This window comes from Ostrinia nubilalis, chromosome 5, assembly GCF_963855985.1.
Source record: "Ostrinia nubilalis chromosome 5, ilOstNubi1.1, whole genome shotgun sequence".
Classification (NCBI taxonomy): Eukaryota; Metazoa; Arthropoda; class Insecta; order Lepidoptera; family Crambidae; genus Ostrinia; species Ostrinia nubilalis.
Genome location: NC_087092.1, coordinates 10784458 through 10928636, shown reverse-complemented (window position 1 = coordinate 10928636; position 144179 = coordinate 10784458). Strand labels below are relative to the sequence as shown.

General features: G+C 39.4%; 3 protein-coding genes and 1 non-coding gene across 4 annotated transcripts; 2 read left to right on the top strand and 2 right to left on the bottom strand.

Moving 5' to 3' along the window:
• The first annotated feature begins 35905 nt into the window (after positions 1-35905).
• On the top strand, positions 35906-35998 carry Trnay-gua (transfer RNA tyrosine (anticodon GUA)). The gene is made up of 2 exons: positions 35906-35942; positions 35963-35998. It is a non-coding gene; the product is annotated as a tRNA-Tyr (tRNA).
• Positions 35999-39436: 3438 nt separating this feature from the next.
• Positions 39437-66247, bottom strand: LOC135072138 (serine/threonine-protein kinase tousled-like 2). The gene is made up of 16 exons (XM_063966090.1): positions 65910-66247; positions 62391-62476; positions 60744-60797; positions 53109-53199; positions 51681-51833; positions 51211-51362; positions 50712-50807; positions 50244-50384; positions 49413-49618; positions 47787-48030; positions 46138-46289; positions 45118-45261; positions 42632-42779; positions 42034-42284; positions 40326-40545; positions 39437-39616 (listed from the first exon to the last, which is right to left on the bottom strand). Exons 1-16 carry the CDS (start codon positions 65980-65982, stop codon positions 39437-39439), a joined length of 2391 nt encoding a protein of 796 aa, XP_063822160.1. The 5' UTR covers positions 65983-66247.
• An 18009-nt stretch (positions 66248-84256) lies between these two features.
• LOC135071914 (late secretory pathway protein AVL9 homolog) lies at positions 84257-91193 on the top strand. The gene is made up of 7 exons (XM_063965782.1): positions 84257-84577; positions 84859-85056; positions 85259-85475; positions 88903-89092; positions 89183-89898; positions 90166-90349; positions 90744-91193. Exons 1-7 carry the CDS (start codon positions 84509-84511, stop codon positions 91075-91077), a joined length of 1908 nt encoding a protein of 635 aa, XP_063821852.1. The 5' UTR covers positions 84257-84508; the 3' UTR covers positions 91078-91193.
• A 3834-nt stretch (positions 91194-95027) lies between these two features.
• Positions 95028-134997, bottom strand: LOC135072137 (kinase D-interacting substrate of 220 kDa B). Its single transcript, XM_063966089.1, has 31 exons — positions 134447-134997; positions 129880-130017; positions 128044-128241; positions 123230-123339; positions 121961-122181; positions 120813-120970; positions 120254-120457; positions 119371-119514; positions 118739-119036; positions 118055-118262; positions 117876-118013; positions 116765-116902; positions 116212-116385; positions 115583-115699; positions 114838-115033; positions 113768-113947; positions 111991-112185; positions 109544-109823; positions 107465-107630; positions 106649-106827; positions 105815-105924; positions 105143-105310; positions 104548-104694; positions 104268-104306; positions 104103-104156; positions 103907-104053; positions 102108-102272; positions 101319-101421; positions 99361-99458; positions 98336-98426; positions 95028-95866 (listed from the first exon to the last, which is right to left on the bottom strand). Exons 1-31 carry the CDS (start codon positions 134930-134932, stop codon positions 95028-95030), a joined length of 5889 nt encoding a protein of 1962 aa, XP_063822159.1. The 5' UTR covers positions 134933-134997.
• Between the last annotated feature and the right edge of the window lie 9182 nt (positions 134998-144179).

Below are 144179 nucleotides of genomic sequence, written 5' to 3'. Positions count from 1 at the left end.
ACGTCAGCTAATCTGTTTAAGTGTGGACTGGTCAGTGACGCAGGTACAGTTTATTGTTTAATTGGATAGCTGAGTGATGCTGTCGAACGAACGGCTGTTCAGGCGCCTGTTTGAATTTTTTAAACTCGTTAGCTACATTTTTAAAGTAATTTTCTATTTTTATCATTTTAGAGTTGAATATACAGGGTGTTTCAAAATACCCCCTAAAGCCTGAAAGGGCACAGAAACTGAAACAATCTGAAATAGAAGCCGTTGTTCCTATTGTCATATCTTGAACGGTTTTGGAAATAACGTACATCGAAAGTTTCCAAAAATATCGATATGAATTCCCTCACTTTCGATCAGCTGCAGCGGGGTTCATCGAACGCAAATCATAGACTTTGTATTTTTCAGAATGTCAATTAGCCGCATTTTTTGCCTACTTCCTTTATCGATGTGTTCAAAGCATGTTTGTTCGTTAAATAAACATTTTAAATAGGTACTCATTAACACTTTACATGTGTACGTACATTTGAAAAATTTTGTGAAAACTTCATCTATCGAAACCAGGCCACTCGATGGAAAAAAAATCGTAAGTAAATAACTTTTTCCGATAGCAACATCACTACTAATGATAGTTTTCAAACATTCTTAGACAACAGAAAAAAAATAAAAAAATCCGTGAAATTCCAGGTAGGTTACGTTACCGTACCTTTAGTCGAATTCTGTTATTATTTATTCTTTGAAATTGCATTTCCGCCCATCTTTCCGCCCATCTTTAGCTTACTCCTAGTACCTTTCCTGGTACCACCAGGAGTAAGATTGAATTGTGTTCCGTATAAAAATAAGCATTTAGTAACCCGTTTGTAAGTTCACCATAAGCACCAATAAGGCCTCATAATTACGGAGCCGCAGCGCATGATAAACACAAAAAATATTGATGCGAGTCGGGTGAAGTGGTGTGCCAACCTCTCTTCCCGCGGTGAATCCTTCAGCGAGTATTGCCACGCATGCCGCAACAATAAACGCCGTGTGAGACGCATCGAAGCCATCCGCAGGATTCGGCTGCAAATAACGTTCCATTTCAAGAATACGCGTCTTAAATCGCTTTTCCGTAAAAGCACTCATGCACACACAATGCCAATGTTTGAACTCAGTTGGTCGCACAGCGTAAGATGCCCGGCGTCTCCGTAAATGAGGCCTTAGTTTTATTTCATTTTTTTATTTAACAATTTGTTGAGTAGTCATTGGATACAGAGGCGTTCACATCATATTTTACAAAATCCTTGCAAAATGGGTCTTATTTAAGCAGCAAAAGGTTGATGTGAACGCATCTGTACCATTATTATTATTTTGTAATAATTTGCCAATAATAATAACATTAATAGCGGCATTTAAAAAAATGCTGAGAATTTAAAACAATTCTAAAATAATAATAATAACAACAACAAAAAACGTAGGTACATTTTGACAAACATTTTATTTAGTAAGGCAAGTGCTCAAAGAAAGGCCAACGTGGAAGCAAAAGTACTAGGGAAACATCAGTGCTTGAGCTTAAGCATTTTGGGTTTTCAGTTTCTTTTACGAAACCCTAATAGACAGTGATTGTAAACATTTTTACTTAGAATTTTTTTTGGTGGCATGTTTTGAGTTTGCACATTTGCATAGTAACGGTTGGCACCTTTTAAACCCGCGCGTTCGCGGGGGCGAGTGGGGCGCCTTATTACATTTTTCAAATATCCCAAAAATGAAATTTTAAGTTGGTATGAAGAACATGACGTCATACTGCAGCATCGTATCGTACAACTCCGTGTAAGTTTTTCCCTCCATTCGATAAAATTTGTCGTAGCAGAAAATCAAAAAACATTAACTACTCACATCCATAATCATTATTTCAAAACACATAAATGCCTAGTCTACTAGTCAGGCATGATTCATGCATGATACAATATCGTAATACTAACTTACCATCAGGTGAGATCGCGGCCAATTGTTAAACTATTCATTTAAAAAATATGCTTTTATTTACTCATAAACCTTTCTTTAATAAATTTCAAAATCGTCTCGTACTTTTAAACTTAAAATCTTAAAAATCAATGAAAAATTAAAATAATACCCAAAGAAAATGTTGGCAACCTCATTAGTGAGTGGGCTAGGGAGCACCACCCCCCGCCCTGGAGCCCACCACCCCCCTCCCTGGCGCCCACTCTAACGGCTAACTCGTGCGCAGCGCTGCGCGCCTGGTACACAATGGGCCGAAATATGCATTGCGTACTAATTCCGGACCAACAATATTTTTTTATACACAAATAATTTTAAACATTATGCCTTTTGTATGTTAAACTTTTGGTGGTACAAATACTCTTAAGATTGTGTATGTAATTCTAATTCAGCAAACTCTTACTGTAAACGTAAACTTATTACAAAGGTAATGCTAGAACATAATCACGGGATGCCATTACTTTAATATGCTTAAACTAAACAAGGCGGCTGAATAAAGGTATGGGAGAAACACTAAGTAGGTGCGCGTTATTGACACTGCACTGATATCAGAACGTGTAAACATTGAGGCTCAGTCAAAGAGAAGGTGACCTTTGTTCCTTAACTCGCCGAGCCTATTATTTACTTTGCGTGTTTGAACACATTCACTCAATGTTTTGTTAAATTTAAGTTTAGCCACTACCTACTTAATGGCATGTATTTAATCGTTTTGTAATTATCTCTTTGTCAAACAAAATAAATCAAAAATAGCAAAAAAAAACTGACCTTTACACGAAAAACGCAATCTATGTAATTCAAACTTGGCATCAGCTTTCGTCTAAGCACAACTATTTGAATTGCATACTCATCTGTTTTCGGAATGCATATTTGGCTAGCTGATTCTGGTTTTACATTAATTGTAGAACAGTCATGTTTCTGATGTTGCAGTAAGTTTAAGAGGAAAGTTTATTATTAACAGAGATGCAATTAATGTTCCCGTGTAAACACGTTTAGGATTATTATCTAGTACAATACTGTCTAACAAGTCTGCAATGCAATGTCTTTTCATGATTGTAATTTGTAGTGTTTTTCTTAAATGAATAAATTAAGGTACTATTTGGAACCGAGCTGCCGACTGTAACTGCTGACAGCACGTGCAGCGTCCCGTTGTTGTCTACGTCACTCACCATCAAGTGACAATGGGACGCTGCATGTTTTATCATATTATTATTAAGGGGGTTAAAGATTAGTTCGGTCCATTGGGGCTTCGGTAGCTCAAAGGTTAGCCACCGGGATTGCGGAAAACGCGGGTTCGATTCCCACACGAGATCATCAAGGTTCGGAATTTGAATAGTGTTCTATCTTTAGATATTAGTAGGTACAGAGGCGTTCACATCAAGTTTTACAAATGATTAAGGCTGATTTACACGTAATAAGTACGTAACTAAATTTGAATTTGCATGTCGTTTAAATGCAATTTAATCACTTAAAATTAAGTCTTAAAGGATGATTGATGATGATAAGTAGATAACTAAATTTTACCTTCATTTTTCGGGTAAGTTGGTGGATGGGGCTTATCACTTGACACCTTTTGATAAGCAGTTTCATACTAATTATGAGACATTTGGACATAGACTTAAAATTAAGTTAAAATTTAGTTACCTACTTAACTACTTAATACGTGTAAATCAGTCTTAGGCTGCTTTTGTAAAAGTGAAAATTATTAAGGGACGCTTTAGAATGTTGATATGAAAATAAATCTGAGAATTCATTAACATTTCTTCTATTTTAAAATGAGACGTAACTTGGTAGACAAAGTAGGTACATAAACGACATTGCGACATTCCTTTACCTGCGAAATAAAAATTAGCGTACTAAAATCATTGTTAAAATGTTGTTGAAATGTTGCATTGTCATAATAAGAAGTTGCAAAAATTTGGCATGTGGCACGATCCCGTTCGCACCACTTTGCAGTGTGCAGAAGCGCCGAAAGATCGCGACACCGGCCGTCGGCTCTTCTTTGATTTAGTCGTTCATATGCTTCGTACGTGATCGGTGTGTTTTCCTATCGTTTAACTACTTTCGAAAGCTTTGTGTTTTGTGTTGTTTTGCTACAATGGCAATGTTTTCTAATTCCGAATATTATGAGATGATGCTGTGTGTGGCTCGAGCTGATGGAAATTTAACTCAAGCCCGTGAACTTTATCGGGAACAGTTTATCGAAGGTAGACCGGCGGCTGACCAGCGACGGCTTCCGTCGTATCAGTGTTTCCATGATATGGTGACACGTCTCCATTCTACGGGCTCTTTTCATCGATCGGGTTCTAGTGGACGCCCAAATACAAACGAAATGCGTGCAGAAGAGGTTCTGCAACTCTTTGAAGACGAACCGACGACCAGTACAAGGCGCGCCGGGGCGCGACTTGGAATGAACCATGTTTCAGTTTGGCGAACACTGAAAGAAGATGGTCAACATCCGTACCACTACCGCCGCACACAGGAATTGATTCCTACTGACTTTGCGCCGCGAATAACAAGACGGGCAAGAATATGCGTGCAGCAAGGAGGACGTCATTTTGAGCCACTTTTGTAGGTATGTACCTAACCATAATTTTGAATGCTTGTTGTTTTGTTAACGACGTGCGTGTATTTTTTTCTCCGTAGGTATTAAATAATAATAATACCTAGTAAATACTAGGCGCACAGAATGTTTTAATGAGGCGTGGCCGGGGGCGTGAACATAGAAAGTTGCTCCTGGTCACTCCTGGTAGGACAATGAACCCAAATTAGTGATGGGAATTTTTATAATCGATATTTTTATTTTACATAAATTTACCCGAAATTTGAATATGTCGCTATGACTGTAAGAAATTAACAAGGGACTCTTTATAGACGTCTATTAAATACCCTTCAGTTATTAGGGGTTTTTTTGAAACACCCTGTATATCAAACTTTTTCCCACCCGAAGCACAGAATACATAATAGTAGCAACAGAAATTGCACTCCTTTGTGTAGGATCAGATGCCGACATTTTAACGGTAATAATAATAATGCAAAATGTCCAACGAACCTGGTGCATTCGAAATCGCACCCTACTACTACGCTCACAAGAGCGCAATTTTTTTGTGATCAGAATTGATCTACGTCACAGCTCAAGCGTCAGGGTTGTTTAAACAAAGTAAAATAAATAAAAACTTAATTTTAAGAAGCATTTATTGTTTTTACGATTGGTAAACGTTAATCTAGTCGTGTTTGTATTTCGTACCATCTCCAAAGTACCTATTAATAAACTTGAGTGTTGCGATTATTCGAAATTGGACAAACAGTTTTAAAAGGTGTAGTGTCGGAAAATAGACACGGTGAAGTAAAGTTAATGTTTTATTAGCTAAAATAATGTTTTTGCTACAGCTTTTTGTCTTAAGTATTTCAAATTGCAGTTATTTTTCATTATTTGAATTACTATTTTTAAATTACAGTTAATTATTATTTTTAAATATTACGATTTTCCATCATAAAGACGAATTAAAGTGCTGTTGGAACAATAAACCTTGATTGCGACGATGATCAACCGAGCGCGTGAACACAGGCGCGTGGCGGCCCTGACTGATTTGCAACTTGGAGTTGTCGCGCGCTGTAGGTAATTATCTCGGCCGGCATAGGCGAGTGACGGAGGCCTGCCCGAAGCAAATTATTTTTTTTTCTTAAGTGGAGCATAAGGTAGAGTGCGGTATTATTTACTTAAGACCCAATAATAATATCCATGACCTATCTTTCCCATTTGTCATAAACGCCAACATTTTTTTATTGTACCTATATTATAGCTGAAATTATTAGTAGCCAAAATTATGTAGAATGAAAGAAAATCCCAAGGCCTCGTCCCTTTACCTTTGATGGCCATTAAAACCTCTAACTGACTAACTCGTAACAAATACAGTAGTTTCTAACTTTGAGACAGCGACAGACGGTGTGTGTGTGGTCGAACATAAATAAAACACATTTGAAAGTTAACTTATGTATTATGAAATGACTTTATCTAAGATCAGCCGTCTGTCATTAATATCGTATAAAAAAAGTTTTTAAACAAAATTTGTAGAGAATTTAGTATTCTACAATATTGATAATAAATACAAATAGCAAAAAACCCACAGGAAATGAGATATTTCTAAAAAAAAGCGCAAAAAACCGATTTTTGTGACCGTTGACCTTGAAATTTAATAGTTGCTTACACCCTACCATATGTAGGTTTTGAGACAACTTTTAGGGTGTCAATATACACGTATTTACAGACTTACAGCTGGGTATCTCGAATTCCGAGGTGAACTTACTATAATGACTGGACTACAACAAGATTTCAAAACAAGCGTGGAATGGCCAAAAACAGTGAAAGTAATATTGTTGACGTCCTTTGGGTGACGCAACGGAGAGGTCCTGTCTCAAGATACATGCATTATACATAATTTCTTGTTCGTATTCAGCACGACGTAATGCGTCCATATTTGTGGCTCAATGTATAAATTACTACTTTATTTATATTGGACATGCAATTATAATAAAATTGCAATAGCATGTCGTCGCAGTCATAGTTTCTGTTTTGAACTTGAACGTTTGCGACAGATTATAAAGTATTGATTAGTCTATGATGATGCTGATTGGACAATTAAGATATTGACCTGATTTAATATAAACATAGTAAGTAAACAAATGCTTACCTGTTCACAAAAAAAAATTAGCGGTTTTCTGAACATTATTATTAATTACAATACCATGATTGAAATGGACACGGTAATAGACTGAATAATCTCGACCGACACCACGTAATAAGACACAAAGCCCAACACAAACACATAACAGCTCATAAAATTGATATGGACTCTATAAAAAAATAACCAATGCTCTGCAAAAAGTGGCTTTTACGACAAACACAGGCGACACAAAAAACGGACTTCGGTGCGACACGGCTCAAATGCCTCTTTGTTTGTGGAAGAAAGCAAAACAAAAAAAGTATAAATGTCGGCATGAATATAAAAGTCTTTCTTTTCGTACGAATATTCTACAGAAGCAAATTTATTTTTTGGAATGGAAGAGAAAATAGGTACTACACTTAATTTGAAGAGAAAAATAAAACTCTATTTACTTTGCCAGCAACACGCGGGGGCACGATATTGAGTTGAGAACCGCACCGCGCTACCTCCTCGTTACCTCCGAATGATTCACGCCCCAATGAAGTCATGCAATTATGTTGCTTTACGTATTTTTATATCAAAATCACTTTTAAATTCCAACAAAAAAGTTGAATTTTTAATTATTGCCTACGAGAGTGAAATGTACCAAATATTGTTGCAATATTGCGAATCGAAATAACTGTTTGCTTGTCTATTTAGAGCTAATCTAACCGCAATAGGAATTCCAGAATCGTGAACAATCTCTGGGGAATGCACAGCTTCATGATTTCGTTATGCTCGCCGTAAATTGGTTCTGCGGTAGGCTCAAAGAAATAATGAAATCTCTTAAGAGACTGATACAGTTATGTAAAATGTGTAATCTATCCACTGTTATCCTAATATTGGTGAAGATATGATGCGGACTTTGTTGGATTAATAGAGAATTAGAGACAGGGTAATCTCTTGCGTCATGAATGAACCACTGCATGCATCTTTTAGAAAAATTCTTCCTCTATTTGTTATTGTTGGTACATTTCCAGATGGACATTATGTAAATGCACGTGGCCGAACTCAGTAGCCCGTTATGAATACACATTGGGTTGGGGTAATTGCTATTTATGACATAGAGAAAGGAAACACAAATGTACAAAAAGCTATAAAACGTAATGGTGTACTTGACACGGGGATCTGTCATCGCGTTCCGCGGTGGCATGCGAAAATAGACGCGGCTCGGAATATGAATAAATACCCGCTATTTACAACGCTGTAATAACATTGCCGCTGTCCACAAAAATAATTTATCATGCAAAAATACTCCGCCGACGTAATTTGAATTGATTAAAATTAGCAGCTGAGCTGGAACGTAGCTAGTGCATGTCGGAATAACATACAAGCCTTATTTACCGGTGGTGTGTTTTATTTTAAATAATCTTATTAATATGTATTAGTCATTTGTTTTAACACGGACGTTCTCTGAGGGACGACACAGGAACAAAAAACTTAACGACCATCAAAGCGGACATTATAGCCTTTACAGCATAATGATAGTAAATATTATTTCAAAGATCTTCAAAACCAAGCTACTCTATCGAGTAGCTTGGTTTTGATCTATGGGTTGTAAATTGTAATAAATGAGGTCATAACTCTCTTAACACTAGACCAGAGATTTACGGGTGGAGAAGGAAGGAAATATGTACTGAAATTTAAAAATTCAGTCCGTTCACACGATTTGACCCTAAATCACAGTCTGTGGAAGCCCTTATTATTTCTTAGGCATAAAAATATTATGAAAGGCACCACTCGCCAGCCGCCACTCGTGGTGAACCTATACCTATTTAGAACGGTCGCTTAGGTCGCAGGTCGGACTGTAAGATACCTTTTACACTTGTGCATTCTTCTCGTCATAATGTAGGTGAACCTATTTTGGTAATTTTGAAAGTAATGTACATCTTTGTTAAAATCGCGGCCGTGATACTGTCATGTTAATTGCATTAAGTCCATCGAAGCTTTTTAAGTTACAATGCAAAATGTATTGTCGCCTTGACCTCCTCACAGTCCTCACTGAACATAGACCTGCCACCACTGAACATATTGAGTGATGAACCATTAATCAATTTTATTCTACGTAATGAATGTCGTATTTCTGTATAATTTGTGCGAATGTGCGAAATGGAATTACAATGCTTCAAAAACATGTATGTTACGCGCCTATTTCGGAATGAAATTTTGTATTTTCCGTGACAAATATCATGCTCATATCTCACGTGTGTTGTGCGAGGTCTCTTACAGCGACCCCGAGTAGTGCTGCGACAGTTGGCGGCTTGGCCATACGTCAAAATCCGCGGAAGCGACCGCGGCCAAGGGCGGCTATTCCCGACCAAGCGTTTGCTTCACGAATCATTAAGATTAGACGCTAAGTGACAGAAACTTTGAGTATGACATCATAAAAGTTTATTACCACATCCGAAGCTTGCCAGGTGATGATTTAGGAGTAACAAACACAAATGTCTTTATTGAATACAAATACCCTGACTGGATACTACTTACAACTCGGATAGCCGAACGGTGAAGGTCTGGCCGACTCGAGATCCGAGGAACGCTGGTTTGAACCCCGCGCTGCTAAACTATTGTGGTGAACCCACTCTATAACTCAAGCATAATGTAGTACGAGGGGTTAACGGGACTATTAGTGGTTTGTGCACTATAAATACCTAGATTTACTTTGGATAGCGCAATAAAAAATCATCACATATCGGTAAAGCGTTGACAACATGTTTACACGGCAATTATTTATATTAATAACGAAGCTATAATGAGCTTAGAATTAAAGCATACAAACATCAATCATATTTTTGATGGTACAACATTCAGAGCAACCAAAACCTGATTAACTAGAACAGTATTCGCACTCACTTAAGTTAATAGACTCATTGCCGGTCGTGACACTAATTGCAATGACAGACGGCTGATCTTAGATAAAGTCATTTCATAATACATAAGTTAACTTTCAAATGTGTTTTATTTATGTTCGACCACACACACACCGTCTGTCGCTGTCTCAAAGTTAGAAACTACTGTATTTGTTACGAGTTAGTCAGTTAGAGGTTTTAGTGGCCATCAAAGGTAAAGGGACGAGGCCTTGGGATTTTCTTTCATTCTACATAATTTTGGCTACTAATAATTTCAGCTATAATATAGGTACAATAAAAAACTGTTGGCGTTTATGACAAATGGGAAAGATAGGTCATGGATATTATTATTGGGTCTTAAGTAAATAATACCGCACTCTACCTTATGCTCCACTTAAGAAAAAAAAACAATTTGCTTCGGGTGGGAAAAAGTTTGATATATATTCAACTCTAAAATGATAAAAATAGAAAATTACTTTAAAAATGTAGCTAACGAGTTTAAAAAATTCAAACAGGCGCCTGAACAGCCGTTCGTTCGACAGCATCACTCAGCTATCCAATTAAACAATAAACTGTACCTGCGTCACTGACCAGTCCACACTTAAACAGATTAGCTGACGTAACTGCCAACATAACATAACCGATGCGCTAACATTTAGAGCTTGTCCAGATGACGCGTTTTTACCTCTAGCCATAGATTAATAAAGCCTAGATAGACGTAAGCGCACGAAAAGTAAGGCAACTACGAGTATTAGTGGATGATTCTAGTCCACTTAAAACTTTATTGTTTTAATTAAATGTCTAATTAAATAATTATTAATTAATAAATAATGACATTTTATTACAATAAATGTGGATAAAAATCTCAACTTTCGAAAAAATCGCCTTAGTTTAACCATTTTTAACAACGTTTTGACAGTAAAGACTACTAATGACATAAGATTTTTGCCTAAATTTTGACGAAGCGTTTATAATGAAGACTATCCACCTAGGCTTTATTAATCTAAGCCTCTAGTCTCATGATCGCGCGATTCAAAACGCGTCTTCTGGACACGGCCTTACAAGCTACTTAGTTATGCGAGAATTAAGATCGCCTATAAACATACGATCCGCGATAACAGCGTAAACGATAGCTTAACCTATATTCCAGCACATATTTAACAGATTACAGTTATCGTATTCAAATAGGGCCGAATGTTATGCGTAGGTAAACCTGGTTCTGTAGCATGTGGAGAGTTCAACAAGAGAAAGAAGTGTTTCAACGATCCTATACGTACGGCCGTTTGGTGTAGTGGTTCGAAACGGACTACTATTCCGGAGGTTGCGGGTTCGATTCCCGCACAGTACAAACATTTGTGTGCATGAACATATTTGTTTGTATTGGACTGGGTGTTTTCTATCTATATATATAAAAATGAAACCCGTTTCGCGTTGTCACGGCATCACGTGTGAACGGCTGAACCGATTTCGATAATTCTTTTTTTTAAATGTTTGTGGAAGTCCAAGGATGGTTCTTACGGAAAAAAATATTAAGAAAATCTCTACGCTAAGGCGGTACGAAGTTCGCCGGGTCAGCTAGTGTATAATATGTATGTATTTACAAAAAAAAAAAAAAAGTATTTAAGTATGTTTATATCCGTTGTCTAGTACCCATAGTACAAGCTTTGCTTAGTTTGGGACTAGAAGCGCAGTGTAAAATGTCCAAGGATATTATGTTATATCCTATGTCGTTTAACACATATTTACATATTCACCGAAAACTGTGTTATCAATACCTATTTTAAGTAAATACCTGCATGGGAAAATGCACACGGAATCGCTGAAATACTCGTAATCTTACATAGTAAGTAAGTTAAGTAAGTATGCATTATTGTTGCAACAAGCTTTCACAATTTGTTGTTATAACATGGTATAATATGTATTGTAAGTAATTTTGTCGCATTGTTATGTTTTTTAAACAGTTTTCAGAATGACTTACGCTATTAGCTTTGCTTACTAACTGTTATTTTCTAGGAATTCTTAATCTCGTTATCACTAACACTAACAAGCGTACCTTTTGTATGAATCAGAGTAATAATGCCAAGCACCTAACTAATCAAGATAAGAATGTATCTTAAATTTTCATTTACCCGTAGTTCAAAGTAACTTTATCGCACGTATAGCTCCCATAGTTCAGTGGTTGAGTTCGATTTTCTTAAGTAGAGAGGTTCTGGATTCGATTCCCAGGTGAGACACAATTATAGGGCACATGAAGCAGCCGATCTTATTGAGCCACGTCAGACGCCTATTTTTAATGTCTAACACCAATGAAGAAACTGAACAGAAAACATGCAGTTTCGAAATCAATCTCCATTTTATTTCCAAAAAGTTTGCAACCGGATTATTTTAGAATTTCCCTACAGTTAGGAACCTTAGAAGGTATTAATTTATTTAGTTTGTGTGGTGTAAAATCAGATAAATTATAAAGCTTGGTATACAATTTTAATCAAGCTGACCGAATTAAATAGTCGCCCACGGATCCGATTTGGAAGATCGTATTGCGCAAGTTGTAAACAACTCGTACCATAAAATGTAAATAAATTTCCTAGAGTGTAATTTACTATCAACCTGTGAAACATTTATGTAATTATCTTAAGAAAAATATTTTCTTCGGTCGACAGAAGTATCATTTCTATTTCTCTATTTTCATGTCTGACAGTTTTTATGTTGTGTGCAAGAAGAGTACCTACTTATCTATCAATCTGTACATATAAAACTTTGAATTTATTTGAATACACCAGTAAGTATTTGATACTCATACGAGTACATACATAATGCAATATGGAAGTTTATGTGACTTATGACATTCCCTTGAGGAGTCACAATGAAAAACCTAAAAGAATATGATTTGTTTTTGTATTATTTATGACCTCAGTAGTCGGTCGCCTTGAGACTCCAAGTGAATAACAATTTGTATGTGATACAGTCTGTCTAACTTTTGTTAGTTTCCTTGTTCCTATGGCATGACATTGTACGTTAAAAGAAATAATAAAGATGATGGATGACGGGCATTTAAAACATGTTTGACCATTCCTTTATCTTAATCGTAGTAATTTTGTGATTTTTACCCCTTTTGACATTTCGATGCCATTACACTATCCAAATCCTAATGTCGCATTGGTTATTCCTCCATTCCTAATGTTGCCCTGAGGCAATTGAAAAGAAACTTTCAATTGATAACAGTCACAACATGGTAAAGTTAAATTTTTAGCAAATAATGTATTTTTCGCTCTCCTGTAAGATTACTTATTTACACTTGCGAAGTGTTACAACTTGACCGACACAGCAGTCTACCCTTCTCACTCAATACGTCCCTCCTTTTTTTTCTTTCGAGGCGTAAAATAATAAAAACGGTTAAAAAACCTGCCAGTCACACCTTGTTTTTGCATCTATTTCGAGCTTTCCTCAAAGTCAAACGTCTAACTAAAGTCAGACTCGGCTCCGAATAGGTACCTTTTTATATGGCGGCGTGTAATGTCGCCAAGTGTGCCCTCAGGCCGACCTCCCTGGCGAACTTAGCCGTCAAACGGATGTCTAGAATTAGAAATGCACTTTCGTTATTCACCGACTCGGCTGCCACGAGTCAATCTTCGTGTCTGGTAGGCGTATTTTATGTACGAATCACTTAAAGATAGACGCCTAAATAAGTGGCCTACCTTTAAAAGCTATTTTATTGAATCGGTCTATCTATCTACTAACGTATACGTCACACGAATAAAGTAGTTTGTATGATAAACCCATTATGAGTGTTGTAAAAATTGATTTATTTACATAAAATATATGCTTTTGGTAAGTTGTACCAACTTACGAGTATGTCAATGCCTGGTCAAGCAAGATAGGCGGTCGCCTATCTCAACAAATCTCCCAGCACAATAATAAAGACATTATTTATTTAAATAATTTCAAATGACACGAACAAATGCTTATCTCCTATCAATCAAGCGTCAGTACAGTTCGGAGTCAAGTTACAATAAGACAAGTTGAATACAACTTGCGCAGTCGGTTTTTGGCTATTCACGCAATTACTCAAATGTCAAGTAAATCAATGCAACTAATTAGTCCTTGGGCTAAAATTCTTCAATGGAAAGAGCTGTCGGTCAAAGGAATTCACAAATGGCTCGATTTATCCACTACCTAAAGAAAATAGCTGGTAGGCACTTAGTGGGCAGATGAAAACAAGGCTTTCCTACGAGTATGTGCAACAGTTAATTGAAATTGAGTAAATAATAATGATGACAGCTGTTCTTACAGCTGGGCATACTGAAAAGAATAAGTGCCACAATCAGTTCCACGCAAACCCTTACTGCAAATCGATTCTGGGTCAACATTGTTATGGTTTTATACGTGGTTAGTTATGTTTTTGCACAAAACAGAACTAACCTACTATCGGCATTTTTATATTTCGGACTCTTTCGGAATAAATCTCTACATTACATACGGAATCGGATACGAAAAATAATCTTCAAACCAGGCTAAGCCGAAATAAACAATAGATAAATCCACCGTTCGTTAAAAGAATAACAAGATGTTTGGTAATTGAACATTTGAAGACATTTTCGCATACTAAGCAAACGAGTAACATTGTATTACAAAGGTTTATTCGAACAGTCGGGTTGTATAAATACTTATTGCTCTTAAGAAACCCAAAGTCAATCTCGGAGAAGTTAGGAAGAGCCTGCCATAACAATTTAGGAACTCGCTGACGGGTAGGTAAATAATTTGGCGCGGCGTAACAGTCATTATGCTACGTTCTTTACCAGTCGATACTTATGTATTCGGAAAGAGGAAACATAATTATTAAGAAATTATGCGATTTATAACAAACATTCTAAATGTTAAGAAATAAGTTGTAATAATTTAATTTATATGTTACGGTCAAAGTGATAAATGTGAAAATTATGAATAATCGCCGGTTATTATGAATAATTACCGCATGATTTGGTAAATGTGATTAATATGAGGTCATTTATGTGTGTATAAAACTAAATAGGCGGCTTAGGGGTGGCCCAAGGGCCACCCCCGCCGCACCTTATCCTATTTTTCACTTTAAATCAAAACATTATGTTATAGGCATCATGGAAAAGTAATATTATGCAAGAAACATTCCAAACTCATTTTGCCCAATTATATTAATATATGATATCAAAACGTTCAAAAGTTTGGCTGTACACGAGCACGTACACAAGATGTTGTTCTCTTTTATGAAATTTGTTAGTACTAAGGTTGAATTATTAAAATAATCACTGTTAAATGTGATTAATTTATCACTTTTACCGCGACTGTCGGTAATTATTCATAATAACCGGTTATTATTAATAATTTTCAATTTATCACATTAACCGTAACATATATACTTCTATCGCGTATGTTGAAGTATCCGAGGTCACAACTTCATAAGATCTGTTTGCCCAGGACAGGAAAGGGTAACATAACGATCAAAATATGATTGGTTCTATGTTATGCTTGGCTTGCACCATCTTACTTTAACAAACGTCAAAAATCTGTCAAACCCCACACAAGAAAAAACACCGGCTATCGTTAGAGTTACGGTTAAAGTTAGGTGGTGCAACTCAGCCTAAGTCTTAGGCATGTTCAATAAAAGTTCTGATTCCTACAATTCCTTTGGCTTTGTTCGTTTGACGCTGACAAAGTGACGTCGAATTACAAAAATGGCTGAGTTGTGTTACAAAGAATTTTCTGGAAAGGAGGGTTTCATTCCCCGAGAACTGCGGTAATTTCAAACGGGAAGCTTGTAACATGATTAGACTCTTTTATTACCGACTCAAATGGATTCCGGATGCCGTACTAATTGCTAACGAAACCTCTCACCTGCTTTGAATGTTTGCCTTAATGACGCATTACGATAAACCGTACTTAACTGCGCGATACAAATAAGAACACGAAAAGAGTTTGGGTTATCGAATTGGTATGGTACGTAATATGTTCTGTGATAGCTAATTCATTAATAAATTATAACGAAACAGTAATTTGATATTTTTTTCAAAACAAAATATCCTTCATCGGAGTAGGAAAGAACTTTATTTCAGTCAAATAAAATGCATAGAAATGTCGGCAAGTATCAAGCTTTGTCATCATGTTGTACAGACAACGGCAAGACAAGATAGTTGTTATTTGAGTAGTTGGTTGCGATTTTGCAACAAACATGTAGACTGTACCTGTACTTAGATCGAAGATAAAACATGTCACATCACGTCTGATTTAGGCAAGGCCTCAGATCATAGAAAGAGAATAGATATGAAGTCGCGCGTAACTACACTACAACGAGAACTGTGTAAAAACAAAGCGACTGAGAGTCTACGACAACACGTGCAACCGGCTTAAAAGTGCTGTGATTGGCCAGAAGGCGTGCCTTATGGCCAATCAATGGCCGCGTGACGTGACGCACACTTTGAAAAAAGCAATTAGAGAGAAGAAAGATAAAATGGAGTCGATAAGATATCGATACTTTAAATCCTGGGGGCAAGGCTCGAAATTGGTTTAAAAAATGCTTGTATGAAAACCTTTTTATTATTATACGTTATTATTATGTTCTTTAACGATTTTTGCATAAAGGAGTCAGTTCCATTTTGTATGGACGAAAAACTCAGAATCAATTATTGGGACTAAATGAAGTTACCTTAAATTAATTTACCCCAACCAAAGCTCAATGTCGTTATCGATGGAGTATAGAAGTTATAGACTGACAAAGTTTGTATGAAAAGTCATGGGTTAAGTAGGTACTTGCGATTTTTACCAGTATTTACAATATTGGTAATATATTATTATTTACTTTAATAATAATAACAGGATCACTGTAATTATTATTAACTACTATCGCGCATTAACTTTTTAATATGGCGAAATTCGTACCGCCTATGTTTATCAAAAATAATGCCTATATTAGGCTTTCAACTAGCTCTTATAGTAATTACATAGTTGACAGTTACTAATCCCTTCTACTATTGTTAGTTTTTGTAAAAACTTAAAAATCGCAAGCAACTCATGATTTTTTCATTCAAAATTAGAAAATAGAAAATAATAATTTACTTCTATTTATCGATAATAGGAAACCGTATTAGAACACGAGCCCTGCTCTATGTTACGACCGGCACATGCGGCCGTACTGTGTATTTTCACGCGTCAGTGGATATCGGAAGAAATAAAATACATTGCGCAGTAGTTACGCATGACATAAAGTGGTTGCTAACTAAATCGTCAATGTACAACGTGTTTGAATTTTTTCACCACTAATTGCGATATCGCAGTAAATGTCACGGCACTGAATTCGTTCGTAAAAATGTTTAGTTTTTTTTATTTATAAGCAAAATACCAATGGATTTGCAATACTTACATGTGGTAAATGACTTCATTGTTCCTGTAGTTCTTCGTTTCACTTATGTTATTGCACGTTACGACGCATTATCCAACAATATCGGAGAACATTTCCTCAGTACGACTGAATCGCGACTAACCTGGCGTCGCGGGCGATGTTCGTTTCTGGGCATATCGCGGAGACACGCGCCACGCCCCCGTTTCACATCTATTCCCTTCTATGATCTGAGGGCAAGGCCTACCTGGGACTTGATGTTTTATTGATGCAAACCTGTGTTTAAAAATACAAGAGACTTAAAACTATCTTCACTTGAAGTGTGCTCCGTCCGTAATCACTTAGTGTGGCTAGTACATATTTAATTCAAAGACGCAGCCGCTAAAGTCAAACCCACATTAAAAACTTAAAGTTAAAAGCTTTGAACCACATTGTAGTTGCAAGTTGAGAAATAAAATGTCCAGGCTCTACTATTAAGTGCAGCAATTAACTTTATAATTAAGTATGTGTCCAGTAAAGAACGAGCCCATTAACACCGCGGCGGTGTCTTAAAAGGCTCCCAATACAAGCAGACTTTAAATAAAAGATGTGAAACCGTCCCATCACCCACTTCTAAGTCAATTAAAATACTCTGTTTTAAAACTGGACTAACAAATCTATCACAATTTGTTTATTGATTAGTCTGTATTAAATATTCCACCAGTCAAAAAAAAATAAACAACTACACGATGTAACAAACTTCAAAAGAAACTTTGTTGTTGTAATTATTTTTTGTAATAAAACATGGCTTCATGAATAAGAAAAACTATTTTCCCGACAACTTTACGGACCTTTGCTTCCAATTTGGGAAAGAAAATACGGCCCACGTCTAACTGTCAAACATTTGATTATGTTTGACCAAGAGTTACCGAACGGCTGAATTAAAGCCCGTATGTGATAAATTAATACCGAATGTATGGACAACTGCCGTCAAAGTAAACACTGGTGTCTCGTGCAGTACCTAACAAGTGCGATTTTGCAATAAAAATACGTACTAGCATGATGACAACTTTACCTACAACAAATTGAAATGAATAGGATTGTGATGAATGTGATGATAAAACAAATGAATGTTCATGTTTGACCACGAGTCTTGAAAAGCCAAGCGGTTGAAATTGAATTAACGACCCGCATGTGATAATTATTATAATCATACAGTTTGATTTGATAGCCTATTTGATTCGATTTCGATTAGAGAGAGGTATCGCTTCGGTGCTTCCGAAATAACAAACCAAGAGATGCGTATTTTTCGAATAAATTATCCATAGTTCCATGCTATCCATCCATACTAATGCGTAAGTAACTCAGTCTGTTTATCCGTCACCTTTTCACGCTTAAGCCACCGAACCGAATTAAATGAAAATGTATGAGGGAGGTAAGATTATCAGACCTAGGAATCCCCAGGTTTTAAAAGCGGATCAAGCACGCAATATTTTTTGTCAGATCGAAAACCACTGAAATTAAAAGTTTGTAATTTGTTTGGATTCTTCTTCTTAATAAACTAATAACTATATTATTGAAGGGAAAATCGGCGCCTTCACACCCCATATTGCAACATTTTTATACCTACTCAATAATTACTGGTTAATGTTTGTAATCGTTTACTAGATAATGTTTAACTACAACTGATAATGTACCTAATTATATTAAGGCAGTGTACTGTATACTTTTTTACTGAAATAAAATATTCTTTATTCTTTATTTATTCTTTATTCTTCTTAGTCGGGCACTCTTGTCAGAGTGGTCGTGGTTGCGCTGACGAGGTACATGGTGGGGTGCTGGGGTGATGTCATCTCCGAGGGTAGCTCTCCTGGCGATGTGCTTCCATTTCTGACGGTTAGAGGCGTCGCGAGTACACTGAACCATGGTGGACTCAGTGGCCTTCGTGATGGCGTCTATCCATTTGGATTAACCAACGATATTTTAATATCGTTTGGATTAACCAACATTGAAAAATTCAATACCATCCGACAACCGTTCAATTGTTAAAGCAGGTAGGTAAATTCTAAACTTTGGCCCAATACAATGCGATGCTGATTAATATTTCCAATTATCCATTTACATTTGAGCAAACAACCTGAGCCTGACATTGGTTTAGTGAAATAGAACTTGTTTGATGTTACGCGATTCGGAGACTAATTTTGAACATCAATCGGAAGAAAATAGTCTACTAGATTTATGCCTTAATACATTTTTTACTCTTGTCTTGAGTGGCGACCACGAGCTGGAAGACGTAGCGTGGGCAGGCCTCCCACCAGGTGGACCGACGATCTGGTGAAGGTCGCGGGAAGTACCTGGATGCAAGCGGCGCAGGACCGGTCTTTGTGGAAATCCTTGGGGGAGGCCTTTGTCCAGCAGTGGACGTCTTTCGGCTGAAACGAACGAACGAACGAACATTTTTTAACGTTTATTTATTTCTTGCGTACTTAGTAACTGTCGATATAAATATATACCTATATCTTCATGTAGGTATGTATAGGTCGTTGTTAGTAGCTCAATGAATACTTCAAACCTTTGCTTTGGCAAAATCTATGGTAAATTCGAAAACAAATTAAATTAACTCGCTTTGAAAACTATGAAGGTACCTATTTAGCTATTTAAACCTCAGCAATTTTGAACAAACTGCGCCGAAACGGAATGATTCATTTAGGTTTAAAACTGCAGCAGGCTGCAGTTAGTGTTTACTAAATCATGTGCTTTTCGAAACTATGGAATAACACATTTGGAAACTGGGTTAGCTCGGAATAAGTGCCATAACAGTAACAGTGGATGCTATACTAGAAGCTTTATGAATTTTTATGATTTGCAACATTTTCAAGTAGGTACCTACCTAGGAGTGGATTAAAATTAAATGAGCTAACCAAATTAATTGTTTAGGTATCCAATAGGTTATTTAGTTATTTATTTACAAGATGATATTCATCATCGTGTAATAGAAAGAATTCCCTGTGATGTAGAAAGATAGCTTTAAATCCTATCTAGTTTTTTACGACCTTACAGAAAATAATTGCTATACCAGAATAACATCGGCCTGACACTGGCAACCTCATCACGTAGGTACCTACATAATGTATTCCTTTATTTTACGTCAATGATGGTCTAGACAAAAAGTAATAAATCGCGTCGAAATTGCCTGCCGAAATAGGCAGTTCAATGGATACCGGCTACTATTACGAGCTGTTATAATTGAATTAGGCAAGTACTGGGTATTTTCCTGTCTATGTTTTCGAAACAAGATACCTGTCCCTCACTTACAATCAATCATAATGATTCGCAAACGACACCAAAGAATACTAATTAGACATTCTTGTGAAGTTCCAAAACGAGTGTTCATTCTTCATTCGCAAACTGTACTGGGTAGGTCTTATTCTGGGCCGCTAAAATCCTAGCACCATCTAGCACTTCAACTGAAAAAGCCTGCCTCTAAAGTGGTCTAGCGAGTGGTATTTGTGGAGTGAACATTGCGTTGTGAACACTTCAGCAAGAAGCGAGAACAAGCATGACCCGGCAAAGTAGGTTACGCCATGTTTCGCTGGCCCGGCCGGGCGATCCGGAGACCCGGGACGGCCATATGCTTCACATAGTCGCTTCATAACAACTACATAGGTATTAACTGCACGCTTAATGGCTATTATCTAATACTACTGTCACATGTGCGACGGATGTCCCTTTTTTAGAAAAAACGAAAACGTCGTTTATTTTTTCATGTTTATGTCCATTGTTAAAGCAATTTTTTAAAATACATTGCGTAATACAATCTTTTAATATTTTTTTTTACAATTGAATTCATTCACCTGCAAATAATAGTGTATCACGAGATCGGGACTCATGGTGCAGTATTGAGAAGGAACAGGCAGGACTTTTGCTGTGTGATGCCTGTGGTGAGGCTGATCTTCAAGATAAATGAAGTAGGTAGGTACCAACACGAGTGCCTGTATCAACTTACGGTTCATGGTAGGAGAATAATATTCCCGATTTCATAATTTGATTGACCATTGATAAGAAGTAAAATAGAATAACAAACGAAAGAAATTGGTCCGATCGCGATGTGGCCGTAATAATCAAGCAAGGCTTCTGCTAATTTACTGGGAAGCCTGTGAAGAATGTGTATTTTTAGCTCCGTCGAAATAAATTTCCTTATTATCCAGCAACAGAGAAGGTTTTAATTACCTTCATAAATCAAACAGTTCTTAATAACATAAGGTAGCAAAACAGACAGGTGCTTGCCCAAAAACGTGATCGGGCCTTATTACGGGTGCCTTAAGACATAATGCTTAAAATTAGTAAGTCCTCGCAAACTTAAGTCTTGGGTTCTATCAACTGATCAAGCACACGCGATGAAAGTGATTTGCCATGTTCGTGGACAAATTATTGCAATGTCAGCTTCAAATTCTTTAGTCAGCTATACAAGAGAAGAAACTTCCGTGCTTCGGAGACGACTTTATTGAACCATCGGTAACCAACGACGTTAGGTAACTAACTACCTCGGCTCGTGCTTTGGTCATATAAATGATGAAAAAGATGCTAATAGTTATCTGCACTTCCTCTTTAAAAAGAGGGTAGGTAGCTAATTTCAGAAACTTTTTTTAATATGGAAACAAACACAAATTCTTAATAATGATGCTATTGAACGAAAATGTATAAATGTTACGCGCATAAACAACTAACTTGCAATATCACGAGTAAAAATGTAAGCAACAACAACAATACAAAGTGTACAACTTAAACAACCGGATTTCTCAACTGCAGGTTCGTCTCGGACGCTCGATCGTATTGGAACCGGCTTTTGACCGTAAATCATTTACCACCGCTGCAGCGCCGCATCATCGCATGACAAAGCTAAACAAAAAGCTAAAATAATCAAAATTAGCGCCTCACCTCTATTAAGAATCCTCGGGGGCGACGTCCCTCCACCACGCCGGACGAGACGGGCGCCGCGCTTCGAACATAAACACTGCACCAATGCTTAAAACAAACCGGAACGGAAAAATAATACGGAAATAAACTCGTCACTGCACTGTCACTGTGATCGGTCACTGAAATCCAATTGCTCCCTGTGTTTTAGTCACAATTTAGGATAAAGTACGCGCATGTCAGTTCAACAACGTTAGTGAAATTTAACAGCGTCGAAGTAGCATCTTCCGCGACCGCCGCTCGATGACTGGCGAAGTGGCGAGCCGCGCGCGAGGAGCGAGCGAAGCAAGCGGCACGCGCCATTGGTCGGGTAAACTCGAAGCCAGCCTGCGAGGGCGAGCGAAGGGGAGGGACGCTGTGCGGGGAGGGAAGGTGGCGTCTTCCCTCAATGGCCGTATAATATCTACCGGTTCAGGGAATGAATGAATGAACAATGAGGGAGGGTTTACCTACCCTCATTCGGAAACTAGTTATTTCCTTTCTAACTACGAGTATATTATGCAAGCCAAGAATCAGATATCACTTGATCGTCACTTACTATCAGGTGAGATACAGGCCAAGAGCTTCCTCGTTGTGGATAAAAAAAAACTTTATAGTAAAGACATTAAGACACTGATATATACCATTTTTCCAAAACATCCCGCCATTGATCGGCATAAAATATGCAACTACCCCCACATTTCTAATACTGATAAGGATAATTAAAACAACTGAACCTCTTCTGTCAGCAATTTCGGGAGTCATGGCATGGTTTCCACAGCTTATGGTCAAGTCACACAATGCCTCGAGCGTATGAGGTGACAGGCGAGCGCACCTGGGGCTAGGAATCCGATCTGTCATACCCTCAGATTTCTATGATCTGAGGTCATACCTATCCTACTCCTCAACTGGCTGAAGTGGTAGAAGTTCATAATACTGGATTATAACATTGAGAATAAGTATCACGTTTTAAACTTAAATAAATTGTTTGGCTGCATGAATTTCATCACTTAAACACAAATAAACATTCCGTTTATGGCACATAACACGCGACACTGCCAGTTAATTCAGTCGTTTCGCAATTGCCTTCAATTTACATTGTACTGAAAGCAGGTCAGCGAATGCTGCATTTGTATGTTTACAGAAACAGTTGGAGTGGCAAAGCTTGTGTGTGATCCATCAATACAAGAGCAGTTCGCAGATCCTCTACTTGACAGATACCAAGCGGACGCAAATAGCTGGTGACGTCACGCGCGGGCGATGCCCTCGCACACCGAACAATAAAATTAAACAAAACACGAAAAATAAATATTTAAAAGAAACAAAAATCGAAGAACAAAGAAAAACAAAAAACACGCAAGAAGATAAAAACGTGTTTTCACAGTCTGATTTTGTAATATTATTATTCTAGGAATGTTTTCATTTGAAGTAGGTACTAATACTTTTACAAATAATAAAACATTGTATACCTATTGTCAAATCAGACTTTACTAGGATTTTAGTATTTAATTGACACCAGATTCCTGAGAAAATAACTAGGAGGAAATTATCAGATAAGCTGGAGGAATACCGTCACGGTAACTCCAGAAATCTTGGATGCTGTCCAGACCTTCATCAGCGCTGGAGCTAAAAGCAGACAGAATTATTATTTTCAATATTAAGACGACGACTAAAGAAAATTATTAAGACGCTTCAGATGAACGGCTTCCTATTCAATTCATAGCTAGCTCAAAGTTTCCATATAATAATAAAATATTTCTAGAGGTAATATTATTATTATGATAAGTGATAAGTTTATATTCTTGTAGTTGATTTAAAGGAGCACGATCCTAACCTAGCCAGCCAAAGTGGTGGATTTATTAGTATTTTATGTTTCCATTGCACTTGCACAACAAGTTTGTCATATTCTTGAAGTACCTAAACATTTATATTTTTCAAGTTTATTTATTTCAACAAATTGTTACATCTGGTATCATCACAAGGTACAAGGTGTTAGGGACATAATGATGAGATACGGTTGAACGTTAACGCCTGGTTGAATAATTTTAGAGGTAGGTATTCCTTGAAGCGCACCCATTTTGAGGCGCACCAAATGAAGCTTACCAAAATTATTTCTCGAAGCGCATCTATGTTTACCAATACTAAATAAAGATTTTAAACATTGTCTACTAAAAGATGAATAAAAAGTACCAGGGCAACATAGCTAGTACATACATAGGTGCACTTCGAGGAAAAGTTGTGATGCGCTTCATTTGGTGCGCTACGAGGAATACCTCATATTTTAAGCACATACTTATTTATCTTCTGTTATATTACTATAGGTTTAAAGAACTCTGACCCGGCGCGCGTAGCGACGAGTAAGCAAAAATTGAATTTATTAGATGTCGCCCCGTCAATAATTTTCACAATGATGCCTCACGTGCTGAAAATTGAACATTTTCGTCTGGTATTTTTAACTTTGTTTGCACTGACTGGAGTTCTAAATTGGGATAATTTCACATCCCTGCTCCTGAACTCCCGAACTCACGATATTATCGGCCTAAAAGTGCACAGGTAATTTAGCAATTCGATATTTTTTACCCTCTGATTGAGACTTGGAGTGCACGAGCAAGCTTATTCAAAACAAAACAAGGGTTTATTATAGGTTTTTCAATCTTGTTACGATTTACGATGAACTTGTGTCTTGTCTCGTACAATTCTAATACAAACATCGACGATGGCAGACCAACAAATCCTAAAATGTCGGTGCGGTTCGGTAGCGTTATCGCGCGGTCGCTATATCCGCTGCCAGCAACGCGGGCTCTGAATGCTGATTGCCATCATTAGAATGAAAACAATCGACTGACCCACACTAACGAACTGCCTCACCATAACTATAGCATCGTTCCAACAAAAGGCGGTCACCTAAGGTCACACGAGCTTGAAAAAAGCTTTCGTTTTTACCTTCATGAGCGACGCTAATTTGAAGATTAGAAGGTCAACGGTCGACCTCTCAGCCGCCTTGAAGAAGCCTGAATGTGAATAGCATCTCACGTGATGGCTCGTCTCCCGGCTTCGCTCGTGACGCCAGCAGCATCGAGATTATCGCCGACATTGACGCCTCGCCTACCCGAATGCTAATGACACGATTCTAAAGCATTTTCCTCGGCCGACCTCGGTGGAGGTTTTCGAAGACATATTGTCGGCTGACAGTTCGCACACTGCTCCGTTACTCACTCTTTATCCGTATGAGCGACGCTTGTTTTGTGATTCAATACCATTATGTTCTGCAGCGTGACGTGCGTTCCATTACTGCACGAATGTGGTTTTATATTCGCTGTAAAGTTGTAAAGATAATGACAATCTCAAGACTCAACCCCAGCACACTTATTCAAGTTAAAATTCTAGAACTCCCTCCATAAGTCTGTAAGTTTTTTATCTTCCTTGTAAAGGTTGCTGTAATACGTTGTTACAATTTTCCTGCTAGACTTAATGAGCAGCAATAGCGTTAGAAATGACAAAACTTATTCATTTCCACCAGATACCAAATAATACACGTTCCAAACTTACAAAATTACGACACATCAGCTCGCAGCAGGTTATGAGCACAGTAGAAACTAGAAACTAGGACATAAGCGTCGCGAGAGTCCGGGCAGCAGGACACGGCGCGCAGGATAACTGCAGGTGCGGCAACTTCCTGGAGATATCGGCACTTCCCGCACTGACGTTGCTGCGGGGATGAAATTCATACCTACCCCACACAGGGTTGCCTCTGCTGGTTTGTAGAGGTTAAAATACCTTTCAGGAGAAATTTAGAAAACTTTCCGATGTTAGACGGTTTCGTTAACTATGTTAACAATAAGCTGCTTACCTGGTACTCAGTTTACTACTTTGAGTACCTACACTTAATAAATGAGCTTACAATAAATAAGTATACTTATCAGAGACTGGCAATGTCTGTGACATTGTTTTGGAAAAAATACACCATAATACATAATATTATATCCTACACAGGTACCTACCGGTAATTGAAACAAATAAATATAATAATGTACTTGTAGTATCTAGATTTAGATAACAACTGGTTATTTAACCATTAGACTCTTGTTTCCTATCCTAAAGCTAAGATTAAATTAAAATCTATCGAACTACCACAATCCACCTTTATACAAATACCTGTCTGCCGCAGACCAATCTAGCCTCGCCGCGAAGTTTGAACAAGAAGTTAAAACGCGCCGCCTAGACAGTAGCAATTTGTCCCGGCTTTCCCGGCATCCGACCGCGAGGAACGGCCTACCTTTGTATACCTGATTGTTTTAAAGTGTGCGAGAGTAACAAATTACAATTTAATGAAAAATGATAAAATCAAAAATCAAAATCAAAAATATTTATTCAGTTTAGACCACAAGTGGCACTTATGAACGTCAATAGAAAATAATAAAAAAAGAAAAAGGTAGCCCTTATGGGGCACTTTACATGTCTCCTTATCTTTTGGGCCCTACCAGCGCTTCGAGACAAACATATGGCAAGTGCTGAGAAGAAACGCCGGAACAAACTCAGTCACCACTTATTGCCAGGAATTATCTAACGGTAAGAATAGTCAAATTTAAGTACATCAAATATGTGCAGACTGAACTGACCACGCATCCTTGTCATCAATATAGTCTCGAACCTTGTAGTACCCTTTGGACATAAGGGTATTTTTTATATGTATCTTAAATTTGTTTATTGGCAATTCGACAAGGTTGTGTGGTATTTTGTTAAATATGGTAATACATTTCCCCAAGAATGAATTACCTATCTTATGCAACCTAAATGATGGAACAGCAAGTTTATTCTTATGTCTCGTGTTAAATGAGTGGACGTCACTTTTCTTAGTAAATAAATGTATATGTTTACGGACATACATAATGTTATCAAATATGTATTGCGAAGCCACAGTCAATATATTGATTTCTTTAAAAACTTCTCTAAGCGAGTCACGTGGTTTAAGACCGTATATTGCCCGAACAGCTCTTTTCTGTAAAATGAAAATTGATTCTATGTCTGCTGCTGAGCCCCACAGTAAAAGACCATAAGACATAATACTATGAAAATAACTAAAATATACAAGCCTTGCTGTTTCAACATCAGTCAAGTTTCTGATCTTTCTCACCGCAAAGGCAGCTGAACTAAGTCTTCCCGCCAAGGCAGCAATATGGGGGCCCCATTGTAATTTACAGTCTAGGGTAATACCTAGAAAGACAGTAGAGTTTATCAGTTCAATGCGTTCATTATTTACTGTAATATTAGTATTAACTTGTTTGACATTAGGCATAGTGAATTTTAAACATTTGGTTTTTTTTGCGTTTAATAGCAAATTATTAGTTGTAAACCAGTCTAATACTTTGGTAAGAGCATTATTTTTTTTATTTTTTTTTTTTTTTTATGTGATAGGAGGCAAACGAGCAAACGGATCACCTGATGGTAAGTGATTACCGTCGCCCATAGACACCCGCAGACCCAGGGGCGTTACAGGTGCGTTGCCGGCCTTTAAGGTAAAGATACGCTCTCCTCTTGAAAGCTTGCAGGTCGTATCCGTCCGGAAACACCGCAGACGACAGTCCATTCCACAGTTTGGTTGTACGGGGCAGAAAGTTTCTAGAGAAACGTACTGTTGTGGACTGCCAACCATCTAAGTGCTGGGGGTGGAAGTGCTGTCGGGTAGATCGGTGGCGAAAATTATTCAAGTCGTCAAATATTTCCTGACGCCTGTCAGTTTTAAAAATTAAAGAAGTGTCATCAGCAAATAATACTATCTCACAAAGGTCCTTTGAATAAAAAGGTAGATCATTTATATAAATCAGAAAGAGCAATGGTCCCAGTATTGAGCCTTGGGGCACTCCCATTTTTAGGGGGGCGCCCGAAGAGTTAGTTCCGTGAATATTTACTTTTTGTAATCTGTCTGAGAGGTAAGAGTGTAATAGGCTTAAGGCCTTGCCTGATACGCCATAATGTTCTAGCTTAAATAACAGAGTTTGATGATCAACACAGTCAAACGCCTTCGATAAGTCACAAAATACACCAATAGCATCTTTTTTCTCCTGCCAAGCATCGAAAATGTGTTTGATAAGAGCAACCCCTGCATCGGTCGTACTTTTCCCTTTTGTGAACCCATATTGTTTTTCATGAAACAGTTTATTTAAGTGATTTGAATTTTAAGGCCTTTATTTTTTTAAAAATATATTATTATTTCGCCATCTATACTAATGTTATAAACCTAAAGAATTTGTTTGTGTTGGATATAGTCCATTAATCGAGGAAGGCCTTAGGCTATAACATCACCCTATTGCAGCAAACAAGAGCGGAGCAGTATAGATTTTTTTTACAAAAACGGGAAATATTATTCAAACTATTTTCACGATGCGTACAATGTCGCGGGCATAGCTAGTCTAATCATATTTTGTTATGTCTACTCATCAACATGATATGTATAAGTATTTCATTCTGACACTTTTTTCCCCGAAAAATCCTTGCTGTGTGTATGTAGTTCTTTATTATACCGTGACCATGGCCAAGCAATGACCCGTCTGCGTTAGATAAATATTTCCAGAAGACCTAAATACATCACCACATCAAAACAACGCAATAAAAAAAACATTTTTGTCACTTCTTGTCACTGGCTGCCTACAATCACGGTTTGTTTATTGTGTAGACTGTTATTTGTTACCTAATGTTTGCAACTACTGTTTGTCACTAACTGGGAATAAACACACCACATTTTCCACAGATTCCTTGACCCGACCAAATAAGACTTGGAAAAGTGGTTCGCTGTAATGTTTATTTGAACTTGGCTCGTCGGGCGTAATTGCCAATCTGCCACCTCGACCCTGGGCTGATGAAGGCTTTATTGAACCCCTGTGATAGCTATCTGAACATTCCCGACATCTATTCGATTGAGATCTGTTCTTTCCAATATCTAATTCTATACTAATACAATAAACGTGGAAGTTTGTGACAGTTTTATACTTTCAAGTAAATACTGGACCGATTTTGATCACATGTTATTGTTATAAAATAGAAGTTTTTAACGCCTTAATGACTTTTAAATTTTTACGTTTGCGTCAAAAACATGATATAATTTTTTAGGTTATTTACATTTTCTAAATTTCTAATTATGCAACTCATTCATTAATTTATTTATCAATCAAACATTCTCATTCATGCGTATTTAGATAAGCAAGGAATATTAATTAATTAATCTCGTAGTAGCGTGCTTTCAGTGGACCGTAAACTTCGTAGTACGACACACATTATTTTCCCAACTAATTAGCTAATTAGCTTTAATCAGTGATCTAATCTAAAAATAAATTAGCTTAGTTAAAAAGGTAAAATTCTAGGTAGAAAAGTTAAATTGGCGCTCGGGTTTATTCGCCGTTTCGCGTCGACGAATTCAAAAGAGTTATCGAAGCGATAGCTCTGTTGAGTTTAGTTCACTGAGCTATCGGGCAGGCGCATAGGTATTTCCTCCTCAACGATTTTTCCTCCAGATGAAAAATTATTGGGTCAAATCGCTGGATTTCGCCGATCTGTGACGAAATGAAACTTCGTAGTCGCGTAGTGTTACCAAAACGCTACGCCGTAGCCGTAGCGTATATATCACAAAGTTTTCAGGCTGTGCTCGCTGGCGTTCTCAGTTTAATTAAACCAAGTTACGAACATAATTTTCAACTCGTCTTGTTGGTAAATCTATATTTTCTTTACTTAGCTGTACTAAAATCTTTGTACAAGTTCTTGGGCCGTCTCTTTTCAACTTCCTAATTTATTGTTTTCTTGTTTGAGTCCTTTCAAAAAATTTTGTGAATTTACCTATACAGGGTGGAATTTTGTAATGCCACCTGGAGGGAAAGTACTCTTAATATTGTAGATAGAAAAAAATTCTCAAAGAAAACATTCCTTTATTTTGGAAAAGAAATTGAACTGCATTCAAAGATTTCCAAAAATTTGCTACCCACACCCGGGAATCGAACCAACTAAAATCTGTTAAAAATGACACCCTGTGTTTTTATTACATCGATCGTTAGGGTTAAGTAGCTATAAGGATGAAATCTCTCTAACAAACTTGATAAATCAAATGAAAGGAAAACCATGAAATCTTAAATTATTTTAATTATGTACAGAAAATTGTATGGTATTGTAGTGAATTTCCGAAAAAAATTCGAAAATCTTTGAATGCAGTTCTCTTTCTTTTCAAAAATAAAGGAATGTTTACTTTCAGTAAAATGTTCTATTTACAGTATTAAGAGTACTTTCCCTCCAGGTGGCATTACAAAATTCCACCCTGTATAGGTAGTATGTATTCTATTTTTTTAATGCTTTTAAAATAAAAGGTGTCGCGTGTTTCCGTTAGGTAGCTAGAAATCTGAACTGTGAGCAACGATCATTCAAACCGTGAGTCTGCTATGTTGATTCAGTCAGGATTGTCGGAGTCCCATACAGCGGAAGGTAGGCGTGGACTAAGCTGCACAGGTGAAGCTGCCCGGTGGTGCCACCGATCAATGCGGCTTGCGCTCACAGCTCAATCTCCGAGGTCACTCCCGAATGCAGCCCTCAATTTCATTTTCATCTGAATGACTGATAAATCGAGTACATAAGTGATTTTCAATTAGGAGTTCTTAATTTTCCAACATTCTGCTTCGGGTAGTTACAATTATTTTTTTCAACCAACAATGGCGCTTGATATTTTGTGGTCAGTAAAACTTACATAATATGGTAATTTTTAGCATTCTTCATTTAGTTCGTGGCAGCATTAATATCATCGATCTAATGTAAATATTCCACGAAAACCCAAGTTGCGACGGCCAGGGTTTCTTACTCTGCTGACTTGCAAATGTCCGTGAAAGTGGAGGCATCTGATAACATTGACATTGTGCCTGAGGCCAGGGGGCAGGGCTGACACACGCGAACCCTCGATTTTGGAGGCCGCACGAATGGATCATACCACCACCAGCCACCATACACCACCGCACCGTATAATCGACGGAATAGATCGTAAAATCGAGATATGGTATGAACTTGATTCGAAAGGTGTTTTTCTCGCTAATGACGCCGCATTTAGAATCGGGTATCAACAACCTTGCTGAAGTTCTAGGCACCATACCACCATGGCTAGATCAAATTTCCAGATATGGGGTTTCCATTTTCCACTTCAACCTACACCTACATGGTGTTATTTGCTAATAAGCAATAAGTGTTTACTAGTTTTATTTTATTTTATATGCATGTTAATCTTTCATTTTCAATAAACATTCTTTACACCAAAATGTTTTCCCAGTAACGCAAAAAAACTAACAAAATAAAGGTCAAGTCCGTGTCGCCTGCTGCGTTCACGGCCCGCTGCTCAAGGCCGCTGAACATCAAAGCTGGGGCACATTTCACCCTTCGTCAGGCAGAATGCGGCGCCTCCTCTGATATAATATAGGTCGTCTAAACATAGCGGAGATACTGTCGCCTCTGGTAGGGCAGGTCGTCCTTGCTACGGTTTAACCCTTAATGGGCAGCTGTTTTATTGCCTAGCCAGAGAATCACCCAATGGTTATGAAAAGGATTCATTTAAGTTCTTAAGAAGAGTTTAATTAAGTTTGTATCCAATATGTCTGCTTATTTTAAAACTTAACAACTTCAGTACCTATACAGGTTGATTAAAGCGTGAAAGCAAACAACACGCAAAATTCAACGTGCTCACCTACGAGTTGTAATAATTCTGAGAGTTCTTATTGCGAAGTTATCGTTGGACATATTTAATCTGGAATTACGTTTAGGTACTATTAGGTATTGTTTTATAAATACTGCAAGATATAGATGTTCGTCTTGCTACAGCGGATCCACGCGTAAAGTTTTGTCATCCTGAGCACTTGTCCCCATTGTTCAACACGCAACCAACACAATGCATGCAAATTGCAAGCACGGATTCACTCTCGGAAGTTGAATTTTTATCATCTTCCTTTTATAATGCAAGCCTAGTACTTAGATACTTCGTATATCTTTGTAACTATATTGTCTACTGCTAGTCTGTTACTCTACCTACAGTATTTAGTGTCATTTTATAAGGCATCCCTAAGAACGTGTTCGACTGAAAGGAAATCTTTTGAAATGGGTGTCGATTTCAAGTCAACCATTATCACATTCATCACATTAACATTTAACAAGCAGCATAATCGCACCTACGGTGCAATAACGTCACTTATGCATTTTTTTCAAAACTTAACTGAATCAAAGTAAACCAAGTAAAGAGGTAGATTGGAGTATTTTCTCATAATCAGTTAAGTTTTTAAAAAAATTGCATAAGTGACGTTATTGCACCGTAGGTGCGATATACTTCACCGGTATTATCTAAAAACTTTGATTGAACCCAAAATGATATGCAATCAAATTGCAATGCCATGCCTTTAAAAAATTGCGACTACATATTTTGTTTTTAAAGTAAATCGATCAGAAAAGGACACTGAAATGATCGATGATGACCCAATTATTTCAAAGCAGTTGACCTGTATTTGAAAGCAACATAACACAAATTCCAACTGTAGGCTGACTCGGTGTTCACTAATTAATTGAATGAGCATTCTCATTAGAGGCACGTTAATCATCGCTCCGGAATCGCCACTACACTAAAATGGGAACAGTAAGTATCCCTAGTAATTAAGTTAAAACTAACCGAGTTTAATATAAAGACAATTAAGTTACTCTGGTCTGGGAAATTGTATCCGCCTCCAAAATTGACAAATGATTAACTTATCTAGGTAAATAAATATTGTGGTAAAACTTTTACCGTAAAAGGGTTGGATTTGTTTTTAACGGAAATAACACAAAAGCTTAGCAAAACCACAGGCATACAAATTATTTTGATGAAATTGATCCCAGCTTAGATTAAGTAAATGATTGTTGAAAATAATTTAGCTGCGACTCGATTTATCATTTTAACAATGACGTAACGAACGTTGCTATCGCTGTGCGTGTATTGTGCTGCACGCACAACTTAATTCTTAAATAAGAATAGAAAAATTATATTTAGGTATAGTACGTCTATGTAAAGTTCTAAACATTTTTTTAATTTATTGCGCAACATGAGCTTTTGACTTTGTTTCTCAATAATTTCTTTCCCTATAAAGCGTAAAGACCGCCTCTGTGGTCTAGTGGTTAGACCACCTGCTTCAGAAGCAGAGGTCCCGGGTTCGATTCCCAGTGGGGGCAGAATTTTCTGTTCAGTTTGATTGGTGGTAGGGCTTGTTCCAAGTCCGCCTAGCTAGCTACCACCATCTTACCTAAGTCTGTCGCCATAACAAGTATAACAATCATGTTAACAGCATTGTTGTGTTCCGGCAGTTAGAGGTAAGATAGCCAGTTCCTCTGTGGTTGAGGATTCCGGGTGAAGCTCGCTTCCACCTTCGGCCTGATCATCACTTACCATCAGGTGATGAGACATGAGATACAGGCCAAGAGCTTCCTCGTTGGGGATAAAAAAAAAGTGTTTTGTGTTTTTTATTATGATAGCCACAAATAGCGAAATCAACATTTCATGGAAAGTAACCTACTAAGGTCGCGGGAAGTACCTGGATGCAAGCGGCGCAGGACCGGTCTTTGTGGAAATCCTTGGGGGAGGCCTTTGTCCAGCAGTGGACGTCTTTCGGCTGAAACGACGACGACGAACCTACTAAAAGCTAAAGTTACAAAGCACAGTTTAATTTGATGATTATTTTACCTACTTTATACCATTTTTATAATTTTTACATAAGTTTTTGTCACTTAGCGAAATGACGGACTTCACAGTTTTACCAACCAACGGATTTACTGAGGCAATGATATAATGTGGCATGGGACGGTTACATGAGACGGAACTTTCATTACGAATATGAGCAATAACTCGTCAACGGACGAATGCTTTCAGGCAAATTGCTCTGAGCCCAGATATTACTTAACTTGGGGGCTCGTTGTTTGAAACTTTAAAATTAATACATTTGATTGATGTAGAGCTGATGGCCGCTGGGGGCAGGAAAGTTCTTGAGTGGCGACCACGAGTCGGAAGACGTAGCGTGGGCAGGCCTCCCACTATGTGGACCGACGATCTGGTAAAGGTCGCGGGAGGTGCTTGGATGCGAGCGGCGCAGGACCGGTCTTTGTGGAAATCCTTGGGGGAGGCCTTTGTCCAGAAGTGGACGTCTTTCGGCTGAAACGAACGTACATTTAATTGATGACACCAGTATTATTTAACTTAAATCTTAACCATAGTCTGAAGTATCTTTTTTCAGGATTTTCAAATCACCATTATTAAGTTCACCGTCATGTAAAAGCTCTGAAGATGAAGTCAAACGACTCATTTCCTCAAACGTTACCGTAAAATTTCCTAAAACGTCAATCTATTTGCGGAAATGAACTCCAAAATACGTTTAATATGACTGTGACACTCAATTTAATAAACCTGTTGGGGATACATTTCCGAATTTCATTTTTGATCAATTTAAATGGGACGGTTTTTTGTTGCTAAACTTTGATATTTTTAGTTCATCTCGCCATCTTTTTTCTCTTATTCAAACACATACCGATAAGTATTACCTATCTTTAGAGCAGCTCTACGATTAGTCGCTAATCTAGTTCATGAATCATGAAACTAATATTAGAAGTGTGATTAGTGTTCCCAAGTATCGCAACTCGGGAACTCGGGCTATTCAATTATCACGACGCAATAGTTCATATTTCCAAGATATATTAGTTGCCGTCTGTCATGGCGCCACAACTTCAGTATTCCATCATAGGCCCTAGGGAAACTTCGCGATGTATCTATCAAGTTTTGATAAGATGTGGAACTATTGTTTCCTATAGTTCCGATATGAGTGACGTGTGGCATCATACTCAGGAAATAGTGCCAATAGTCACTATCTTGATCTATCAGCAAGAAACCTTTAAGTACGGTTATATCGATCCATAAATACCTAGAAGGTAGGCAGTAAGCGAAATTTTAATTTACCGATCACAATAATAGAACTTGAGAAATCAGTCGTTTTAAGGGTTCCGAACAAAAAAGTAATACCACAATGCTAAAAGTTGAACGAGCTAAAAATAAATACCTACTTAAAGTATACAAAGTTACCTTTTTGGAATTTTCCGACGTCTTGGCATGATATTAATAATTACAAACTGAAAAGAGTCTCAGTGAATGCCTAACTACAACTTTTTTATGTGCAAGTTTGATTCGCACTTGGCCACAGCACAGAATAGGTTATTTTAATAGTGAAATAAATATTAGTAATAAATTTATCGCTTTTATCTTTGAAATTAAGTGATTTCTTGTTGCGAGAATAACAAATATCATAAAATGAAAAAGTACGCTTGACGTGGAGAACCATCGAGAGCCAATTGGGTACTCAGCGACGCCCCTGTCAGCTCAAGAGCCGAAGACCACGCCGCCTCCACTTCACGAGCGATCGCAACACGCGAGCCCTTTGAGTTATTCTGGCTGGATACACTCGATATTGTTTCTCATGGACTTCTGGACTTCTAGTATTTTGCGCATATTGAATAACTGCTACGTAGAATGAAATTAATAGATTGGATTAACCTACACATCAATTTTTATAAAAATGTTAACATAAATTATAGCATGCTATGGAGAGGGCTATGCTTGGTGTTTCTTTGCAGAAATCGAATCAGAAATGAGGAAATCCGTAAACGAACTAAAGTCGCTGACATAGCCCGACGGATTAGCAAGGTGAAGTGGCAATGGGCAGGGCACATAGTACGCAGAACTGACGGCCGATGGGGCAGCAAGGTTCTGGAATGGAGGCCGCGTACCGGAAGGCGCAGCGTGTGACGTCCACCTACAAGGTGGACCGACGACATCGTAAAGGTAGCAGGCAAACGCTGGACGCAGGCCGCTACCAATCGATCAACGTGGAAAGCATTAGGGGAGGCCTATGTTCAGCAGTGGACGTCCTTATGGCTGACATGATGATGATGAACATAAATTACCAAACACTAAAATGAATATTCAGTTATCAGTTATCAGTGTTATAATCTACAAATAATATTAATACAAATAAACTTACATTTTTGCACGATTATCTCAACCTTCGATAGCTCAGTTGGTAGAGCGGTGGACTGTAGTGTTCTTTCTTAGCGTTGAAATCCATAGGTCGCTGGTTCAAATCCGGCTCGAAGGACACTTTTGGTCTAAAATAACAGAATTATTTCTTGCATTGAAATTCATAGAATCCAAAGCTTAAAATATTTTATAAAAGTATTTTGCTCTTAGCTTTAAATGAATTCGCACCAAATGAACTTCTCAAACCAAAAAAACATTATAGGTACATAGAGTTGTGAGTTTGTGAAGTAAAAAGTAATCAAAATACCTACAAAACACAATAATGTGTGATATTGCTCGTATCACGCACAATGACTTTATTATCATGAAAGTTCTTTCAGGATAAAAGCAGTGTTAATAAAAGTAGATGCTGCACATTCATTCCGTGCAAAGCTCGCTTTGTAGTACTTACTTTGTTGTTACCGCTAGCTATTGAGCTAAGTGTAACGTAAACAGTTTTCGCTTCAGATTCACGTAGCACTGCAATGGCGCCACTTCAGAGCATTGCACTAATGCGAATAGCATTTTGCTACGACGCGGATGGCATAGAAATCGCGCTTGTGGTTTTTATTTCAGAACATTTTCGTTATCTATGAAGTGACAACTTTAGTTCGTTCGTTCATTTCAGCCAAATGACGTCCACTGCTGGACAAAGGCATCCCCAAGGTTATCTAACTACAATGAATGAACAACTTTAGTGCTGCTACTAAATGTTTGTAAGTTCTATAAAATTTCAGGCTATCTTGTTGATAGAATGATAATTTATCGTTTTACGTAATTTTACTTTAATTTACAGCTGAAATAAGGAAACCACCCTTTAAACCTTTTTTTGGTAACTACCCTCAGTTAAGTACATTTTACATAATTTAAGTTTTACATAAATGTAGGTACTTAGTTTACAGCAAAACACTTAAAACTATGAAAAATCCTCGCAATGGTATGAAAAAAGACTTAGTAGAGCCTTACCCCTTCCCACGAGGATCATTCAACTGTGGACAACAAAGCCGCCCTTTCTAAAGCGTGCCAGCTGTAAATGCTGTTTTACAGACGGAGCGAAAACCACACAAATAGAAACAAACATGGAATGAGATGCAGAGTCCGCAGGATTATTTTGTCTGTGCTTATTGTTTACTTAAAGTTAAACGGTTAACGATAATAAATACCGAGACCTACTGAAAACAAACAACCTCTGTTGATTAACAAAAAACAACACACCTAAACTTTGTACCTGCATAAAAATTAATTAATATGTAGGTAAAGAAAGATGCAAGTTTGTTTGTATGCAAAATTCATAGTATAAAATGAAGCCTAGACTGTAAACTGTTTGTATTTTACTTAGGCTGTTTTAACAACTTTCAATAGGTATTACTAGCTGTTTGTATGTAACGTATCCTTCTCATAACATCGTGGTGGTTAGTGTAAAATGTACCAATTTTTTTGGAATTCACATTTTATCAAAGTTTGATAATGAATCCCAATTTGCCATAAACATTTTGTCACTTAATTAAAGGGCATAAAAGCAGTCACTAATTTCCTCAGGTTCCACAGTACTTCAGTTCTTCTAACGCTAATTGTGGATGGGCGTTGAGCCGATGCGTGTAAAGGCACTTGCCGTCACCCCCTGGCGCGGAAAACTATTGAATTGCGCTGGGAAACAACAAAGCCAGCCGGGAGCGAAGCTGTGAGGCAGCGGCTCTATTCAGCAACCGCGCTTAGGGTTGCGACCTGCTTTTTGCACAGGTGAATAATAATGCATGCAGTAAAGGAGGTGCGATTTATTTATAGGTGATCTAGGATACAATTACAAAAATAATAATTTACTTGTAAATTGAACCTTGAACACATTAGTTCTATAGGCACGGCTGATTTTACCCAGGTGATCAAAGTGGAATAAACCATACTAACTAAACAAGGTAGAAAAATTACGTGTTTTTACACCATGTGTCATACCTGCCTGGGCTTTGGAAAGGTTCGGTTGAACCCAGAACCTTTGTCAAGACGTTTTTTAACTACCACACAATTTTACTTTTGTCAAAGTAAAAATAAAATCATTCACTTTAAACTAAAACTAGTTTAAGCAAATAAGTATGATTGGAGAGGTTCTTCTTGTGATTCTTCTAAACCCAAAATATGCAGTTTTTTTAAGTTCCAGTACAATTAAGTACACATACTCGCAAAAACTGCTTTGACTAATGAACTCTTCAAAGTACTTATTCTCATGTAATTGTAATTAACTAACTTTCGCCAACCATAAACTAATCCAGTTACAGGGCAAGCCAGTTGAAAGGCAGTTATCCAAGCAACGGTAAACTCAAAATGCTACGTAATTAAAACAGCAATATGGCGGCGACCGTTAAGTTTCTGCGCTACGCTATGCTATGGGAATAACTGCATCGAAAGGCAAAACTTTTGTTCTCGTACATAAAAACATTAAAAAAGAATGATTACCTACACCAAACTACAAGTCGCTGTTTTATAGTCCTGACTACCAAGTATTCAGCTAGGTCCTCATCCTCAAGTTTGTTTTTAACCTAAACTAGCTTTCCACCCGGACCCGCGGCTTCGCCCGCGTGGAATTTCGTTTGTTAAATTTTCCTGAATTTTCTTTGCTATAAACCTCACGGAGTCCGAGACCTTTCCAACGAATGCAAAACCGTGGAAATGGGTTCGTGCGCTCTGGAGTTATAGCGTCAGGAAGGAAAACCCGACTTATTTTTATATAATGTAGTAGATTATTTCTATTACTATACGGAACAAGACTTAGAAAAAAAGAACGTTTGGGCCTGGCGATGTGTGGTCCTACTAATTAAGATTACGTATGATGTATGTTATTCCTTTTATTTATCTGGGTACAACCTTCACAAACTGCTATTTCTCTACAAGCTTCCCATAATGCAGTCAGTTTGAAAGGTATATCAGCAGCACGAAGGTAGACAAAACTCAGCAAAATAATTTTGATAAAAAAATTATTAGTTACGACACATAATAATAATAAGCTAAAAAAAAGTACTGTTACGAGGAAATCGACTTTTAATTTATTGGTGAATAAGTTGTTGTACCCTTCTAATGGCAGTGAGTTAATCGTGTAAAATCAAATTACTTATTTGTGTGCAATTTCTTTGAAACAGTGTTCAGTGTTGTGTGATTCAATAACAAAACAAAATAATAAACAGGGGCAAGTGAAAGACGCAAGATATTTTTAACTTTTTAATAGGGATAACTTATATAATATGCAAGGGATAGTCCCAAGGATCCTCTCTAGTGATAAAAGGATGAACCATTCATAAATGGAGAATCACATTTTATCACCCGCTCAATAAATACAGTCAACAGTAAGCATAATCTTAAACAATTTATCTGTAAATGATATTTAGTCATTTTACAACTCTGGATTAACTGACAAAGTTCAGAACTGAAAGGTGCTATTGGGGCGTGCGGGGGCTCTCGGGCGCTCGTGTCGCCGGCCGGGGCGCGCGCGTCAGGGCGGCGGCGGGCGGCGCGGCCGGCGGCGGCGCGGCTAGGACGAGCCGCCGGCGCCGAACAGACCAGCGCCCGCGCCGAAGGCCGCCGCCGCCGCCGCCGGCGCGCCCGCCCCGCGCGGCTTGGGCATCGGCGGCTGCAGATACTCGTGCCGTGCCAGCCCGAACACGTCGATGCGCTCCTCCTTGCGGTACGCCAAGCACGCGCGGATGAAGCTCTGCGGGATGACGCTCATCGTTAGGCCCTTTTCACACGTCCCGGTTGCCAGCTAACCGGCGCCGGGTATCCGGTGGTGAAGTGTATGGGCATGGTACGTAGCTTTCACATGTACCGGCGTAATTAATCCGGCATGCCCATACACTTCACCACCGGATACCCGGCGCCGGTTAGCCGACAACCGGGACGTGTGAAAAGGGCCTTAGTTTCACACATCTAATGGTGCGTCTACACTGGGCGAATGGGCTCGCGCGGCAAACTCGACATCTTGCTCACTCAAGAACAGGGTGAGCAGGATGTCGAGTTTGCCGCGCGAGCCCGTTCGCCCAGTACCAGTACCAGTACGCACCATAAGAAATACATAACAGATGAATATCTGTTGTTGGATGCTTTGAAGCGGCATTCGTCACAGTGATAATGTTATGAATAAATAACCGTCGCTTTTATCGACAGGACCACACAAAAGTAATTTGAAATAAAGAAGCTCCTTGTGTGGTTTATTATACCGAATTTTTTCAAGAATACTAGAAAATGAGTTAGCCCTGCATCATATGTTAACTATGTTAAAATGTATGAACTGTATGTGACTGTTGGTGTACCTAATAAAAAATCTATTCCCAGTAAACACTCACACAAAAGGGAAAATTGGAAATGTTTTTAACATTATTTACGATTAATTATATTAGTAACCATGTGCATCGAGTACGAACCTTAGCCTCATTGCTGACTGTAGGTTTGTTGGCGAACTGCACCTCGGTGGCCTTGAGTATGGTGTTTTCCTCCAGGATGGTAGCCTGGCTCTGGTTGTGGCCGAAGGGCTTCTTGCCGTACAGGCACTGGTAGAAGATCACGCCCACGCTCCACACGTCCACCTTGCTACTGATCTTTGGTGGGTTCTTGCCGACCACGAAACACTCGGGCGGGAGGTACCTGGTAACAAAACAATGTAACGTCAGTACGTGTAAGGAATTCATAACATTGAATTACCTAGTCGTCGTCATCATCATCATCATCATTATCCTTTACAGTTCACTGATGGACTATGAGCCTCCTCCACTCTATAGTGAAGGGTTTTGCCATAATCCCCACGCTTTGCAAGCGGGTTGGAGATCGCAATTTAAAAGATTGATGTTTTTCAGAGAGCGCTGCTGCCCGTTCTCTGTTTGATTTGTAGGTAGTCCCTAATTCGCCTCTTACGACACCCGCGGGAAGAGTAGAGGTTGGTGACAAATGTATTTTACTCTGCCGTCAACATACGGCTAGAATTACCTAGTACTTCGATAATATTAGACTTATGATAGCAACATGCGAGTGTTGTAAAATGACTAATGTACTACAATCCACTTTCGAACCTCCTAAACTGATTAATTGTAATGGTACAAATCTTATCCTATCTTATAGATAGAACTATATTCCTTTATAAGGTTTTCGTTATTTGTGAAACGTCACTCTTCCAATGCAAATAAAAGAGACCGTTATTTAACAGCTGAATTATCACAATTATTTAATGACAACATAATTAAATGTATTACTGTTCATATTGACTAACTAACTGCAGCCTCTGCACAAAGCATACATTATGAGCTAGTTAATCTGTAATTAAAATAAACATTGCTAATTTATTCAGTTATTTGCAAGTGCTACAACGAGTTTCATTGAGTATCACACAGACAATACTCAATTAATATGCAAAACATCAGCATATGTATGTTGCGTGGCAACTAACAATGGGACGCCTAGTTGCGAAGTCTTCCTAACATAAGCCTATACTTGGATTGAGGTGTTGTTTATGTAAAGCAATTATAAGACTTAAGTTATGGTTTGGTATAAGAAAGGGCCTCACAAGACGTTGCCTTATCAGCAATGACTAATAATACTTATCGGTTCTACATAGGTATTTAAAATATATTATTTTGTGAGTGCAGTAGAACATTTTTTAGTCTTGTTTAATGAAATTGAAACAAACACTCGAGCGTCCCTTATTTTGAACGCCACACTCTTACCATGAAGCTTATGTATGATCATAGATAAAAAATAAGGAATTCCTTCCTTATTTATCTATGGTATGATGTGGCCATTTTCATGTAGGCTTATTTTTGGACGATGTTTGCTTTAAATTCTCCATCTGTAAGTTACACTCAAGTGCAAGAGTAGCCAAGTTAGCCTCTCGAGTACCAGTGAATCAAGACAATAGAAATCAATTGTTAACGCGGTCTCTTCCGACCATTTAGGCCCGGTTTCCACCAAGACTGAGTGGAATTTTTTTGAGCATTGTATCTCTGTTTGTTAAAAACATTTCTGTTTTGTTTCAAACGTTATTCCGGCTTGTTGGAGAAACCGGGCATTAGGATTCCACGAGCTAGTGACATCCATGATTTAATCTAGAGTAAACCAATAAGTTAGTGACGTAAAACTCACCAATAGGTGCCCGCGCCCTGACTGGTCAGATCCATGCCGTGGTCGGGGTTATAGTTCTCCTCGTCCATGACCTTGGACAATCCGAAGTCCGTGATCTTGATCTCTCCGCAGACGTTTCCCTCAGTGAGCAGGATGTTCCCCGGCTTCAGGTCGTAGTGGATGACCGGCGGCTTGATCTCGTTGAGGTACTTCAGCGCGGAAACGACCTGCATTACTATGGACCGGGCTTCGCGCTCCGGGATCGTTTTATGCTGGAATGTGGGGGTTATAATTAGAACGCGTCTGGTTTTGATGCAATGTGAGCTTTATATGTCGGCTAAATGGAATTTGTAATTGGAGTTACTAAAGGATGATGCCACGGTTTTTCTATGGAATCTGGACCCACATTCCAATAACTGTGTGTGTTACATCGCTGGATTTAATAAAGAATAACTCTGAATGGACTAAGATATGGAACTTGGCTTGATTCACGATCACAAATTACTTATAATAAGAAATCTTGTGTATATTTCCCATACTGAGACTGTCAATATGCCAAACTTATTCTTCAGTTAAAAGTTATCCATCGATTGAAAAATCAGGCCTTAGTAGTTTTTACCTGTTTTAGATAAAAGTCGAGATCATGTCCATTGCAGTATTCAAGAACTGTACAAAAGGAATTCCCATCGATTTCAAACACGTCATACAGCTTCACTATGCGCGGGTGGTCCAGGGCCTTGTGAATGTTGTACTCCCGGAGGGCGTGTCTGGAAAGGAAATAATAATAATATTTCTGTTATTTGAAAACATAAATATGCACACACATTTTACGTTTGATCCCATGTTAATTTAAAAATTCCTAACGATTAAATAAATGTGAAAAAGCCCTTCAAGGAAAAAAAATAATTAAAGGTAAAACTCCTTTATGCACACAGTATCAATTCCATGACTTTCAATTTGACTAATGAGTTAGTAGCATACACTTAATAATGTGCAGTTGTGTGCAGTAATTTGTCATATACACACAATTAGCGTCGAATCAAGTGCGCATTCTAGTGAACACGATAATCGATGCTTTTGCAAGGTCATTCATACATGCCCTACTTTGTGTTTCAAGGTTATTAATATTATATGCATAGCATATTTTTTTAGTGTTTACTCACATCAATGCATGATTAGTTTTAGTTTTTTGGTAATTTCAGTTTGTCACTCAATATTATGAAAAGAGAAATATTGTATTGAATAAATAACTTGATTAATGTTATGTTTATTCTGTGTGACCTAGAAAAACTATAAAACAAAATTAATACTCATTTTGTTTTAGGCCAATAAGGCTTCGGTACCCGGGTTTAGAGTTATTTACATTTTTTTTTAAATACTGAAGGTTTGCATGCGATTTATTTTGTTTTATTTCAATAGTATACAGGGTGTTACTTTGCATTCTTGCCATATTTACAGAGGTTACTATATTACTGATGCTGAACACAAATCCGTAAAAAAATAATGCCCGAAAAATTTTTTTTTAATCTTGAGTATTTTATTTTATCGACAATCTGTTAAACACACCACTAATTATCGTAACGCATGCACATCACTTGTTGTCGATGGCGATGGAGATTTTTTTACTTTTTATTGTATTTTTAAATATCTATTGCAATCTATTGTCTTTAAAATGTCTTTTTGACACTTGTAAAAACTGAGAAATCCATCAATCACAAATCACGTTATAAATAATACAAAAATGTCTGAAGCGTATTCAAACAACGAATAATTTAATCAAAATGGTGCTTGGAGTGTCTGCAAGACGTCTTAGACGAAATGCTTGATGACGTACCCTTAGCGTTACACCAAATGCTCTACTACCAGCAGGATGGTGCTCCCCCAAAATAAGGACGTCAAGTGCGCGAATAATACGTTTGGTGAACAGTGGATTGGACGAGGGGTCCAGTAGCTTGGCCACCACGATCCTCGGACCTGACACCAATGGATTTTTGGAGTGACTTGAAACGACTGGTATGCGCAGAAGAGATAAACAGTGTTAAACGCGTTACACGAAAGGATTGTTTTAGTGAAACTGTGAGACAAAACGTTTGTGTTGCGAAAACTAAAGCGAAAAACCTACGCTTCGCAGTGCTAGCCTCTGCCTTGATTTATTTAAACCAGGTTACCTATAATAATATTTTTTCGCTAATTTATGAAAATATCAAATTAGCCCGTAATCCTGAATCCTGATACATAAAGTTAGCCTATTAATTTAACACAGGTACGACTGTACTCAGTGTTGCACTATCAAATGCAATTGACGCGCCTCTATGCCAGGGTTTTTATGTTCCTGGTCAGGCTATAATTGTGAATAAGGTGATTTCATTTCATACTTAATTTATTAATTTGTAAAAATAGGGTACAATGTTATAAATTAATTAAAACCCTAATAATTATTACGTATTTTTGACGGTCCTAAGCCCGTAAAGTAGAAAGGGAAATCTGAAATCAACTGAAGAGTATTTAATTTTTAAAATAATTATTATGACTGGATAAAAGGCTGGTACCCAGAGCCATAAATCAATAGATTATTAAGAACTAGGCCACGCCCACTAGGTTTATTCCACTTGCACCTGTAGAACGTGCGAGACAAAATTGGTTTATTCCAATTTGTACTGAAAAACCAAATTGACTAAAATCTTAGTGTACTTTCTTCATAGGAGTCTCTTGTTTATCTTAAATAATAGGTATTGTTCCCTACTTTTATCTCTGTGAATATGGCAAGAATGCAAAGTAACACGGTGTATATTGGGGATGGCCTATGGACTGTAGACTGCTATAGACTCTTGATGATTAATAAAATATGACGATAATACATTTGAGCTGTGCAAATTGGTATACCAATTTACAATTCCACACTGAGCCTAAGTGGTGAAGTGCAGTCAGAATTACCCCAAAGTTAGAGCCTGTATGCCTTGCAGTGTGCCGTGTATCCAGCTATGGGACGTAACAAAGGCCCAGTTTGCTTGTAATCTGCGTGTGTAATGTCACATGACTTCACTGTCGTCACTTGCCACCTGTAACCAGTGGGCAGTGTTATTGGGACGCATCGTACGGACTCACTTGATATAGTTGGCCTTCTTGTCCTCCTTCCAGTCCTTGTTGAGCTGGTGCACCTTGCAGGCCGTGTAGCGCTGCTCGCGCAGGTCGAACGCCTTGTGCACCTCGCTGAAGCCGCCCTTGCCCAGCAACATTAGCAGCAGGTACCTGCAAATGTATCCACGCCATCATCAACAATGTTCTTCACCATTCCTATGCTAATGTTTGAGTGTTATCGGTGAGAGCACACGCATACGACAATAATCGATCAAAATCCCCGCACCCCGCGCTTCCCTTGACCAAAAATTGGTGGGGCGCGTCTTCGTGGATGAAACGATCTATACCAGCTCAACAAAGCCTATAAAGCGCGCACCGCGCACTATGCGGGAAATTGACCAAGACGTAATAGTATGAACACCGTCTCAGTTGCTTTCTTCTTCCCCCAATCGTGCGTCGCCCATACTTCGGTGTGCGGGCTAGCTTGGACAATTTTCCGCATAGTGTACTTGCGCCATATTAGAAGAGTTCATAACATGCGCCAATACATTGAAAATGTACAATAAAAAACACGTTTTGAAATTCCTTTACTTCCTAATTTGGTAGTCCGATATCTCCTTAGTCGCGCCTTGTCTCCGCTGTGTTTTATAATAATTTGCAAAATTAAAATGCTAATATAGCTTACTGGTTGCGACTTTTAGCTTCTGAAGGATTCAAACTCAATGATCAGGATTAAACTGTACACAAATTGGACGAAGTTTTAAGGTAATTACTTTTAAATTAATCATTTTACTACTGATCTTTGCTTTGGTAGGTTTGAATACTCATAAGGTCTTTATTCCTCTTGTTGGGGGTATACAAACAAATAATGAAATGTGTGTTATCTGTTAGTTGAAAATTGTTATTTAAAGAATGTTAGATAATTATATTCATCAAACTATATTATTTGTGCTTTATTTATCATTTGCGGTTATCAATGGTGTCGACTGTAAACTTTGATAAGTGATATTGTTACAATGATACATAATTAATTGATAATATTCTCACCGATCAGAGAGCACAGGATGTTGTGAAAACCGACTCTGGTCTTCGTTGTGTATCCGCTTTAGTTCTCTAATGTGAAGATTTCTTTCCCGCTCCAATTTCTCCATTTCTAGCTGCAAGTCGGCGTCCTCTTTCTTTAGTGCACTTTGTCTCAACTGAAAAAAAAAATTAGCATTATAGAATAAACAAAAATCACCATAAAAGTATCATTGCCTACATTTCATATTAAGTGGAAACTTGTTTGTTGTGTTTCGCATGTATTTTACATGAAGTGCATTGATATTTGAATTGCAATTCGGTTTTGGAGGACACATAGCACGCGTTGTTGACGTCTGCTGCATATTTTTTGTTTTATGGTTCAATAGCAATACACTGAAAAGTACTAATATAACGCTATGTCGAGTTCAGCCCCCGTGACTAAAGAAGTCACGTGGCGGGCCGGGTGGTTGGTGCGGCGTTTGTCCTTTCATAGATGGAATAAATAAGCAGTTTATACAACACGATATGCGACTACTATGCTTATTAGGTTTGCTGTTTAGGATAGACTTGTTTATTAGTGGTATCCTACGGCTAACGAACCCTTAGGCTTCAATTTTATTGTTACCACAACCACATATTTAGTGCCGTAATGAAAGCGGGCTGCTAATTCACGCTATTCAAGCGGGTATCACATTATTACGTAAGAGTTCAGACGCGTTTCCTAGGAAGGACATCAACGGCGGGTATTAGGTAAGACTTGAAAGTAAAGACATGACTTTTTCATTAAAAAGCGCTTTAACAGTGTAGGAATGACTAGCTAGATGGATCATTTTCTGCAATAAAAAAACTCATTACTAGGCGCTATTGTATCCAGTTAGGGCGCCAGGTACAAATATTTGAACATCAGGGCTCCCAATCCGTCTAACGACTGTGGAAACTGAATGACTTGATGATGACAGCACCAAACGGCTAGCAGTAGTACCAGTACAACGGGTGGTTTTCAATCACCTTACAGAAAGACAGGTTTAAAAAGATTCATGAGACGTCGGAGATTGGAACCAGCTCTTCAATGGCTGGCTTGCTGATATAATAGGATAGATATAAGATACAAATACGTACTTTGAGTCATCATCATCATCTCAGCCATAGGACGTCCACTGCTGAAGTGCCTGGATGCGGGCAGCGAAGACCGTTCGTTGTGGAAATCCTTGGGAGAGGCTTTTGTCCAGCAGTGAACGTAAAGGACGTCGCACATTTATCAACTCGGATAGGGATTGTAACCGTATCAACTCGAAGCGGTCAGTATTCTTTGTATGAAACTCCATACTGCAAAGCACACTTATCCGCACCGTAACGAAAACGCCTCGCAATGAGGGCTATCGTTTTTATACTTAACAGTTGGCACCCCTGGCGATTGACAGGACCTTACTCTACAGTGGCGCCATCGTGATGAGTGCAAATGCGATAGTCCTCCTACCACTTTCGCGCTCACCAGTTAGTGCCACTGTCTTCGCTACTAGCAAGTGACAGGACCTTACTCTACAGTGGCACTAACTGGTGAGCGCTAAAACGATAGCCCTCATTGACAGCGCGCGAAAGGCGATACAGTGTTGATCCCTTTGAGAGTTGATAAAATTGCTATGATCATTATTTGGCTGAGACGACGAACGTACCTTGAGGATCTCGTCGGCCTCGTAGTACTCCTGCCACGTCATGCTGGGCAGCGGGTCGGGCTTGAGGAAGGTGGGCGCGTCGGTGCCGTTGTGCAGCGGCGGCGGCTGCGGCGTGGACGGCGCGGCGCCGCTGGCCCGCTTGCCGCGCCCGCCGCCGCCCTCGCTGTTCGACGGCCGTTTCTTGAATAAGAGCTTCTTTTGCCTGTCGATCTCCTCTTTTTCAGCTGTTATTTCCTCTTGCCGCCTGTTGAAATTATAAGTCACAATAAGAATTACAGCCACTGACTCGAAAGCAGCAGTGTCGGGAAGCCAACAACGCGCGGGAGGAGACGTGCGGGCGGCGTACGATGACTAACGTCACCTCGGGCCGACAGCGTCATCATCGGCTGCGCTCGGCTCACACACTCGCCTTTGGACACCACCGTCGACGCACGATTACCGCGTATCTTAGATATTTGCTTGTAAATTAGGCTGGCAAGAATACAGCACCTATTATATACAGTCCACTATTTTATTTATACTAATTATACAGTTTGACTGCCAAGAAAAACCCAACCAGAGAGTCCAGTTTGCCTCAAAGGAAAGTAACACAGTCACTGAATTCGTGTCTGTTTAACTTTCAGACTCGACTCGGCGGACTTTGAAACATCAAAATATAGATCTATTCGACTTAGGGATGGGCTTCATTGGTAACTGGAATAGGGATGGGCTAACCACTTTGCATTTAGATAAGAAGGTTGTCACTCAAAGACGAACGGAATGACCTAAATAAGAATGACGTCAAATCAACAAAGAGAAAAAAATACGACGTAATATCCTGTAGCAACCAAATTAAGGCAATAAACAAACTTTACTTTATTTCAGTCTTATGACGTAATAAGGTAAAGGACGAGTCTGACTCAAAGGGTCAAAAGTAGTATCAATAACGTAAATCACAAATGTGATCATTTTCAATGAGTAATTTCGTCATATAAAATTCATAAGAGAAAAAAAGCTTTTAGTGTGTCTGCGATGTAACTTCATTACAGCACAGAATTTTATTTTGCTCAAAAAGTAATGTAATGGAATATTTGTAAATACGTTTAGGCGTAACTGCTCATTTGGATTCAATTTTACAAATTTTATAAAATACTACAGTTAATTTAAAAGGGTGTATGTGATGATAAACACTACAAAATTTGTGTAAAGCACCAAATCATTTCAATTAATAATTTAAATTTAACGATCGTTATTTTGATCACAAGAATTGTGCGATATACCGAAATCCTAGTGGAAAATCCTTTGACAGTACCAAATTTTTATGATTTCATATTCACGTAAGTGTCTTTAAAAAAATAACCCTCCTTCTGGCGCAGTCGGGTAAAAGCAAGTTACAGAACTTTCAGAAGATAGAGAAATTTTATTGATTTGACATTCGCGTGCGCCAAAACAAAATGAAAAGCCTCAGTCCTCCGGCGGCTGTCAATATATGCCCGTATTCACAAACGATGCTTGTTTAACTGAAGCAGCAAATCGAACGCACAGCGTTGAATTGAGCTCTGTGATTGGTTCGTGTGTCCACGCGCACAGTGAGACCTCATAGTAATGTTTGTGAACACGGGCGTTTGTAACCAATAAGCAACTGACCTAGTTAGCTCCTGAAACGCGTATCCATCAGTCCAATTCTCCTGGAAGGTAGCGCCCACCCGCTGCGTGACGAACTGCCCCAACCGCAGCCGGTTCTGCATACAACGCTGCCGCGCTTCCTTCTTCTCGATAGTGCTTTTCTCATTCAATAGCTTCTTAACAACTTCTATACATTTGTTGATGTGTGATTTGTGTTGCTCTATTACCTGGAATTTTGAGTGAGGCAGGTCAGGGTTTGTATCTTTGGCGGACCAGGGGTAGATCATTTCATCCACGAAGACGCGCCCCACCAATTTTTGGTCGAGGGAAACGCGGGGTGCGGGTAGTTTGATCCGAGCAATCCGAGCGTCATTATTGTAGTTTACGTGTGCACTCATGGATAATTTAGCGTGTACCGATAACACTCAAACATTAGCGGAAGAATGGTGGGGCGGTGTTCGTGGATGAAACGATCTATACACCAGGAACACGAAGAGAAAATCTCTATAAAACAAATGGCGTTGGGGAATGGGGGTCCCCTCGAAGCCAGAGGCTCGCTGAAGCGAGACTAGCCTAAGACGGAGCTGCAGACGAATATCCAAGTTAGGCCTATAACTCGCGGCTCCGTTCCATTTTGCTCCGGTGGAAACCGTCGGGTTTTAGTGGGTAGGCTCGCCTTTAGTGTGCAGGCGTGAATAGTCAGTCTCCATTGACCAGTGGGTATGAGCAAAGCATTCCCGACGTTATAAAAAAAGGGGATTACTTTTAAATGTATAGCAGCATAAGCTTCGAAAAATCGTCTAATAACATATTTTATGGCTAAATAGGAAAACATGACAGTCGGCTACATACCTTGCTCTGTGCTTGCACTTGATGTTTCAGTTCTTCATTAGTTCTTGTTAATTCTTCTATTCTATTATTTCTTAGCTCTAAGTCAGATGATGCTTGAGTTTCTAACTCTTGTATCCTCTGACATGTCAGTTCTGTTTGAACCTGTGAACAAATTAGAAAAATAAGCAAAATGTAGCAGCAGAACTACTTACATTTTCTGAAGGTCTATGTAAGATCCTTGTAAGAAACGATAAATATGTAATCTTATCCAGCTTTATTTTTTACTTGTATGTGACGCTTCTTCTCAGTACTGGCTCATATTACTGTCACAAAGCAGCAGTAGGGTTGGGATGTGTAAAAGTGCTCTTTGTTTGAGACACTTTTTTACTTGCATAAATAAACGATTTGGATTTTAATGTGACTATCATTTCAGTAAAAAATCCAATTGGAGAATATTTGTGTACATTGACATCCAACACAAATACTTACCTGTTTAACAGAAGGTTGTGAAAGTCGCTGCTGAGAGGCGGCGGAACGTAAAAAATCGGCTCCCGAAGGCAGCAGCGACGAAGGTGACGGTGGGTACTGCGTAAAACAAAACAATTTCGTTAAAAATACATGTAAAACTATCTAATGTCTAATAATTACTAATATTATGCACTTTAATTTGTATTTTCTTTTCATGGTTTAAATAATTGCTATTTTTAGTAAAAAACAACACAAAAAAAAAACAATTGTACTTTGCCCTGTTTTCATTATATTAAAAGTATTATTAACTGATAATGAAGACTGTTCATCACCATATTCTCTATGGACAGTGACTAAAATCAATAATGTTACTGGCAGGTTTTTTAACTCGACAACACAGACCAAATAGGTATACATTATGTAGATAGTTCATTTGTTTTTATTATTTTAATTTTGCATATTTCGTAATGATAAAATATGTTAAATGAAAAAAAAGGAGTTGGAGATCATCTGCACTCACCATAGGATAATTTGGTGAAGGTGATTTCGCACCAGTGTGCCGCACAGGGCTGGACGATGGGTGCTTTGAGAAGTATTCTCTAATATTCTTATCAGAGGAGTTGTGCCGCTGCTTCCCACCGCCTCCCCCTCCGCCCCCCACGCCTTCTTCTCCTGAAATTAGAGAAATAAACTTTAAATAACATACCACTAAGGACCAGTTTCATTAAGCACACATGACAACTTAAATTCTCTTTGTTTGGCATTGTGAGTTGAGTCAAGGCATTATTTCCTTAACTTTCATTTATCATCTATCCATTAAATATGGAGTACATTAAGGTAATCCACATGGAGAAATTAATAGAACCTAAATTGTATATTATGTACATGGTTATAATTATTTAATTGCACTGTGAAAACACAATAGCTACTAAGGAAAGTGAATACTTACTAATTAGGTTATTAATTAATGTTTTGTAAAAAGCTATTAACCTTTTCGTTTCCGCTTCCTTTCAGGCATTGCTATGGTGGGTGTGGCACCGCTGGGGGGCACCAGCGCTGCTCCAGGCCCCGAGTTTGAGCCTCGCATAGCTGCTGATTTTTCAGGAGTCAATGCATCAACTTCTTTATCACTATGCGACGATCCTGAAACATTCAAAACTGTAACTTAACCCTAACAATCATTGTATCCAATTTGGCATAAAATTATACATAAATACAACAAATATACATTACAGCATGAGAAAATGTACAATACAATGTTTCTAAATTGTCATACGGACAATTTCTTCAAAGATAATCACATTTATGTTATAAAAATCCTATGCAAATGATATTCCCATGTATTATAAAGTTAAATGCTGATACCAGAATATATTACATACAAGAATAAAATATATTATGTAGGCATATCAGTGTTGAATGAATCAATTTGCCATATTATGTAATGCTACTAAATTATTTGAGCTGTGGTTCCATTTTGACCCAATAAATATACAATGTTGACAACATAAAATATAATAAATGGTAGTATTTATTTATTATAATAAGCTAATTGGTTTTTCAAATAAGTTCATGTGTTCACTGTTCCTGTAAGACATGATGATTACTGTTTCTTCTATAGATATTCTTTGACATTTTATTAGTATTTTCTTATAGAAAACCTTAATAGTTCAGATTTCATTTGTTTGTTTGTATTGCATTGTTGATTGATAGTAAGTCCTACTTATTATTTCGTAATTTTGAGTACAAAATACATTACATATAATTACTACACTACATACATTCAATACCAACTTTAAACATTCAAGTAAATAATGAAAACTAATTATTTCATTACATTAAAAATTCAAAGTGGTAGCACAAATATTAATCTATTTACCTAAGGAAAATGGAAAACTTAGATAGGTATTTACTTATTATTCAATATAATGATATATCGCTCTTTATTATATTCCTACCATAATTAAATAACAATATCTGACAAAAGAAGTTATGAATAAGACTATTTAGTTAGATTAATAAGCCTAATTTTCTAAATATAAAAAAAAACTTAAAATGTAAACAAAAAGGTATACAAAATAAATACCAAATTATGAGCAATAAACTCACTTTTAGACAAAGAGCTCAGTAGGCCGACGTAGTTTATGTTAGCTCCACTGTTATAGTCATGCATTGTGGCACGAAATAGTCTCGATACACGGGAATAAAAACGGCACTTTCACAGTTCCGATCCGGCATTATACACGAATATGACGTCACAATCTAAGTCTGATCGCAGTTTTCCACAATTCAACCCTCACCAGGAGTTTTTGAGTAAGGTTATATTTCCATGGGGTCAACCGGCAGATCGTAAACACTCACAACACTGTTCACAAATCACAGTTTACTGCACTTTTTTAGCACTAAATCACAATTTACCTGTGCTCATATTGGAGTCCTGACTGTGTAGTGGTTGGCCCGTGTTGACAGTAGTTTGTGGTGCCATCTGAATTTGTGACCCAGCTGACATCTGTAAAGAAAGATGGCGTCTTTACATATGACTCGTTCACTTCGCGTCCACTTGGCACAGTTTATCAACGATTACTAAACACAATGGCACTCGAACTCACTAATCACGTATTTTCTAAAAGGCCCATGACTATTATTTCATTATTTTCACTTCAATCATATAAATAACCTAACTAGTTTGACAAGTTGTAAACGCCAGTCGCGACAATCGGATACGCATCCGCGGGGAGCGGCGAGCGGGGGAAGGGGCGGCGGAGAGTGGAGATCGTCACGAAGTTTGCTCCGAATGTAATAATAATAACGACGGGCGAGGCGCCATTTTACAAGGATACAAGGCCGAAAGTATTGTTAAATCAAGTGAAAACGCTATTCAACAGCGAACTAATCATTCAAAATAATACAGTTATAACGTGAACAACAAGTAATTAATATTACAAACCGATTTAGCCAGCTCTCGAGTGGAAACACCGATTGTTAGTTCGCATTCGTACCGAGTTAGCGGCAGGTCAACAGCCTGCGATTGCGATCGTGCTTGTTGACCAATTAAATTTTTGCACTGAACGAATTGCAAGGAACGTCAGGTGAACACAATTTTTAGGTTAAGTAAACGGATGAATTGGTGTTTAGATGATCACTGTTTAACGTTTATGAAGTGTACGAGTGGTCGAGTTGACCGATTATTCCCGCAATGAGGTGGCACAGGCGGGTGGCGGGCGGCGTGCCACCGACCGCGGCGAACGAGTACGTGATATCGGCGCTCGTGCCCCACAACAAACTGCTTACTGGACGTGTTACGTAGGCGTCTGTGCCGCGATGTACCAACATAAACATAGATACGTACACTTATAAGCCTACATAAATGTATATCTAACCAAAGGAGCGCGCGATAAACTTCTGTGTGCACACAAGGTAACTTCGGAATCGGAATAATTATTTCGTGACATCTACCCGCCAGACGCAGATTCTTATTGACAATTTCATTGGAAATGCCTACTAATGCATTTTTTTTCTGAGTTGTACTTGTGTGACATTATACCATCACAAGATTTCTGATAAGTTACAGTCCTAAATTTTTTCGAGATTTCGAAACATACATTTTCAGTGTTTATTTCAGGTAACAATAAATGAAATAAAATTAACAGAAATGATTTCAAAGTAAGGCAAAGAAACAACGATGATAGTAAAATAAATACATGGAACAAAAGTTGGAAATAAGCTCGCTAAATAAAATTTTGAATAATATCAGATAATGACACAGATAACGAGATTATCAAGCGCTTATCGATTAGACTCGAGGTGGGCGAGATACTTTACCGAGTGATTGACAAAATAAATTTTGTTGTTTGGCCCTCTCTAGTTTTTAAAATGATACCTAATAAAAATAATATGGCATTCAATAAGTATGATTCATAAAATTAAATGAGTATAAACATGACGTATCATACCCCGACCGTCATAACTACATTCAAGTGTTATAAAACTTTAAATTATGGCTTTTTGTTGGGGGTGTTTGTGTTCTAGAAAAAAGAGGTCCAAATAAAAATTTTCGAAGGATTGTTTTCCAACTTAGGGCTGATTTTACCATCGTCGGATAACTTTTAACTAAAGAATAAACTTGTCATTTTGTCAAATTTTCCATACTAAAACTGTCAATGTGCCAAATTCTTCAGTTAAAAGTTATCCGACGATGGTAAAATCAGCCCTTAGAAGATATTCCTAGAACCCCAAGATACATTGACTTAACCGTTTAAAATTTTCTATGCGGAAATTATCGACTCTAATAAATACACGATTAATTATGCATAATTAAGAACTTCCTGATTAATGTGAAGCATACACTTTCATGGCCACAACAACTGAAACGGAAGATCCAAAGGAACGAGTTAGAAAAAATAATGATAACAACAATAATGGTAAAGAAACTACCGGTGTCAGATTGGGTAACGTTTAAACACCCATAGCAAAACAACTGCGAAATGACTAGGTAAAATTGCAAAATTAAACCTATTAGTGGCTAGGATAGTCATCAAGAAGGACTACTTTCACCGACGTGACAGAATACTAAGACGGCATAATTATAGGCAGGCAATATGAAGGCATGCCGTGTCATGTACCAGTTAGTTAGGTGGCAGAGAGAGACACATAAAGCAGGCCTGCTGGCATATTAGCATTATCGCCGGAACGTTGCCGCTCTGCATGTACTCCCTTCGGTGCCTCTTGCCCCCTCCTCTCCTGTTAGCTGCGGCCGCCTCCTGTATTAGCCGGTAACAAAAGTCGCTTGCCAGCGCACGTCGATTGAATCAAAACGATAAGGAAAATAAAGAGCGACAACGTGATGAAGACTGCGTAAAAACACAAGTTTCACCTATTTGCTGAAGGCTAAAATGACGTAAAAATAAAATAACAAAGAACTATTGGTTTTACTGTATCAATAAGTTTCAACGTAGTCACCACACGAAACCACAAAACAACATCCTAATATTTATGCATTGGAACAACGATGGAAAACATTTATTAAAAAGAATAATTTTTATTAATTGCAATCTACGTACCTCAATTTACAAAGCGACCAATGATTTGCCTGCGCAGTGCTTATTGTCGCGTCTATTTTTAGCATACCTAGCATCAGGCGAATGGAAAGTTAGCGAGTTGGCAACCTACGTAGATATGTATGTACTTATAGAGACTTAAGCATATACACACTTAAGTGGAATATGAAACGTTATCAGAGATAGCATCATAAAACAAAATATATTGTACAGCTGATGATAAATTTTCAGAGCATGCTAATAAAGTAAAATTTAAAATCGAATGAATTAATGTAATTAATAAACTAAAATATGGATCATGAATAAATGTTTGTATCAATAATGTAAGTATCGTAGTTAAACCAGTCAGAGATAACAATTTGAGAGTGAAAGAACCGCCACCATTATTGATCAGTCCGTTGCTCGACGACCCCACCTCCATTCAAACTCGTCTCACTCAACAAAAAATAAATCGCGTCTTAGGAATGAGATCTGCTGCGTAATAGTGGTTAAACTTGGCTACAACAACGCCGCGCCGGTACAAATATTTTTGAAAAATCGATAAAAGATTCAAGCATTCAAACATGTTATTGGAAATGTACACAGACAAAAATACTGTTTAACAAAACATAAAAAGAAAATGAATTCATATCCCTTTATCTACTAACTTATGTGTGAGGAGTACTTACTTATCTTGAGTAAAGTAAACATAAAATGGCCAAGGTCAACTTGTTGACATTACAAACGAGGACAGAATATGATCATGTTACTATATCACATAACATAATAATGACAATAACTATTCGCGTTGAAGGATGCCCGTTAAATTCGGGGGATATCTAACTAAACCTGATTTCCATCTATCAATGTGCATTAACTGCGCCGCAGGGAACTGCGTCTCAATGCTAAAGACAATCAATACTCAGTCACATCTCTGCCCCGCATTCATTGTGGAAGCGCAGTTCTGCGGACCCCAAAATCCCCTCTTCCGGTGCGGCGTTCAGCCCGCGTGCTGTTTAACCCAATTTTCTAGTGCGAGGGGTGTGCAGGGCGAGAGGTGCGAGGAGGGAGGGCTCGGCGCAACTTCAGCCGCAAGTGTGCAGCCGACGAAGAGTCACGAGATTCGAATCCGAGCTTGCAATATTGATTATTTCTAGTTCGGACACGATTGTGTTGCTCATATATTTCACCTCAAACGCGTCCGGAATTCATTCATTGAAACCATACATTACACACGCTGAACCACATTCGCAGATCAAATAATTGAATATCAGAAAGATCGGCTACAAAATTGTGCGAAAACATGATGGCGAATATTGAAGACATCGTAATAAATATGTTTATTGAACTAACTAAGTCGAATCAAAGTGAAGTGGAGGAGAGACCCAACAAGTCAATTGATAAGTTACAAAGATGACTAAAAAGATAGGAAATACAAAATATTCTAAACACTGCTGATGCGAGTAGAATTTTCTCTAGCTTAAGACTATGAATAATCAAAGTTATTTACATAGTTAGCTAGTAATCGAGTAATTGTTGTAGAATTCACATTGTGTCATGTGTAACTTTATCTTTCTTTACGTAATACATACCTACATACACATATTTATGTGGTATCTACAAGCTAATAAAATTTGAAAATTATAAATAACTTGAAAAAATCGAACTGCCTTAGGCAGTTCGATTTTTTCAAGTTATTTATAATTTTCAAATTAGTTTGAGATGCGACTCTAAACGCTAAAAAATTTAATAACTAATAAAATTTATTGATAAGCCTTCACGACTATTATTTATTCCATAAACTAGAAACCGACGTCTTCTTGAAATACTTTTAACGTTTCAGTGATTTTACTCTAATTTCTTTTCTTGCTGTTTTAAAAATTTGGACAGCATAGTTTGTAGTAGTTAGATAATTTTTCTTTGTTTGTAACATTAAGGCTGGGTTGTTGCACCATCTTACTTTATCTTTGACAAACGTCAAAAATCTGTCAAACTCCATACAAAATACACCGGTTATCGTCAAAGTTACGGTCAAAGTTAGGTGGTGCAATGCAACTCACCCTAAAAGTTTTTTAGGAATGGTTATTATTATTAACCATTTGTACGACCTTTGGGTTTTGCCAAGTCCTTTATTCCCATTATAATAATTGCTACCTGCTTTCTATTTTATAGCAGAAGGATGATCTTAAAGAAACCTATTATGTATAATATGAGTAATTGTTAAGTAAGTAACTTTATTATTGTTAAGAAACTTTCATGAATATTTACTTTTTCCTTTAGTTTCATAATCTCTACAAACTCTTCTACAATAAAAAGTAAAACATTGAAAATCGTGCAGAAAGTCATTTAAAACTCATTTGAAACCGAATAAAACTTAACATTGGATTGTAAAACATTTTTATGACTATCGGTATTAAATCGGAAATAAAACTAGCCACCTAACTGTTAAACGCGGCAGGCATGCGCTGCGTGTGCTCCATTCACGATAGTTTCGCAGTTGTCGATCTCGAAAGGCTCAGCGGCTGCGGTTAGCACAACTTCAACAACAAAATATGCTAAAGCAGACTGCACTGCGTTCAATATTGTAGGTATCAGTAAAACATTTTTATTACTACAATCATTAGCAGCGTTATTGATGTAGTGAGTGATGCATAACATTGTTTTATGGGGCGGACGGCTCTCGGCACGGGCGCCGGGCGGCGCAGTGGGTCAGGCGAGGCAGCGCGGGCGGACCTTGCAATGTCGCGGCGTGACGCTCAGCTGACGGGCCGCCCGCCGCGCGCCGTCGCGCCGCACCGCCCCGCGTTCATTGCCTTCGCGGCAGCCGCTGCGAGCGCACGTATCGTATGCCCCGAAACAAACTTCTAACCACGAAGTTATTTACGATGGAAAATTTATTTTTCAAGCAAGTTGGAGTTCTACGTGTGTTTATTATACTGTGAATACCTGCGATCGATTGTTAAATCGTGTGTGCGACGTGCGTAAATGAATTTTAGTTATATTGAAGTGCGGTGACGACCGGTGCGAAAGGTCGGGCTGTGTAAAAATAACTGCGGAACCGGGCGGCTAAGCGGTGGAATGAGGTTTGACGGCACATTGTAGCTGAGGCGGGGCGAGGCCGTGTGCGCCATGTTATAATTTCCCTTCGCATCGAATGTGCAAACCGACTGACTGAACACCGCGCTGTGCCTACTTCTCTTTCTCTCAGTGCGAAATAAACGTGCCGCGTTCAACAAGCCACCTCTATCACCTACATGCAACTTCACAGTGCAATTTTCTCAGCAACTACATACGTATAGCGTTAAGTAACAATACGCTGGCCAATAAAACTCGTTTTAACGATTAGGCCTTTCGCTTATTTGTTTGTTATATGTTCAAGTTTAAAAGTACTAACAAAGAAACATTATTCTCGACATAATTATTATGTATCTTTTGTTGACAGACCAATAAATAAATAATTATCTTGTAAGAATAATAAACAAATTCAATTGGTGACCTTGACAAATAAATGTGCACTGTGTAATGGCATGGCAAATCTCTATAAACTGACATTACATTGTTTTCATACCAATATGTAACTAATAAGAAATAAATCTCATTAAATCAATTTAATACAAAACTAACATGATTTGTGTGTAAAAAACACAAACTTTCACAAACCACCGCTTGTTTCGAGCCAAGATGAGACGACAAGAAAAACGAGATCATGATTATAAAAAAGGTTATCCTAATTCCATGTGGAGTAGGTATCTAGTTAGCAATAGGCGCGGGGCCCGCGGGGCGCGGCGTGAGTCGGTGACCCCGCGGCCCCGAGCACTTGCGAGCGAGCTTACAACGCGCGCCACTTTCCTGTTGCCCACAGGGACATGATTGTAATCATCTATGCTTTATAACTCTACATTTGACAGCCCTGGACTAATATAATTAGCCGTAATAACTTCAATTAACAAGTTTAACTGTTTAAACGCGGATAAACACCACATCCCCACACAACTTGTTTGGACTCGACATAATAATCCACAAAACTGATTGATGGAGATCATGTTTATGAGTATTTGGAGTATCTGTTGGAAATTAACTAGCGAGTTGTCGAATACAATGAATGCGAATCAAAAACGCTCACGATATATTTTGTAAGACCGCTATTAATAGGACTGTTTACATTGCGCCCGGTGCGGTGGTACCGTGCACGACGCGATAATGAACGAATGCCAGTTGATAAATGTATGTTAGTCTCGTGAAATAATAATCAGCTATCGGGGCACTTATCTGTGGAATAGTTAGAATAATAACGTATGAACTCAAACAAATACTAGGTTGGTATCAATACAACACTAGCAAGCTACATTATTACTTGTATTGTATTATGCCACCTTCCGAAGAAAATCAATATCCACCCGACGTTTGTCGATGAAAGCCTAATCGATATCAAGGTGAGTGGCGTTGTGAACGTGGCAGTATCATGCCACGTTCACAATGAAGTCTATTATTAACGTGTGCCATCAGCATGCAATGGTTCGTCGCACATGAACGTCGACCGCGATATGAACTAATAACGAAGGCGAAATTAAAACTAACGCTATTTGTTGGGTATGAGAAATACACGATTAGTTTAGTTACCAAGTTGAACATTTCAAGTGATTTTACGGCATAGTGAGCCTGTTTGATGGATCATCAATGTAGGTTATTAGCGTTCTATTCTACACTATTATTATTGCAATTATTTAATGGTATGTTAAATATGATGAAACAGTTTATTATAAAGTTGATATAATATCTTACTTTATTCAACGATGCTCGATGCTAGCTCATAGCTTAAACATCACTTGAAAATTTCGACAGGGTAACCAACAGAAGCATAGAAGAAATCGTCCTACATACAAAAGTTCAATGGGTTCGAGTCCCAGAGTCAATTTAGAGTAAGTAAACATTCAGGATCTGTGTACATAAGCAGTAATTATCTATCTTAAAACCCAAATAAACTGAATGTTCATTAAATACGGATGAATTAACTCACCGTCTTGCACTCAGGCGTCCGTTGAGTTTCTACTAGTATCTCCCTCGCGCTCACCTGCGAACACGCGATCAATGCGCTCAATACAAACAAATAATAGGATTTAGTTTTTATGAGTTCTACAATAACATATTGTACGTTTCCGAACAATTACAATGGAATTATGGATATCTGATAGGTTACTCTTAGTTCTCTATCCTAAAGACAAATCTTGTAACGTGCATTTTGCTATGAACCAGTTGAGTGCGCTAAAGAGAACTAATCTGTTTGTGGGTTGTTAAGTCACAGACATTCATTTGCCGCTAGCCTATTTACGTCCGCCCGCCATCTTGTCGTTGAATGACGAAATCTGTTTCACAGTCATCCCTATCAGGATCGAAGTTTCATGGTTTGATTTTAAATAAAAATCACAGTTTTGAAATTTAAAGAGTAAAATAAGAACAATAATAATAAGTTAAAATATTACACCTCTGATATAATTAGCGAGTCACCTACGATCCATAAAGCAAAATATTTGAATAACAAATGCAAAGACGAATGAATACGATGATTTGACGCGAATGCGGCACAGCAATGCGTCAATAGTACGACAGAGGGGAGTGATGTGTGGAAGTGGGCAACGGACGAAGACGAGACACATAATGCTATTACATATCTACCGCATCACTTAGTTGGCTGAGTGGATGATATTATGTATGTGCATATAGCGACCTCTCTGCCGACGAATGGACGCGAGCAAACGGTGGCGGGGCAGGTAGGCGCACTGGAACCGTCACTAATAGAGATCACGTGATCGATTCGTTGTTAGATTATCAACGTCGTATAAAACTCATGCTCTTGCCGCTGTAAGTCTGTACAGTACGCAAGAATAGAGCACATACGTTCTTCACGGCCCGATTACCGATTAGCATTGTCGACCTGTCTGGTACTCTCGAATAGAGATCGTGTTTCACATTGTGTCACGGTCTCTAACTACACCACATCGTCAGTAAAACGTCCATCAATTCTATCTTTAAATTTAATGTAGTGATAAAAAGAATAATGAAAATATTCCGATTCGGTCTGAGCAGTAAAGTTACCATCACTTCAGCTGGCTTCCGTCTACTAAATGACCAACGAAAAATTTACTATCTTAAGATGATACAAACGTAGATTCTAAGTACTCATTCGCTTGCAAGTTGCAAGTTTTGTTTTTCCAATAACTGAGCGGCCATTTTCTTTTGTACACGTAAGCGCGAGCCTGGTGTGCGGGCGGTGACGTAGCTCAATGATACATAGCAACGTCTCTGCGTTGCGTTGCCGATATAATCTGAACTGTTAACAGCCCAACCGTGCGCAGGAAATGTGAGAACAAAAGAATCGCTTCGAAAACAACTTCGCATTGGACTCCTTTGATTTCAACAAAGGCACTTGAATTCAATACGAACAAAGACACTCTTAAAATACGTATGGAAATCTAAATCGATTAGTTGTTGTGTACACAATAGTTTGCGAAGACTTTAGGTTAGAAGAGAACATTTTGAGAAATTCTAAAACATTATGTAATGCTACGAAGAAATCACTTGACTGACTTGCTTTGTAACAGACCACAATCAAAATATGGATGGTACCAAAATATTTGTAGGTAAGTAATTTGAATTTGATTCTGACCTTGGCGCCTAAGAAGCGCGCTTCCAGTAACTCCTGTTTGCGAGGGTCCAGCGCCGCCTGGAAGTGCTCCATCTTGACGCCAGCACCTGTTAAGGAAGGTGCATCGTCAGTGCGAAAAGTTTTGCTCACCTCAAACATACGTTAATAATATTACCTTTAGAGTATTAATGTAATGTAACCGGTTTTGCGACGTAGGTACTTTGATGGCGAATAATACGAATGAATACACCCATTAAAATTTTAAGCCAGCTTACACCTGGCACTGTTTAAGTAATAAAACTGCGAGGTAAGGTTATGCATATTCCTTCATAACGAATTAATTGCAATTTTTATAGTTTTATCAAAATATTTTATGTTCACATCGGAAAGAGGATAATGATGTGGAGTTTGTGGTAAATTAATGAGGGACACAACCCGATACCTACCTAAAATATAAGACCTGCTTAGGAATTTCAGTAATTTATTCTTTGTATAAGAATTGGCAACCAAGGGGGTAGAGGGCGGAGGGGAAAGGGGTTTTGGCGCAGTATCTGGAGCAGACAGTCGAGTTGCGAGAAGTTAGGTACGGTTATTTATATAGGTACGTATGTATGTTCAATGTACATATCGATCGCCTCCCCGGGCCACTCGCCACTATGATCTCACCTCCATCCTTTGCGACTCCCTCCCTGCTCCCCTTACCTACCGCATCACCCCTGTCTGACGCCTATAAATCTTTTCGTAACATGACTAATTGAAATAACTTAATTTTTAACCTGGTACTGGTTACTGGTTACTGGTAAATATTCTTAGGTTTCAACAGCGATGTAAATGTGATGCACCTTTAAACATAAATTAAGGTACCTAAGTTTAACAATGCCATTGTATTTTCAAAGTAAATTGGCTGATGTTTCGAAACTGCTGTTTCTTTTTGAATGTGATAAAGTCAGACAAAATGTCTATCCCACAGATCATAGACATTCACATACGTGATACAAGCGCATTTGAAACTATACAGTCCCAAAACCGTAACAGTCAAACGCTACATAAAAAAAATTGCAATAAAAATTAAATTGTGTAAACCTAATACAGGCATACAAATTTGTAATAGCAGTAAAAAGGAAAAAATAAAATAAAATTAGATAGTTTCTTAGTTTATTTTTCGTCATCTATCTCAGACGATTATTTTCGTATAATTCTAATTTCAGACTGAGATCTTACAGGTGACAACAACAACATGTTTGTTTTGTAATTTATTTGTGTTGGAAGATTTATCACCAGTACTTGCATGCCATGCCATAGTTCACAAAATTATTCATTAGGACCTGTTAACAAAATACCTGTTACAGAAAATCCTACAGTTATTGTCCTACAGTTGGCTGTACGTGTAATACTCTTCTAGAAGCACCATTTTGTGTCGTCAACAACATAGTTTCTGTAGAAATCTTCTTAACTCCTCTATTAAAACAACGTTTTTATCAGTTATCTTTATGCCCAAGAAAGCAAAGCAAAATTAAGGTCACTTGCACTCAATCGTTCCAAATGTTAAATAGGTATATCACATGTTTATATTGTTATTATGTTGTCTAAATCCAATCTTGGTAATGTATGGACCTGAAGTAAATTTCTGCAATACACGCAAATAAAAAATTCTATGTAAAGTTTTCCTGAACCGAAAATAAAGACTAGTGTTTATGATGACGCCTATTTCTAGTGTTTATTTTACTTAAGTACTTAAAATACTTATATGCCACTTATATTTTCTGATCGCAGCTCGGAATATCTGTGTACTCACTACATCAGAAAACATCATCTTCCATCCCTTGGGAACTGCTTAGGTATAGGTTCAACGATATTAAGCCTAATTAATGGTATTTGCGGAAAAAATATTTTGTTAAGATTTATTTCATTGACATTTAATTTTAAAAGAGTGAATCGAAGCTCCTACTTCACCATTAGCTTCAAATTTTTGGCGACCTTGAATAGACAAAACAAGAACCAAGTCGAGCAGAAACGGTTTCATTTAAATTTAAAACTTCGCAATGTAAAGTATTTTGTTACCAAGGCGAATTATTACTATGCAGCGGTATAAATTTGCATCTACCTATTGTTAAACTTAAAGATACCATTAAGTAAATACGCATTAATGATTAAGGTATAATTTCATCATCATGATACAGGCATGCTTTTGTTGGCCCAAAACACACAGGAAAACACACAGTTCGAAGGGAACACCTTTCTATTGACTACTATGATAAAACTAAATCCTACCATCCTAGTAACGTAAAATTTTGTGAGGATAGATCGACATTTGTTACTCTTTCTCAAAAAAAACTGCAGAATAAATTTTGATATGGTATAGAGATAGTTTTAGACCCAGGCAGGGGAAATCACAGGATTTTATCCCGTTTTAAATGGGGACACGCGCGCGATAATGTCTTTATGTGACACTGTGACAGACCAAAATTCATTCGGGCGGAGACGTTGGGCAAAAACTAGTCCACATTAGGCAGGGGTTAGTTTATTAGTACGATTTCTAGGGATTGTTCAATATATTTATTACAGAAGCATAAAAACTTACGTGGATGTTGCGAGGGATAGCTATCGAAAAGGACGAGTTTTATGCAGCATTGTTTAGAAGCAATCGTTAATTTACGTAATGTGTATTAAGTATTTACTTTAGTATTTCTCTTTCTTTTAGTTTTACACAATTTACCTATCAGCAAAATGAGAATTTTGCAAACAGATGATTATAACCAGAATCAAAACATTAGGTAAGCACTACTGTCTGGGGAAAACGCGATACCAGTTTGTTTACGACTATATCAAACATTTATCAATTCTACAAAGGCAATAAATACATACTTAGTAGGTAAATCTATACTAATGAAGAAATATAATACATAATATAATATGAATCCATGTCAAATACATAATTATTTAAACGCACACTATGAGTACCTACCTAAGTAATTGTTTATGATATTCTAAACATTCCTACGCCCTTCTTAAAGCCATAATTAAATAGGTTTGATAGAAAGGACATTTCGTGAGTTCGTTTAATCAATAAATTATAAACACTGTTATGAACTGGATTAGTTAGATTAAAATATCTACTGTTTAGGTGTAGGGTGAAGAATAATAATAGCATTGAGTCAGTATATTCAATAAAGCAATGTTTGTTTTGTTTACACAGCTGTATTTACTATCGAGTGGTTGACGTTGAACATCAGAAAGGGACTAACAAGGTTTTTTATACAACTGGACTTTTCAATAACTAAATAATGTGGTCGCCAGTTATTCCAAACAATGATTATATTGGTCAATAAACGGACATCATGACATAACTGTCAGTGTTAATTGTACATAAATGCATGCGTTGCGCGCAGTGTTTGTTATGAAGAGCTGGGGCATACAGTGGTGTGGGTATGGCTGTGGGCTATGGTATGGAGTGTTTGTTGAAGAACTACGGGGTCGCGCGGCGAGGGAGGCGCGAGCAGATCAGACGTCTCGTAGCCGTCATTGACACCAGACACACACCTTTGCACCGGGAGTTGCGGCGGGCGCGTTCGCTCGGTCGATCGCTCATAGCGAACGACTCCTTGAAATGCATCTTCCGACACCTCTCCTAACTCCATCCACATTCAAGTGTAGCATGGACAAACTAAATATACAAAATCCTATCACTGTCACCGACACGTCACTGGTCCGATAAAATCAAACGCTCGGCAGCGCCGTCCGTCACTCACTCCGAGTCTCACTTGTTACGTTCGCCGGAACGTGCCGCATTTTCAACAAACCGCCAACTAGCCGGCCGAAAGTTTCGTAGGCGCGAACCGATGCGACAGTCGGCCTCGGGCGCGGACTGGCGCGCGATGCGAACGGCCGCCGCCGCCGCCTCCGCCGCGAGACCGGACCTCGCGTCTCGGGGGCGAGGATGCGGGAATCGGCTTCGGCGCAATACCCGTCACGAAAATAATAGGAACAGCGAGTGCACCTCAGAGGCGCGACGCGACGCGGTCGGTGCGAGCGAGACGCGGATAAACACCAGACTGTTTACTTACGGTGTTCGAGCGCAGGGTGGCGTGGCGGGGCGAGGGGCAATCGCCTGCAATCCGCGCGTTGCAATTACTGCCTTTACTCCACAAATTCATCCTACCTTACTCCATCAAGAACGACTCAAGTATCCAAGACATGAAATTGATGGTGCTCCGCACTCCGCTATAAGAACCGCTCAAAATACACTCAAGAACAAGTTCAGCAAGCATCAATGCTTAAATCTCACACTGTATTTACCAAAACGTAAACACACATTACTTAAGTAGAAAGAACACAGTATTAGGTACATAAGTAGGTACTTATATTTCTTACAAAAAAACTGCCAACATAAAGATCTTGGTAAAGTTACACCAAGTTTGATCATAGGCATTTACAAAAGCATCTAAGTTATTAGAAAAAAAAACATACTTGCGAAAAATTGAAAGTTTTCTGAAACTTATAATTTGCGATTAAACCTACGCAATTTAGGTGTGTATGTATCTAGATAATCCATACCAGTGCCTATTATACTATACTCCTACCGCCCCTTATTAGCATCAAACCAAATGTTTACAAAATTGAGTCACTAGCGCTGGGGCGCAATGGATTTTACCGTGCAGGACATAACGTTTAAAATTTAATAGAGGCAATAAAGGTAACCTCGAAACGTATTGTTGACTGTTCTGCAGCGAGCGCAGCGTTACTTTGGTTTTATAATGTTGATGCTATACATTATTTGGTTAGTATGTATGTGGGGACGTGTAGCAGTGAGCAGTGTGAGCACCTTGAGTCTTGACGATCAATCGGCGAGAGCTATGCTGTGCATCGAGCGGTGGTGACTGCATTCCGACGCCCCTGCCTGAGCGGACCGCGGCCCGCGAGCCTCACCCCCCGTCCTTCCGGCGCTCGTCACGTGACACGCCGATTAGCCGCCGAGTGCGCCACCGCGACCGAAATAGAGCGCGCACATACAATCTCGCATCTCGTTCAACTCGACTAAACTCTCACGCCTCTCCTCTTCTGTTGTCTGCCGCAAGCCGCGTGCCGCGTGCTTGTTCTCGGCAACGGATTGCGATTTGCACCCGTAATGAATGTCGCCACTGGAGCTCGGCCACTTTCAAAATGATCCAACCAATAAGAGTTCTAAACGACGACGATCCACATAAGCCAGTGGACGTGGATGTGGGCACAAAGCAAAACATTTGTAGAGATAGCTCAAAGGCTAAGAATTCATCAATGAAGTCTGTCATCGCCAAACAACTTAATTAGCTGTGAATTAATATTAATTTTACTGTCGTTGTGGAAATTCTTGGAGAGGCCTTACTTAGTCCAGCAAATCTTTGGTTGAAACTGGATAGGTACTATTTTTTTAGTCCTATTACTATTCCATCTACTATAAACATTTCCTAAAAACGATAATAACAGAAATGAAAGCTTTAACTCATGTCGGTTCATGTGATAAAAACAACGATATCTCTGTGCTAATTCAACGGATGTCTACATTGAAAGATATAAGTAGGGTTTGGTATGTTATATACTTACACAATGCGAGGTGGATACTGAGTACATAAGCAAGATATCTATGTAGAAGTTTCTAAATAACGCGTAGAAGGCGAAGGGCCTCATTGTGTGTGAGTGCTCAGCTCTGGGTCGATGGACTAGCGAGCGCGCACCGCACACCGACACCACTGTAATGACCACATCATTTATTTAAACGTCGCCACCCTGTACACCGCTTATGCCTTTGCCTTCTTTCAAAACCTATCATAAAAGAGCACCTAACTTTTTTTCAAAACGACGCTAGACAACACACAATTCTAGAGTGGGACTGTCAATAACCGATGCAGTGGGTGTAAATACCGACCCAATACAGAAATAGGTGCGTTTGACGAAAATAAAACAAAGCGAGGAAATAATGGCACGCTCCCAACGAGGCAACACTAAACCAAAGCGAAACAGGAGCATCACTCTACTGACGTGACGTCGACCTCAAACTGGACTAGGAAATCTAGTTACCAATTACATTGTGCCATAGCCGCAAAAAAGCCATAAAAACATTCTAATAAATTAATTTAAGTCATGCACTTACTGAAAATGTATCTGGGATAGCAAACAAATACTGACAGCACTGTACAGTAAATTCATCAATGTTTAGTTGTATGTATTGACGACTGTAAGTGTACATGAAGATGATTAAAATGGCGATTCTTTTCTGTGGGAACGAGGTATAAGATGTACATATTACTTATTGATGGATTGGAGATGATTGTTGTAATTAGATGGACTCACTGCTATAAATATTTAACATTTTTTTTTAGTTAGTTAAGTTGGTCTAAAATCAATAGGCTGCTAGTATAATTGTAAATTATAGGGCTACCGCACTTAACAACATGAAAAAGACGACAGGATCAATACAGGCTGCAAAATGTACACGTGATCGCGTCACTATATAACTCCCCCCCTCCAACCGCACCCCCTAAACACCCACAACCCCAGTACACCAACGTCGACACTAAAGGATTTTTCTTTTCTCCGCCCTCTATTTCAAATGACGTTTTGTGTAAAGCCTTACATAATCCCAGAACCTACTGTGAAAATCCTCAACGTAGACGGGCGGTGACGCTTGTGTCAATATAAGCAACAACAATGAATATAAAGAGAACTTAAAGGGCACTGTTAAAATAAATCCAAAGTGGAGTCAAACGTTGACAAACGCAGCGTGAAACCAGTTCCCGACTCCCGTAGGCGAAAGGAGACACGGGCAAACCACTGTGCCGCCGAGGCAGGCACCAAGGAGAAATGTTGTTTGCCCGTTTTATGTTCGCTCTTCAAATGCAACTTAAATGTTTAAGAAAATATTTAAAAGTGGCTAATGAGTATTGTCTATAACACTGAGACTCATCATTTGGCTTAGTTTCTTATTTGGATGATTAGTTAAATTGGTCGATAACAAATATCTTGGAAAAATAAATATACGATTTACACTTTACGGCAATACACAGTACACACACTTATCTAGGAAGGTCAATTTCATTTAAATAATGCATTTCATGGTGGCTAAAGTTTTAAGAAATGAGAATCATGAATAACATCTGCCGAGCCCGAGAGGGTGTGGTGGGTGAGGCCAAATTCGACACAAAGGGTTTGCTAGCGAATCTGCTGTACTCAAAAAGTTCGGTCGATAACGTCCGCGAAAAATTCCGCAGCCGCCACTGTCAGTTACATAACACCTTTCCCTCGGGAAAGCTATCCGGGTTCAGTTATCACCAAACACGAACAGCCCTCAAGTTCTAATGCGCATTTATAATATTCTTGGCATCTTCACCATAATACTATAAATAATGTAATATTGATACACATTATTATTTATATTATGTAAAACGATGCTCAATACTGCCAATAAATCTCATCTTCTTACCAACACAAGAAAATGTACTCCACTCTTAGTAAGTTGGCTTTGGCAGACAAGTTTGCTGTCTTTCCCAAGTTTGCAATGAGAAAAAATAATTTAGAACGCAATAATTTACCTGCCTGCACAACTTTCTATTGCGGACTAAACTTCACTCGTGATTCTTTACAATTCAGACTACTTTTTCATTTGTTAAATGAAAAAGTGGTGTATTCAGTCGACAGAATTGGTGGCGGCATCGATGCGCCGCCGCACAGTATTTGCAACGGATGCAGCGAAATGAACAGTTCGTTGACCTCGTGCGAGCCGGGTTTCACTCGTAGAGCAACATTCAGTTCACTGGCCCTATTATGAGTTACCATCGTGCTTTCGTTATTTCTAACATTTCTGCATAGTTTGTTTGCAGCATTGACCTCGACGGCTTACCTACACATAAAAAAGATTTGCATTATCTTAATTTTTCAATACATATATTATGTATTCACTCCAAACTCGTAAAAGTATGTAATTCAGAGGTTTTCATCATAAAATAATAAAATAACATCACACCTTTTGATTTTTTCTTTTTCTACGAAGGTTCGTACCGGTAGTTTAAGTGGATTATAAAATAAATTCTCAAACTTATTTTTTTATTACTTTCATGACTTAGCAAAGCAGCAGCTCAGCAGGAAATATTTTGCAACAAATTAACCAGTCAATCGTAAATCAATTTACCTGGCTGATTTTAATAATTATACAAAAAACCATAAGGTAATTAAAAAGTCACAGAGCTTCCCTTTCCAAAATGTACTCAAGATAATTTTCCAATCAATTTCAAGAAATGCCTTTTTTAACAGTGTTGGGTAAATAACTGTTTTTTTACATGGCTATTCTGAAAGGTATTCCCGGGAACCTGACAATCTCCTGCCCAAGTCGGATGATCACACGGTGCAAATCTGTTGGTTACCGCGAGTGTAATAACCTGCTTAACCATAAATAAATCCACCTACATGTGACAAAATCGGTTGAAACTTCAGGGTGTTCCATAGGTTCTTGTTCAAATATTATTGTTATAGTACGGCAGCCGCAGTACTGAGCAGGCAAGACAACCTCCGTGTTGACAAGTTCGGTCGGTGGAACTTTTGAGAGTTCCGTAGGCTCCTGTTCCAAAATTATTGTACTGGGGAGGAACGATTCATAAATAAGGAGATTCATAGCAGAACTTAGATCGCCATTATTATTATAGCACGGTAGTAGTGAGCACATACATTCACCTCCGCGTGCAAAGATCGGTCGGAACTCCCAGGGAGTTCCGTAGGCTCCTGTTCCAATATTATTGTACTAGGGAGGTACGATCATAAATAATGAGATCCATAGTAATCTTAAATCACCATTATTATAGGATGACAGCTGAGAACAGGCAACCATAAGTTTACCTCCGTGTGCCGAGTTCGGTTGGCTTGGACCTCTTCAAGGAGTTCCATAAGTAGGCTCATGTTCCAATATTATTGTACTGGGGAGGAAAGATTCATAAATAACGAGATCCACAGCAGAATTCAGATCACCATTATTATAGCGCAGCATTAGTAAGTAAACAGATATAAAATCACCTCCATGTGACAAGATCGGTTGGACCTCTTCAGGAAGTTCACTAAGCAAGCTCCTGTTCCAAAATTATTGTACTGGGGGGGGAGGAAAGATTCATAAATAACGAGATCCATAGCAGAATTCAGATCACCATTATTATAGCGCAGCATTAGTAAGTAAACAGATATAAAATCACCTCCATGTTACAAGATCGGTTGGACCTCTTCAGGAAGTTCACTAAGCAAGCTCCTGTTCCAAAATTATTGTACTGGGGAGGAACGATTCATAAATAAGGAGACCCACAGCAGAACCACCATATAGCACAGCAGTAGTGAGCTGGCACCTGGCAGTTATAAATTCACCTTCGTGTGACTCTCCTTAGGGAATTCCTTAGGCTCCTGTTCCAAAATATTTGTACTGGGGAGGAACGATTCATAAATAAGTAGATCTATATAGCAGAACCACTTTTATTTTAAGCACAGCAGTAGTGAGCTGGCAGTCGTAAATTCACCTTTGTGTGACAAAATCGGTTGGAACTCCTCAGGAAGTTCCTTAGGCTCCTGTTCCAAAATGTTTGTACTGGGGAGAAAATATTCGTAAATAAGGAGATCCATAGCAGAACCACCTTTATTTTAGCCCAGCAGTAGTGAGCAGGCAACGATGAATTTACCTCAGTGTGACAAAATCGGGGGAAACTCTTCAGGGAGTTCCGTAAGCTCCTGTTCCAAAGTCATTGTACTGGGGAAGAACTATTTATTTATAAATAATGAGATCCATAGCAAAACTTAGATCACCATTATTATATTACGGCAGTAATGAGCAAGCAACCATAAACTCATCTCCGTGCGACAGATCGGTTGAAACTCTTCAGGGAGTTCCGTAAGCTCCTGTTCCAAATTATTGTACTGGGGAAGAACGATTTACAAATAATGAGATCCATAGCAAAACTTAGATCACCATTATTATATTACGGCAGTAATGAGCAGGCAACCATAAACTCATCTCCGTGCGACAGATCGGTTGAAACTCTTCAGGGAGTTCCGTAAGCTCCTGTTCCAAAGTTATTGTACTGGGGAAGAACGATTTACAAATAGTGAGATCCATAGCAAAACTTAGATCACCATTATTATATTACGGCAGTAATGAGCAGGCAACCATAAACTCATCTCCGTGCGACAGATCGGTTGAAACTCTTCAGGGAGTTCCGTAAGCTCCTGTTCCAAAGTTATTGTACTGGGGAAGAACGATTTATAAATAATGAGATCCATAGCAAAACTTAGATCACCATTATTAAAGCACGGCAGTAATGAGCAGGCAACCATAAACTCATCTCCGTGCGACAGATCGGTTGAAACTCTTCAGGGAGTTCCGTAAGCTCCTGTTCCAAATTTATTGTACTGGGGAAGAACGATTTATAAATAATGAGATCCATAGCAAAACTTAGATCATCATTATCATAGCACGGCCGGCAGTAATGAGCAGGTAACCATAAACTCACCTCCATGTGATAAGATCGGTTGAAACTCTTCAAGGAGTTTCGTAAGCTCCTGTTCCAATATTATTGTAATGGGAGGAAATTAATTATGAATAAGAATATCCCCAGGAATTTAGATCATAAAAGTTCTTTCAGTTTCCCATTCGACAATAGTGCAGGGTATTAATAACCCTTCTTCACTATTGGGCCCTGAAACAAGACACATCCACGAAAATACATAATATAATCTTGATGGACAATTATTAATCAATAATTTATAGATCTGCGGACAATTATACAAAATTTTAACTGGATTTTCAGTTTTGACATTGATTCAATCTCTCTTTCCAACAATTATTGTACTCCAGAGTATGTATGTATATCGTAAGACTTGGTAAACTTTATTAAAATAAAATAATAATTTTGGGGTTGCACTGCCAGATTTCATTCCAAAATGCATTTCGAAGTTTGGTAATCATCAAATCAATTGCTATCAAAAAAATTTGTTCTTGATGTTTATATTAAAGGTACACAGAACACATTTTACATAATTATAGGTAATAGGACCTACAATCGATTGGTAGGTATAAGTCGGCGTCATCGACTCATCGGAATATTCCATTCCATACATAGACTCCTTTTCCAATGTTTTTGTATTCAAGAATATCGATTAAAAATGTGGAGATTTGCAGCACTTATTTACACTGTTATTATAAGCCAGGCTAATTTATCTTCATTACGTGGCAGTGAGAACAGTTGAATTATTGAATCTAATAACTTGCAACAAACTCAATAGGCGTTCAAAAATGGAATATTATCATTCTTAGACTATACTAATACTATTCCGGTCCTATTTGTGTAAGCGAGATAGTTGTTCATTGCAGTATAATACCGTGCTTGCTTGGATAGGACTAGTGGAGCTTAGAACCAGCCACGTCCACAATGCGAATCAATTATGTACTACGGACACGCACAGCAGGTAAACGTGGCAACAGCGGCGGTGACGTTATTGGCTGACATTACAACGATACCAAATACTGACTCATTTTTAATTAATTTGATCGGGGTATTTCTATTATGTATTGGACTACCTATATTGGATTTCGGACGTTTTTGAAGTAACATGCGCCGAGATAAATAACTAAAGAAGTTGATGTCTCGATTTTCCGAGTTAAGTGTTAGTAACGAACAATTCAGTTTTTTGGAATTATTCTTCCATGCCGAATTGTAGTTATTATTTAAAAAACTTCTTAATTGAATGAAACTTAGTATAAGTAATAATAAGTATTTTTGAGAGATTGCAGTCCTAATAGGTATTTAATGTGGGATGAACTTTTATTGGCACAAATAAATAAATTGAACTAAAAAACTATGAGATTATGTTAGTTCGCCAGAAGTCGTCAAGGTCAGTGAGACGCGCATGTGCGGTGCTTCGAGTGTTAAAGATTTTTCGAGTTTGTCACGATCACGAAAGGCAATCTTAAGTCGGACAACAATCTGTTCAATCAAATTCCTTTTCAATAAGAAGACTACTATATAACTTTATTATTAAAAATAAAAATGGAAATCGTAATCAATTATTGGCTTGATTGTATCCTTATTTTGAATTTAACAATTGTATTTAGTTGCGGGAACCAAAAAAAAACATGATACATTTTTTAAAAGTGATGCCGGTTTTTATTAATCATATTACGTGCTATTTTCCTCCAATTCGGAAGCAATATTACGTAAGTTAATTGTGTAATCGCATCTAGTTTTGATTCGAGTCACAAAACCATGAGTATTTTTAGGTGGGAGGCAGCGTTGCCATCTCCGGCATCGATCCACGTCTTATGTACTCGTTTTACATACTTCCTCAGCTCGGGTCGTATGTGGGGATTGAACCGCGATGCGTCAACCAACATGCACATGCACCGCGGCCCGCCGCCCAACCCGCGCCGCGCAGCCAAGGGCCACCATACATCGGGAAACGAGAGGACTTGCAGTCAATAAGAGGACGATAAAAATCATAAAAGATTAGCATTTACTTTAAAAATTATAATACATTGTAGTTTCTGCAAGCAAGTTGATTCCAGTTAATAAATGTACTGTGTCAAAGTGGTTCGAAAAAAGAATTGTTAGAAAGACCTACTTTCAAAACCAAAAATTACACGAATTGAACGAACTTGAAAGGCCAGGAAATTAGCACCGATCGATGCCAACCCACACCGATTTCTTGCTCCCCTCAAGTCTCATAGCATAAGATACAATGGAGTCTGTTTACCCCCTTCGATCGGTAGCTATCTAACTGAAAGTACTAAGACGTATGAAGACTTTGAACGGATCATTATTATCATTCCCAGCCACTAGCTAGTTGAATTGCAGTAGTAATGAAAAAGAGGGAGTGGACGGTATTTCGTACTCCTGGCTAGTTACGGGCACACGTTGTCACCCTACACGTAGGCGACACACGTCGCGGCGTGGATACCAAGCATCACTTTATCGAACTGTTTATTATGCTTTAACCTTCAAGAGCGACCTTTTGCACAAAGTAAGAACATAAAAGGAGAAACTAGCCAGATGCGGATGCCAATTTAAATAACATCTATTTTTAATTATCAATAAATAAATAAATAGCCTACATGGAAGATGTTTATTTTTAGGACGGCGAAAAAGCTAATTAAACCATAATGAAATGAACGCTTAAAAAGATTATAAACTTAGGATCCTATCCCAGGAAATAGGTAGGTATTTACTTTAGTCAGCCACTTGTTCTCATTAAATCAATTTTATTTACATTTCGCCCATGACTATTATAGTCCAGTCAAATTAGACATGACCCCTGCATTAATTCGCATACAGCTGAAAATTGGTACGAATGTTCGGAGCACCATTATGAATTAACTGTGAAAAGTCCCCATCGATCCGACATGTGCTAAAAAAAAAATTCAAGGTCAAACTTAAAAAATACGGGTTTTTGAGATTTTCAGCTAAACGGTAAGTTTTATCACAAAAATATGTATGACAAGGTTTAAGACCATACAATTATCTATCAAAATTGTCCATACACTTTCTCCTAAGAGTCAGCGTTTCTGAGATTCGATGATCCGAAGAGTCAAAAAAGTGTTTTTTTCATAACGGTCTTACACATAAATCCAATGTGATATCGCCTCGTGTCACGACTCAGCATTGTATCATGATGTGTTGTCGACGTCAAATATAAAATGATCAACCTCAATGTCGTCTGTCATCTTTAGTTATCGAAAAATGGGTGCAACTTTGACGAAGGACTGCGCCATGAGTTTCCATGATACGAAGTTTTCGTGTTTATTATGTTTAAGAGCTCTTATATGCACACGTTACTACTCTACTTGTAACTCTATGGTCACTCTTTTAGCCCGACCAAGTTAGACAGTCCAGGTTATAATAATTCGCATAGAGCTGAAAATTTGTGTGAAAGTTGAGAACACCATCCTAAATGAAATGTCAAAAGTCCCCGACGATCCGTCATTTTAAAAAAAAGTTTTCGACGTCCCAAGTTTTTTGCATTTTTTGGCCAAGTAGTAAACTTATCATAAAAATAGATAAAAAATAATAGTAGATCATAAAATTATCTATTAAAATTGTCTTTACCCCTTTTTCCTAAGAGTCACCGATTATGAGGTAGAACGAATCAAAAAGTTAGTAAAGATGTTCTCGTTATATGCACATGTTTCCACAACACCTATGATGGTTATTTGGCGCATTTTTTTACCAGGTTTCCCCAGTAGGCCTTTTTTAGGATGTATTTGTTATCCTGTTCAATTCAAAACTATTTTAATAGAGTTGAAGTTGTGGACTTGTGGAGTAGTTAACAGAATGCGAATTCTTCAACTTTTTGCATCGTTACCACATTAACGGTGACTCTTAGGAAAAAGGGGCAAAGACAATTTTAATAGATAATTTTATGATCTACTACTATTTCTTGTCATTTCTTATGATAAGTTTACTGTTTGGCGGAAAAATGCAAAAAACTTGGACTTCGTAAATTTTTTTTTCAAATGACGGATCGTTGTGGACTTTTGACATTTCATTAAGGATGGTGTTCTCAACATTCACACAAATTTTCAGCTCTATGCAAATTATTATAACCTGGATTTTCTGACTTGACTGGGCTAAAAGAGTGACCATAGAGTTACAAGTAGAGTAGTGACGTGTGCATATAAGAGCTCTTAAACGTAAAATACACGAAAACTTCGTATCTTAGAAACTCACGGTGCAGTCCTTCGTCAAAGTTGCACCCATTTTTCGATAATTAAAGATGACAGACGACATTGAGGTTGATCATTTTATATTTGACGTCGACAACACATCATGATACAATGCTGAGTCGAGGCACGAGGCGATATCACATTGGATTTATGTGTAAGACCGTTATGAAGAAAACACTTTTTTGACTCTTCGGATCATCGAATCTCAGAAACGCTGACACTTAGGAGAAAGTGTATAGACAATTTTGATAGATAATTGTATGGTCTTAAACCTTGTCATACATATTTTTGTGATAAAACTTACCGTTTGGCTGAAAATCTCAAAAACCCGTATTTTTTAACTTTGACATAGAATTTTTTTTTTAGCACATGTCGGATCGATGGGGACTTTTCACAGTTAATTCATAATGGTGCTCCGAACATTCGTACCAATTTACAGCTGTATGCGAATTAATGCAGGGGTCACGTCTAATTTGACTGGACTATTAACAATGTCGTATGTGAAAAACAGCAACTTTACAGGAGAGCGTTTCAAAGTTTAAATTGCTCATATTTTTGTACTTATTTTAAGCAGGGTTATGAAAGTTTAGAGTATTACTATGAAAGTTATTTATGTTTAGGACAATATTATGAGTACCAGGTATTTAATGTGTAAATATGAGAAAAGTCACTTGTGACCTTTTTAACGGAGTTATACTAATGCTGATTTGTCATATCTACCAGAACCGACATTGTTGGTTGAACGAAATTGGTGATTACTTGTCGGAAATGTCATTTACGTCCTTGTTTAATTATTTATTTATGATTACACGTATGTCGTATGTAAAAAAGACACTAAAAATCTATAGAAATTATATACAGATTGTCCCAAAAAGTAGTGTCAAGCCGAAGTCCAGGGGTAGAGCATCACTAGGGCTACCCAAATCACCGTGACTTTTGATAGTTTTCGAGTTATGTTTTTTTTTACAACATACAGGATTTTAGTTTTCATTCGTGTTATGGAAGTAAATACTTCTAAATTAGCTAGGCCTAGTATTCATCTAATAATAATAAAAATAAACAGGCATGTAACTTGACTATTTGCGCCACAGTGACCAAAAAAGTGCCTAAGCACAGAAATTTAAAACAACCATAACTCGAAGACTATCAAAAATCACGGAACATACATGGGGGTGATTTGGATAGCCCTAGTGATGCTCTACCTCTGGGCTTCGGAGCTATTGAGTTAAGCATTATGTCACGTATAATGTTTCCAAAGATCAAACTCCCACAAGATATGGTGGGCAGACTGCTCATGACTGACTTCATCAGAAGAACACTCACAAAAAGGAGACAGAACTAGTTTGAATTCGTGAAACTTAAGTTTAAAGTTGCCCTGCCCCGTAAGGAACTGCGACAAGCAATGGTCGATATCTAGTCATCGCCTAGATATACGCTCGCGTACATTAGGGAAGAATTTATATAATTGACGCCCTTTAACTGACGTATCCCATCTTTTTTGCCATTCAGTGACTAATTCCTCTTCAACGACTTGTCGGGAATCAAATAATCGGCTTATTTTAGACTGTTCTGTAAGCTTTGCAAACAAAAATCAGTGCAAGGCGTTGACTTTGGAGCAGTTCCCGTCGAGCGGCTCCTATAGTAGCTCTGTCAGCCCAAACTGGTGCACCATAGCAAATGGAGCTTAGATACGTAGCCGCGTATATTATTCGGAGCATTTCAAATGATAGACCCCACGTCGAGGTTGATATGTGACTTAAAGCATAAAAGTTTCTTTGGTGGTGGAAGTGGTGACGGTACCGATGCTTTAACGGCGCTAGTAGCATTAGCTTCCTTTGCTGATAATATCTCGTCATCGTCATTGAACGTCGCCAAGTAATTCCTGCATTTGAATCAATTCATCTTGAAAACTCGCCGGTATAGGAGACTCTTGACGAACTAAAAATAACTATAAAAAGCTATAAGTAATTTAAATATCAGGTGATTCGTCTGCTCGTTTGCCTCCTGTCACATAAAAAAAAATCATTTTTATAGTAACTTTTTGAAACCTCAATTTAACCTTTGGTGATCAAATAAATAAATAAATAATGTAAGGCCTGAATTAAAAAAGTATAGTTTATAAATAAAAGAAGGCACAAAAAGACATTTGCAAATTCATGCGTGCGAACAAAAATTATTCATACCAAACATGCTTATTTTATTTTACAGTCAGTCAATCATCGTCATACAAGATACTAGCGACATTTTAGTATTTTACAAAACAACTAACAATGGCTAACAGGTACTACCGAAATTTTAACCCATTTGTAGAACGTTATAATAATGTCGGATGTGGAGCTACCGATATTTAAATTATTTAAGAAACATTCAATAACGTCGAATATGGTACTTCCGACATTTATCCCATTCAAAGAAAAGCTTAACAACGTCGTATGTGGTACTACTGACATAAAGTGTTACAAAAATAAGATTAACAATGTCGGATATGGTACATCCTACAATGTTAAGTTACTTGTTAGGAAATGTTAATGCAAGTTGGTATTACATTCAAAATTATTTATATTTAATATAACTGCCGTAAAAACAAATGACAACACGACGTCCGTTCATCCCGCTAACATAGCCAGAAGTGGGAGATCGCACGCGCTCTCCCTCCTCCGCGCACCGTTAAATACGTCGGGAACAACTATCCGGCATTGTTAACGGACTATCTAGGCAATATCCGACATTTTTAATGTAGTTATTTCAAAAACTATGCATAAAATCATAAATTTTCTTTCACCTGATGATAGCTTTGATTATTTACGCACAAATTATGCAATAAAATAAAAATGGCAATTTTGCAGTTCCGACTATGTTAATAGTCATGGGCGATTTATTTCATTTCATGGCAACATTATTGGAAAATAGGTCACAGGTCATAATGTTATCATAAACTATATGTATAATAAAATAAACAGATCACAGTTATTTAAGATAGGTGATAGAGCTAACTTTGGCTTTGCTGGATTTTATTATTTTCGTATTCATTCGTACATACACTGTTGATGTCTCATCTCAGTCCACACAATGATGGCAGTAAATATGTAATGCTTGATACATACAAAAGGCATCCATTCTGGATTTAACTACGCAGTTTAATAAAAGCAGAGGGTACTATTGCGTCGCTTAATCAGACAGAGGTGAGAGGTAGGTTTACAGGCGCGGGGGGGACGTCCAATCTTCACCAACCGTGGCAAAATCGGCGAGCCCGACTTAAATGACCTCGAGTCCTTATTGATCTGGTGACGGCTGTCTGTGACGTCACGGACACGTGATATCAAATATCCAGGCCAGGACCCATCTATCAAATTATTACCATTTATGGAGTCCTAAAGCTTTAACTCTCTTTGAATCTGAACAAGGCGAACAAGTTGCGAGCTTCTCTTGAATAAGTAACACAATACAGAAATTTATTTCAAAAACGTGTACACTGTACAGTACCTACCTACTGGACACGTGCCCAATTCCTTAGTTGATAAGATATTTTAGTTTTAAATTCATGATCATAAATTATTAACAACATGTTATCCAACATTTTCATAACTAAATTAAAAGTTAGGATAGTTCTTCTTTCTTTTGATAAAATAAGCAAACTTATAGCAGTCAAAATTAAATATAGTACCTCCACAGATCATTTTACAAGCGCGTTAACCGCGATTTAAATATGGCGTAAAGATAAGGCAAACGACGCGACGCGAAGCGACGACGTACAAGATAATTTTAGTTTCTAAAATCCATGGTACTATGTTCCATTCACTTGTTTTAGAGAATGGTACCAACAAAATAATAGTTTTATCTGTTTTTCTTTTCCACTAATAAAATTATTTATTCAAAATATCTTTTTCAAATTCAAAGTCTATGAACAAAAATGCCATAATTTTGAATGGAAATATTTGTTCAAATTAGGAATATAATGTATGGGAATGAAATAAATCAGATGGCAATAGGTACCGAACGTAGCATGACCATAGCAGGTCTGAAGAATCTTTATAAATATTGTTTGTTTGCCATGAACTAAGAACAAAACTAAAGTAAGTATAATATAGAGGTCAAATGACTTACCTGGATACAAAATCTTTTCCGTCATGCCTACGGGTTAAAAACTATCTTCCTCGATTCCTGAAAAAAAGAAAGGCGTTATTCAGTCAATGTTTCAGGAACCTACCACAGACTACGAATACCTACACAAGGAACAAATTAAACAGCTTAGGGCTTAGTTTCGGGTAAAATATCTATCATAAAGTGTGACTAAATGACTCCCATTTACAAGAAGCATGTGACTCACATATCATTTCATGTCAATGCTGACTTATCAGAACTACCTATTCCTTACTTACATTTGAGGTAACTATTTCTTAAAAATAGATATTCATACATTTTTATGTTAAAAGATATTTAATTAATCAAGTGGTATTTATGATACATCACTATTGTTAAAATACATCTTGATTAATTAATTACAAAATAAATAAGTACTTTCATTGATTATAAAGCACCATTGAATATTTTGGTTGTCTTGAAATCATAAAAAATTTAATAATAAAATAATGTGGATTGTTTTAGTAATTGTAAAGGTGTCAATGGGTATTACAAATAAGCTACTTTGTAAAATATTCAATGACAAGACACACCCGATTTAAATAATAAAACACTATAAAATATGTCCCGTTTACAACTGTAAACAAATGTTTACGATACATTCATAAATGATCCACAATGCATAATAATTAATTATCTACTGTAATAGGTAAGTAAGGAAAGTAGAAATACTTATCTATCAGACAAAATCATTGATAAATCTGAGTAAACATTTATTTTCACTGTTTCGGTAGGTGTCTGACTAAAGAATATGAATAGCAGCTAAGGTGAAATAGTTTTCCTATTCCTACTAGAATATTTTATCGATATTAGGATCTGTTACAACTTGTCTTGATAGTTTTCCATCCTAGGACTAGATACAGAAAAAAATAAATTTAACTTGGCTGACAGTCAAAATAAGCATTCAACAGGTTTATTCATGTTTGAGTATGAGAAAATAAAAAGAGGGTAGGCACTAAACAGTTAACAAACTTTGGTCGTAATAACATTCATTGCCGGTCATTGCCTAAATTAATAAAACGAACTTACAACATAAGTTTCAGTACAGATGAAAGTTTAGTAAAAACCCAAAAAACTAACCTCCGCATCCAAGCAATTGATCATGGTGAAACTTGATAGTCACAACACAATGAATCGTCAACGAATCACTTACAATTCACGTATTATTATCACATTTATTTACGTGGTCACAGCTAACTTACCAAAAGTTTCATTTTGGTTAGATGTAAGTAAAATGCGAAAATGGCGACGCATCAATAATTTTTATAAGACAATAGTTTATTACCTCAAGGTACAGTAATCGAAGAATATTATAATGCGAAGAAATTATTAAAATTGTCTTCAGATCATGAAAATACTTAGATTTTACAATAAAAAATGGACCTAAACACCATTTTTGTTTAGCAAATTTAAAAACCACAGATAAAATATAACTTCACTGACTGATTGATTGTCCCTGTGTGAGTGAATGAGTGGTGCAACCATAGACAGTGAAGTGCACACCTAGTGCACACTGGTCACATCGACACCGGAACCGGATAGCAAGAAAGAATTTGTGTATTTTTTATGCCTCAGGGTGACCAAAGTTTCTATTAGTTTTAGGATAAATAAATTCATTGTTTGCTTTTTAGGACTACTCAGAAATTTATATCTCTTATCAAACAAATTGCATTATTATTTGTGTGTTTATATGCAAAAAAATACTTCAAGAGCAATCAAAAGTTGCTTTTATGCAAATTTTGTCGGCGAAGCGAGAAGGCAGTGTTATGGGTACCTATTGTAATTTGTGTCATTTCAACTCAAATGCTAAGTATAGTCTTGATCCTTCTGTTGTGTGTTTTATCAATCATAATTGAGACGATTCTCAATCAACTAAAAAAAATACTAATCGTTCGTTCGTTTCAGCCAAATGACGTTTATGGAATAAATGACTATGACTATTACTACTGGGCCCCGATTGCGCTAAATATTTTCAACTACAACGCGACTAGACGATGAACGAAAATCACAAATTCGTATCGCGGTGGCGCTTTGACAGCTAGTTGAACAAAACGCAACTGCTTCTTTGTGTAAAAGCTGAAAGAAAGCTACTTTTTCTCAAACTCAAGTCAAACGCCTTCACAAACATTTAATTTTGCTGTTTTTAGTGAAAAAAAAAAGGTGTTCGGACTTTTATTAGAGAGTGATTAAATCCGTTGTTTCGTCCTTGTTTGCGCGTGAACTTTACCGCGATACCGATTTTGCACTTCAGCTGGAATGAAAAACGGAGAGCAACTGATGAAGAAGCGCCAATGTATTGGAGACGTTAAAAATTAGCGCAATCGGGGCACTGGACAAAGGCCTCCCCTAAGGATTTCCACAACGACTGCTCCTATGCTACCCGCATCCAAGTACAACCCGCGACCATTCGCGTTTCATCTCCAGTTGCGCGCGCTCCGTTTACGTTTCAACTTTGTTTGAACTTAGCTGTGAATTTTGTGCGTAAATTACAAAATTTACCTGAAAAACCTGGAAAAGTAGAGGGAAAGGGATGTGTTGCGGTGGGAAATAATATGTCCCTATGGGAAATAAACAACTAAACAATTTCTATTATGATTCAGTTTAAGTAGTTAAGATCTTAATTTCTTAAAATTGCATACTGAGCCCCAATTACGGTAACTTTTAACGTCTACAATCCAGACACGCTTCATCAATTATATTCTGCGATACGATTGGTCAAAACAGCTGACGTACGCTGTTTACGCTGGCGTACGTCAGCTGTTTTGACCAATCGTATTGCAGAATCAGAAACGCGTCTGGATTGGACACGTTAAAAATTACCGTAATCGGGGCTCTGTTTTTCTATTTTGGACTTTCTTTTTTTACCTTTTTTAATTATAAAAGCACTCTTTTGTCAGGGTTTGGATTGAACCTAATTTTTTCTCCTTTTTTGAATGTTGTAAAATTTTGTATTTTAAACAGAAAACATCTCGTCAATGGTATGGTCGTGGTATGGTTACGGTTATAAGTATTAGGTTGTCTTGTCTGTGATAATAACAAGAATTGGCCGTATGGATCTATATCCAAAGCCGTAAAACATCTATTAAATAAAAAAAGTCTATGATTTTTTATCTGTATCCCATTGCTTGTTTTTTTTTTATAAATGTCACTTTGTCTTTGTCACTTGTCAAATTACTCGGTGCCTGTCAGTCAGTCATAATTCCTATTTTACGAAAATACGTAAAATTATTTATAAAATCGTACGTGAATTATACACTAAATAAGAGATGCACAGCTAAATAAAATGTCTTCGTTGAATGAGCCGGTTCTTAACATCATAGTAATCGGGTTCCATCACAAAAAAGGATGCCAGGTGAGTAGGCGTCATTCCTTTTGTATAAATCAATACTGTTTTCTTTGTAATTATCCACGATATCGCTTTTATTAGTACATTAAACTCAAGTTTATTATACTTTTACTAATACTTTAATCATAAGCCGGTATCAATCGATAAGAATACATTATTACAGAATTGGTAATGTTGTTGTTCTCTGGTATTTGTTACAAGATGTTATCTGCCTGTGTATCAAGTTGAAAGTTGAGCTAAGTTATGGTTTTATTTATTAGGTAAAATTTATTCTCTTTTCGTTCTAGGTAGAGCATTGTTACCCGGAGTTGGTCCCCGGGCGCCCTACAGAACTGCCAGCGGCCTGGCGACATCTGCCCGCACTGGCTCTTCCTGATGGCTCTCACAATTATCTGTCAGACACAATATTCTTCAATTTACCTGGATTAAGTGAGCCAGCCCATACTGTGTATGGGATATCATGTTTTCGACAAATCCCTGTAGAAGTAAGAAAATATATTTAAAAGTTTTGAAATGTTTGTTAGATTAGATCTTGTGGATCTCATGAATTTTTGAACAATTCAGCTTGGGTTTGAAGGTCCTATTATTGGTTGGTGCAAATAAAATATTTGCAGAATTGACATATTATATTATTAACCTTTTTAGTGTGAGACAGTAATTATATTAATAGAGACCTTGGATTTGCAGCAAGTCGTCCAGAAGACTGAGGATATGACCCGTAGCTCTGTTCAAAAGAGTGTTTGTGTGATTTGTCGAGCACCCCTATTTGGACGTCTAGCCGTCAAATTGGAGCTGGTGGTCCGAGCGTGGTTCCTGCAGGGAGATTTCGCACAGACTAAGCTTTTGGAAGATGCTTACAAACACCTCAATAGTTGCCCCGTCCAGCTGGACCAGATACTGGAAGGTAATATTTTGGAAGGTCTCATAATAAAAGTTATTAAATTTAAGTTTTAATTTAATTTTTAGTTTTTATTTTAGTTTTAAGTTTATGTAAATATATTATAAAATTATTGTTTATTGAATAAAAAGTTATTAACCTACTTAAATAAAGAAATTACAGTAAAATTATTTTGAGATCTACTTAAGATCATTAATTGGACCCATTTATGCAAACGGGAACCAACCCACAGTTTGAGTGAAATTGAGTTAAGTACATAGATGGCGCTCAAATAACGCATTCTATCTTGCAAAAAAATTTGGTTCCTTTACAACGACTAACAACAGAGATACAGCACTGTCACTTGCGGAACCAACCCGCTTTGGCCAACTTTTAAAAAACTATAAAGAACTAAACAGCATGGTACCTAAACACTTAATTAAACTAATTATGCAAACCAGAACCAATGTTGGTTGGTTCCATTTAGCAAAAATAGTTACAATTTTTTTATAAATAAACAGAACCAAAGAGTTTTGTTCTTGTTTGAATAATGCAAATTAGGTTAGTCTTGAAGGAACCATATAGCATAGTTCTTATTCTCGCAAATTTCCGCAGTATTTACACGAAAATAAAAAATCCGTGTAGCATAGTTCTTAATAGTGTTAAAATTAAGCTTTATTTAAAAATAATAAATCCGTTATTATCGTTGCGTTGGTACCTTTAACATAAAATGATTTGAATAATAAATTTATGCATTTTAAAACTCTACTCAAGAAAAATTAAAGAGATGAGACGAGGCAGTATGATCTATGACCTTAGCCTGTTCTTCCAAACGAAATAACGACGTTGACAGATCATGAATGAGACGATTCGTGATGACTCTCGAAAACAGCTTGTAGACATGGCTCAGAAGTGAGATGGGTCTATAATCCTTCAACAAAGTTTTGTCGCCTTTTTTGAAGAAAAGTATCACCACACTAAACTTCTGTGCCATGCCGTAGGCGTTTTTCCCTCGAGGAGAACGGAATAAAACAGCTTCTGAAGAGCCTTTAGTACCGGCGTTCCTTTCAGAATCTCAGCCGTGATTCCATCATCAGTCATCACCCTGTGCCTTGTTGGTTTTCAGCTGTTTGAGAGCCATTCTAATCTCGTACAGTCGGGATATCTTCGGTATAGTGTCGGGTCAATCTAGCTCTTGGGTCTTCGGCTAGATTTGTGACAGGTGTACGTACAACTTCCGTACGTTCTGTATCTTCCGTCCGTAGAACTTCTCAACCTCTTCCAATAACTCAGGCCCCAACGAGAGGTCTCTGCCATCCTCGGTCTTCACCTTGGTTTGTAGGCTTTGGCCAACAGGCAGATCTCTTGCGAATACTTTAGAGCTCTTGTTACGCTCAATCGCTTCTTTTATACGGTCTGTATTAAATTGGCGTCGGTCGCGAGTCAAAGACTTGGAGATCTGTCTGTTAAGACGCCGATACTGAGCAGCATCTTCTGAGGACTGCAGAACCAAGTTTCGTCTCTCTTCCATAAGTTTATTGGTGAGGTCAGAGATCTTTTTGGTTCCTTTTTAACGACGGGTTTTAAAGAACTTAGACCCAATTGTCCACACTACTGGTCGTTTAGACAATTTCTACAAACCTGTCATTGTATTCGTCCACATTTTCGCAGTCTCCTAGGCATTCGAAACGATTTTGCAACTCGAGCTGAAAGCTTTCGGGTTTTAGTTGGAAGGGCGCTGGGCAGAGCGTAGACTTCATCAGTCTTGGGTCTGATATTCAATGTGCCTCTTACCATTCGGTGATCACTTCCTGTTTTGACCGAGTTGATCACAGAGACATCATTGAATATTATGCTTCTTCGTCAACAAGATGAAGTCATTTTTTATAGCGCCATTAGGATGCAGCCATGTCAACTTTGTCTGTTTTGGCTTCCTGAGGAAGGAGTTCATCATAAAGAGGCTCTCCCACTCCATAAAGCCAGCCAGCAGTCGGCCACCTGCGTTCCTCTCTCCATACCCAAATAGCTCCACTTTCAGCTCATTATCGGTTCGTTTACCCAGCTTCGCGTTGAAGGTGACCATAACGGTAAAATGGTACCGGGAGCTATGTATGGCTCTGAAAAGATCCTCATATGTACATATTCTCCACTTCGTCGTCGGGCTGTTCCGTGGTCGGTGCGTATACCTGTATGACCTTCAGCCAATACTGTTTGGTGATTCTGAGTATAAGGTACGCTACCCTCGCCGAAACACTTTCGATCTGAACCACGTTGTTGACAAGGGACTTGTGGACGATAAACCCGACACCACCCTAGGACTGCTGGTCGCCCTCCCGGAAATAGAGCAGATTTCCAGATTTGAGGATTATGGTGTCCTCCCCCTCTCTTCGGACTTCACATAATCCTACGATATCCCACCGCAACCTGCTCAGTTCTCCCTCGAGTTCGGCGAGCCTCATGTCAGTCCACAGTGTGCAAGAGTGTTAAAGATTGGCCAGAGGTCGTCGGAGTTGGTAGCCTGGCATTATCCGGTGATTCTTAGCACCCCCCGGGATAGGGGGGCCGCCGGGGACTAGGGGCCGTGTCTGTTCCCAACCACGATTTCTACAAAACCCTGAAAAGTAGCAACATAGAAGACGATATCGACGGTTTTAGCGGGCCTATCGATTTTGAGGTAGAAGACGATAATAATAGTGATTTTAGTTTTAAGGGTTCGTGATTCCATCGTATAATTTTCGTATTAAATGAAAGATAATGATTCACTATCTAATAAATGGCATTAAAAACTATATTTTATATAGAATGACTTTAATTTTTAGAAATATCACAACAAGAAATCTTACATCCGTTTTGCAAGAAGGAACTAAGCAACAAAATATGTTTTTGCAAGAAAGAACCAACCGGTTTTTATCGATTTACTTTATATTATAACTTTATGAAATTTATAAATATGATATTCCTAGATAGGCTGCAGTATCCCACATAAGATTAACAAGTAATCATTCATTAATATATTATGTACGCATTTTGCAACATCTGTTTACAAAAGTCTCGTTTTCTCGAAACCACCCTGCTGTGGGTTGGTTCTTGTTTGCATAAATGGGTCCAATTGCTTGAGTCTATTCTCAAGTGTTTCATAGGCAGGGTTTATACATGCTTCATAAACAATCTATCATGACGTAATATAGATAATATTATTATTGTCTCTTGACTACATAGTGTGTTTTTTTGATATTGATTGTAATTCACTATTTAGATTGGCAATCCAGTAATTATTCTATCTAAAACATTAAAGATGATGTTATTTTTGGCATCCCACCTTCATTGGCCTTAATGAAGCTTTTTCTACATTAAAATTTACAAAGTTGTTACACATTATTTTTACTCATTGATGCTAGATCTAGTTTTCATCACTGAGATCATTATCATATTTTTTTTTTGTTTCTTCTTTCAGGATTATCAGTGCAGCGTCTAGTAGAAAATTGGCGTCATAAAGCACTGCTGTTGTTCAAATTACTGCTGCTGAGACGCAAAGTGTTAATCTATGGTGCGCCTGCCGGTGCTCTATCTGCCGCTCTGCTTACTCTCCTATCACTGCTGCCACGCTGCTTGGACCACGGTCTCACTAATGCTGCCAATATCACGTAAGCAACTCATTTATAAAATTATCTACTTTATGTTTACAATATTCTTCATAGCAAATTGTGAATGGTTCCTTATTTTATTGTTTTCAGGCTATCAAGACCACTCTCCCCTATTCCTGTTACTGACAATAAAACAGCTGATAATATAAACAATTGTAGTGAAGCACTCAGTGAACCCTATGTCAATGGCACAAACCAAACTGATGAATTAACTCCAAAAGAAACCGGCAATATGCTAGAAGAAAAAGACAGAGTAAGCAGACAAAGTTTTGATGAGACTATTCTCACTGATGTTGTTGATAGACAAGACCTTTCCACTGGCAGGGAAAAATGCCACAGTATTGGGGAGAAATATAAAACTCAAAAGACGTTAGTAGAAGCACAACAAAGTCCCACTATGGCTAGAGATATGAGTGTTGATGGTCTTTATAATTTGACGGGACAGATAGATCAAGCAGAATGTGGCTTCCCGTTGCCTTTGTTTCAAGATGGCTACTTGTGTCTGCCATATTTGTCATTACAATATTTGGATTTGCTATCTGATCCAGCAGTTCAGGGCTTCGTGGTGGGTGCGTCTAATGTCCTGTTCAAGCAAAAGAGGCAGCTATTTGATGTGCTTGTGGAGTTGAACGAGATGAGGATAGAGACCGGAGATATGGTGCTTAGGAGACAGCTGGCTCTGGGGACGGAGGACTTACGTTTCGCGGACCACGTTGTGCGTCATGGGTCTACTCAAGGCGACGCGTGGATAAGAGATCAATTTTCTAGTTACCTTTTTTATCTCTTACGGACATCTTTATTGCCAGGTAAGTCTACCATTTTTCTTTTAAAGTAGTTTTCTGAGACAAATTGTCAGTTAAGTTCTAACAGTGTGTAAGTCAAAAATGTGCATTTTACAGGAGATTGGTCGGATAAAAGCACGCGGCATTAAATTGTTAAAACCGTTAAAAAATGACTTGCTCACAGTTAGAACTTCACTGACGAAACAAATGTATAGAATTGTTTTTGATTTGAAAGTAACTTTAGTGTCTGCGAATATGTTATTAAAACATGTGTTTCTGCATTGTTTACAGAGGGTAGCCGTGAAATAGACTCGTACAACGCTCAGTTCATGAGCGCGTTCAAGTCGACGCCGGCCTACCAGCGCTGGCTGGAGAGCACCAACAACGGAGAGATCGAGGCATTCTCCAACCTCGCGCCAGTCCATCCCTTCTCGGGGCAACTCTCCGTAGCCGACATGAAGCTCAAGTTCGCACAGTGAGTGTCATCATAACGTAAAGTAATTTTTAAAAAATCTGAACTAAATCTCCCGTCATCGAATAAAAATATGTATTTAATTTCGTTATCGCTAACAAAAGGATGCCAAATTCTAGTACTACCTACTTCAGTAAAGGATCTGATCCTTTTGAGAATTGACCGTATTTTTTGTGGACGTATGTAACAGATCATAAATCAAACTTTTCTTATCAAAATACATACATTAATTTGAGTAAAGATTGTATAGTCTAGTCGCCGAGCACGTAGAATTTTGTCCAATGACCCCTAGCTACCCATCCTTATCGCTCGCAATTAAAATTCTACGTGCTCAGAGACCAGCCTTTAGAAGAAACCAGTTGTGTCAAAGTCTTACACAGTCGATTTTTTCTCGCAGCACAATGTCTACAACCGAGGGCGGGCGAAAGGTGACCGCGGCGGTGGCGAGCACAGGGCGGGCGGTGGCCACGACATCTCGGGCCGTGGGCGGTGCCCTGTCGCAGGCACGAGGCGCCCTCTCCGGCTGGTGGTCGGCGCTCACTGCGCCTGCGCCGTTGGAGGCCAACGACAACCCGCCCTCCGACGCCGAAGACGCCGCCGAACTCCACGCCGACGCCGCCGAAAACGCCGCGGACCTCCTCGACGACAACCGGCGGCCCGACCGCCCCGACCCTCCCGATAAGTCGATCGACGACACCACCGCCAACATCGGTAAGATACAAGTCATTTAGTGGCCGATCAGTTCCTAGTTACGATGTGATGTGGGTATATTGACCAGTGTAGGGTTGGAATGTTAAGTTTGAACATCTCATTCTTTAGGCTTAATGCGTTGTTGACACACGCAGGGTCCAAAGGATGATGGGCACAAATGTATGGAAAGTGGTACCCGCTCCAATAACCATAACCAATATATATTTTAAAAGGCCTTTAGATGTAGGAAAATGTCTGCTATGGGGCCAGTTCTAATTCACGTTTTGAAAGCAGTAATTCCACTAAGTATTATAATGAAAGTATAACACAATCATCCATGTATACGAGTATGTATTATGACTACAATCTATTAATATAACTAAAAGAAGCATTGAAAAGGAAAGGATTATACCTACGATGAACTACCCAAGCTATTAGCCCTTTATTCGCTTTCATCATCATCATCATGATCATTTTAGCCATAGGACGTCCAGTTGAACATAGGCGTCCCCCAATGATTTCCACAATGGCCGGTTGGTGGCGGCCTGCATCCAGCGCCTTCCCGCTACCTTTATGAGGTCGTCGGTTCATCTTGTGGGTGGACTTATTGGGTCTTGTGGGTTTATTCGCTTTAGCAACCCATCATAAAACCCTTAAGAAGTAATAAAACTTTAACCCCTTCATTAATAAAAGTTACACCCTAGTTGAACTCTGGCTTAAATTGTCATTTGGTATGGAAATGTCATTTTAATCCAAGGTTCTTCCTAGGTGTAACTTTTTATTAATGGGGGTAGTACTTCTTTAAATAAAAATATTTATTTCACAATTATCCCCATCAATAATTATAGAGTTAAGGAAAGATGCTGGAGCAGTAAACCCTTCCTGCCTCGTTAACCTAAGTACCATACGATGGACACGTATGATACTTCTTCTTCTTCCTCGGTCCCTCACTGATGAGGATCGCGACCACAGATAGTGTTCCTCCACAGACTGCGGTCATAAGCTGTGTGGACCGCACGATGCAAACTCCCGCCCACCGTCTTCCTCACCGCGTCCGACCATCTCGTCGGTGGCCTGCCCCGAGCGCGTCCCCCTTCATACTGTATGATACTTAGGTTACACAAAAAGTATCTTTATCTTCGAACGCAACCAGATCTGAGGCTGGTGGCCATAGTAAATGATGTTCGTCTTGGTAAGACCTTTCAAATGACACTACAAACATAACTATTGGAGCCGGGTACCATTCTGCAAAAAAGTATGAATATCTTCGTACACAACCAGATCTGAGGCTGGTGGTCATAGTAAAAGTTGTTAATCTTGGTAAGACCTTTCAAACGATACTAGACTCATATCTATTGGAGCCGGGTACCATTTTGCCCATTGTCCTTTAATGTTAACGTGTTACGCGGTGACCACATTACTGTCACTGACTTTGTTTAACGCGAACTGTGAACTAAATATTCGCGTTAATTGTGTTCTATAGAAGAGGGTATACACATTTTCTGATCTTAACTCCCAATGTATTTCATCAAATACATTTTATTCCAAGGGACATCGAATTTGTACGCCTTATTTCGAGAGGCGCTAATTAGTTAGACCTGCTAGTTTGTGAGAAATGCTGTGTTTTGCTACACTTTTGACGCTTCTCGAAAGTCGTCTCGTCTATACTGGTCAACATACCCCGTCGATAATGTTAGTGTAAGTTGTTCAATGTTCATGTTGCCGATACTTCGCCGATTCCTGAGATTCCGAACGCGTCGTGTTGTTATCTAATATCTAACATAAATTCTTACACAGTGTATTCTCGCTTCAATTGTATACTTACAAAAAGTAATGTTATATTTTAGTGTAAATATTCACGCGAGTTACACAAGTGTCAATGGTGTTTTAAATGATTAATCTAAAACGAGGTTGCTTAGTCCTAGATGTCGAAGTAGTGGGTATCATTTGTGATTTTCGAATAAGCACTATTTTATTTGCACAAGGCTGTCCTTTATTATATGGTATAAAAGTGCGAGAATGATTACTGATGATTTAATTATCATAATTGAATTCCATTAATGTTTTGTAGATATTTTCACAATGAGCTATCTGTGCTTCCTTTAATTTTGTTGGTGATATAATTTATATTTTTTTAACTTTTTGTTTATAATTATGTATGTATATTGGTAATATGTTAAAAAATGTACGTAAATCTAATAGTGCAGTATGTCAGTCAACTGTAAAATTTCATAATCCTGACTGCACATACCTATAATGTTTGTATTATGTAAAATATTTCCTTCATATTGACAATAGTACCTATGATACCAAGTTCTTCCCATTTCAAATGGTTATTATGGTTTCTAGAGAGAATATTGTAATCACTGGTGATACGCATACGAGGTAAGACTCACATACTGTGTAGTGTGATGTTCAAGTTGGAGGTAACAATTTTTTAATGATCAGGCATCTCATGGTTGAATATTATGCTTTTAAATTAATTAAATATTATAAGAATGCATGTATAATAACTTCCACAAAAGTTATGAATGGGTAGTAGTTATAGCTGAAATATGTATATCATTGAAATGTAGATATTATTAGTTATTAACTAGACTTTGATACACTTTGTGATCTCTAAATTTAGTTCGTTGTTGAATATGTACTTGATATAATTTTAGTGTTTGATAAGCTGATAAGGTTTTCATATGGCTGCATACTTAATAAAAATGATAAATTAATATCTTGATTGTCTCACAATGCTCTCTAGCTTTTGTAAAACTCAATTCCAAGTTATTAAATCAAAGCATTTGGGAAAAATATATTTTTATGACTTATGACTATTCATGTGTAACATGATTGTAAAATTAGTGAAAGAAAACGCCGTAAATCAACTTCCCGAATAGAATAAATAAAATAATTAAACGAAATTGTTTCGTTTACGGGAAATACATGAATTTAGGATACCTAGTGTATAGTTTAAGGATTGATTTTTCGATTTCACTTATTTCCAAACAAATTAATTGATCCATTTAGTAGTATCAGATACAGTAACCTTTTGTCGTAAGCTGCAGTAAAAACGGTCGTGTGTAGAAGAACAGTTACTGATTTCAGGATTGTAGCTAAGTAAAACGCTCATTATGTGTAAGACGATTATTTCTACCATGCCGCAAAATGAAATGTTATGTTTTTTATTTTATAATTTGTGTACTATGTTTACAGATTTGGGATTCTATTATTCTGTAAATGATTAAGTTATTCTTACCTATTTATTTAGTAATTACATTGTAAATGTTGATTAAATTGTGATTTCAAGAAATGTGATTGCTTTTCATTTATAATACCTATGTCACACTTTAACTTTTTAAACATGCCGTTTCGTCCAGCCTTTCTTCAGTAGAAACGCAGGCCTAATGCTAGCTAGTAAATCTGCTGCTATCATATTATTGGCACTGTCCGTTGCTTTCAAACGCCTTAAAAGGCGAGAGACGGGAGGTCGGTTTTTGTTGAACGTTTTGTAGAGACGTCTACTTTGACGATACGCTAAAACCGAAAATGTTCAAGATCCCGGGCCAATTTTAGAATGGTTTAGAACAGCACGATTTCGAGAAACACAATGATTTTTTACGTTTACATCATTACTTAGTACTCTTCTGAATGGAATTTAGAAAACCTTAATCACATATTACATCCTATATGAATATAAACAAAAAGACAAGATTGATCGAAAACAAAATATATTTTCGTATTCTTATGGATATATATCACAATTCTGGGTACAAGTACTTTATTACATTTAAATGCAATATCGTTTTTGCCGTCAATTTGTGAAACATTAAGTACCTACAGCAGCTACAGGTATCATCGAACGTATCAACGTCAGATAAAAATTGAATAATAATAAGTACACAAGAGGTACGTAGATTCCGGTCGGTCGCGAACGTTTCGCGACGTAGAGGAATCTCAAGTTATCGCCGATCCGTCACTGGAAGCGAGGGCGGCGCGCGCGTCACACGGCCTCGTCGGGCTCGTCCCAGGGCCACGGCGGGCCCGCGTCCAGCGCGTCCTGCCGCCACAGCGCGCGCCCGCTGTCCGTCGTGCCGTGCGCCAGCAGCCGTAGGTTGTACGGCTCCACCATGTTGCTCAGCGACGCGCCGCTGTCCCGCCGCGCGTGCCCGTGCCCGTGCCCGTGAGCGTGCGTCGCCTCCGGGCCCGCGCCCTTGCCCGCCGGCAGCAGGTCGAAGTCGGCGCCGCGCGGCGAGTCCAGCTCCGTCAGGTCGGAGCGCGGCGACGGGTCCGAGCTGGCGCCCTGCTCCCGCTCGCGCTCGCACTCGACGCCGAGCGGCGGCGGCGGCGGCGGGCGCGGCGGCGACACCAGCGGCGCGGACTCGTCGTCGCTGGCGGCGGGCTCGTCGCGCGCGGGGCTGCGGTCGCGCGAGCCGCCGCCGCCGCGCGCCATGATCTTGTCCTTGAGGCGCGCGAGGCGCTCGGCGGAGCTGACCTTGCGCAGCACGTCGGCGGTGCGGCGCAGGCCGCGCAGCTTGAGGTCGACGACGGGCGAGCCGGAGCGCGTGGAGTCCTCGACGGAGCGCGAGCGCGCGGCGGGCTCGGGCGCGTCGTCGGCGGCCACGAGCAGCGAGGAGGGGCGCGAGCGCGCGCGGCGCGGGGCGGGGCCGGGGGGGGCGGGGCGCGGGCGCGCGCTGAAGGTGATGTGTCCGTCGTCGGAGTCGTGCTCGTTCTCGACGCTGAAGGTGACGGCGGGCGGGTCGGCGAGCGCGCGGCGCCGGAAGCTGCCGGCGCCCTTGAGGATGGGCGCGTCGCGCGGCGGCGGCAGCTCCGCCTCCTCGTCTGAAAGGACACGCGGTTACATCGAGCGGGGGAGAAGCGTGCGGGTGCGAGCGGGCTGGAGGGGCGGGAGGGCCGCTGAGCCGCCGAGGGAGGAGTACGTCCGTCGGGGTTGAAATTAAACGACCGAAAACTTTTGTATATTTATTATTACATAATCGTGTAAATACATCACAATTTTCAGTGGGAATGCAATGTAGAATGACGACGTATGTCGTCCCTCGAGTGATCGAACGGCTTAGCAGCCGATTAAGTACTAATTGCATGTACAAATAAATGGAAAATGATACATATTCGAAACTCTTAATTCTATTATATTAGAAGAACATTTTCAATAACGTATGAAAAAGATATGTTCCAGAAGGAATATGTTTTGATAAACACTCGTTAAGTACCTACGCTTAAACTACAATATTTATGTTTTTCACTGGGTCCCAGAGTTAAACATGATTCATAATATCGTATTATACAACAAACAGTTGATATTTTTAGAATTTGAAAAGAATATTTAAACCGTCTAAACTTAATTTTCTAAAATGTCTCCTAAACATCACAATAGTGGGATAATAATGGCACATTTAATAAAATGTTTCTACAATTTATACATTAAATTTAATGGGTTAAAGTAAAGGTATAAAACTATACACAGCCAATTATTAATAAAATAATTTTATCGCAAAAATGGAATGCTAGTAATGTCTTTTGTGTTTGTTCGAAATAAACAGAATACGATCCTAATTACCAAAATGTAAACAATAAACAACTTTTGAGTTTGAAACTTTTGAGTACTAAAATATGGATTATGTAATTGACAATTTACATTTATTGCTTCCAATAACAACAATTTGTAATATAATTTCTAAAGCTACATTCGAGATATAGTATTAAAAATGTCGGAGTTAACGTAGTGACGTTAATCTGTAAAAGTCAATCTAATATTTGGTAATAAAGGTATCTATAATAAATTCGATCGTTTTTAAAGGATTTAAGGGTCTTTTGTAGGGTGATTTGTGTTATGCTTTATGGTGCCATGCCGTATCTAAAAGCAAAATGATGTAGCAGTAAATGTTCAGAGTAAATATGAATTTCGTTTATTTCTAAAAACTATGGTATTATTACCTACATTCTCTTCATATCATAAATATTATCTCCATTATCTATTAAGTGTTCAAATATTTTTTAAGGAAATACTCGATTACATAGTCACTCTGTATGTAACATATTTACTTTTTTGGATGCCGATAGAATATTTGATACGAACACGTGTCATACAGAATAATACTGGTATTCAGTCTTCGCTGTATGATAAAAAACTTGCTAAATAATTTTAATACTGATCAAATTAAGTTTAATATCATAAATTTTAAATAAATAACTAAATGACGATAAGCTAACACACGCCAAATTTTATTTTTTGACGACAAAATAATAAGTTTTGCCATTTTTCTAGCCGACATTTTATTATAATCAAATATGCTATCGGACTATGCTTCGCATTATTCAAATAAATGGTTGTGGATGGATGGTCATCAAAACATATGTCTTGATTCGACTCAATCTCGTAGTTAGATTATTTTATCAACAAGTTGATAAATGGATTTTGATGAACTTACTAGGCGATCTGGCACTGTGGAAAGGGTTGCTATGAAATGTAATACTTATCAGGCAGATAAATTAATAATTAATAACAAACTTCGTCGTGTATAGAAGATACACCGGGACTGTACTTTATGTCATCTTACGGTGAACCGTATTCGACAGTACCATGCTTATTCGTTTCAATAAAGCAAGCTAAAGCATTTGAGAAACTACATGCATTTTCACCTGAATCGAAAATAGGGTAGTTGACACATTAGTTAGGCGATTGACATATTTTTATGAGCTGTCAAATCGAGGTCCATAGATTTTGTATGTAGACAAGCTATGACGACACTTCTCTGTCAATTCAATTACGCAATATTTTGGAAACTAATTGGGTTTTCCGATATTCTAAGAACCCATTTATTTTTGGGTGTGCCTCGGAATTGGTTTATGGTGTCAACTACATACCCTTTACTGTTCCCATATCAGGCCTGTTCACAAACTATTCGGATATGCCTCCGTTACTTTAGTGTCAACTATCAACCCCTCTTTACAGTTGCTATTGACTAGTGAGTCTAGACACTTTTTGATCAAATCGACAATCGAATCCGTTGTAATTCCATAAAATAAGGGTTCCTTGTCAGGACTACGGAACCCTAAAAAGACTTTTCGACCATCTTTCCAAAGAAACACTGTCATATTTTGCAAGTTGTCTAGGCGTCACACACAGATATGTCATCGGTGTCGACTGCCTACAATTCCTACAGCAGGATGTTCACAAGAAAATGTCATCGGGCAGGTTGAGGACCACGTCTTTGTGTTGCGGAGGCGGGGAGGGGGCGGGCGCGGGTGGGGAGGGGCGGTGCTCGCGGATGGTGCGCAGCGGCTCACCTGGGGGCGGGTCGTTCTGCAGCACGTCCTCCAAAGCCTCCTCGTTGAGCGTCTGCAGCGCGCCGCATATCATCTGCTCCTCGAGCGTCACCTGTGTTGAGGGCACAATCAGTAGGGCGGACACAATCGACCGCGGATCTAACCTTTCAGATGACTTTCAGCGTCCAGACTGGATCGCTAGAAATAATGATCGTTTTAGGAATACACTTGGCTGGTGATTTCTTTTTTCTGTCATTAAGCGCACAAAGAATACTACAAAAACAAAGCTTGGTGGCGTTCTACAACGCAAAACATCTTTCATATATCAACTTTATCTGTATTTTGATAACATAAAGAATAAATAAAAATAAAATCTTACGTAATATAACGGCATTGAGGACCTCTATAAATTCGCGCTCAGTAACGATATTTTTTTCTAATATTAAGTATAATTTGACACAGTTAAAAAAGTCGATATTTCTTCATACTATCGACACAACTGTGATTTCCAGAACCAAGTAAAATACTATAAAAACAACTATTTGAATGAATGTGATATGTCTATGACTCTATGTGTGTTACTTTGTATCTTGAAATATTACGTTACATAACTAAAGGGGTCCTAAATTGTATTAGTGGATTTGTTCTTAAACTTTAGGTGCCAAATAACGGCAGCGGAAACAGGAAATTCTAAACATGCAAGAGAAGTATCGTTTATAGTTTTTTGATCAGCCTTTCCAATGTAATTCATTAAACATTTTTATTTACTAACCATACAGAACACATAATAAAATAAACTAAATTGTGCAGAACAACTATAGGTGCCTAGTGCAAAAATGTAAAAAAAAAATGCTAAAACACTGATACTATTCACACGTCTAATAATCACCTGATATTCCGCATATGGCTGCAAAATTTTAATGTAATTTAGATCAAATTGTAATGAGTATATTCCTTGCTACATTTAAATAAATACTACCATTATGTATTTTAGAATTAATTTTGTTCGTCTAACTTTGTAAAAGATTTGTAATGAATTTAATTACCTGTTTTTCCACATTTGACGGGCGGCTGCGTTGGTGTTCAATCACTGGTCTTGTTTTCACCGAGTCAGGCTCTGTTTCTGCTGCTTTATCGGTAATTACTGAAAAACCGTAAAAATGCTTAGGAAAGATCTCATATTTTCTTCTTATTTACTCAGTTGTATTTCAATCATCTAAATCCGGGGCTAAATCAGCCTTCACTGTTCTATTAGCGGCCAGTATGTATCAGGATAGAAAAGGCAAGAATATTGGTTTAATGAGGATCAGTACTGTTGTAGAAAATTCAATAAAACTAGTATCTACGTTAATCTTTAAGACATAAGAAAGATATATCTTTTTGAATTATCCAAATCGGACCATTACTTACGAAGATATTAAGTAATAAACATAGGCCGTTTTTGCCGCTAAAAGTCAACGTACGCAGGGCCGCGTGACGTCACTATATCCGAATCGAGCGCAGCCGGCGTACTATTGGGATGGAAAATATTTTTTTCCAGCAAAACTATCAGTTTTAGAAAAAAACTTTTAATAACATTTATTCATCAAAATAAAGTAACCTATCGACCAGTAATTTTTAAAAATAAAAATTGTGAAAAATAAGTATCGCTATGTCCAAAAACCACATTTTCATAGGATTCGATGCAATGCGGAGACGCGGTTGGGGTGAGTGTAACTTAATGATTATTTGTATTGAACATAATAATACATAATATGATGCTAATAATACCCAGTTTCTGGCCTGGGGGGGAGAGGGGGGGGATTAGTCATACCCAGCTTATAGCCTGGGGGGAGGGGCAAGCCTTAAACAGCTTCTGGCCTTGGTGGGAGGGGGGGAGAGGCAAGTCATACCCAGTTTCTGGCCTGGGGGGGGGGGGGGTAAGTCATACCCAGCTTATGCTTATGAGCTGGGGGGAGGGGCTAGCCTTACCCCCCCCCAGGTTCTGGCCTGGGGGGGAGGGGGGGGGGGGTCAAGTCATACCCAGTTTCTGGCATTTCTGGCATGGGGGGGGGAGGTGTATGAGGGGCAAGCCTTACCCAGCTTCTGGCCTGGGGGGAGGGGTCAAGTCATACCCAGTTTCGGGCCTGGGGGGGGGGGGGGGGGTAAATCATACCCAACTTCTGGCCGAGGGGGAAGTCATACCCAGCTTATGACCTGGGGAGAGGAGGGGGGGCGGGGGAGTCATACCCAGCTTCTAGGCTAAGATTAAATAGATTTCCAGGAGGGAGCAGCTGTCCTTTCCTGCAGCAGCTGGCCGCCCATGGGAACGGCGAATAGATAGGTAGGTACGTAGGTTTAACTCAGAAAAACTAAATAACAGGTAGGTATTGCGTGTACATCGAAATTATCTTCATAGCAATGTCTTGTATGTAGCCTAGGCAGAGTGTATCTGCCTCAGCTATACCTTATTGTTAGAAGTAAATAAACTAATACTTATACATTTTTATATTTTACTTGGAAGAAGACAACACTTTATGAACACTTTATTTGAATAAATCGCCAAATATACCACCGCGGAGACCCCAATCGCGTCTCTGCGTTCCATTGAATCGTATGAGCGTATGGATTTTTTGCGTTATTTTTCACAATTTCTATTTTTAAAAATTACCTATCGATAGCTTACTTTATTCTGATGAATAAATGTCATTACAAGTTTTTCTCTAAAACTGATACTTTGGCTAGAAAAAAATATTTTCTATCCACGCAGTACGCCGGCAGCGTTCGGATCGGATATAATGACGTCATCGTCCCCGCGCCGGGCGGTCAGTGAACTTTTTTAGTAATTTGGCCATAACTTCGTCAATTTTTGTCGTAGAACAAAAATTTTTGGACTGTGTATTAAGGATTTCTTAGCCCTATAAATCTGCATTCACAGCTAAAAATCGAAATGATCCTCATTACATCAGCCGGGTCTACAAATAGTCTAGAAAAAAAAAATTAATGCGTTCCATATCTTACTTACCATTTACTGTAGGTGCACTGGTAGGCAAGTGGGCTTCGATCTCACGAAGATTTATGATCAACAATTTGAACAACTCCCAGTCGCCGAAGGGCAGTTCTAGAATCTGAAAAGAAAAAAGGTTTATTACTAGTGTGGTGAATTTACCCTAGATAAATCATGCTTGGCTTAGGCGATTTACAGCAAAGATTTGGCCAGGATATCTTTAAAATAAGCATCAGTTTCCCACAATAACAAATTGCACATCCCGTACTTCAATATTGAATTAAAATACTGTATTATGTATGTGACTTTGTTGGTGTACCTAATAAATAAATAAATAAATTGATGAGAACCTGTCTTTTTCGAGATTGGTTTGCCGACCCCTACACTTTGGAGACTCCTGGAACGCCAAACAGTAGTAGAATAACCGAAATTATGATTCTGAAAGCTAGAAGATGAACTTAGAATAGAACCGGTGCTAGGTCTTGCAGACGGCAGGCAGCGAGCGCGAGGCCGCAGACGCGGTGTTTCTGCAGCGCCGCCGCCACCGTCTCCCACACGCGATCCACGCTCAGGCTCGAAGTTTAGACAAAAGCCCTAACTGATCCTGCAGGGCTACTTCGTTTACGTAGTTTTGGATATCTGTCACTGTCACTCATGCAATCTTGCTTTTTGTGAAATATCCGAGCATTCTTTGTTTTTTGACTTACATCTACGTGATTGTGCCTTGTTGCGCTCCTTAGCGACGTCCAGCAGCAGACTGTAGCTGAAATAATATTACCCAAAAGAGAGCTAAAAGTATTAACTTACCGGCGCTAGGTCCTGTAGCCGGCAGGCAGCGAGCGCGAGGCCGCAGACTCTGTGTTTCTGTAGAGCAGCCGCCGCCGCTTCCCCACCTGCTCCAAGCGCGCCCCGAGCTAATGAGCACACGCGGTCCACGCTTAGAGTTGATAGACGGAGGCCTGACACGTCACCCTGCGAAGAAACATAATAATAATGAAGTAAGGCACGAAAGATTATCAACCTACGGTTTGCACCAAGGCTGAGTGGAGTGAAGAAGTGTTTAGATTTACATTAAATATGCGATATATTTTGGTGTAAAAGCGTCACTGACTGGTATCCCAGGGATGGAAAGAGAAGTAGAGGTCGGCAACAAACAAGATGGGAAGACGACCTAAAACTCACAGTTGGACACTATTGGAGAAGGGTAGCACGTGACAGGTCCCAATGGAAATCGTTGGAGGAGGCCTATGCCAAGAGGCAAACTGAGCTTCGGGATATTTTATAACACAGATCTTATTATTTAACATATTTTGTAACTATTATGTAACCAAGTTCAGAATAAAAAGGCTTATTATTATTATTATTATTATATATTTTATATGGCAATGGGGACCAAGATGTCATGGATTATGTCCATTGACTTACCCCATCGATAAGAATTAGAGAACTTTTCTTCTATAGAAGCAATGTCAATAGGTCGCGAGCTCAATATGGAATTCAAAGCCACTTTTCATTACAGCCAATTGAATAGTTGTAGTTCCGATATCACTTCACAGAGCAAATTTTAATGCTGGAGCGAAGCCATTTCAAATTACAACCGTCACATTTGTAGCTTGTCTAGTGGCGCAAGTACACTTAACTGTTTTCAGGGCTAGAAGTTGGGTCTTGGAATTATTGATAACAAATACCTAATTTGCCATTATTTTTGGTAGTTATCAAAACGCAATTCGGCGCAATTTAGCCCACCCACATCGGCTGGTTGGAGGGAGCTTGCGGCGCTGACTGGTTGCCGGGGAGGACATAAGTAAGATATAAACTAGTGATTACTTACCAGTGCGGAGAAGGTGGTCCTCAGTATTAGATAAGGGTTCTGCGCGGGCGCTTTCAGCGGCACGGTGTTGACCCAGCTCACCCACGAAGGTTGGTTAGGAGGCTGACTGGTTAGGAGGGACGAATGCTGCATGGCAGTCATACTACAAACTAGTGATTACTTACTAGCGCAGGACAGGCAATTCGCAGCATCAGATAAGGGTTCTGCGCGGGCGCTACCTGCGGCACGGTGTTGACCAATCCCACCCATATACGTTGGTTAGGGGACGCGGGCGGCGCTGACTGGTTAAGCAGGAAGGAGCTACTCACCAACGCAAGGAAGGCAGTCCGCAGCATGAGGTAGGGGTTCTGGCAAACGGGCACAGGCAACTCTGGCTGGTTAGGAGCGAAGGATATACCTAGGTAGGATACAAACTAGTCATCACTCACCAGCGCGGGGAAGGCGGTTCTCAGCATTAAATAAGGGTTCTGCGCGGGCGCGGGCTGCGGCACGGTGTTGACCCATCCCACCCATATACGTTGGTTAGAGGACACCGGCGGCCCTGACTAGTTAGGAGAGGACGAATGCTGCATGGCAGTCATAGTACAAACTAGTAATCACTCACCAGCGCAGGGAAGGCGGTTCTAAGCATTAGATAAGGGTTCTGCGCGGGCGCTATTTGCGGCACGGTGTTGACCCAGCCCTCCCATATACGTTGGTTAGAGGACGCGGGCGGCGCTGAATGGTTAGGAGCGAAGAATATACCTAGTTAACATATAAACTAGTCATCACTTACCAGTGCAGGGAAGGCGGTTCGCAGCATTAGATAAGGGTTCTGCGCGGGCGCGGGTTGCGGCGCGAAGGGCGCCATCTGCGGCACGTAGCCGCTCGTGTTGGCCCAGCCCACCCACATCGGCTGGTTGGAGGGAGCTTGCGGCGCTGACTGGTTGCCGGGGAGGACATAAGTAAGATATAAACTAGTGATTACTTACCAGTGCGGAGAAGGTGGTCCTCAGTATTAGATGAGGGTTCTGCGCGGGCGCTATCTGCGGCACGGTGTTGACCCAGCCCAACCATATACGTTGGTTAGAGGACGCGGGCGGCGCTGAATTGTTAGGCAGGAAGGAGCGCTAGCAGACATAGTCCAAACTACTCACCAGCGCAGGGAAGGCAGTCCGCAGCATGAGGTAGGGGTTCTGGCAAAACGGACACAGGCAACGTTGGCTGGTTAGGAGCGAAGAATATACCTAGGTAGGATACAAACTAGTCATCACTTACCAGTGCAGGGAAGGCGGTTCTAAGCATTAGATAAGGGTGCTATCTGCGGCACGGTGTGACCCAGCCCTCCCACATAGGTTGGTTCGAGGGCGCGGGCTGCGCTGACTGGTTAGGAGCAAAGAATATACCTAGTTAACATATAAACTAGTCATAACTCACCAGCGCGGGGAACGCGGTTCTCAGCATTAAATAAGGGTTCTGCGCGGGCGCGGGCTGCGGCGCGAAGGGCGCCATCTGCGGCACGTAGCCGCTGGTGTTGGCCCAGCCCACCCACATCGGCTGGTTGGAGGGAGCTTGTGGCGCTGACTGGTTGCCGGGAAGGACATAGGTAGGATATAAACTTGTAATTACTTACCAGTGCGGAGAAGGTGGTCCTCAGTATTAGATAAGGGTGCTACGCGGGCGCTTTCTGCGGCACGGTGTTGACCGATCCCACCCATATACGTTGGTTAGAGGTCGCGGGCGGCGCTGACTGGTTAAGCAGGAAGGAGCTACTCACCAACGCAAGGAAGGCAGTCCGCAGCATGAGGTAGGGGTTCTGGCAAACGGGCACAGGCAACTCTGGCTGGTTAGGAGCGGAGGATGTACCTAGGTAGGATACAAACTAATAATCACTTACCAGGGCAGGGAAGGCGGTCCGCAGCATGAGGTAGAGGTTGTGACAAAACGGACACAGGCAACGCTAGCTGGTTAGGAGCAGAGGATATGCCTAGGTAGGATACAAACTTATCATTACAAACTAGTAATCACTTACCAGTGCAGGGAAGGCGGTTCTCAGCATCAAATAAGGGTTCTGCGCGGGCGCGGGCTGCGGCGCGAAGGGCGCCATCTGCGGCACGTAGCCGCTCGTGTTGGCCCAGCCCACCCACATCGGCTGGTTGGAGGGAGCTTGCGGCGCTGACTGGTTTGGTGGGGACGAGCGCTGGCGAACATAAATGAGGTTATCATAAGCATATTTAAGCTTTTGATAACTTGAAAACGTAGAGAGATAGCTATACTTCCTCAAGAATATATTGTATAGTGGGCAACAGTTCCGGCTACGCATTTTCGTTTATTCTCTCGCTCTCATCAAATGGTGATTCTTTGCGATAGAACGAGACGACATGACCGGAAATGGGTAGCTGGAACTATGGTCGATAGTACACGATGCAATACAAGAAAAGAAAGAAATGCACAAAAGAGACGGCACAATTTATTTTAATATTTTGCTGGAAACATGTATGTACTGTCAAACACAAGTAAGGTGTAGTTTGATTCCTTGCAAACGTTTAGCTGGGTAGTTTTGGTAGTTGGACTTAAAAAGTGCTTTTACACGACCCAGTATAATTTTAGTACATGCTCTTAGATGCCCCATTATTATAAATTTATCTTTCTATCATTTGTTTTTTATGGACAAGGTACTAAGATATTTTATTAGCTAACTCACATGTTTCCTATGGAACAGCTTTGAGTGCGGCTGACGAATGTGCTGTGGCGTGTTCCAGGGCGCTGCACCGGCGCCCATATCATCTTCTAGGCCGTTCTGTAGTTGCTCTTCTGCAATGACAGAAGACAAAACATTGTTTACATCATGGAAGGTAAGATATACAATTATACATAGGGAAAGGGATAGTAGCAAAATATCACTAAGATCAGACTGAGTTGTTGTTGTTGTTGTAATCAGTGGTATCGGCTCAATCAACTCGGCCATATTTTTTAAATAAATGTCAACAGCCGCGCGGTACGTCACAGTATGACAACATGCGATAGGGCTGCCCACCTACAGTACAGTTTATTTAGACAAACAAAATACTTTGTGAATGGAATATTAGGATAACAATGCGTGTTGTTTTGTGATTAGTACATTTAATAAAAAAAACTACTAAAGTAATTTTAAAACTTTAATATGATGAATGATCTGTTACTTTAATTTCAGGCGAGCGAAGCCGTGGACAAAAGCTGGTTTATACAAATATAATTTTCATTTCAAATCAAACTGACTGAAAATGACCATTTTTGGTGGTTAATGACTACTTTTTGACCAATTTGACCATAAATGACGGTCAGTCAAATTCAATCACTTTAGTCATTTTCAACACTAGGCCACCGACGTCCGTTCGTTATTGCGGCGCATTTGCGACACCCCCGACTTTTGCATCTCGAGCGCGTCCCGAGATTTGAAGTTCGAAGGAAAGCTCGCGTTTCGTCTGTTTATATGAAGTTACAATACTGTATGATAGTATTACCGTGACCAAAGACAACTTTGTGAAACTGGACCCACCTTTGATGACCTTCTTGATGTAGGGGTCCAGGTTGATGGTGAAGGGCAGGAAGATCTTGAGGTCGGCGGCGGTGAGCGTGGCGCGGTGGAAGCTCAGGAAAACCTCCAGCTTGCGCTCGTCGCGGTCCAGCTCCATGAGGGTGCTGGCTTCGCGGAGGCTGCCCATCGCTGGTTTCACTCTAAAAGTATTATACCCTTATACCCTTTGTTATTTTGTAGAGTAACGTCCTGTCACTCGCTACTAAGTAAGTGGCGTCAATCGGTAGAAGCAGTAAGACTATCGCAATTCACTCTAACTAAAGGGTGTCGCCGATAGCGGCGTAACAGAGTATAGACTCTGTTGTACTGTCACTCGTCAGTGGCGCCAACTAATGACGCAGATACGATAGTTATCATTTTTTAAATGAAAGGACGTTCCTTCGATCTTCGTCGACGGTTGGACAATAATACTATCCTAGACTGCATCCAGATGCGATTGTGGTAAAATACCTGCCTTGTTATGCATAAAAAAAATGGAAATGAACTCACTCCCATTATAAGCATAAGTATCTAAAAAAGGGGTCACTTTTTTCTAGAATTCAGACATCCAAACTTTAAATCCTACTAATATTATACGAGTAAATGCGAAAGTTTGGATGTCTAGATGTTTGTTACTCTTTCACGCAAAAACTACTGAATGGATTTTGATGAAACTTTACAGTATTATTGGATTAACATATAGGCTATAATTTATGACGATCTGTGACAAACAAAATTTAACGCGGGTGAAGCCGCGGGCAAAACCAGACTGCACTTCTGCACTTGCATATTACGTACTTTTCATAAATATGCTTGAGCGAGGTGGAGTCATCAATATGTTCTTCATAAGTCTCGTGGTGGTAGATGATCCACGACGTGCGGAAGGGCCACTGCTCCGTCATGTTCACCCACGACGCCAGCTGGTACCAGTTGAACTCGATTTGGAATGCTTTTAGAAGACGACCTGGCGATAAATTGAGTTCATTTATTAATCAGTTTGTAGAAAATTACGGTCGTAATTCAGAATAGAGATGGGGCAAATCTAGACACTACAGTGTGTCAATCGAGTATCCAAAAATAAACATGTTGTTATTTTTATATTAGACTTATAACGATATTTTAATAGGTGACATAAGACTGGGTTCTTATGATGTGCGAGGGATGCTCGGGACGCGCTCGCTACACATCCTCCCACTGTTTTACAACATCGATCCTCGTACTGCTGAGAGGCTGGCTTATGCTCGTTTTCACCATCAAATCCTAATTTTTAAGCGACCCCTATGGCAACACATATCAGGAATTTTAACTTAAAAATTAGGGATTGATGGTCAAAACGGGCATTAGCAAAACAAAGTAGAAAACAACTAAATTTTTGTTAGTTTTCGTCACGAATCCTCGCGGAGCACAACCATCTTGCATATCTCTGATGGAAATGTAGTCAAAGGGTGTTAATTATGACCGCCCCGATGCCAAGGACAAGCTACCGACTCAGCACTCACCGGTGACGTAGAGCACATTCATGAGCCGGCGCATGCTGCGCGGATTGACGTCACTAAAGTAGTCATCAGTCAACAGCACGCGGCCCAAGTCGGCGGCGCCGGCGGCGGGCGCGCGGTGCTGCCCCTGACGCGACTGACTCTGATGGACGGGCCGCTTGCACGCATCCTGCATTACATTACCACAGCACTCACCAGTGACGTAGAGCACGTTCATGAGCCGGCGCATGCTGCGCGGATTGACGTCACTAAAGTAGTCATCAGTCAACAGCACGCGGCCCAGGTCGGCGGCGCCGGCGGCGGGCGCGCGGTGCTGCCCCTGACGCGACTGACTCTGATGGATGGGCCGCTTGCACGCATCCTGCAGTACACCACCACAGCACTCACCGGTGACGTAGAGCACGTTCATGAGCCGGCGCACGCTGCGCGGGTTGACGTCGCTGAAGTAGTCAGCAAGCGGTGCAGCCGACGCGACTCACGACGCCACTAATTCTGAAGGACGGGTCGCTTGCACGCATCCTGCATTACATTACCACAGCACTCACCGGTGACGTAGAGCACGTTCATGAGCCGCCGCATGCTGCGCGGGTTGACGTCACTGTAGAAGTCAGCAAGCGGTGCAGCCCCGACGCGACTGATTCTGAAGGACAGGCCGCTTGCACGCATCCAGCAGTACATCACCACAGCACTCACCGGTGACGTAGAGCACGTTCATGAGCCGGCGCATGCTGCGCGGGTTGACGTCGCTGAAGTAATCATCGGTCAGCAGCACGCGGCCCAGGTCGGCGGCGCCGGCGGCGGGCGCGCGGTGCTGCCCCTGACGCGACTGACTCTGATGGATGGGCCGCTTGCACGCATCCTGCAGTACACCACCACAGCACTCACCGGTGACGTAGAGCACGTTCATGAGCCGGCGCATGCTGCGCGGGTTGACGTCACTGAACTAGTCAGCGCGCGGTGCAGCCCTGACGCCACCGACGACGCTACTGATTCTGATGGACGGAGGTGCACGTATCCTGCAGTACACCACCACAGCACTCACCAGTGACGTAGAGCACGTTCATGAGCCGGCGCATGCTGCGCGGGTTGACGTCACTGAAGTAGTCAGCGCGCGGTGCCGCCCCGACGCGACTGATTCTGAAGGACGGGCCGCTTGCACGCATCCTGCAATACACCACCACAGCACTCACCGGTGACGTAGAGCACGTTCATGAGCCGGCGCATGCTGCGCGGGTTGACGTCACTGAAGTAGTCGTCAGTCAACAGCACGCGGCCCAGGTCGGCGGCGCCGGCGGCGGGCGCGCGGTGCAGCCACGACGCGACTGATTCTGATGGACGGGCCGCTTGCACGCATCCTGCAGTACACCACTACAGCACTCACCGGTGACGTAGAGCACGTTCATGAGCCGGCGCATGCTGCGCGGATTGACGTCACTAAAGTAGTCATCGGTCAACAGCACGCGGCCCAGGTCGGCGGCGCCGGCGGCGGGCGCGCGGTGCAGCCCCGACGCGACTGACGACGCCACTGATTCTGATGGTCGGAGGCGCCGCGCACGTGCCGCTTGCACGCTCGCGCTCGGCACGTCCTTGGCGGACTGGTTCTTTATGCGTTCTTGGCTCGACATGAGCTCGGATGTGGATGAGAGGCGGCGGGCTGATACCTAAAAACAGCATACATCATCAACCTATAACATCCCTTCCTGGACACAGAAATTGTCTATGGCTTATCGCATCCAGCTTCTACCAACGAACTTTCGCAAGTTGTCATTTAACCTAGCTGGAAGGTCTGAACAGAACTGTACAAAAGTGTTTAAAGAGGAACACTCAATTTAAGTAGGCTGCAAGCCCTGTCAGAGATTTCTAGGGCTGAGTTGCACCACCTGACTTTAACCGTAATTATGACGATAACCGACGCTTTTTGTATGGAGTTTGACAGATTTTTGACGTTTGTTATAGTTAACACTGCAGTACACGCGCCCCTTTTTTTACACGAATACACGCGCGGCCTACTCTGGTAAGCCAATTTAAAATCACTGTAAATCAGTTTATAAGCAATTTATGAATAGAATTACTATGTAAATGATAAAAGTGTTTATTATAGTTATTTTATAATCAAAGTTTCTTTATACAGGGTGTTACTTTGCATTCTTGCCATATTTACAGAGGTTACTATATTACTGATACTGAACACAAATCCGTAAAAAAATAATGCCCGAAAAAATTTTTTTTAATCTTGAGTATTTTATTTTATCGACAATCTGTTAAACACACCACTAATTATCGTAACGCATGCACATCACTTGTTGGCGATGGCGATGGAGACTTTTTTACTTTTTATTGTATTTTTAAATATCTATTGTCTTTAAAATGTCTTTTTGACACTTGTAAAAAACTGAGAAATCCATCAAACACAAATCACGTTATAAATAATACAAAAATGACTGAAGTGTATTCAAACAACGAATAATTTAATCAAAATGGTGCTTGGAGTGTCTGCAAGACGTCTTAGACGAAATGCTTGATGACGTACCCTTAGCGTTACACCAAATGCTCTACTACCAGCAGGATGGTGCTCCCCCACAATAAGGACGTCAAGTGCGCGAATAATACGTTTGGTGAACAGTGGATTGGACGAGGGGTCCAGTAGCTTGGCCTCCACGATCCTCGGACCTGACACCAATGGATGTTTGGAGTGACTCGAAACGACTGATATGCGCAGAAGAGATAAACAGTGTAAACGCGTTACATGAAAGGATTGTTTTAGTGAAACTGTGATACAAAACGTTTATGTGTTGCGAAAACTAAAGCGAAAAACCTACGCTTCGTCGTGCTAGACTGTGCCTTCATCAGAACGGAGGACACTTTGAACACTTGATTCGCAGTACGTAAACTTTGTAAGTAGGAACTTATAAATAAATAATTAATTGTGAATAAGGTGATTTCATTTCATACTTAATTTATTAATTTGTAAAAATAGGGTACAATGTTGTAAATTAATTGAAACCCTATTAATTATTACGTATTTTTGACGGTCCTAAGCCCGTAAAGTAGAAAGGAAAATCTGAAATCAACTGAAGAGTATTTTAAAATAGTTATTATGACTGGATAAAAAGGCTGGTACTCAAAGCCATAAAATTAAGAACTAGGCCACGCCCACTAGGTTTATTCCACTTGCACCTGTAGAACGTGCGAGACAAAATTGGTTTATTCCAATTTGTACTGAAAAACCAAATTTACTAAAATCTTAGTGCACTTTCTTTATGGGAGTCTCTTGTTTATCTTAAATAATAGGTATTGTTACCTACTTTTATCTCTGTGAATATGGCAAGAATGCAAAGTAACACGGTGTATAACTATTTGGGATCAAACATTATAAACAGATTTAAAAGTTGTAAATTTTTTGGACCAAAATTGCACTCTGAGACCAATGTTAACAAAAAAAAATTGACTGAAAAAATATGATAAGTTTTTATCTGTCATAGTATTCATGACTTTCTACTGCCTGGTACACGGTGTAAATCCATTTGTCACAAGTCTTTCATAATTTTTTTGTCGAGTGATTTCGGGCTTTTGAGTAGACCCGCAGTTTTGACGGCCAATTTTAGAAAAGTGCGCAGACTCTAGCGACCCAAGCTTTACTGGCTTACTGACAAATTTAGTAAACGAGGCTTTCCTGGAATGCCAGCTCTCTGGCGCAAGTTTTCAAAAAGTTATAGCGTAAAATGTTACCCTGGTCTACTATAGTAGTCCGCTCGTGTACTCTAGTGTTAAAGTAACATTGGTCGGTCTAGTAAATAACACACAGTTCTGACCAAGGATCACACTTACCGATCTCTGCAGTGATGTAGAAAAGTCATCAGCTCCAATAGCCTGCGTGCGTTTAGCGGCAGCCTGCTGTGCGGCCTTCACGCGTCTCAGAGCTGAGTTCTGAAGGTAGAAGGGCAGCTGCACCATATTCCGAAGGTAGTCCCATCCGCCGATGTTGCTTTCGGAAAACGCCCGCCTACTGTTTATCTCCACTGCCTAAATAATACGTGAAAATCAGACAACTTATTAAAACCAGTTTAGTTTTTTGGAGTTTAAAGTCTTATGCTGAGTTGCACCACCTAACTTTGACCGTAACTATAAGACTAGGCGCAGACCATCGATTTTTAGTTGGCCGATAGTTGTGTCCGATTTTAAATCGTATGGGGAATCTGCCAAATCGAATCGGCGTAATGTGCGCACTTGCATACATACCTACCCATACTGATGAACTGCCCGACTAAACTATCAGCCGACGAAAAATCAATGGTCTTCGCATAGGCTTACGGTAACCGATGTTTTTACAAGCTTTTTTGTATGGAGTTTTACAGATTTTTCACGTTTGTCAAAGTTAAAATAAGATGGTGCAACCCAGCCTTACAGATTTTTATTCGTGTCACCGGAACATTGTGAACAGATTATAATCTGACGTAGATTACAATCTTTATAATTTCACGCGTTATATTATGAACTGACAGTTCACAAAAGTTCACGTTGACATACATACATAAATGAATATCCATTATTGAAAATGAAAGGGACAACACACAAATAGTGCATGCAACGTACACAAATCACCGAGTTATACAACAGATAACATAATAGGTTATACACATATTGATTACAATATCATGCAAACACTTGATATCAACATTTAACTATGGATTTGTGTGCGTTTCCGTTTCAGGCTACAACGAATATTTCATAGAAATAGCATTGTTATAAAGTTTTTACTGATTAAGCTTTATTTAGCTTTCTTATTACACGTAACTTTGACAAAATGGTCAAGAAACTGTTAACGAATGATGTCTAATGATATGTTCTAAAAATAAGGCAGAAAATGATTGTTCAACAATTACCCGTATAAAAAAAAAGCCTTAAACGTATACACACACTGGGTGACCTCACGACATTAATATTTATACAAAGGACACGGTCACGGGGTAATACACCAAACCACTAGACTCGACTAACCTCCATCCAAGCAACCTGCACATACATGAAGCATGTTAAATCCTTCTAAAGATTATATGTACTAGAACAGTCACAGTTGTAATTAATTAGCATTCTAAATATTTATGAAGGAACAGACAAAGTGAGTATGAAGCTAAATATGATTTAAAATTGCATAAATTAAAACAGGCATTAATGTTAATTGTTAACATTAATTATTAATATTAATTATTAATATTGCACTTGTTAAGCGGTAAGATTTTATAGGTTATGGTTAAATGATAATCAATGTAAAACTTCTATGCTGAAAATTTTTGTACTTTAGGCCCATATATTCGTAAACACGGGAACGTGCAAAGGGGCATTTAAATGTCATAGTACGCATACTATAAAATTTAAATGCCTACAGTTTATTGAACTAGTCAATCAGAAACGAATCTGGTAGGAATAAAACCTTTTGTTCTGGTATTGTACCATTTTGCGGTAAGTCAATACGCCGGCTTGAACCTGAATGGGCTAGAGTTTATGAGTTGGCGCAAGTCTTGAGTTACCCATTACACGCCCCCGCAATACTAAATACATGGCCTAAAGATACAAAGCCAGCAAAAAAAAATCGCCCATTTCTCACCTTGCTAATAATATGCGGGTCGATAGCCAGCAGAAGTATGAAGGGGCTCTTGGGATCGGAGCACAACGCGTGGACAGCGTTGAGCAATGCGAGCACTTTCTCTTGCTCGCAGCTGTCTAAGGCATCCACTACTACCACCAGCCGCGTCTGCTGGCCCGTGAACGCGTCTAGGCAGGACACCTGGGGAATGGGATACGAGAATTTCAACATAGAGTTTTAGTTTTAGTCGAATGAAAAAACTTTTTTTTTAAAAAGAGTTTTTATAATTTTAATAAAATTGTTTGCTAAAGTCACCAATGTGTTCAAAATTAAAACCAAAATTTTACACTTTGGTTGAGTTGCCGTTCAAGCTGTTAAGTAGATTATGGTTTTAATAGTAGAATTTCACTAGGAAGCAATGTAGGTCCACTTCTCCTTTTGGCACAGGTAGTGAGTAATGCCGCTTCGACATACGGGAGCGTATTTTGATGTTGCAGCGGGTAAGCCATTAGGGCCTACGCTGAAACTCACGCGGGCGCACGTCTGTTTTGAAAAATAGTATGAGCGAGCAGCGCAGTGTGGCGCGGACGCGTGAGATCGTGAGACTTGTTTCCATAAAGAGTGGCGCGTGCTTGTTCCTTCCGATCTGTCGAGCGCCGCATCGTAACACATGCGTCGAGAGATGAACTTCGATGGGGTGCATAGGCGGGCGGAGCGTAGACCCGTGTAGAATATCCGGAGCGGGCACCCGCTCCTTGCACCCGCATAGTAGCTATTTTTATGGCAGGCTTACCGTGTGCGTGAGCGTGAGCACCTCGGGCCGCAGCGCGAGCGTGGGCGCGTCGACAGCACCAGCGCCGTCAGCACCCGGCCCCACGTGTAGAGGTTGGCGATGACGGCCAGCGTGGCCAGAGGTGAGTTTACATCAAACGTCGTCACTAGCGAGCGTGTTAAAAAAAATAAAAAAAACTTTACGCTAGGGACGCTGTACAATCCGTCATACATTTAATGTCACTTTTATACGCAGTCGACATCGAATGCGTTTGACGTAAACTCACACTACGCCCCCAGGTGACCGGCGGTACACTCACCGTGTGCGTGAGCGTGAGCACCTCGGGCCGCAGCGCGAGCGTGGGCGCGTCGCGTCGCAGCGCGCGCGCCATGCGGGCCCGCGGGGACAGCACCAGCGCCGCCAGCACGCGGCCCCAGGTGTACAGGTTGGCGACGACGGCCAGCGCGGCGAGTGCGCAGGCGCCGAACATCACGCCCTGTTGGATTTCACGCCGCCTGATCGACGACGACCCAATCTCACTGAGCCGTCGGCTTTGGTTATGCTATGCTAGGTTGCTAATGCTAATCGAACTGAGCCGTCGGCTTTTGTTATGCTATGCTAGGTTGCTAATGCTAACTTTACGAGTTAGATATGCACCATCTAAAAATGCTCTTTTGAATAAGCCGATTTAAGATAAGCAATTTAGATTCAATTCAATTTGATCATCATCATTTGAGTAAACATAATAGATACGATATGCAAGTTAATGCTATGAGTAACTCTACACACTGAACGCGATTACTGGTTTTGCGCGTCCAAGTGCTATGATTGTGTTTAGAAAATTGTATGAATATCACACTTATGGTGGTGCTGTGCGCTAATTTTATCCGATCGAGTTCAATGTGCAAAATTCGATTCATAACTAAAAAACCTGTTTAAACTAATAAAAAACAAGAATATCCACAATAAATGTCTTAACCTTTTGAAAAAGGGCATTAGCTAATTAATTAAATACTGGTTGAATTTATTTTAGGTACCCAGTTCTACGAAAAGTGTAAGCTTACGTTGCATCCGCCTCCTTGTCGGTGAAGTACATGATGAGCACACTAATTCCAATGAGGATGCACGTAAAGCAAATCTCAAACGTGATGATGTGAGGGATGCAGCACACACGACGCCATCTGTGGGGGAAATAAGTCTTTACTTGGGTGTTGGATCGACTGGAATAGACGACAACATTTTAAATATTTTCTTTTGGCTGTTTTTTGCGGTGTATAAATATAAATATTTAAAAAAAATGCTAGAGTTGTGTGGTGTACATACAAAACAAGTATTATCAATGTAAATACTACATACTTTACCAGATCGAATCAAAAATGAGGAGATCCGTAAACGAAGTAAAGTCGCTGACATAGCCCGATGGATTAGCAAGCTGAAGTAGCTTTAGGCAGGGCACATAGTGCGCAGAACTAACGGCCGATAGAGCAACAAGGTTCTGGAGTGGAGGCCACGTACCGGAAAACGCAGTGTGTGACATCCACCCACAAGGTGGACCGATGACCTCATAAAGGTAGCAGGAAGGCGCTGAATGCATGCCGCTACCAACCGGGCGATGTGGAAATCATTGGGGGATATGTTCAGCAGTGGACGTCCTATGGCTGAAGTGATGATGGTGAGGAATGTAAATACTTACTTCCATCCAGATGTAGAAGACACGGGCTTGGGTCGGAAGGCGCGTGCCAGCCGCGTGCAAACACGCCCATACTGGCATTCTAGCGCCTCCGCTAGAGACGCTATCATCTGCACCACCATCGCTTCCCCCTCTTGCCCCGCTCCCCCGCCCTTCATGCCCTCCGTGAAATGGAACCTGGAAATATAAAGTTTAGTTCAGACTATGTAATATACGTTAGAGAGATCACAGACGAGCGATATTATGTCAGCGATTGCTTGCGATAGTGGTAGGTCAACGCCTTTAGGCGACTGTAGGTGACAGTCTTCGACTCGTGCCTTTTGCTGTCATGTTGACACTCTGGACTATACGTTACGTACGCCCGTCGACGAGAGTCGCGATGCATCGACGACTATCATCGGTATCAGTTGAGTCGGCGACGTTCACCTAATTTGAATATTTTGTCGTCGGCTACTGTCGCCGATAGTCGCTGACTTTATTCGCCAGCTGTCGCTAATATACTGTAGGTCGTCTGCGAGCTCTCTAAGAAAACAAAGGAGGCGAAACAAAAACTAACCTTATAGGAGTAGCGGGTAATGCATGTGGGTCGTTCGGTCCCGGCGGATGGCAGAATACTACTTGTAGCACCAGTAACAGGGACGCGAACTTTGAACCCAGCGCAGTCAAAACGCCGCCGGACCACCACCATTCATATCTAAAAATACAAAAAAGTGTGTTTATTTCAATGATCACACTGCTTACGCTGCACTACATGCAATGATTCACCGGTATATCCTACCGATAATGCCCTTCTTATGTAATTAACCCGGTGGTTAGATCTCGTAAAAATATCGCGTAAGTAGTAAAAATTCATTATGAATAACAGATGTACGAGTTGTAGAAGTAATCGGACTATGTCTCGAAAATAGCGGAAAAGATAAATCTGCCTATTTTCAAAATACGAAACGCCAATTTTATTATAAACCAGAAAACGAGTAGGAATGCGAATCCGAATCGAATCCTAACCAAAATATAAATACCTACTTAAATTAGAATCGAGTTCTTGATTTGTTATTGCTCAGAATGTTTATTTCTAAAGCCGTACATATCCGTTTCAATGCTATCGAGGTATTTTTAGCAATTTGTACGCGTCATTTGGCTCTATAATTATCACGTAAGATGAAAATTGTAAACAAAACAATACCTAATTATAAAACAAGAATAATTTGATTCCTATTGGCTTTCATTAAACACAAGACACACCTACAACTCTGATTCATAGAAATGGCACCTTTTCTACTACATTGTAGACGTCGTGCTATAAGATAATGACCTTCATTATTAGTACGTATTTACTTGTCAAATCTGGATTATCACGCTCGGATAAGTTGAATGGGACCAACATGGCATATTTGTCTAATTGGCATTTGTCAGTTTCAATTCTCATGCCATTGACGTCACAGAAATTGACACCGCCACATGCCACGACATGACACAGCCCACGCTATAGAGTCACTTAATTGTTTTCCGTGTACCACAGGATATACAGCGCCAGGTAGAAGGCAGAAAAGAGCGCGAAACACAGTCACGGCCATATAAGCTAGCCCAAGCCGTGGTCACGCAAACACCGATAGACAACGCCACGTGGCACGCCCCAGCAATGATGCCCGCCTTAAAGATATACTCACTTGTTTCCCGTGTACCACAGGATATACAGCGCGAGATAGAAGGCAGCAAAAAGCGCGAAGCACACAGCCACTGCGACGTAGGCCGGGACCCCAGCCGTGGCCACGCAAACGCCGATGGATAACGCCACGTGCCACGCCCTCGCAAGGATACCACGCCCAAAAGATGCAAATGCACTTACTTGTTGCCCGTGTACCACAGGATATACAGTGCTAAGTAGAAGGCAGCAAACAGCGCGAAGCACACAGCCACTGCGACGTAGGCCGGCGCCCCAGCCGTGGCCACGCAAACGCCAATAGATAACGCCACGTGCCACGCCCCCCAAGACACCGCCCACGACCACGTCCAACCCGTTTCACTCCATTGACGGGCGAAGTTTTTCATCTCCTCTGCAAAACAAAGATGATATTGAGCTAAGTTGGCGTAGAAAAGGAAACGTAACGCAATATGCAAGACTTATTACAGATGCTTATGCTAGTCAAAAGGTCAGTTGAGAGCAGGTTAGGAAATAATATTTAATGTGATCATCTTGTAAATTGTATTGGTAAAGAACAGCAAGTTAGATATAAGATTTTAGCAATGATACTTAGCTCCGTGAAACGATTGCGAAATTATGTTTTTTATAGGGCCTTTTTATATTAAAAGACTAGCTTTCCGCCCGCGGCTTCGCGCGCGTGGACCCCTGAACTCTATTTTTTTCCAAAATAAAATTTTGCCTATGTTACTCGTGGATAATGTAGCTTTCGCATGGTGAAAGAATTTTTAAAAACGGTCCAGTAGTTTTTGAGCCTATTCATTACAACCAAACAAACAAACAAAGTTTTCCTCTTTATAATATTAGTGTAGATTGTGCAAATTTACTTACCCTTAAGTTTATTGAGCAAAAACGATTTCCCAGAGCCCCACCTAGCGTACAACCCCACAGTAATAGGCACCGACAAGCTCGGCTCCGACAGCATGTCGGCCAAAGCCGCGCTATAAAGCTCGTATCCCAACATATTCTCATTGTCCTCGTTCGTATTCAACTTGCGCGCGCCGAATATCTGCCCCAGTATCGTCTTGTTGTAACTCATGTCGATGTTGTAGGGCGTCTCGTTAACCTTGTTGGGTTTGTATAATAATTGACTATTCTTTGGATTTCTAAGTAGAATTTCAACTATTTGCTGGAAAGAAAGAAAAAATATTATGAGACAAAGTCTAAGTTACAGGTGAGTACGTATTACAGAATGAAGCTTAAAATTCAAAAGATTAAGTGCAAATGACTCAATATTCAATCATAACACAGGGCATGAGTTAGGCAGATGGCTAGAGTTTAGACAAATCGTTTGTGTAGCAGGTGCTTTATGATGTTTTTTTTTTATTTCTTAGGGAGGTCTTTGGTCTTTTGCGTTTTAGCTTACAATTCAATGACTAATAATCGAGTGTATTACCAAATCGTACGACTAGTACGTAAGGTTATAAATAAATTGGCACAATTTTGGTCCGTTTTTTCCTTACCTTAGAGCGCGCGCGCATGGCTATATGAAGCGACGTGTCGCCGCGGTTGTCGGCGACATTGACGCGCGCTTTCCTCTCCAATAGGAGCTGCACCATCTCAGGGTTGCGTGACCTCACTGCTCGCATTAGTGGCGTGTCGCCACTCTGGAAGAAACCATATTCGATCAATACTAGAATAAGTGTTTGCGCCTCAGACTAGCAGATCAGGTTCAGCTGGGATAGGTAGTACTCGTACTCAAATGAATAATTTTTGATTTAAATTTAGACTATAACGTTTATTTGACGTTTACAATGGTAATCGAATTAAAGTTAATAAGTGAAATGAAGAAGGCGAAATTTATGTCATCGCGTTTTATACATGGAGGACAGCGCCATCTATCGGAGTACCGAAGAACTGTGAGGCACCGATGTATGTCTTGCTAATCTGTGACGCATCGTTTCTCCTCCAGTTGCCGCTGGATGGCGTTGGTGTTAACAATAAGTATAGTCATAAAATTCATTTCTGCAAATAAGTTTTTAAAAGCGGTTTTACACCATGTTTTATGTATTGGAGAATCATCGAATCGATTACTTAGGCTCGGTTTTTCAATCATTAAATAACTTTGCCTTTTTTGCTTATGGCAAACTTTTCACTTGTGGTCTACATGAGCTAGTCTCATGAAGTTTCAGATAGTTATCTGGCAAATAGCGTTACGTTAGTCGTTAAATATCTCAATCTGAGACCTGTGCTAGCAAATGTTGTAATTTATCTGACAGATTAGTTACTTCCCAATAGGCTACAGGACCTTTAATAGCAAGTGGTAGAACTGATCGAGTTTTTACATAAGGTCCCTTTTTGTATAGTCCTAAATCGTAGTAAATAATGCCACCAAAAGTTACTCACCACAGTAGTGTGTTCTAAATCCGGATTAGAAGCGAGCAGTAGCTTTAGTATGGCGAGGTGTCCTTTCTCGACTGCCGTGTATACTGGAGTCTTCTTTTCTTTGCCAGGAAGGTCCACGTCTACGTGTTTCTTCAGAAGCGCCTCCACTATGTTTTTGTGACCCCCTTTTACAGCATGTATTAGGGGCGTGTCTTTTGAATGATCCTGTGGGAAAATACGATGAGTGATTCAGTGTTTTGAGTCAAGGTTCCAACGTTTACAACATTCCTACTAAACAATGAGTGCTAGTGTAGTGTGTAGTGTAGTATTTGCTCACTAGTTAGCGCCACTAGTTAGGTTCTCTCACTCGCTAGTAGATAAAACAGTAGCGCCGCCTGGTGAGCGCAAAAAGATAGGAATTACTGTCCTATTTGCTCTCGCCAGGTAAGCGCTACTGGATACTAAGGTCCAGTTAACCACTAGTGATACTAAACAGTGAGCGCAAATACAGTAGTCCATCGTAGCATTTCAATTTTTTAACTATTTTAAGCGAATATAGAGAGTAAAAACAGTGTCTCACCTGCACATTAATATAAGCACCCGCGTTCATTAAAGCCAATGCGATTTCGTAGTACCCTTCCTTGCAGGCGATGGCCAGAGCTGTGAAGCCGTCTTTGTCTAACGCGTTCACGTTTGGCTTGTGTTCCAACAGCATTTGGACGATCTCAACGTGGTTCCCTGTTGAAAGAAGAAAATAATATTTAACACATTGGTTCATATTTTGGAGTAGTATGATTCATGTTTTTTTTGGCTTTGTGACAATAAGCGTCACTTTGCCTACTTTTCGAGTAAGTTGTTTACCTTTTGTATGATTTAGGAGCTAAAAGATGTGCGCTTATATTTCTCAGTGCTAGGATGATGATGTCGTGAGACTATAAGGTCGTGTTTGAAAAGGGAAATTCAGTTTGACGTTGTTACTGACCTCTGCAGGCTTCGTTAGCTGGTTTAGTTTTGCGCTTAGAGACCGCGGAGGCGTAGGCGAGGATAGTGTCCTTGTTACAAAGATGTCGCGGAGTGCGGACGTAGCGAAGAGAAGGTAAACGTTGACGTCACTTGTCTGTTTACGCACCGACGCGCACCACCCAGAAAGTGTGACGTCACGAGCCTGGTTACCTTGCGTGGCCTGCAGCAGGGGCGTCCAGCAGTACATTCCAGCGGTGTTAGCGTCGGCGCCGGCCCGCAGCAGCGCCGCAGCCGAGGCGACGTCAACTGAGCGCCACTCGGCAGAGTGACGTCACGGGGAGGTCAGTTACCTTGCGTGGCCTGCAGCAGGGGCGTCCAGCAGTACATTCCAGCGGTGTTGGCATCAGTGCCAGCCCGCAGCAGCGCCGCAGCCGAGGCGACGTCGCCTGGCAGAATGACGTCACGGGGCGTCGGTTACCTTGCGTGGCCTGCAGCAGGGGCGTCCAGCAGTACATTCCAGCGGTGTTGGCATCAGTGCCAGCCCGCAGCAGCGCCGCAGCCGAGGCGACGTCGCCTGGCAGAATGACGTCACGGGGCATCGGTTACCTTGCGTGGCCTGCAGCAGGGGCGTCCAGCAGTACATTCCAGCGGTGTTAGCGTCGGCGCCGGCCCGCAGCAGCGCCGCAGCCGAGGCCACGTCGCTTGAGCGCCGGCCCTGCAGCGTGACGTCACGTGATGTCGACTGGTGACGTGAGCGTCGGTTACCTTGCGTGGCCTGCAGCAGGGGCGTCCAGCAGTACATTCCAGCCGTGTTAGCGTCGGCACCGGCACGTAGCAGCGCCGCAGCCGAGGCGACGTCGCCGGCGCGCGCGGCCCATGTTAGCGCAGATGTCGCGTACTTGTCGCAAGAGTTCGCACGCGCGCCTGCGGCTAGCAATCGCAATACAACCCCGCTGTGGCGTCTCCCAGCTGCCCATACTAACGAACTAGAACAGACAGGAAATTGTCACCGCTGAATTAATAAATAATTGAAAAAATCTTCAAGATGTATTAGTATATTTGTGACACACAACCAATATCATTTGGTAACAGCTAGATACGGCAGCTATATAATTTGGCCATGTATTTTCCAGATTGTATTATATCCAGGACCCGGGCAAATTCTACACTGCAGTCAGCTTTGTGACACTTTAAGACTAGTTACGATATTATTAAGCCAAAGATTTCTAATTTAACGCGGGCTAGAAATTTGTAATTTAATGTTTATGTTCTCGTAAATACGATGTGATCGTTATAAATTACAGTGGTATAACAGAACAATAAATAAATCATGGCTAATCAACGTCCAACAGTGGACGTCATTTGGCTGAAACGAACGAACGAATGTTAGACGTTTATTACGTTTTAACTCTTCAGCTAATCTAAAATGAAGTGCTAGACATCTAATATAGGTGCACAATTACTCATACTTCAACTTAATAATCTATGTGATTTATAATTTAGACCCGTTACTTCCATAACAAATTATCTCGCAACTTCGCAAGATATGTGACCACGACATGCCATAATTTATTTGCATCAAATGACGTTAGCAACAACCGCAAACAAACGGTTGTAAACATATCACAATCTTGTTGTGCCCTTTTCTTTGCTTCATTGTTCACTCTGATAAGGAGACATTGTAAGTAATTGGAATAAGATAAATAATTATTTATTGTCACTTTACAGAGAACGCATAGTTATAAACTAAGTTAAAAAAATCTGAACGTAATATGAAAGCGCTTAATTCAGTTACACTCGATAAGGTTTATTATCAACAACAAGTCTTTATCACTTTTTGAATACATTAATGATTAATACAAGTAAGTTCGTAGGATTAAATGAATTGTGCGATTGGATCAGTCACTTCTCACAATTCTGATAAATCTAAATGAAGATTCGGCAATGCTTGTTATTCCTTCCTTATTATTTCGTCAATCATGTTCCGATTTAAAACTAGACTATAGAAAAGATATAAAAATATATGTTCCTTACTTAATATTATAGTTTCCATGCGCGTGAACATCCGCTCCCTTCTCCAGAAGCAACGCCACCACTTCCTCGTGTCCCTTGTACGCTGCCCACATGAGAGGCGTCCATCCACCCTGAAATGGAAAATCGTACGTCATATAATAAAGTTCTCTAGTTTAAATACAGCGCAATGTTTCAGTGCGAGCGTATTTGCTTCAAAAGAGCCCCTATAAATAGATTTCGAATCGAAAGAATGGTTACATTTTGTGTTGGCGAATAAAATTATTTGAACTCTCCAGCCAGCACGAATGCCGGGTCAGTTTGTTTTAAAACGACTTCATACACGTGTTTGTCTTAACGCTACATTGATAATATTTTTTATGGACATTTTCCATATAATAATTTGATTAAAATCGCTATCAAACAGCTGTCACTGCATAATGAATGACCTAAAAGAACTTGAGGCTAACGCCCGCGTTCTTTTCGTATTGACTTCGTTGTGAGTTTGATTAATCGGCATTTTGGTCGCGGTTTCAAATATCCATAATTGAACAATTGATTGATCAACTTTATTGATTGGAAGACTTTGGTGTACCGACTTCACCGATTAAAACTTGCCTGATTTGACCAAATAAAGGATTGTGTGTTCCACCTAGGAATCTAGCCAAGGACCTAAAGCCGAAAGTACAACTGTTTAACCATGTAGGTGTAAAAGTACTGACAGAAAATATTGGTCAGTGTTTTTTTTTGGAATAATATAAATAAATACTTCCCCGACTCGTGAGCATGCAATAATACTATTTACTTTTATTACTATTAGCATGCATGCGTATAAGGAAATCTGCATTTAAAAACGCATAATAAGAAACGCATGCGTATTTCACGGAATGCATCTGTAATAAAATACTGTGTTATGGTTTTTACGAAAACAAGTTACGATCGACCTATACGCGGCGCAGCGCGGCGATGACGTATTAATGTGGCGATACCCGTTGCGAATTTTTCGACCGGTTTTTATCACGTGTTACTAAATATTTTGTCGCGTATGTTAATGGGGGTCAAACGCATAATTTATAGACTTTTTACTTGTCTACGTCATATTCTTCTACTAAGAGAGCGCGCCTCATTCATTATTGAGTCAGCTTTATTGAATTTTTGGTGATGAACAATGTTATGAAATTGACTACAACATTTGAAGAATTTTCGTTGTTAGAATAAAATAGATTTATTGTGGAAGCGTTCTCAGATATTATTAAAATAGTTTGGATGCATAAAGCAGCAGAAAATAATAATTACAGCATTCCAATTTACAAGGCCAACGTTAATGGACGGTCTCATAATTTAGTTCAGTTTTAAAGATGTCCATCATCGCACCGCTGTCATCATATTTTCGCTTATCCCCCACATCTGGTGGTTACGCAATATTAGACCTAATTAAAAAGATAAACAAACGACCTAGTTCAGAATTTTTATTTTGGCATTCTATACTGAGTGAGTATATTTACACTTTTTTGTTGTTGTTGCTGTGTGCTATGCTGTATGATTGATTTGACTACATAGCCACCATTCGAGTTTTTTTTTAATCAAATCACTTATCATGAATTATATTTTACAAATAAAAGCTGTTTAAATTAAAGAAAAATTGCTTGGATTGTAAAAAGACACGAAAACTTGATTCAAATAATGCATTATAAAATGCTTATTATCCAGCGATTGCTTGAATGAATTCAATATTTAGTTTCGAGTGCCAGCTCATACTTGAGTCATCATCATTACCATCATTTAAAATATTGTATTTTGAGCAAACCAATTGAACAAAAAAAAATTCCTCCCTGGCTGTCCTAAAATACAGTTTTACGTATAACAGCTGCGATAAGTTGTTTATTGTGTACCCAAATAATGGTTAAGTTTAATCAGGTGTCAGAATATGCCGTTGTGAATGTCAGTGACATCTTGGCAAGGATCCACCTCAAGTATAAATATACTAATTTTGAGTACACAGTCCAGAATACGTTTTGGTCATTGCTCTATTATAAACATTTGGGTCAGTTAAAGCGCATGCGCACAGCCCTACGTTAACGCATCGGAGATTAGTATTACAACGGTTTTTTTCAGTAAAAAACCTTGTCAATTTATAAATACGTCGACTAGCTTTTGCCCACGGTTTCGCTCGTGTGCAATTTGGTTGTTTGTCCAGAAATATTGCTATTAAAGTCTGTAGCCTATTGCTATTTTAATATTTTAAACTATTATGTTGCATTTTTACTATAAAATTATCACTTCACGGGATTTATTGCAACAATAAATAAATAATGTTGCAATAAATCCCGTGAAGTGATAATTTTATTGCTATTTTGATGTATAAACAATAATAATGTAAAGTATCATCAAAATCTGTTCTGTATTTTTTTTTGCGTGATATAGTAACAACATGCATCCATGACATCCATCCACACAAACTTTCAAGATGATTGTTTTTTTAAATACCAGTACAATATTACTGTGTCACCTCCATATTACAACAACAATTACGAGAAGACAAATTGAAAATTTGAACATTTTTTAAATGCCACAATGCGAGATCATCATTTTGGGTGTCAGTGCAGACAAAACAAACGTGCGTGCGTTATAAATACATTAATATACGATGAAAGCGACGTAAACAACTGTCCTATATTTTCGGTTATCACAATATGTATTTTTATCAAAATGGAAGTTATGTGCAATAAGCTTTTGATGACTTTTTGTTTGTTTTGTATTTACTCTAGACTATAAAATGAGTACGAAAGTAATGCATGATAACTGCGTTATAAGAAGTATTTTAATTTAATTTAATCAGCTATGTAACGCAAGACAAGAGAAGAGATACATAAAAATTGCATATAAACGACCTGCAACAGCCAAGCCCCTAACCTGTGTCGGTCTTAGGTTCAAGTTTGTAAACAGGTTTTAACCCAACTCCATCCGGAAATTCTTGTGATATCAAATAAATATTGATGATAAAAATACCGGTTAATTTAATTGAATTTGGTTATTGAGTACTTGATTTGTTAGAACCGAATAATGACTTCCAATAGTTCCAATTGACCTGAGGCCTAGAAGTATACTATAAGACTTGACTTGCTCCCAGAATATGGTGTCAACGCGTTCTTCATCATCTATAGTTGGACCATAGCTAGAATTTAGGAGCTCCAGAATCATCCGTGAAATGCAATTAGTTGTTTACGTTACGCTGACGAATCCGAGAGCGCGGACGTGGAGCGAGGTTTAAGTTTCGGACATAATAATACGCTTCATACGTAATGCTGCCAAGTCTTAAAACCCAAAAGATGAAATGATCAGCAAAAGGCAGATATTCCGTAAGATTTCTCGGAACTTTTTAGTTAGACAGTACCGGTCTGATAACTTTTTGTTTTCACTTAAGTATGCGTCCTTGGCCTCGAGTCTACATAAGCTCCTGCGTCCAGATGACTGGCCACGGCTAGGCGTCCGGCACGCGCGGCGAACGCTAGCGGCATCTAGCCGTCCGCGATCCACTCACACAATAAGCAACCGCTGTTGCAGTGTTCCCTGAGTAGTACTCTTACACATAGTCCCTGGGGTCTACACATGCTCCCGCATCCAGCAGGTCTCTCGCTACTGCAAGGTGCCGGGAGCGCGCGACGAACGCTAGCGGCATCAAGCCGTCGGCGTCGCACGTGTCCGCGTTCGCGCCTTGGCAGCAGCGTGGACACGTGACCAAGCTTTTGTAGTATTTACAGAAGTACACTCACACAGTCCCTGGGGTCTGCTCGAGCCCCCGCGTCCAGCAGGTCCCTAGCCACAGCCACGTGTCCGGCGCGCGCGGCGAACGCTAGCGGCGTCCAGCCGTCGGCGTCCCACGCGCCCGCGACCATGACCACTGTTGTAGTATTCCCAGAAGTACACTCCCACAGTCCCTGGGGTCTAATCGAGCTCCCGCGTCCAGCAGGTCCCTGGCCACAGCCACGTGTCCGGCGCGCGCGGCGAACGCTAGCGGCGTCCAGCCGTCGGCGTCGCACGCGCCCGCGACCATGACCACTGTTGTAGTATTCCCAGAAGTACACTCACACAGTCCCTGGGGTCTACTCGAGCTCCCGCGTCCAGCAGGTCCCTGGCCACAGCTAAGTGTCCAGCGCGCGCGGCGAACGCTAGCGGGGTCTCACTCGCCGTGGCGGCTGCTGTAGTATTCACATAAGTGTACTTACACAGTCCCTAGGATCTACTCGAGCCCCCGCGTCCAGCAGGTCCCTGGCCACAGCTACGTGTCCGGCGCGCGCGGTGAACGCTAGCGGCGTCCAGCCGTCGGCATCGCACGCGCCCTCGTCCATGACCACTGTTGTAGTATTCACAGAAGTACACTCACACAGTCCCTGGGGTCTACTCGAGCTCCCGCGTCCAGCAGGTCCCTGGAAACAGCCACGTGCCCGGCGCGCGCGGCGAACGCTAGCGGCGTCCAGCCGTCGGCGTCGCACGCGCCCGCGTCCATGTCCACTGTTGTAGTATTTACAGAAGTACACTCACACAGTCCCTGGGGTCTACTCGAGCCCCCGCGTCCAGCAGATCCCTGGCCACAGCCACGTGCCCGGCACGCGCGGCGAACGCAGGCGGCGTCCAGCCGTCGGCGTCCCACGCGCCCGCGTCCTTGACCACTGTTGTAGTATTCACAGAAGTACACTCACACAGTCCCGGTGGTCTACTCGAGCCCCCGCGTCCAGCAGGTCCCTGGCCACAGCCACGTATCCGGCGCGCGCGGCGAACGCTAGCGGGGTCTCACTCGCCGTGGCCGGCTGCTGTAGTATTTACAAAAGTACACTCACACAGTCCCTGGGGTCTACTCGAGCCCCCGCGTCCAGCAGGTCCCTGGCCACAGCCACATGTCCGGCGCGCGCGGCGAACGCTAGCGGCGTCCAGCCGTCGGCGTCGCACGCGCCCGCGTCCGCGCCCGCTGCCAGGAGCGAGCGCGCGGCCGCCGCGTGCCCGCCCTCGCTCGCGAGCATAAGCGCTGTTGTCCCATTCTGCGACAGAATAATAATTGCTAGTTTAATTACGAATAGCCACGGTAATTAATTAATTAATTAAATAATTTATTAAACTCTGATTACGAGAGCATTCAACACAAAATGATTTAAAGACGACATGGATGACAGGTTATTCGCTATCATGCTTGTTTAGGAGTAAAGAAAGTTACGCTAAAACTGAAGCAGAGTTCAGTTTGCCTTTTTGACAATACTATTATACTACCTAGTCAACACTTATATGTTCGTAGCAAACTTAATGAAATAAGATAACATAATAAGTAGTTAAAACAATAACGGATGTTATATCATCTTTTTTAAATTGTAACGATACTAGAAACAGAACTATTTTAGTATCATTTAAAAAGTCGTTAGTAGATTTAATTGACAGTCAACCTAAACTTTTAATGAATAAAGAATGTTAGGTTCAGAAATTATAACAGAAATAAAAAACATGTCGGTGACGTATACGTCACAATAAGTATACGTATCGCGGCGCAATCAAAAGCGATAAGATAAGCGGTTCGATTATTATGTTTGTATATTACAGTGACTACTAGATTAGCGTCGACACCACTGGGTCATTATTATTACTCTTATAATTTTGTTTTTATCATAATAATATAGACTCTAGTTTATTTACCTTAAATTAATTTACCATACTCTTTATGGTATGGTTTTCATAAATTCATGGATAAAGTGCGCATTGAAAAAATTGCGTTTAAATTATAACAAATTCACATCCATTATATTGTTTTTAAAAATATTACTGATGTAATACATTGTAAAGATTACAACAACACTACAATAAACTATAAATATTATTTTAAAATTGTTATCAAATAACAAACATGATATGAGCGTATTTGCCATTTCTTTCCGGATTGCATTATTGGCTTATTTATTATTCAGGTGACTGATATGGCTCAATCAGAGAGACGGTTTTTTACGAGCCCTTCGAAGTACGAACCACAACGATACTCAATATTGTTGCCGAACCAGTATAATTTACACAGCGTAGTTAACTTAATAAAGCATTAATTTCAAGGCACAATCCAACATAAATCAGCGTTAATTTAGACTAGAAGATCCAGTTACTTTTCATACTTTTAATTGCTTTGGATCGATCAATAAACGCGAAAAGTGACGTAAAAGGATCCTTTTACTATACCTATATAGAGATATAGGTAGGCTTAGTTGTTAAACCCAGATAATAGGAGAAGAAGACTAGTACTTATCTTCATCATCTACTAACTAGTCATATCTCCTTCATCATATATCATCTTTCAACTCAACTCACTTTCAAATTACACCGGAGAATGTGCGAAGGAATTATATGACCTAATTCCACCAGCCCCCTTCCATCACCGGGGAATCAGACGCAGGTTAGCGTACCATCCTTACATTGTCGACATTCCACCAGCTCGCACTAAGCGTTTCGATAACTCTTTTATAATGCGAACAGCTAGGAACTGAAATTCGCTCCCTTCTGCTGTCTTTCCTGAACACTATAATCCGGGCGAGAGTGAATAGGCACTTACAGGGCAGATATGTACCATCCTCTCACTTAACATCGGGTACGATTGCGGTCAAATATCTGCCTTGTCATACATAAAAAAATATACACAGGTCACATACCTCATCTCTGTCGTCGATGTTGATGTTCTTGTTGTTGGCGAGGTACTGCTGCAGTTCTGCGGCGGTGTCGTTGGCCACCAGCTGCGACAGCGTCTTGAAGCACGCCAGAGACACCATCGACTCGCTCCGGTGGAGGCTCTGCGGACAATCGTGACGTCATCATCAGCCGGTCAATGACCCAAATAAGACTCCTTTACCAGAGGCAATCGGAAGATTTGGTCACATGCGGAACAATTTTCTACAGGACAGTGGTATTTGGGAGACATTTTCCTAGAACTAACACAGTAGAATTTTCACCGGGATTATTGAAAGGATCTGAGAGATACATTAGTAGGTACTTTCAGGGTTTGGGAGAACCTTTTGCTTAGCAGTAATACAGTAGGACTTTCACCGGGATTGTTGGAAGGATCTGAGAGATACCACCTCATCAGCAGGACTCCTAGTGGGTGTCAAAAACACACACTTCATTTTGTTAGAGGAAATTACTTTTATCAACGCGGCACGCAAGAGCAGAAATCAAAACATTTCAAATGATTGTTTTGGATAATTTTTCAAGACTGATCGAATCGACCGAATCAAAAATAGAAATATGTTACTTTGAAAGTCAGTTTACCTGAAGCAAGTACATTATAAATTCAGATGTTGAATGAATAAACATGGTGAATTCGTTTAGCTATTTTTGAAGGAGACGAGTTGTTTTCACGAAACTATTGTGTGATCTGTTTAACTACAGATAAAGTTGGTAATATATACCAAAAGAAGTTATGTTAATCAATACGAAATGATTTACACAAATTATTGCTATAATCTTTTACAATAAAAAGGGGAACAAACAACTTTCAAGGCTATGTTTAATAAATGGTATTCCTAAACCTTAAATGCATTAATTTATAGACATAAAAAATATCAACATCTACTACGTCATATAACCAGATTTGATGATTAATATGTTTACATTACTAAATAGAAATTCGTTAAAGTTTTTCCTTAAGTTCTACCTTTTATAATGGGGGCTCCAGTCTCTCAGAATTTAAGAATGAAATAAAAATTAAGTAACTTGAAAGTGGAATATTAATAACAGAGTCAGAAAGTAGTAATTAGCTAGAGTAGTAGAGAGAGAGAGCAAAATATCAATTAATAGATATCACGGAAGCACGTAGTTAAGCAAATTACTTATTTTTTCTTCTGCCATACTTATTGTATTCACGCAAGCAAATTAAGCGTAACGTGTATGCCGGTCACTGCTTGTAAAATGCCACAATATTTAGACACAACACAATAAAAATACCACAGATTATTAATTGAAATGTAATTATTAAATGAAATAGTAAAAAATATATTAATTTTTAAATTATTTCTAACCTCGCTCAAATTCAAACTCCAGCGCAGCATCGTGAACACTACACGTGACTGCACTAGCAAATTAATTAAAAAAAGAAGATTCACAAAATACGTATGTCAGTATTGGAGACTGGCTTTGTAATAACGTTCACTTGACGCAGTTCAGTACATAATGAACAAAGATATAGTGATAACGGATGATATCACAAGGTAGCCCAATAAGTAAACAACAAAATGTGTTAGGAAGAAAGTCTAGACCGCACCAAATTTAGACTCAATTCCAATAACAATGTCTGACTAATGTGCTGATAAGCTGCAATTCAGCTATTTATTGTATTTTTAGCTCTAATTTCAATCACCGAACTGGTAATCATTTCATTTGTGTTACCTTTCGTTTTATTCGTCATCATCAACCAAATTAAAAGACATCGAATCTATGAAAAATTTATGAAATCGTTAAATGTATTGCAAAGCGACTTGAATAACGACTAAACCCATTCTGATTTGCTTTTGGAAATACTGAAAAAAAGGTTTTGTGGAGAGAAAACTTGGAAAAATGTTCGGAAAATCGTCAAAATCGAAAACTGCGGACAGACATTAGTAAAAAATAGATTTCTATTGTAATCCTGAAATTGCATTCTCGTTGAATAATATCTCTTGCATTGCCAACGAGTTGAACTTGAAACTACGAAAACAGTCGCGGAATTGTAAACAAAATTATTTTCATTTACGTAACTTTATCACATCCACAACTACATAATGATGAACTATAGTGTTTTTGGCATATACCATACTTGCAGAATATTATTTGACACTACCTATAATAATGAGTAAAGGCGTGACGTGTACAAATAAATTGCAAGCAAACATATTCTTTGTCACATCGTCAATATGGTATGATAATGAAACTTTGTCACTTTAACACTTATACACTTGCGAGCAAAACTATGGAATCACTTACATGAAGTTGTTTCCACGCGAACTTGTGTACTAACGAATTTGTTAGTAACAAAAAAAGTGGCACCATATTAAAGATTAAACTTTTATCTTTAAATTGATACCAAATTCATTTAAATCACACCAGTATTTAAAAAGATATCCCGGCTGATGTGAAGAAGTAACGAAAAAGACATGTATGAACTGTTTGATACGTCGCGAGTTGCGGCCTATTTAGCCCCTATAAAAGCACGCGTTTTCGGGTTTTTTGCTTTCACACGTTGATTCATACACATCTCCGCTTCTTTTGACACTTTGCCTGGGATTCTACACCTTCAGAAGCAGCACAAATCGTTGCACTATTGCAAGAAGGGCTCAGCCAGCGAGCTGTCGCACGTCAGCGCCACATAAGCCAGTCCTGGGTTTCGAAAGTTTTAAGACGCTTTCGGGAGACTGGTGGCTTTATCCCGAGACCAAGTTCTGAACAGCGCCGGTGCACATCGCAGAGGGAAGACCGTTTTTTCATGTCAACCTCTCTATGAAATCGTCATTTGACTGGAATCGATGTCCATCAAGAGCTCAGAAATGTTCGTAAGATAGCTGTTAGCGAGTGGACAGTTCGTCTAAGATATAAGCAATAGAATTTGACTCCAAAAAGGCCTGCCACAGGCTCGAAACTGACGGCAGGTCACCGATAAGCACCCTTTCAATTTGCTCGTACACATCTCGATGGGAAGGCGAGTAATGGAGGCGAGTTCTGTTCTCCGATGAATGCAAACTGTGTTTGCAGGGCAGCAGTCGAAGAGGTCGGGTTTATAGGCGGCCTGAGGAGCGATTTGTGCAGTGCTGGTTCGCTGAAACAGTGGCTTATGGGGGTGGCTTGCTCGACTTAACATCGAGATGTGTACGAGCAAATTGAAAGCGTGCTTATCGGTGACCTGCCGTCAGTTTCGAGCCTGTGGCAGGCCTTTTTGGAGTTAAATTCTATTGCTTATGTCTTAGACAAACTGTCTACTCGCTAACAGCTATCCTACGAACATTTTTGAGCTCTTACTGGACGTCGATTCCAGTCAAATGACGATTTCATAGAGAGGTTGACATGAAAAAACGGTCTTCCCTCTGCGATGTGCACCGGCGCTGTTCAGAACTTGGTCTCGGGATAAAGCCACCAGTCTCCCGAAAGCGTCTTAAAACTTTCGAAACCCAGGACTGGCTTATGTGGCGCTGACGTGCGACAGCTCGCTGGCTGAGCCCTTCTTGCAATAGTGCAACGATTTGTGCTGCTTCTGAAGGTGTAGAATCCCAGGCAAAGTGTCAAAAGAAGCGGAGATGTGTATGAATCAACGTGGAAAGCAAAAATCCGAAAACGCGTGCTTTTATAGGGGGTAAATAGGCCGCAACTCGCGACGTATCAAACAGTTCATACATGTCTTTTTCGTTACTTCTTCACATCAGCCGGGATATCTTTTTAAATACTGGTGTGATTTAAATGAATTTGGTATCAATTTAAAGATAAAAGTTTAATCTTTAAAATGGTGCCACTTTTTTTGTTCCTAACAAATTCGTTAGTACACAAGTTCGCGTGGAAACAACTTCATGTAAGTGATTCCATACTTTTGCTCGCGAGTGTAGATGAAAAAAAAAATATTTTACTAAAAAAATGCATGAATAAACATTAGCGCATCAGTTTAGTACCTAACTGTACACCTTTATTGGACTTGAAAGAAATAAAAATATCCTTTTAAGAATAGAAATGCTCATCGTGTATGTCATTACACATTTAAGAGATAAGTAATTGTTATTCGTGACTTAAGCTAATTTTTACCATCTCAGGCGGAATTATTGTAGGAAGGAAGTCATGTAAGTGAATATTTAATTAAAAATGTTATTACTGAGTGAGATAAGTTTCGGTGTAAACAAATATCTATCAATTAATAGAAATGTTATTGTAAATAAGTATTGTTTTCAAACTATAGTGGTACTTATTAATTGCCACCATAATTAGGTGCTACAAAATAAGTGGATAATTTGATTAATTACCTTGCCTACGTGCCTGTGTTCAAATAATCTATTCCAAACATTAAGTTGCACTAATGGCCCTGTTTGTAAGAAACCTTGTATTTATATCTTTTTAAATATGAAAGAATCGACATGCTTTCACGACACAAAGTTAAAAGCAATTTTTTAAATTATCTTCCGACATGCTGTTATTAATTAACACACACTCACTACTGTTGAGGTAGAATAAAACGAAAACGCGTTCACACTTGCAAATCATCCTTGCGCAGACCGTATTAGAATGTCGACGGAGGGCGAATCCATGGAAGGCTGCGAAGCCATGGCTGAGGCGCCGGTGCTGCTCCCCCGGGGGCGCCGTCAGCGTGAACTTGGGCACGGTGAAGTGCGGGCCCGCCGACATGGGGCCCGGCGCCGCCGCTCCGCCGATGTGCAGGAACGACGGCCGCCGCTTCTTCTGGTGCAAAGGAGGAGGCGTCAACATCGACCCCGCGAAGCTGTTACTCTTCGCCCGCTGCGTTGGCGCAAGCTCATCTAGAGATAGTCGATCGTCCGATCTATCCGAAATCGAACCACTCCGTTCTGTGTCCGAAGAAGTCGGCGACTCCCGGACCACCTCCAACGGCGCACCCTTGTCGATGGACGCCGACGGCGGCCGCGACACGTTCCTCGGCTTGTGAATGTTCGCGATGAGGCATCGTATGTGCACATATTCTTTATCACTGTTAGAATAGGTCGGCAGTTGGGGCGGAAGGGACATGTCGCGATCTCCCGCATAGTAAGCGGCGAGGCGAGCGTACTCCGCGGCGTCTCGTGATAGATTTCCGAGCGTGGTGACTAAGCGGAGTTACGAGCGGAACGACGCGGCCCACGCTGGGCGGTTACTATTTACAGCGCGCGGCGTGGGAAAGGGCGGGCGGCGCGCGGAGGGCGGCGGCTATGAATGAACGCGGCCTGTGCTGAGTGCTGGTGGCGATACGTACTAGGGAGTAGGTGCTGTAAGTGCGCGCTGTGAGGCGTTTGAGTATCGCGGAGGCGGTGCGGTTGGATCGCTCTGGAGGCAGCATGTCGCGCGGAGGCCGGCCGGGCAGTGCGCGGGCGCTGCACCGGCCGGCACTCTGGGCCCTCCCCGCCGCCGTTGATCACACATTATGTCTTTTAACTCACATTGGATTTTTTACCGCAAGAACCTAATCAAGTTACCAGAGCTGACAACAGGGATTCTGAAGTGCGTCGATAAAAAAAAAGATAAAATAAACTTTTTTTTTTTAATTATCACGTTATAATTGTTAATTAGACGATAAAAACAAAAAGTATAGGTAAGCGGTTTAATTTACACAAAAATATACACAATTTGGTGTTAGAAAAAAATTCATAATAAGTACCTAATTATGAATATTTTAATATATTTTTAACAATTTTAATTTCAATAATTAGGTAAGTACTATTAACTCTTTGTCATTTTTTTCTGTGAATAATTTCTGCGAATGACGTTGATAATATATAAATATTCATAATATTGAGCTAGTTACCACAATAATGGCGCAGCTGCTATTGATATTATTACTTTACAATAGTTACACATTTATTTCATTCATTTTTGGTAAAAAAAAAGTTCACAAAAATTACAATATTCATCATCTATTTAAATTGTTAACATGGTAATAAGCCTATCATTACGTATCGAATATGTAAGTAAATTATTTATTTTGTTGCTAACCGATATTATCATGTACCTAACTATAAATATTACACAAAAGCGAATGAACAAAGCGGTTAGTAAGTTATGTGTCTTTTTGTATCCATCTCCTATTCATCAGAATTACACATCAACCGGTCTAGCAATCTATCATTGGAAACGGCAAAAAGTTCTTAAGGTGAAGATCCGCAACGAAAGCAAAGCAAAAAGAGTAACGGTGTTACAGGATCGCACCCAGCCAGGCCCGCGGGCAGTGCCCAGGCCCACTCGAGCACAAAGGCACACGCCAGCCTACTTTATAATAACTGCACAATACACATAACCTACTTGGAAACGACATCGTACCTGCCCGTATGTCCTTATAAACGATGCAGCGCGCAACATTTCGAGATAACATGAGATTTGCTCATTTACGCACGATCTTTAATAATACCTATCGCTTTTCGAACTAACTGCGGCGACTACTGTCCTTACGCTCTTATAACCACAGTGTTTAGCCAAAGCTTAGCGCTAGATACATATTGGATCAATTAAATCTTACACAAACAAAGGTAAATACTGGTTAAATTACGACCATTACACCATAATTTAAACACCGTAAAAGTGGGAGATGATAATAAAGTTTACCGTTCGCACTTAGAACTGATTATAAACGTTATTTTATGGTGTACACAGCCGGCTGGTATTCCTGCACTAAAGGTCATGCGCATGCATCGCAAGTGGGTTCGGTTTACATAGGCATATTAGAATATTTTTAGTTTTTAATTACCTTTCTATTATTTTACGCTCGTTAAGTTTAATCAGTAAGAAGCATTAAATTGAAGCAAAGTATTTTTATTTATTTTACATCCATTAATTGGATTTACGTCATTGTTCCGTCATAATAATAGAGTGATTTTGCGATAGTCAAAAACCAATTTTGTTGGAAAGGAAATAGATAACGAATAAGGGTTGAGAAAACACTATTTTCTATTATTTTTCCACCAATGACAAACTTAACCTTTTTTCAAATTATAAAAATATACTAGTAAAAATAGGATGAAAAACATCCGTACGTGTTTTAAAAAGTATAGTTTAAAAAAACTCAATTCTAAAATATTTTGATATCGAGAAAATATTTAAAAAGTTAAGAGCATGTAAACCCTGTGTCACATAATTTCTTAAGCAATTACCGTTTGTGTAGCGGTAATGTCTAGTATGTAATTATAGTGGACTAATTTATAGGCGGAAACGAGTGCTGAATGAAGCGGAGATGACATTCATAGCTATTTGGGGACGAGCTTTCAGCATTCAATTTGTTAGCTGCCTGCCAATCAGTGTTACAGCTAGGGTTTCTGATTTCTCGACCTATTTTTTTTCTCGAGTTTCGAGAATTCTCGAGGCCAAAGTCTCGAGTTTTCTCGGGTCTCGAGTCTTTTAGTGAAAACTGCTGAAATCGGTCGAAATTTAATAAAAACAGGTTTTTTTAATCTAATATACCTACTTTTATGCACAACAATCAATATTAGAATTTAGTACCACTTATGGTGGTAAGGAAATAAACATAAAATAAAATCTTCTTTCATAATTAATATTTACTAATAATCAACAAAAGTCATAAAGTCGCGTGCACTTTTAGGATAAATAACAATAAAAATCTGGAGCTACAATTGAATCACTTGTTTTCTAAAGATCACAAGTCCAAATAGCAAAATTACGATAAATAAATAAATAAATTTTCAATTTTTTTAGACTAGTCGATATGTTACGGTCAAAGTGATAAATGTGAAAATTATGAATAATCGCCGGTTATTATGAATAATTACCGCATGATTTGGTAAATGTGATTAATATGAGGTCATTTATGTGTGTATAAAACTAAATAGGCGGCTTAGGGGTGGCCCAAGGGCCACCCCCGCCGCACCTTAACCTATTTTTCACTTTAAATCAAAACATTATGTTATAGGTATCATGGAAAAGTAATATTATGCAAGAAACATTCCAAACTCATTATGCCAAATTATATTAATCAAAACCTTCAAAAGTTTGGCTGTACATGAGCACGTACATACACAAGATGTTGTTCTCTTTTATGAAATTTGTTAGTACTAAGGTTGAATAATTATTAATAATCACTGTTAAATGTGATTAATTTATCACTTTTACCGCGACTGTCGGTAATTGTTTATAATAACCGGTTATTATTAATAATTTTCAATTTATCACATTAACCGTAACAGATATACCACGCTTCCACGCAATCTATGCACATGTCGTGGCAGCTTTTAATTAAGGCTACACTATAAACACGTATTGTTTTCAATGTTTTTTCCAGTTAATTGTGTATGTGTTGTTAGCTGTCCTTAAATAAATAAATAAATAGTTTTTTTTTATGAACAAAAAAAACTTGAATTAACTTTACGAGGAGGCACGAGTACCTAACCTAACGTCTGTTAGGTAACTGTCTAGTTAACAAATTTTTCAGTCAGATTAAACATCTTTAAATATAAAAGAAAGTCGTGTTAGTTACTCCACTTATAACTCAAGAACGGCTGAACCGATTTAGCTGAAAATTGTCAGGGAGGTAGTTTAGAGCCAGGAGAAGGACATAGGATACTTTTTATCCCGTTCGAAATTAAAAAAAAGTCTGCTTATTTATTGCCATTAAGGCGGAACAAAGTTCGCCGGGTCAGCTAGTACATAATAAATATAGCTTACTCGTTGGTGAACATTATTATGTACTTAGTTTCGATTGAGATAATGACTTGCAAATCAAATCAGTTAAAAAAGGAAAGACTAGGCCAGTCTAAAAGCAACGTGGACCTATTAAATAATAAAAAACTTACTTTTGTCTAAGAAAATCGGCTTTCAAGAATATTAAAGCTTCAAAATCGAAACTCGAGAATTCTCGAGTTCCGGTAATTTTTTTCTCGTCTCGAATGAAGCCAAATTTCTCGAGTTTTCTCGAGTTCGAGAAAGCTCGAGCAGAAACCCTAGTTACAGCCAAGGCATGGCGACTGCGCGATGTGGCATTTCCACCATGTTATACAGGGTGTCTCTTATGTTGGATCAACGTTTACAAGGCTTGTTTCATGAGTTGAGAAACAATTATTGTTAATTCTAATACCAATAAGTAGAAAAACTAACTATTATAAATATGTGGTTATAGACGACGAAGCAAGGGCAGGTTACTAGTAATTCATAACCACAATAGAAAATATTCTAAGAAACCCATTAGAGTGGTATTAACTTTTATTAGAAAAAAACTAAATTGGTTGCAAGACAAAAATAACGGCGATTTAATAAAAAAACAAATAAGTACCGTATACGTTACTAACGCCACGTTATCACTTCCTTTGGGCAGATAGATGTATATTTAATGTGTTCACATATTATCATTTACAGATAAAGTGATACACAAATGTTCAAATACAGTACAGTTCGTAAATGCCGTCAAATACGTTGAACTCTTTGGATAGCGGTTATTGGATTCTTATTTTTTATGTTTTGAGGAGATTAAATTGCTTCTCGTTAGTGTATATTTTTAGTGCAATACACACTAATATCACTAATATTATTAATGCTAAAGTTACTCTGTCTGTTTGTTACCGTTTCACGATTAAAACCACTGAACCGATTTAGATGAGAGAGATAGTTAGACCCAGGGAAAAACTTAAGAATAGTTTTATCCCTGTATTTGAAAAGGGAGACACGCTCGCGATATTCTTTGTGTGACAGACAAAAGCCAGTACAAGTATAAATTAGAAGAAAGTTCCGCGAAGGAGTCAAAGAGCAGCATCTTGGACAGTCATTTATTAATTGCGGCTCTGCCTTTCTAACAATGCAAAACGTGGCCATTCTATGGACATATGCCAGAGGGTTTCTCAACGCGATGAATGATATGCGCAGAAAGAAAAGTAAACCACAAGCACTAAGCATTATCCGGGTATTTGTTGTAAGCAATACGCCCATATAATTTAGTACACATTTTTACCCTATATTGCACCGGGATGCCGCCATAAAGGGGCAAACGGCATCCTAATAATCCCAACTAATATTATAAATGCGAAAGTAACTCTGTCTGTCTGTCTGTCTGTCTGTCTGTCTGTTACGCTTTCCCGCTTAAACCTCGCAACCGATTTTGATGAAATTTGGCATAGAGATAGTTTGAGTCCCGGGAAAGAACATAGGATAGTTTTTATCCCGGTTTTTGAAACAGGGACGCGCGCGATAAAGTTTTTCTGTGACAGACAAAATTCCACGCGGGCGAAGCCGCGGCACAGTAGTTTGATTTTAATAAAAGGTGGACATACGATCGAAAGTCATAATTTCACCGAAACAAAAATTGTTTTGGATAGCATTTTGAATGCTGATCAACATTTGTCATTATACATTTTTCGATAAAACGAGCCTTTCATGCTTAAAAAAAATATGACAAGAAAATTTGTATGGAGAAAAATCATTTTTATTTTTTTTCTGGCTACTGTTGCAAACTGTAGCGGTCAAACCTTATGTAGTCGTAAGTACCTATGGTGCCTAACATTACGACATAAATACTTTTTGCGGGCACGCGCGGCGAAGCGAGTAATGGACACGCAAAATTTTAAATATTTTTATTTATTCATTATTGATTTTAATGCACTTAAAGTAATTATTAATAGATAAACATACTTAGTCTAACTTACTACAGCCCCCTATTACCTCATTTCACGCGAAAACCTTTCAAACTAGAAGGTAAGTTTGTATGTACTAGGTAGTCTTAAGTTGTTTTTATTGTCATTATAATATTCACTATTGGTCTACTGGTTATCGTGTAAGATAGATTAGGTAGATATCAACCCTTTACCTAGGTATATACCTACTTCTTGGCACTTATAATACCGATATACATGATTAAAAAAAGTCTTCAAGCAAGAACCCTTGACTTCAATGGTTATGAAAGATTTTTTAACTTTCTAGAGTAGTCCTGAATAGATCCTTAAATCATTTTGACTGTCATAATCGATTACAGTAGCTAGCGGGATAGTTTCAATTTTGATGGAACTGTAATTTCCAGTTCTTCTGTTGAATAGTCTTATACTTTCGCAAAAATATTCTTTTTTTTGGCTCATTTAAAGAGGTGTAAGTTTCTTTCCCTTCGTCTAAAAAGATAACGTACATAACATCTTTATAAGTAGCCTCAAACATAAAGCATAAAGCATATCTTTACCCAATCATTGAACTGAAAAAATCTGAAATCCGACATTTATCACCTTCTTCCATTCATGTCTTCAATTATTATCTTCGTTCGAAAAACAAATCAAAAAAAGATATTTTAGCCTATTCACTTATCTTGATCAGAGTGTTCAAAATGATCAAAGTCACTCACATAGGTACTTACTTTTTCCGAAAGAATCCAATAGGCAGGTTTGCAGTACACCAAAATGTTATCACATTATCTGCACCATGTATCAGCTTTGTGTACGTTAGCTGGCATATAAAACTATAGGTAGAGGTGTACATAATGGATCTGCAATAATGTATGGCAATAGGACTCGGAAACGTGGCCTCTCAATATAGGCCTTATAAATAAGCTCAAAATTGCACAACGTGCTATAGAGAGGGCTATGCTCGGTGTTTCTTTACAAGATCGAATCAGAAATGAGGAGGAGATCCGTAAACGAACCAAAGTCGTTAGCCCGTCATAGCCCAACGGATTAGCAAGCTAAAGTGACAATGGGCAGGGCACATAGTACGCAAAACTAAAGGCCGATGGGGCAACAAGGTTCTGGAGTGGAGGTCACGTACCGGAAAGCGCAGCGTAGGACGTCCACCCACAAGGTGGACCTCATAAAGGTAGCAGGAAGGCGCTGGATGCAGAGCAACACCAAGCGGCCATTGTGGAAATCATTGGGGGAGGCCTATGTTCAGCAGTGGACGTTCTATGGTTGAAATGATGATGGATGATGAATAATGTGTAGAAGAGGGTTACGGATATTTCCATTTATGATGGAATTATTTGACTAACTGAATGGAGAGCCCTAAAAATGTATTGTTTACTATATGGGTTGAAACCTTTACTGAACCCACTACCTACTGTAATCGATTATGACAGTCAAAATGATTTAAGGATCTATTCAGGACTACTCTAGAAAGTTAAAAAATCTTTCATAACCATTGAAGTCAAGGGTTCTTGCTTGAAGACTTTTTTTAATCATGTATATCGGTATTATAAGTGCCAAGAAGTAGGTATATACCTAGGTAAAGGGTTGATATCTACCTAATCTATCTTACACGATAACCAGTAGACCAGTAGTGAATATTATAATGACAATAAAAACAACTTAGACTACCTAGTACCTACAAATTTACCTTCTAGTTTGAAAGGTTTTAGCGTGAAATGAGGTAATAGGGGGCTGTAGTAAGTTAGACTAAGTATATTTATCTATTAATAATTACTTTAAGTGCATTAAAATCAATAATGAATAAATAAAAATATTTAAAATTTTGCATGTCCATTACTCGCTTCGCCGCGCGTGCCCGCAAAAAGTATTTATGTCGTAATGTTAGGCACCATAGGTACTTACGACTACATAAGGTTTGACCGCTACAGTTTGCAACAGTAGCCAGAAAAAAAATAAAAAAGATTTTTCTCCATACAAATTTTCTTGTCATATTTTTTTTAAGCATGAAAGGCTCGTTTTATCGAAAAATGTATAATGACAAATGTTGATCAGCATTCAAAATGCTATCCAAAACAATTTTTGTTTCGGTGAAATTATGACTTTCGATCGTATGTCCACCTATTTTTAAAATCAAACTACTGTGCGCGGGCGGAAAGCTAGTTGTGTCATAAACTATAAATCCATGATGGCGGAATACAAATCACCGTGAACAACTCTGTCTTTATGAGCCACAATTCAATGTAAAAGAAAAGGACGGTTCTAACCCATTTTAAAGTTTTGTTTCCAAATTACAAACAAAATTTAGTAAAAATACAGCTACATATGTCAGAAAAATGTGGATGACATTTACAATCCGTATAAACTAAATTGTAAAAAACACAAAAAACATACTTATTTTTTACTACAGGTACTGAGGAAGGAGGTTGCTGAGGAACTTCTTAATTTCATAGTAAAAAATATGATTAATTGCAGAGCCTTTAACCTTGTAAAAGTTCGGAAGGTCAACACGACATGTGTGTTGGATCCAAAACCTGAATTTTGTACATATTTCTTTTATTGTAGGATCACATACAAAGAACATGGTATCGTGCGGGCAAGAGGAAGTTTGTTTTAAAGGCTCCTTTACACTTATGATGAAGAGGCTTAATTTACCTACATTTATTTTGCTTAAAAATATGTATTAGGCGAAGGGACTAGGAGGAAGAAAGGGATAAGCATCAAAGTGCTAAGCATTATTTAAAATGCCACTCAGATTAAGTTGATTTGATTACGAAGAATTAACGTTTGTTCGTCATGAGGCATTAAATCTTTAAAGTACCGTTCTTTGTCCAAAGAAAGTCGCCTTTCTTTGACCGATATTCGTAAGTTTTGCTTATCGATTCGAAGACCACACAAAAGTACCTCAGGTCGATGCGACGTTTCACTGAGGGTGTCCCTCACGAACTTGTAATGAGGGAAGAGGCTTCCATAGCTCCTGGGCACTCTCACAGCCAGCACAAGTGGTCGCCGCTCGGCCACCGGTGTGGAAGGACCCGCTCTGTCCATCCAATTCGACATAATTTCACTGAACACTGCGCCTGCGCTTTGTTAGTCTTCAAACTCTGTATGTTACACATTTTGTGACGCGTAGGCCATGTCAACATTTGCCTAAGCTCAACAATCTTGCACTCCAATATCAACCTTTGCACTCAGAATTTAAGAATCTCGACACACTTTTATAACATTGACACTACTATGTATTGGAAGAATTGAGGGTAGTGAAACAAAAATTTCGAAAAATATTACGTAAGGGCAAGAAAGGATGGACGAGTCCTGCGACCGGCATCGCACTGAGCCCTGTCTTATTGATAAGATCCAAGTAATTGAATTAAATTGTATAAACATCCTTATCATATTTTATCGGTTCGCTTGTTGAAAACATTTCCACATGTTTCTATGTGTAGATAAAGGACCATTACAGGTAAAAGGATAAAATAAGTTACCTTTATTTTTAACTTAACAAAATAACATAATCCATAATTTTTCAATTTTTACTTTAAAATAAGTTTTTTTTTATTAAAAAAATAATTACGAACAATAAAAAATTATGTAAGTTAATTATTATTAAGAGCATTTCACTTATTCTCTTAACTTTTTTTGTATTAAAAAATATTAAATAACTGTCT

Bases quoted from the DNA above. Each gene is read 5' to 3' on its own strand.
- LOC135072138 (XM_063966090.1), bottom strand. From the start codon at position 65,982: ATGCATTTCAAGGAGTCGTTCGCTATGAGCGATCGACCGAGCGAACGC. The intron at 51,363-51,680 runs GTTAATAGCTTT...CTCTAATTTCAG, and splicing joins AAGGAAGCGGAAACGAAAAG to GAGAAGAAGGCGTGGGGGGC. The intron at 49,619-50,243 runs GTATGTAGCCGA...TCAAAATTCCAG, and splicing joins AAGTGCAAGCACAGAGCAAG to GTAATAGAGCAACACAAATC.
- LOC135071914 (XM_063965782.1), top strand. From the start codon at position 84,509: ATGTCTTCGTTGAATGAGCCGGTTCTTAACATCATAGTAATCGGGTTC. The intron at 85,476-88,902 runs GTAATATTTTGG...TTCTTCTTTCAG, and splicing joins GCTGGACCAGATACTGGAAG to GATTATCAGTGCAGCGTCTA. The intron at 90,350-90,743 runs GTGAGTGTCATC...TTTTTCTCGCAG, and splicing joins ATGAAGCTCAAGTTCGCACA to CACAATGTCTACAACCGAGG.
- LOC135072137 (XM_063966089.1), bottom strand. From the start codon at position 134,932: ATGTCCCTTCCGCCCCAACTGCCGACCTATTCTAACAGTGATAAAGAA. The intron at 120,971-121,960 runs GTAACCGACGCT...TTCTTTCAACAG, and splicing joins CCTGCTGCAGGCCACGCAAG to GGAACCACGTTGAGATCGTC. The intron at 118,263-118,738 runs GTAAGTAAATTT...TTTGTTTTGCAG, and splicing joins TTTGCTCAATAAACTTAAGG to AGGAGATGAAAAACTTCGCC.